Here is a 144,179-nt window from a genome sequence, read left to right on the forward strand (position 1 = left end):
TGTTGTGTGAGTTTTGGGAATAACCCAGGCATTCTTATATTGTTGTATGCCTGATATAATGATTTGTGATGGTGATATTAATTATTCCCCTCAATAAAACTGGTTTCACCATACTTCCAGGTCTCAGTGGCCTTTTCAAACTTGTGTGAGGTTCTTCGTCGCTTTGTCAAATGATTTCTTGGTTACTGTTTGTGTGCATCACTCCCCTCAATCCATGTGTAAAACCCAACGCAGCAGCACCTCTTAGTAAAGAAGCAAAAGTCAACATTTTCTACACATTCTGCCTTTCCCCCTGATTGGGGTGTAACACAAACACAGCCTGTCTCTTGTGAACAGGGTAGGTTTGTTTCAAAATATTCCACACTGTCTAATATGTTTAAACCTTTCAGCCCAACACCACTATCTCATGCACATACAGAGCCTCTGCAGTTCTACCTGCAGGGGGACTGACTAACTTTTAAAGCAGGTTATTTTAGAAAGAGAAAATGATAACTGAAACTTCTTCCCCTTGGTTTTCCCCCATTTTCCCAAACTTGCTTTGCTGCAAAGTTTTTGGAAAGATTGCAGCAAAACCTTGCCATATGGTAAGGAAAGTTTGAATTTTCCCAGTCCCGCCCAAGCGGCAGCCATTTCCCCTGGCTTTGCCCCCACACTAGCCATTTCCTCCCCTCTGCCACTGTGGGGGGGGGGGGCTTTTTATTTATTTTTTAATTGGCAACTGAATATCATTATACTATTGTAACTATCAGCGTATCAAGATCTCTGAATTCCTAGCTTTCCCTCCCAAAAGGATAAGCCTCCAGCCCCTTTTGTTGAAGAGATATCCCCTTCCCTTTCTATCTCCGGAGGAAAAAGGCTAGAGATTTTTTTTTAAATGAAAGATGGGAATTCAGAGTTCCTGATACACAGATTATTATAACAATATTCAACTGCTGATTTAAAAAAAACTTTAAAAGCCCTACTAGTGATGCAGGAGTAGGCTTGCCGGGTTCCCACAGGGAGATTCCCCATCACTGGCGGGATGGGGGCGGGGAATGAAAAATTGCCACTATCAAACCAGCTTAATGTCACTTTCTGGGAAAACCCGGGAGTAACATCAGTATGCCCTAGGAATTGCCAGAAACTTTCCTAGAGCAGACTGGTGTCACTTCTGGGGGAAACCCGTAATGACAAAATGCCATTGCAATGACGGAGCTGGCAGCCCTATGTAGGGGGAGATGCATAGTGCCAGGGGACTGGGGCAACAACCTAATTTTTTTTCTCAGGGCCTCAGGACATACATCTAACAAAATGCAAATCCAGTACATGAACACTTTTATGAGAATAAAAGTTGGTTAGTCTTTAAAATACCACAAGAATCCTGTTTACATTTCCTAACATCACTGGTGCCAGTATCAACCATACATGCAGATGCTCTTTAAAAGACTCATCTGTATGGCGTATGCATCAGGTCGACAAGTCACCATGTAGGTAATCACAACAACCATCTATGTTCATCATTATCAAATATGCCACCCCAAAGGCATATCCTTAGTTTGTCACCTGGAAAATGGGTCCTTTCTTCACAAGCATTTTCTTCTCCTACCTTAAGGCACTCATCTTCCAGCTCAGCATGGGAACAGGACCTCTCTTGAATGTCTCCAAATATCTTGCATCAGCTTCTCTCAGTGCTTTTGAGGTCGGCCCTGGTATCAAGGGAATAAACTTGTTCCCTCAGAGCCAACAAATGATGATACTGAGCACATGCTCTGAACTTCTGCTTGTGAACATGTGGACGTGGTGAAAAATGCCGAGAAGCCTCCACAGCAAAAGATAACAAACCTTGATGCATGGTGAAAAGGTTTGTCAATTTTTAAATGCAGATAGTTGATCATAGATTGCTTTACCATGCAAATTTGACCTTGAGGTATTCTTGCAGTTTAGCTGACTTTTCTTTCTTCTACATACTTTGAACAGAGAAGGCTTGCAAGAATTTCAGTACACTTTTACAGCACGTATCTATCCCTAAAGTCAGTTAGTGGAAATGAGAGGAAAGGGCCTCTACCCACGCAGTTCCTAGCTCTCCCCTGCTGGAGCAGAGAAGTAGTCATGAAAGAAAGGGGGGAAAACACTCATTGCCTTATACTTGGGATCCTTGCGACAGTGAAGTGGGGGATTGCCCCCTCACCACTGAAAGGATTGTGAGGGTTGGGAATTGGGCACAGCCCCCCCTTACCAAAGGATTGCAAGGCAGGATATCCCCCAGGAATTTTTATAGGTCCCCATCTGTATGGAATTCCTTACCTCATTCACATTTTGAGATTCCCCTCTTCTTTTCATGAATTTGCTTAAAATGTACAGATCAGAAACTAAATATGGCCTTACTTTTGCAATAATGGAGGAAGAAGGAGAATCCCTAAGCAGCCTGAGCAATACCAATTCCATCTCCTTCTGATAGAACACCATCCCACCCATCCTAGTTATGCTTTTACTGTGCCTCATGCTAGTTCTGACCTCTTTGGCCTCTTATAAGACGCTGCAATAACTATTGTGGTGCCAGCAGATGCCAGAAGAGATGGTATCAGCCTGCCTGTCTCTTAAAAACATCCTGGCTTATTTGAACAAACCTTTCAACTGCACGTCAAGTAGGCAATATCAGTGTTCATTTCACCTTTATAAGAATTCTAAGAAAGCTCAAATGCTGCTAAACCAGGCTGAAAAACGTGCACCTCAAAATTGGCTTCTTGCCTTTTTGGCTGCATGTGCAAGTTCTGCTGCCTCCATATTCATAAAGTTGAAATTACTCCTAACAAGTCTTTCGTTTTACATAATAACCCTCTCCAATCGTCAAAATATCACCCAGATCCAGCAAGGTTTTCCCAACAGTAAACATAGGGCTACTCTGACAACGCAGGATGGGTTACAGCCTTCCTTCACTGGACCTTGCAATACTAAACTCCCACCACTGCTCATTATCATATTAAATAGAAATATAAAATATCAGCAAGATCCCAGCTTTTGATCGTTGCAGCCAACCAATTACATGGGACCCCTTATTATTCATTTATGGCACGGACACACTGAAAGTGGCATACGGGCATCTTAGCTCCTCCCTCTGCATGCCAGTCTCTCACCTGAACTGATCATTTCCTGAAGTACACCTAGAACAGAGGTAGGCAACCCCTGGCAAGGGTGTCAAAGAGTGGCTCACCTGATCAACAGGCAAGGCCTGTCCACGTGATCCAGGTGAGCCCAAGGCACCAGCAGCACAATTCTGGCTCAGCCTAATCTCAGTATGCCTGGGCAAATGCAACCCTTGCCCCCCCCCTTTTGTTTGCTGGAGCACTACATTCTTCCCAGGTAGATGTTGTGGTGTTTTGGGCACCTGAGCCAAAAAATCCAAATTGAAACCTTAATCTGAGATAGGTTCACCAGAAATCAGCCCCAGGAGCCTGTAAATAATAGAAGATATTATCTCTGAGCTAGTACAGGGTACATTTCTGCTGAATTGCCATCATTCACCCCAAAATTTCTGAGGTCAGGCTTTTTTGGTGTGTAAGCCGCTAATTTTTCCCCAGTCTGAAAAATATCATGCTAACCTCATCCTTTGCAAGAAGCCATGATATCTGAGACAGTCAAAAGGAAGGCGTAGGGCGAAACGCACGGTCGCTTTAGCCTCTTTTATTCCGTTTCAGCCCGGATTCAGCCCGGATCGAATGCAAGTTCGGTTAAAAAATGTCTGCTTTCCCTGGCTGAAACAGGGAATAGAGAAGGCTAAAGCGACCATGCGTTTTCGCCCCATGGAGATGCTATTCTCTTCGGGAAAGACACTCTTCTTCCATCACTTAAACAGTTGTTCCACGAGTTATGATATCGGTGAGTTTACCTGATGTGCACCCTTACAAATATGTGAGATCAATACAGTTGTTGTTTTTTGACAGGCAGGTCCCAGGGCCAATTGACAGGCGCATACACATGAGCAAAAGAGAGAGCGGATTCTCTCTCACACACACACATTACAGGGTACTCCTGGAGAACCAGCTCGTGATGATAGAAGGAACCTCCGAGTCTCCAGAGCTTTAACTGGTGGCCTCCCCCCCCCAACTCCCCAGCTCATCCTCCCAGGGCCGGCGCTACCATTAGGCGAACCAGGCAGTCGCCTAGGGCGCAGACCTCAGAGGGGTGCAGAACTGACCTGAGGGGCAATTCTTTTTTTTGAAAAAAAAACGAGCAGTTTCAAGTTATTATTTTTTTTCTGCATCTGTTTTTGAAAACTGGTTTGCAATGTGGGGGGGGGGGCAAGTAGTTCGCCTCGCCTGTGTGTGTGTGTGAAGTGCCATCAAGTCGCTTCCGACTCATGGCGACCCTATGAATGAAAGTCCTCCAAAATGTCCTGTCTTTGACAGCCTTGCTCAGATCTTGCAAACTGAAGGCTGGGCCTTCCTTTGTTGAGCCCATCCATCTCTTGTTGGGTCTTCCTCTTTTCCTGCTGACCTCCACTTTTCCTAGCATGACTGTCTTTTCCAGTGGCCATTTGTTCCTGGAAGGTTTTGCATTGGGTTTGTCACTCTATAGATGTCCATTTCCCCCATCTGAATTCTCAAAACTCTGCATGGCGGCTTATTGTTGAGTTTTGAGAAAATGGATGGGGGGAAAGTGCATCTAAAGAGCGGCAACTCCAATGCAAAACCTTCCATGAATAAACGGCCAACGACTCTTGTCGTCTCATGACATGGCCAAAATACGACAGCCTCAGTTTGGTCATTTGAGCTTCTCGGGTCAGTTCAGGCTTGATTTGACCCACGGATTTGCTTTTTTGGGGCAGTCCACGGAGTCCGTAACCCTCTCCTCCAACCCCCCATTTCAAAGGAACCTCTTTTCTTCCTGTCAGCTTTCTTCACTGCCCAGCTTTCACACCCATGCCTAGCAACGGGGAATACGATGGCATGAATTAACCTAGTCTTGGTGGCCAGGGACACATCCTGACACTGCAACCTCTTTTCCAGCTCCTTCATGGCTGTCCTTCCCAGCCTCAGCCTCCTTCGCCTAGGGCGCCAAAAGGAGCCTGGCGCCGGCCCTGCGTCCTCCCAGCCCCCGGCGCGGAGACCCTCGTTGCCAGCCGCGCGCGCGCTCCCTCCCCATCCCTCCCCGCCCAAAGGCAGCACACTCACCCCTGCAGAGAGGAACGGAGCCGGGGGGTTTCCAGGGCCGGGGCCAGCAGCAGCAGCAGCACGAAGCGACCACGCTCACGCCCCGGCTTCGGCCAAGAGCGCGTCTGGGAGGCACATGCCCGGGAGGCTGCCGGCCGCCGACTGCGCGCCAGGCAAAGCGCCGCGGCGGGGACGGAGCGCGGGACCCCAGGCTCCCCCCTCCCCTCGGCCCGACACGCCCCCAGCCACGCTTGCTTCACAGGAGCCGAGCCCCCCCCCCGGCTTAAGGCTGACCACCCCCAACCTCCCCCTCCCGACGGCGGCGAGCTCTTTGCAGCCTTTGGAGGCGCGCGCGCGCACCCACGCCTCCTCCCCGGCCAAGAGGAATTCCAGCTCGTGACGTCGGTGCGGGGTGGAAGAGAGAAGGCGCGCGCTTCGGGTCTTCGGGCTCGCCCTGGCCTCCTCCTCCTCCCGGCCCCCCGCCGGCTTGGCCAGCCAGGGAGAGGCTCCCCTGCTCGGACCCCTTAGGAAGCGAGGACGGTGACTGGACGGAAGGTTGGGTTGTTTTTTTGCTCAACGTTTACCAAAAAGGTGTTCTGGGTTTCCGGTGATCATGGCCATTGAGGCGCGGGGTTTTTTTGCCTTGGGTTGGCTGCTCTGGACATGCGCGGACGGATCCCGTGGACTGCCCCCCCCCAAAACCAATCAGTGGGTTCTAGATCAGATCAGGCCTGAACTGACCCGAGAAGCTCAAATGACTAAACTGAGGCTGTCGTAATATTGTCGAAGGCTTTCACGGTCAGAGTTCATTGGTTCTTGTAGGTTATCCGGGCTGTGTAACCGTGGAAAGAAAATTCCAAGACCACGGTTACACTGCCCGGATAACCTACAAGAACCAATGAGGCTGTCGTATTTTGGTCACATTAGGAAAAGACAAGAGTCACTGGAAAAGACCATCATGATAGGTAAGTGGAGGGCAGCAAGAAAAGAGGAAGACCCAACAAGAGATGGATGGACTCAGTAAAGGAAGCCACGGCCTTCAATTTGCAGGATCTGAGCAAGGCTTTCTAAGATAGGACATTTTGGAGGACTTTCATTCATAGGGTCCCCGTGAGTCGGAAGCGACTTGACGGCACTTAACACACACACACACAGATGCGCATTTCCCCCATCCGAATTCTCAAAACTCTGCATGGGGGGCTTATCGTTGAGTTTTGAGAATTTGGATAGGGGAAAAGGCAAAACCTCCCGTGCATAAGTGGCCAATAACCACCCCCACCCCCCGTGCAGAGTTTTGAGAATTCAAAGCGGCAAACCCAAGGCCAAACCTCCCATGCATCAATGGCCAATGTCTTAGCAGAAATTTAGGTGGTAACGTCGTCCCCCCTCCCTCCCCGAGTTTGTACATTGGTAGAAAGAGCCCTAAAAGCCACGTAATACCTACAACAACAAAACAGGGCCAACCAAAATGTCCTAGAACAGTGTCACGCTTTCGAGGCCTTGGAACACTTCAGCAGGCTTTCATGCCCCCCCAATATACACACAAATGGAAGAGGACATAAAACAGTGGTTTCGGGCATAGCGCAACAGCCCCTATGGCTGCAGCTCAAAGATCCTTAAGGTGACTTAAAATGGAACATCAGCATCCCATTATTAAGACTCTAAATGCAGGAAGCGGTGGGATTTCTCCTCCACGGGCTGAACTACTGGGTGGTCGTTTCCCCCCCCCCCGCCCAATACTGATCAAGCCTGATAACTTCAGAGGAGTGTTCGTCTGTTGCAGAAAAATAAAATGAGCCTTACTGTGCCACTGGTAGAGGCCAGGGAACTCGAAAATTAGCTGTTCCATCATATTTTGGTGCATAATCTAATGCAGGGGTGTCAAACATAAGGCCCGAGGGCCAGATCCGGCCACTTGAGAGCTCTTACGCGGCCCAGGAGTCAGCTGAGACAGCCACCCCTGACCCCACCCATTCTCAATCTGGGCCGGCAAGGCATGGTCCAGCCCAACAGAGTGGCAGTTATGTCATATCCGGCCCTCGTAATAATTCTACACCCCTGATCTAATGAATCTGAATAAGGGCAACTGTGGTTTTCCTGTTTTTCACTTTACAAGACAACTGTGGTTTTCCAGGTAGTGCTAAGGCAAAATCCAATTAACTGCTGGCTGTTATATGTTGCCAAGTTACTTTGCAGCCATTTCCCCTTCTCTCAGCAACCCAGCTAGCACCAGAAATCTTCTTGCATTATAGTGGTGGAAAGTGCTGTCAAGTCACAGCTGACTCGTAGCAACCCCCAAAGGGGTTCAAAGGCAAGAGGTGTTCAGAGGCAACCTTAGGGTTGCCAGCCTCCAGGTACTAACAGGAGATCTGCTATTATAACTGATCGCCAGCTGATAGAGATCAGTTCACCTGGAGAAAATGGCTGCTTTGGCAATTGGACTCTATGGCATTGAAGTCCCTCCCCTCCCCCAAACCCCACCCTCCTCAGGCTCTGCCCCCAAAACCCCCTGCTGGTGGTGAAGAGGGACCTGGCAACTCTACATTACCTGCCTCTACCCTGGAATTTCTTGGTCTCCCATCCAAACACTAGCCAGGGCTAACCCTGCTTAGCTTTGGAGAGCCGACCAGATTGGGCGAGTCTGGGCCATCTGCCCTTACATACAATTCCTAATAATTCAGCCTGTCAACACATTCCTGGTATACAGTCCTTCAAGCTGCAGCTATAGGAAATACTCCACCATGTCCTGAACCATTAATACCCCTTCCCCTTTTTAGTACTAGACATCCAACTTAATGGAAATCTCCAGGAATTTCCCAAACTTTGGCTAAAAGGTAAAGGTCCCCTGTGCAAGCACCAGGTCATTCCTGACGTTTACTAGGCAGACTTTGTTTACAGGGTGATTTGCCAGTGCCTTCCCCAGTTGTCTTCCCTTTACCCCCAGCAAGCTGGGTACTCATTTTACCGACCTCGGAAGGATGGAAGACTGAGTCAACCTTGATCTGGCTACCTGAAACCAACTTCCATTGGGATCGAACTCAGGTCGTGAGCAGAGCTTGGGACTGCAGTACTGCAGCTTATCACTCTGCGCCATGGGGCTAAACTTTGGTTAGCAACTCTAAAAACAGGCTTAAACAGCACTATCAAATCCAGTTTAAAAAATGAACAGTTGCTGCACTTATGAAGAAGAGTTGGTTTTTATACGCTGATTTTCTCTACCACTTAAAGGAGACTCAAACTGGCTTACAAGCACCTTCCCTTCCCCTCCCCACAACTGGCACCCTGTGAGGCAGGTGGGGCTGAGTGAGGTGTGACTAGCCCAAGGTCACTCAGCTGGCCTTATGTGTAGGAGTGGGGAAACCAACTCAGTTTGCCAGATTAGCATCCGTCACTCATGTAGAGGAGTGGGGAATCAAACCCGGTTCTCCAGATCAGACTCCACCGCTGCAAACCATCACTCTTAACCACTATACCACACTGGCTCTCTTATGTTGGGTTCTAAAAGAAGTTTACACATGCACTTTGATAAATGAAAGAAAAAACATTTGAGAAAAAGCTGGACATGCAAGTTCAACAAAGTTTATTTATGAGAGAGTTTTCCATTAGCAAATTTAGATTTGATAAACAGGGAAAGGTCATCTACTCTCAATATATAATTTAACATGACAAGTGAAGGGTGAGTAAGCTGCTTCACACTTTAAGAAGGAATCATGTTTGCTACAGCTACACAGATGGTTCCCATAGCGAACATGGGAGTGTGAAGGAGAGATGAGTGTTCCTAAACAGTGCCTGATGGACACACATTAAACAAAGCTTCCAAACCTGTTCATTATGCCTGTGTCCGCTCTTCCTATTTACTACACAAAACTGCGGTAGAGTCAAACACAATGGCCACATAACATTAACATCGAGCCACTCTAGATGCAGTGATAGAAACTTTTCACTGTTCAGTTCAGCTGTAGGCAGTGGGAAGAAAGTGGAGGCAAGTGTTGCTTTCCTTGCCCATTTTCAAAAGGCTTCTGGGTAATGCCCATTTTATCATTCAAATGCATATTATGGTATATAAATAGGGTTGCTAACCACCAGGGCATCACGGGGGAGTTCCGGTTCCGGTTGAAACTGAGAGCAGCATTGTGACTGAACTGAAACTGAGAGCTAACCACCAGGTACTAGCTGCAGATCTCCTGCCATTACAACTGATCTCCAGCCAACAGAGATCAGTTCACCTGGAGAAAATGGCCGCTTTGACAATTGGACTATATGGCATTGAAGTCCCTCCCCAAACCCCGTCATCTTAATTCTCCGTCCCAAAAACCTCCCACCAGTGGCAAAGAGGGACCCAGCAACCCTATATATGAGAGTCTGTTAGACATATTGAGAGATAATAAATCTCAGTAATGGAATGTATGCTGTTTTTAATTATAACAGAATACTACACGATGGGTAGCCATGTCTGTCTGTACCAGTAGAAAAGAGCAAGAGTCCACTAGCACCTTAAAGACTAACAAATTTTTTGGCAGGGTATGAATTTTCCTGAGTCACAGTTCTGAAGAAGTGAGCTGTGACTCACGAAAGCTTATACCCTGCCAGAAACGTTGTTAGTCTTTAAGGTGCTACTGGACTCTTGCTATTTTCTACTAACAGAATACCATCAGACAAATCAGTTATAACAGCAAACAACCCTACCTTGAAACAAAGTTAACAGCCCGTTCCTGAGGTGGGGGGGGGGCTGAAAGTGATCTGTCACCCTGCCGCCAGCGTAAGTGACCTCTTATCACGGATTAAGAGGCAGTTACGCATGCAGCGGAGGCAGCTCCGTCGGTGCTTGGGCGCCACGGTGCTGCACGCCGCTCCTCCAGTGCCGCAGTCTCTCTGGGACCTAAATCCCAGAAGATAAATATGGCGCCAGCGGAGGCATTCCCGGGAGTGGAGGGGCTTCCAAAGCCCCTCCAGTCCAGGAACACCCCCTCCAGCAACAGCGTTGCTGTGCCAGGTTTTTCCTGGTGCAGCATCGCTGTTTTCAATGGGGCTTCCACCCCCATTTTTGAATTTTTGTTTTTTTAAAGAGGTTTTTAAGCCTTGCAGCAGCCGGGAAACCTCTTTGGGGGTGTGGCGGCAGTGCCTCGGCCACGCTGTCCCCGGCTGCTGCAAGGCTCAAGGATGAGCTGTAAGTGGTTGCTTCATATGACAGATTTAGGGTTCAATGAAGAGTGGAATGATGGGAGACCGTTCTGATATGTAAGGCACAATCTAACAAGATGCAAGAACCACTGAAGTGAAAGGCTACCATGGTCCTTGGACCGTGCCCCCATCTTAGTGGAAAATACCCTTTGGGTTTTCTACCTTAGGTACTGAAATGTCTTCAGCTGGTCCTGTTGTCATCATGAGTTTACTTATTCTCTCATGGAAGAACTCTCTCTGTTCAGTAGCAATAAACTATTGCTCCAGAATGAAGACTGCATTCTATTCAGTATACTAAGCTTTGCTAATAAAAAATTCTCACAGCACCTTTTCAGTTTCACCAATTTGTTGATTTTGCTATTTCGTGCTACCTCGTTCTTTTTATATCTATAATGGATTTCTCAGCAGCACTTCTCAAACCTTTCAGACCTTTTACCCATATCATTTCCCCAGCAGGAGTAAAACTAACTGGGAATGTGTGCGGCGTTTTCAATATAAAAATGGCACGAAGGGAAAAAGTTAAGAAACCCTTCTCTTAAAAAATTGCAGCTACATGGTAAGAGTCTGAAAAAAGAACCACAACCTAGAACTAACATGTTCAGACTTTGACCCCACCACGTTTTTCCAACTCACCCGATCACCTTTCCTTACCACTATCTCCTACCAACATGCCTGGTACCGTCAAGTCTCCTTCCAGCTAGGTTTCAAGAATGGGCAATCTCATGGATCCCCAGAAATGTTACTTACATCCACTTTTAAAATATTGAAAAATATGATTCTTGGACTTCGTCACTAAGTGATTAACCAATATACCAAGGTCTGTTTTCTTCTCTATTTTCAATCCAAGCAAACAGCATTTTTTTTGTAGGGTCCAACTAGTCAATTCATTATCATTATTTGTGAAGAGGAAACCAATTGTTAAAAGCTTGTAGAAATGTGCTGGGAATTAAGGGAAATAGGGAAAAGGAGGAATCATGACTTCACAGCTACCAGCCATTCAACAGGAATCCTTGGGAAGATATACATGTGATAGATGAAGGGTCTTTTTCTATATGTTTATACGGACCCTAAAGTGTGCATACTGCAAAAACAGATGTTGATCCGACAACAACAAAAATGGTTACCTGTTTTGGATTTCTTTCAAGCAGCAGCTATGCTGAAAGAGGATTCAGGCAGCAGCTTCTAAGCATCATACAAAGCACGCGTATGTCTGTTCGTCACCATGTTACTATAAAGGAAGCAATGTGGCAATTTTTCTATTTTACTATGCATATTTGCAAGTGCAAATCATTTGCAAGTGCCAACATCTTCACATTTTAAAGTCATTCTCATGAGCGACTGTCTGCAAACCTCTCTGCCTGAAGGCGCCGCTGCTATAAAAAGGCAAAACATTTAAATAGTGTCAGTCTAAAAGCATTTTTATTTTTAACTGGTGTTATTGTAAGCAACTGGCTGTGCCAAGTTTTCCAGGCATTTAAAATCTCTTTTCTTAAAATCAAAGCAAATTAATGGCCCAATTCTAGGAGATTCCATGGACTGGAAACAGAGGAGCCAATTTTGTTACAAGAATGGAACTGGTAAGCCCTCTTTCAGAATCAGAGTCTTTTCCAGATCTGGCAGAGCAGTGCATTGTCTCCGTAGATCATAAACACTGCAAATGTAAGCCATATGGAGGCAGGTTTAAGGGTCTTTCTTACCTATTATACATGGGCAACAATATCCCAAGTGCCTTTTAAGATAGCAAAGCAACTGGGGGGTGGGGAGATGGAGAGCAAAGCAACAGCAGCAAGGAATGTTAAGTCTTCTCCCTGCTGACCAAACCACTTATGACCTCAAGCAGTTTTTCTCTACAGTAGTAAAAGGTAGAGGCACAGCCAACTATGACTACAACTAGAAGTTGACATATCACCAAGTCTCAAGGGGGAATGAGGGAAGTAGCAAAAATTAATGGCAGGAACTGTGCAGTGAACTGAAGATGTTTGTCCTGTGATTCTGACAAGACCTATAAGTTTTCTGGTCTTGAGAACATAAGAAAAGCCATGCCGGATCAGACCAAGGCCCATCAAGTCCAGCAGTCTGTTCACACAGTGGCCAACCAGGTGCCTCTAGGAAGCCCCCAAACAAGACAACTGCAGCAGCACCATCCTGTCTGTGTTCCACAGCACCTAAGATAATAGGCATGCTCCTCTGATCCTGGAGAGAATACATACGCATCATGACTAGTATCCATTTTAACCAGTAGCCATGAATACCTCTTTCCTCCATGAACATGTCCACTCCCCCCTTAAAGCCTCCCAAGTTGGCAGCCATCACCACATTTTGGGGCAGGGAGTTCCACAATTTAACTATGCGTTGTGTGAAAAAATACTTCTTTTTATCTGTTTTGAATCTCTCACCCTTCAGCTTCAGCAGATGACCCCGCGTTCTAGTATTATGGGAGAGGGAAAAAAACTTCTCCCTGTCCACTCTCTCCAAACCATGCATTCATCCCTTTCCATTTTCTTTTATACATCTAACTAGAGCAAATGTAAGCAAAAATAACTCAGATTAAGGGATGGAAGTTTTGAATGTGAAATCATGCCTAAACATTATACATTGTTCATAAGCAATCTTTTATCTACATAAAATTAATGCCTTATCTATATTTGTATGAAATAAATGTTTTATTGCCCAACAATATAGGTGCAGTGCATATAAAGAGACGATTTACAGGGATATTCAGTATGATATGCGGAATTTTCATGAGGCATTTTTAAAGGTCCCAGAACAAGGTTATCGTGCTGAATAAATAATCTATCCCAAACTTTACACATCTGCATAAAAACACTGCATTTTAAATTACAAGGCCAGCTATATTGCATATTGAAAATTCATTACAATTTCTATCCTTAAAAATAAGACTCCGTAAGCAACATTCCATATCCCAGTGTAGGAGCAAATGAAACGTTCCCAGAACAGTGGAAAGGTAAAGGTGTACGAAACAGAGTACATACCCACCTGTTATTTCCACCCCAATCATAACTACGATTAAAACGTGCCCCCAGAACAACTCCTTTTGAAGTTTCGTATTCAAAGAGTCACTGGATGTGATGGAACTACATGCATGACTCTGGAGGATCGACTGGGAACAAAAGTGCATACATTCACACGACAATTCTATGTCTGATGGATTTTTAAAAAATAAGTGATTTGGAAAGGCTTTTGGGGGAAAAAATCAATTTTAAACGAGAATGATCACGAGGACGATCCAGACTGCATACAAGGTGACCAGTTACAGTTTTCATGGAATAGTGTTTTCCAAGCCATACATAGTATCAAAAGTGAGATCCAGATGTAAAAATAGAATATGAAACATGTTTTTTCCCCTATAGCTTCTGTATAAATATATATCTCTGAAATGTTGGAATGATGTATTTTTTTCCCATTGAAGACAACCATGACGTTATTCTAAAATGAACTGTAAATATTTAACTTCTTGCTAAAACAATAATCTTGGCAAAGCGGGGAATCGTGTTCAGATGTAGGTGGTTTCTCTACTGGTTTATTTTAAATTATGAAACTGGTCTCCATACATAGCTGTATTATACTCTTAAGATGACTTGTACAAAACATTAGTCAAACTGCCGTAACTCAATATTTTTTCTTTCATAATTCTTGCACGACAAATGGAAGCACATTTCTTGGCCTCTCGTATGTAAACTGCAAAATTTTTATTCTCCCAGCTTCAGAGTATGCTCATGTTTTTTAGATCCCTTCACTTTAAATTATTCTAAAAACCTGGTTTGGCTAGTGTTTCGAATTGTCAAAAGTTTTACTATAACCCATTACGGACTAATGGTCTGTAATAAATTAGGAAGGCAACCGAATATGGAATATCACATTTCACAGAATTACACTTCTCGTATTTGAACACTGTTGGTGCAGAAGCACCTACTGAGTTAGTTTGCTTCACCCAAAAAAGCAATTTTGAGTCCTTGACTTTTAAAACAGTGATGAGAGTTGCATTTTTTTCTAGAGTAAGGTATACTACAATCTACCAATAAGTTGCACACAAACACTACCAATTTCTTTTTTTTTTATAAACCTTTGAAGTATTTTAATGCTATTTTATTTGTACAACACAAAGGAGCAAAAGTCACCACTAGTGCGTCAAGATTCGGAATATGGGGGTCCATGAAATGATCCATAAAAATATTTTTACATGATAACGTTGCAGCATTTAGACTTCTCGATAAGCAAATCTACCACTCTGCTGGTACCAAAAGGCGCAGGATCAGAAATTCCCTAAAACCATGATATGGCTGAAAAATTTGGTGCATGAGCGTAGCAGCCTTTCACTGATGTATCTCTGATCTACTCACATGTCAGTAAGATGTTCAACGCATTTCAAAATCCAGTTAAACCAGAGAGGGCTATAATCTACTCTGGATTTAAAGTGCTTCTAAAGTAATCGAGACTGAGGAGTGTGAAGTGCCGTCAGCCTGCTGCATAGCTGCTAAGGAAGGAGTAGAACATAGGGAGCTTCAAGCGCTGTTGGTCTTTGCGACACCAAGCGATAACAGTTCCTTCATTATTTGCTGTGTACAGGTGGTGGCCATCACAGGAAAATGTAAGGCTGTAAAGAATTAAAAAGGGGGGAAAGTTATCTGTCTCATTTCAGGGTATAGGGTACATTTACAAGTTTACGGACATATATTAAAAGGGGGGAGGGGGAAGAGATACAGTAACCTGTGCTACACAAATCAGCTTAGCTTTCTTTTCACACAGAATGCATAATGTTATCTGATCCTCCAGAATATGACCCAAGTAAAACTGGCACATGTCACAGCCCAACCACACTTGCTTTACTTTAATTCTGTGGCGGCTATGTACTGTCCCACACTTGTTGTCCTTGTGTACATTTGGCCAGATTTTTTCCTATTACATTTCACCAAATCATGCTATTTATCCCTTCTGCATTCAGCCATGGAATCAACCATGTTATCTGCTCATCCCACATGGTCTCCCTACATAAAACATTACCAATGAGGCACAGTACCTGATTAATTGGAAACTATTAGATTACAAAGGAAAATACAAGAATCATCACTGTCCTGCTTTATGAAAAGATACACCATAATGTTTCCTTAGCTAAAACAAGGAGACCATCATTCATAAAGTTACTGGGTTGTATATAAGACAATGCGGGATCAGATAGCTCTTTGGCAGTTGGCGACAATACTAAAGACATTTTAAGTGCCATTATTGGATTTTGAAATACAAAACACAAACCACTGAGGGTCAATCTAGCTGAGAGACAGGAAGATCCATGAATGGATTTTCCAAACAAATTTTACTGGGTAAAGAGCAGTTACTATCCCTCCACTAGCCTCTTAATTTGGATTAAGGATGTGGCATAGCAGAGGGGTTAACTCTCTGCCTTACACTGTTTTCCTGACCTGAAACAGCCACACAGATTTCCAGTTTAACGTCGGGGGTGGGGTGCATATAGGCTGCCTGCATATTTACCCTTCAAAGGTAGCAAGCTGAGCTCCCTTCCCCACAAAATGCAGTGGCCCAGATTCAAATCATTGGGGATTGCCCCAGTGGCTATCAATAAAAATTGCATGAGAGAGTCATCCACAGCTCTTCTGGCTCCTCATTCAGTTTGGACCTAAACTATCTGTAAAGTGAATTCTAGCCACAGAGAATGTTGAAAAGCAAGATTAAATAAATAAAAAAATTGTTAATTTTGTGCACTACAAAAGGAAGAGTTTTTGTTTGTTTGTTTACCTCACGATAGGTTTATTTGATTTAGGAAATGTAATTTCCCGCACAGGTTTCAAATCCCACGTGCTCCACAGCCTAAGAAAAAGAAGATGGATAAAATGACACACAACCTCATTCATTTCACTTTTTAGATCCTGCTCTGCCTCTGAGCTAACTGATGTTGCAGGTTTTCATAGTGCTTCAAGCTGAATCCCAGAAAAATCAAAACAAGCCCTCAGAAGCATGACTAGCACTGTTTTAGCAGAAGTGTATATTTTTTGTGTGACTACCATGTACCATAGGAGCCCCGTGGTGCAGAGTGGTAAGCTGCAGTACTGCAGTCCAAGTTCTGCTCACGACTTGAGTTCGATCCCGACAGAAGTCGGTTTCAGGTAGCCGGCTCAAGGTTGACTCAGCCTTCCATCCTTCTGAGGTCGGTAAAATGAGTACCCAGCTTGCTGGGGGTAAAGTGTAGATGACTGGGGAAAGCACTGGCAACCTACCCCGTAAACACAGTCTGCCTAGTAAACATCAGGATGTGGCGTCACCCCATGGGTCAGTAATGACCCGGTGCTTGCAAGGGGACTACCTTTACCTTTCACTATGTACGTAAGAACAGTCCTATTGGATCAGACCAAAAGGCACGTAATCTAGTGCTCAGTTTCAACACTGGCAGGTGGATACTTCTAGGAAGCCAACAGCCAGGCATTAAGGCAACAAGCCTCCGTTTCTCTCATTCTCACACACACACACACACACACACACACACAAAAAGAAGCCTATAACAGTACTCCGTTTGAACCAAGAGCTTGTACAGTTATCCAGCTATAAAAGCAGATCATAGCCATGAATAAAGTAGCTCCCTCTGTTCTACAGAAATAACCTTTCACAGCTTAAGAACAGATGTTAGGAAATAAAAGTATAGTTCACATTTTCAGAAAATGTGCACTGTAACCTTTACAAGGAACGTATTAAAAAGGAAGATTGTACGGTGCATCTGCTCACCTTACAACTCCATTTTCTAGCCCTCCAGCAATCACATTGATGGAGACTCCTTCAGGCTGGTTAGAGAAAGCAACGGAGCATATAATCTCCCTGCAGTGCACGTGCCCCACAAGATCCCCATTCACGGTCCAAAGCCTGAGGTCACTGCCGCCGCCGACTGAAATACAAAAGGCCACTGCATGAGCCAAAATCAAATCTACAACATAAGGTGAAGCAACACACACCAAGCAAGAAGATCGTTCCAGTAAAAACTCACCAATAAGACAATGAAGAACATAACATAAGCCCTGCTGGGCCAGACCGGTGGTCCATCTAGTGAAGCATCCTGTCTCCCACAGTGGGCAACCAGTTACAACAACAGGACACAGGGGTCGAGGCCTTCCTCTGATGTTGCCTCCTGGCTCTGGTATTCAGAAGTTGACTGCCTCTGAATGTGGAGGTTCCCTTTAGTCACCATGGCTAGTAGCCCTTGATAGACCTAACCTCCATGAATATGTCTAATCCTCTTTTAAAACTGTCTATGCTTGTGGCCATCACTACATCCTCTGGCAGCAAATTCTACATTTTAATCACTCATTGTATAAAGAAGTATTTTCTTCTGCCCATCCGGAATCTACTGCCCTCGAGTTCTAGCATCTTGGGAGGGGAAAACTCCCTGTCCACACTCTCTACCCTGGGCATAATTTTATAAACTTCTATCATGTCTCCCCTTAATCATCTCTTTTCAAAACTGAAAAGTCTTGGAGTCTTTAACCTTTCCTCACAGGAAAGGTGCTGTAGCCCCTTAATCGATTGGTTGCCCTTTTCTGTACTTTTTCCAGCTCTGCGATGTCTTTTCTGAAATACGGTGAACTGAAGAAGCCCAGTGGTAGAGCACCTGCTTGGCATCCAGAAGCTCCCAGGTTCAATCCCTGGAATCTCCAGTTAAAGGGACTAGGCAAGTAAGTGATGTTAAAGATCTCTGCCTGAGACCCTGGAGGTGCATCAAGTTCCGAGAAGACTTGATCAGTCACAGTTTCACAATCATACTACGTCACCAGTATAGTGGAAACATCCTCCCCACCACACTTGTAAGCACAGGATCCAGAAAGAGATAAAGGAAGGGTAAGATATGTGAAGCTTGTTCCGTAATGTACACACTGACAACTTCGGATATTTGATCACTGCTTTACTAAATTAAAAGACAGAATTGACCCTCCATGTTCAGAAGCAATATAGCTTTGATTCCCAGACAATAAGGGCAGATGACAGCGGAGGACTATGATCATCATCACACCGTGATTACAAGCTGTCTAGAGGTGTGTGGCTGGAGACACGGTAATGATCTAAATTGGAATTTGACCTGATCAGCAGTGCAATTATATTTCCTAGATATTTTGCAGTAGTCTGTAAAAATCAGTAACTAGAAAAAAAAGCTGAGCTTCAGGTGAGGCTCCTCACAAAAGGCAATAAGCTTCCCATTCCTGACATAGAAGTCTTGGGCAAAGTTCCTAGTCCAAGTAGATGGAAGGGCCATCTGTATACTGTGATTCTGGGAAGTCATGGAATTTACTATAGGATTCAGAATCAGCCCAATTCAGACAGACATGAAGATGTATGCTAAATTCCTGACAAATTGTCAGAAGCTGGGAGAGGAGGAGCCACTTCTATTGACCAGTCGGAAGGAGTTCAGGGTGTGACTCAGATCCATAACCTTTCCAATGAACATGGAAATATACATGATACAGAGCAGAAATGATTTACAGCATTTTGGTCACTCAGTCTCTCTAGGGCAGGGGTCCCCAACATGGTGCCCGTGGGTGCCATGGTGCTGCTGACCAGGTTTTTTTAGGAAGTGGGTGGGGACAGGTAGGGCTTTCGCCCAGCAAGGCTTGCAGATTGTTTTAGTATTGCTTTGGCAGCAGCTGCCAGCACAGCACAAGGATCAGATCAGATAGTTTATTTGCGGCCCTTGGCCAGATAAAACAAGATACATGGACTGAAATGGTCTTACCGACAAAGGTTTACAGTCCAAGTCTTAAGTCATTTAAAAAATTAAAATAATAAAATAAACAACATCCGAGTTACATCTGCCATTTGGACTAAGCGACTACTCTGTGGCAACGAATTTTCATTGCAGCCGTACAAAATTTTGCTATCTGAGAGGTGACTGTACCTGTTCCAACCTATGGCCATTTATGCTCCACCTCCTATAATTAGGGCGATTACCAAAAGCCATTACTTTTGTTTTGTCATAATTAACAGTCAGGCGTTCCTTCTCACAGAATGATCCCACTCTCACTAGCGCCCTCCTTAGGCCAACTGGGGTTCTTGAAAGAAGTACTGCGTCATCGGCATAGAGCAGAATATGAATATGCCTGTCCACTAGTTTAGGAGGATGTAAATCCGGTGCGTTCAAGGAACTGACTATGTTATTTATATAATAGGCAAATAGCAGGGGGGCGAGTAAACAGCCCTGCCTAACTCCTCTATAGGTGTTTATGGGGACGGTAAGTTGTCCTCTCCTATTGCACTTGACTCTCAGTGCTGTCCGTTCGTGTAGGGCTCACAGCACAAGGATCTACACTGCGTTACTGAAGTTAAACTGTGGCGGCCATTTTGTGGCTGGCTCCACCTCCTGCAGCAGCCATTTTGTTGCTGTGCCCACTGTTCCTTGTCAGAATTTCAAATGTGCCCACAGGCTCAAAAAGGTTGGGGACCTCTCCTCTAGGGTATTAGAAACTTGCTGAGAAATCATGTCAGTGTCTAGAGACTTGCAGTAACCTACAAATAGGTACAAATAATACACACTTTTGGCTGGATCCTTCTTTAGAAACACCTACACTGTACATTTAATAATTCCATTTCAGACACAGCGGAAACATCAATGCTATTTGTTGTTATCACCTAACTGTCGTTAATGAACACTTTAATACACTCTCCATGCAGCCAATTGTTTAATACCAGGAGGCAAGAAGCAGATAATTTTAACGGAAGCAATTTTGGCTAGCATTCCCCCCTTAGGAGAGTTTATAATACAATATATTGGGTAAGAGTATGGCAGGATACTCTTGGATAAGAGAGCTGATCATAGCTAACATCAGAGAATTCAAATCCCTTAAGAGCTCATTAAAGTGCTGAATCTTTGACAGGCCACAAGATCAATCTCTCCCTCCTTCCCCTTTGCTCTCCACAGCCTTTTCAGTATGCTCATTTCACCCAAGTGCTTGCATAAATATAACAGCAAGGACTCCAAGGTCCACATCGTGTTCTAGGTGTACACACTGGAGCCTTCGGGCCCTCCGTCCCCACCGGAGCACCTCTCCACAATCCACACGTGAATGTCAGGCACCCCCTAGGGGTGAAATTCAATGCAGAGTGATGGCTTGCAGCTGGAAAAAGAACCAATGGCAACCCCTCAGTTTACATAAGAAGTGGGAGGCACACCAAAGGGGCTCGTGGATCCTGTCCCCTTTTATTGGGCCGGTCTGTCATATGCCTACGCCTCTAACCTCTTAGTCTTTGCCCACAATGGAAGCTTATACCTGTGGACTGAAAATAATACCCTGCCTGTCTGATGGATCGGAGATTTGGCTCATCACAAGTTTTGCAATCTGCTGGTCAACAGATTCAAAATGCTTTCTGACCTTGCTGTTGTATCTCTGACATTAATCAGGTTATTTGCATTAGTAAGGCAACTTGCTTTCAGTAGATGTATTGACTTCCTTTGTTCTTGGCCCAGTGGAGATTTCTCTGTAGTTCTAAGACATGCACACCATCAGAAGCTCGATCAAAATAGAAGTCTAATGTTGCCTTATTTTGTACATCCTATACTGTGCGGAACCACCACTGCAGATAACTCTCTGGCCATTTATGCATGGTCAATTTTGATGCTCGCTCAACGCTCTTTTTTAAAATGCGACTTTAAAAATCCCTATTCACAGTCCCAACGCAAAAGGAGAAATTCCACCCCCTCCCACTCGCTTGCTCCTTCGTTCCTGTTTGCATAGTCATTAGCATGTGCGTAGGTAACGCGCCGCTATTATTTTGCATGGTTCTTTCAGGGGATTCTTCGTGGCGGGGGCAGAGCAAACACCAAAGGTTGTGTTAAAGGGGATCTTAAGTAATGCGGAGCAGGTATGTGCCGGCTTTGCAGTCACTTCCGGAATGACGGTTCAGCGTGAAAAATTCAAAAAATATGCGGGACACTTCAGCCTGGAACGCGCTGCTAATTACCAAGCATAAATGGCCTCTGTATCAGTGAAAACTGTTTTTAGCTGCAAGAAGAAAATATGACAGCATGATTCACCTAAGCAGACACTCTTGTAGTATAAGAACCGCTTGACACTTTATGCGTCAGACTTATTTCCAGGATGGTTTGAGCTGAGCACCACAGCATGCTAGAAACATGGAGAAAGCAAGAATGAGCCCCTCCCTTTCGATTATGAGAGCTGCAAGACTAAGTTGCAGGTTTTTGACAAGGCACCCACCTGAATCACAAACTGTCGCAATGTCACCTGTCGTTTCACTGGCAGACACAGCTGTCACAGGACTCTTGTGCCCAGCAAGACTTTGCACATAGCAGAGCCTGTAAGAATCAGTTCAGCAATCTTAATATTAGTTTGCCACATCCATCGGAATTTTAAAGCAACATTTTATTTAAATCAATGTTATTAACTGATTTTAATATTAGAAGAAGAAGAGTTGGATTTTATATGCCGACTTTCTCTACCACTTAAGGCAGAATCAAACTGGCTTACAATCACCTTCCCTTCCCCTCCCCACAACAGACACCCTGTGAGGTAGGTGGGGCTGAGAGAGCTGTGGAGCCCAAGGTCACCCAACTGGCTTCGTGTGTAGGAGAAGGAAAACCAACCCAGTTCACCAGATTAGCCTCCGCCACTCATGTGGAGGAGTGGGGAATCAAACCCGGTTCTCCAGATCAGACTCCACCACTCCAAACCACTGCTCTTAACCACACCACACTGTACCACCACTATTACTGTTATACTAGGTGCTGTATGGGTGGGACATATGCACAGAGTTTGGAGCTTTCCTACCATACTTGTACAGTTACTGGAACGCATGCAACAATCCTAAATTATATTTCAAGCGTGATATTGTAGCTGCTGGGAACTGTTGAGACGGCAGAAGTGTCTGTACCTGTTCAAATCCCATATAATGCAGGTTCCATCTTGGCTTACGCTTATCATTATGCTGTAGGGCTTGCAGACAAACAAAGTCGTGATCTCTGCGGTATGGCCATACAGATGCACCTGAGACTCCATTTCGATCTCAGAAGGCTGAAACACAACAAGATCACAATTAAGACTCACTCAAGGACGGCGCTGGGGAAGGGGGACACAATATTGCAAATAAGAGTAAGGCGAATCCTGGAAGTGTACGCATTTTACCCATTACTTTTAATTTGAATCATTGTGTGCTATCTGACTATTCTTTGCGATTTATCCTCAACTGACTACAAAAATGCAAATCAGGGTGGCTTAAGGCTCAAGAATTGGTAACACCTGATCTTTAAGAAATAATTCTCATCTAACAAAAATTGATAAGTATGGTGCTACCTGTGAAAGGTAGTTTCTTTCAATCTCCCACACAGGCACTAACACAGAGGAGGCTTGCCACGCAACACACGTTGCTTTCTAAGTATTTCACAGGTCCTCTGTGTTGCCACACTTAAAAATAAAATTATAGCTGGAAGTGTAACAAGAAATAAACTGCCTTGGCTTTAGGAAACACTTCACCAAATCAGTATTTCACTATCTGCTACTGAGTTCAGAATATTGGGTGACAGCCAAGATCTTGACTTAAATAGACATTAAATAGTTTGGATCCGGTTGAAAATCTCTGTTGATGGAAGGATTTTCATCAGCAGAGTGCAACTTCCTTGCCTACCTCAACCTGTTGCAGCCCACAACAATCCTCCTAAAATGCTTCTCCTGGGGACCCACAGGAATAGTATGAAGAAGACTTAGAGGTCTGAACCAGGAAGAAGAAACTGGTGAAAATCAACCAATTTCCATCAGCAGAAATCCTCTGTGGGGTCCAACTGAAGATGTGAAAGCTGTGGGAGGGGCTGGGGCTCAGTGGCAGAGCATCTGCTTAGCATGCAGAAGGTTCTGGGTTCAATCCCTGGCAACTCCAGTTAAAGGGACTAGGCAAGTAGGTGATGTGAAAGACCTCTGCCTGAGACCCTGGAGAGCTGCTGCTAGTCAGAGTAGACAATATTGAATTTGATGGACCAATGGTCTGATTCAGTATAAGGCTGCTTCGTGTGTTCATGTGTCAATAACCCAAAACTGGCACAGGTAAATTTAAATTCGAGAACTGCAGATTGTTATTTTATGACACCTTTTCTTCTCAAAAGTGTCAGCCACAGACCTAATTAAGATGCATAAGGACAGAAGGCAGAGGTGACAGACAAAAAGCCAACCGTTTTGCTAGATACATTAGAACTCCAGCAGTAGTGTTTGCTAGACTCCCAAGCTGCTCATTAATAGATCTGTCCCCCTAATTTATCAATTCTAAGATTTTCTGTTCCAGCATATAAGTTCTCAAGTGAATGTGAACAGTCTGTTACACCCACACATCAAACAATGCTTAGTCCTGCAATACAAGTTAAGTAAGTAACTCTCGTATGAGGTTGCGGTATTTGCTGGATGTTTCTTGCACTGAACAGAATCAAATTGCTCCCCTACACCTTTACTTGGCTGGGAATAGAAACCGGAACAGATGCTACTGAGCGTATGAGCATGTTGTCACACCATATGGGCTCAACTCAGGCAGCTGACTAGACACAGAAGCTGCAAGGAAACAAAAGAGCTCAGGGGCTCCCATGCAGATTGTTTAGTTCCATGGAGGGACATATAAGCAACAAGGAGAAGAATGGTTATATTTATGGCAAACATATTTACGGGTTGAATATGAGCCCATGTTGCAAACATGTATTTTGAGCACTTGATGCATTACTATTTTTATGTTTATTAATTTACTTATTGATATATTTATACCCTGCCTTTCTCCCTTGAAAGACCCAAACTGGCTGACAAAAATATCAATATTAAATAAATAAATTGTAAGTTAATATCAATAAAACTTTTAACAAACAAGTGACAATAATGTACAACAATCAAAGTACACCCCCCCTCCAATTAACCAACAGATCTCTTGAACAGAACTGCTTTGCACGCCTTCTCAAAAGGTTAGCAGAACAGAAAGGCTCCTATCTTCCAATGTCAAAACCGTTCCATTATACTGGAAGTGCAGTTGGAAAAGGCCCATATGTGGGCTGGAGCTGCTCCAGCTTTCCTTAGGGAGGTGGAACAAGGAGATCTAAGGAATGAAGCTGGCTCACAGACATGAGTTTGGAAAAAATATACATTACACACACTTACAGCATCCCTAAGGTGCATTTATCCCAGGCTGTGAAAAGGCATTAAGAGTAACAACCATCACCTTCAATTGAGACAAATAGGTAATCAATGAAGATGTTTCAAAAATGAGTGTAGAATGAAGCAGCTTACTCTAGCTAACAGAGGTGCTCTTACTCTTTGTATTAACTGAAGTCTCAAGAGTTGTTTTTAAAAGGGCAGCCCCAAATAGAATGTGTTACAGCAGTCAAGATCTGTATTAAGGATATACGCCAAATATTCTGTTTTCAAATGTTAACAGCCAAGAACTATAGAAGAAGCTATGGTGATGAATGTATGGGCTAATTATTATTAATTGGAAAAAAAACTTTGACTAGACAGCACTTTCCGCCACCAAGAGGCACCTTGAATTGGACCCAGAAATAAATACGCAACCAATGCAATAATTTACTGATGTAGTGTGTGAACTGTGGTTAATATGAGATCGTAAACAAGCTGAAGATAAAGTTTCTAGATTGTCTTTAAGGGCAGTCCCATGCAAAGCATGTTACAGTAGTCCAGCCTCATGGTTACTGTAGTATGGATCAGCAATTACCTATGTTATAAGCAAGATGTCAGTTGCCTAGCAAGCCTATGAAAACATAACCACTTCACAATGTTTTGTTAGAATAAGGAGTCCCTTCAGAAAAGTAATTTGATTGAGGGGAGGGGACACAGATCGAGCGGAGATTTCTCCCATTCAGGTTTGTAAAAAATTACGGCACAGAAGAAAAATCCATGAATACAACTTACTACAGCCAGATAGTTACACACTCATGCTTCATTCCCATGTACTTACTGTGCTACTAGTGAATCTATTCATATATGCTGTGATGACCCCACATTTGCTGCCAGTAAAAAGTTGACAGCTGTCTGGGACCCAAGCACAACTTGTAACCTTGGAAAAAAGAAAGATGTTTGAAACGGAATATCAGACACAAAGAGCTTTCAAGACAATTTATATGAATCAGCACAACAGTTTCAGTATCAACCATCCTGTACATATTTTATAGTTTTTTAAAAATTATTTACTTCATTTATTCACCGTCTTTCTCCCCAACGAAGACCCAAAGTGGCTTATGTGGTTCTCCTCTCCTCACTTTTATCCTCACAACAATCCTGTGAGCTAGGTTAGGCTGAGAGTGACTGGCCCAAGGTCACCCAGTAAGCTTCCACTGTGAAGCAGGGATTTGAACCTGGGTCCCCCAGACCCTAGTCCAAGACTCTAGCCACTACACCACACACCGTAATCCTTTGCAGAATTATTCCAGTACAGACCCCATTGATTTCAAGATGATTAGACTGTACTAACTCTGTGTGGGATTCTTCTGCACACAATTGCACTGGTAGTTCCTTATGTGTATGACAGTTTTTAGAAGTTTAACAGTTGAGGGACCAGTGGCTTGATTTGATACAAGACAGCTTCATAAGGTTGAGGGGAAGGGGGGAATGAGAGCACCGAAAGCTCTTTTTCCACACATAAGAGTTTGGGCTCCATACAAGGCAACGATTCTCTGATGACACAAGCTCTCAATGCCTAACAACTTCATCACATGCATGATGATATCCTCAATGCGCACATGCGCACGTGTGCACACACACACACAGATACACTTCGAGAAAGGTGGACTATAAATGAAGCAAACAAGAAAAAGAAAAAACACCCAGTGAGGCCGAAAGGCCAGAAAATTCAGGAAGTCCAGTATGTCTGCCTTAGGATAATGCTTCAAACATGTGATGGGGACTTCTAGGCCATGAACATTTATATCACAATAAAACTGTCAGTTTCTGACGTCACAGGACTCAACTTTGATAAACACAGGCACCTACCTCTCTGGATTTTTTTCCCTAACTGCATTCTATAGATTAAAAACTTGAATCAGGAGAGTTAAATAATTTTACCTGATGAAACTGGGAGCTCTGTATAAAATTCACTGGTGGTTCACTCTGCTTGCTTTTTAGTCTTAAAATATTGTCGGCATAACCCCAGCTCAGAATGGCTGACCACTGTATATCTGTACTGTGCATGCTTCTAACACCTGAAACAACAGTGATGATATTTAGATCTTGTACTGCTAAAAATTTTATATGCTGGTTCACAAAAGCAAAAAGGAATAGGAACACGTACTGATCTTTAACTTTTAAAGTAGCTGCTAAAATGTCTAAACAATGATGGCAGCTAAACCTTTTACAACTCTATTTAAATCGTTAGACACATGGCCATTTTTAATTTTTGTGATACAGGCGGTATTTTGTGTGTTCACGTCTGAGGCTGTCACAGAAATTCTTAGACTTCTTTATAAATAGTACAGTACTGGACAAGTTAGCTGTTACCTTGCTCTTTGCTATAGATCATAAGAAGGCAGAACTTGCGGGACAAACCACAAACAGCTCTAGTTGGCAGAGCCTGAAGGGAACCGAACCTCTCGCCGTGTGGCTGGCTGAAGCAGACAACAGGATCTGGGGAGCTGGGGGAGCCTACGTATTCCCCCCATTTTAAGCCTTTGATCCAAGGCAAAGGGCTCTACAACAGAGACATAAAACAGCTGTTAGAAAGGCATTTTTAAAAGTCCAAGTTATAAGGCTTCTTACAATGCAAAACTGAAGGGAGTTTTATTTCATATACAAGCTTCACAGAAAGAGTTAACTCGCGACTAAAAAGAATAGAAAACAAATATCAAAAGGGAAATGGGTGGGGGAGACAGTATAGACAGTAAGTTTCCCAATGGTTGATCATATCAGATTAATCTGATAATTTTCTGGGTAGATAAACAGGCTTTCTGGATAAAAGCATACTATCATTGCAGTCTGTCTGGAATTTAGTAGAATAGCAATTGTTACAGCAATAGCAAGAGCAATTGTTACAGTTTCTGCATTTGCCATGGCAAGGCTGGATGAAGAGATCTCATCTGAACCACTGAAGGTAGGAATTCTGAGAAAACAAGTCCTGTTGTAACAAAAGGATTGATCAAACAAATTCTCAACTGGAAGGCTGTAATCCTAGATCTGTAATGCACCATGGGGTCCAGACTCACATGAACACATGAAGCTGCCTTATACTGAATCAGACCCTTGCTCCATCGAAGTCAGTATTGTCTACTCAGACCGGCAAGAGGCTCTCCAGGGTCTCAGGTAGAGGTCTTTCGCATTACCTACTTACCTAGTCCCTTTAACTGGAGATGCTGGGGGTTGAACCTAGGACCTTCTGCATGCCAAGCAGATGCTCTACCACTGAGCCTCTCCCCAAAGTCCAAGGACACTCTCTTTGTGCACCTTACCGGCTGGCCCTACTGCAGACTATGGTGGTGCTTGGCAGTTGGCAGTGTGTGTGTGTAAAGTGCCGTCAAGTCGCAGCCGACATATGGTGACCCCTTTCGGGGTTTTCATGGCAAGAGACTAACAGTTTGCCAGTGCCTTCCTCTGCACAGCAACCCTGGTATTCCTTGGTGGTCTCCCATCCAAATACTAACCAGGGCTGACCCTGCTTAGCTTCTGAGATCTGACGAGATCAGGCTAGCCAGGGCCATCCAGGTCATGGCAGTTGGCAGTACCTTCACTTAATTGGAAGTGTAATTTCCCTGCTCTCTGCCTTAGTATGGAGCTGGGGAAGGGCCCTCCCTTTTGTTTTCTTCTCATTTCTGTGGTCACTGTTTCTGCAGATAGGGCCTCCATTCCCTTCCCACTCCTTAAACATTCCAGTACCAGTAATGCCAAGACTTGGACTCCTCCTCTTCCCTTTACTTCTCAGCATGCAAAACGCTACCTTCGGCTGTCAACTGTGAAGCACACACCCTCACTCCTATTGGCCTAGGCCAGAAGGATGAAGGATAAATTGCAGGGCGACAGGCTGTAGAGACTTGGACAGGGAGAGGGGACTGAAGCCGGGAGGGGAGAAGGTGGCTCATGGTCTGTGTAGAGGTGGAAGGAAGAAAATGGGATGTGTGGGCAAAAATCTTTTTTCACTTCTGATTTTGCACTAGCACACTAACAAAGTGTGCCATTTGTAATCAATTAGGAGCTCCTCTCCCAGCTGACTGCAGAACAGCAATCCCTCAGAAATGCTCCAGAGCCCTAATATGAAAAAGAAACCCAGAGCTAGTTCCAACATATATGCTGCTTAACTGTTTCAGGCCATTCAAACGTATAGTTTTTATCTGTATGGAGCTGATGTCCTACAGCAAAGCAGATACATCAAATCGGTAATCTTTACCCTTTGAGTAGGCCAAACGTATCCCCATCTTAGTGAGGATAAGAGATGGTGGCTTGTCAAAGATCATCCAGCAAGCTCACAGGTACCATCTGAACTAGGACTTTTCCAATCACAGTTGTTTTAGCCATGATGACACTTTAACCAAGTTGTAGATAAACAGGCTTCCTTGGGAGGTGGTAAGTGCTCCTTCCCTGGAGGTTTTTAAGCAGAGGCTAAATGGCCATCTGTCAGCAATGCTAGTTCTATGACCTTAGGCAGTTCATGAGAGGGAGGGCACCTTGGCCATCTTCTGGGCATGGAGTAGGGGTCACTGGGGGTGTGGGGGGAGGTAGTTGTGAATTTCCTGCATTGTGCAGGGGGTTGGACTAGATGACCCTGGTGGTCCCTTCCAACTCTATGATCCTAAGGTAATTTCAATGGCATTGCGTTAATAGCAATGGCCTCTAAGGTCCAAAATGATGGTCAAAACTTAGCGACATTGGGGATTCAAGCAACGTAATCAAGGAACCGCTTCTTCGTTTGAGTTTTTTATTGGGGTCTCAAAGCTGCTGTTGAGTTTTTCTTCCCCAGACAGCAATGCAGATCTGTAGGTCATGAGGCAGCCTTGTGCAGTCACTGAATTCAGAGTGTACACATGAAGGGGTGGGAATTCATAACTAAGCTTGCTGGTCCCACCAAGCCTCCATGCTATTGATTGTGTACACTCCAATATGAATGTGTCTTAGGGTATACAGGCCACAGCACAGAAATCAGGAAATTGGGAGCAGTGCCATCAGGTACCATCCTGATCCCCACCCCCCGGAACACCCTTTTTTTCAGATTGACTCACAGCGTAGAACAGTATCAGAGGAGCATCCCTATTATATTAGGTGCTGTGAAACACAGGCAGGACAATGCTGCTGCAGTCGTCTTGCTTGTGGGCTTCCTAGAGGCGCCTGGTCGGCCACTGTGTGAACAGACCGCTGGACTTGATGGGCCTTGGTCTGATCCAGCAGGGCTTTTCTTATGTTCTTAACTGTGTTTATACTGAAAAGCAATTTCAGCTCCCACATTCAACTGGTAAAGCACTTATAGCATCATTCTCCAAACTGTAGTTCACAGGACCAGGAGTCACTTATTTGTGGAAAGCTTTCTTTTTAAAAAGGGAAATACCTTGAGACCTCTGCTAACAAGTCATTGATAGGCCTTCGTATAGAAAAATCTATGGCCATTAAACTAAATAAGCACTCCAAGGCATAAAAGATTTATGTGGTGCCATGGAGTCCAACAAAACAGTCTCCTTTAAAGAGAAAACAGTGCGGTGGGAAATCGCAGATGGCTATTAAATCCCAGTCTCTACACATAACTTTGGCAGAAGCTTTAGAAGGAAGAGAAATTCCTGGCCAGATATAACTTTCTACTTCCCCAAGAGGAACAATCAAGATCGGATTTTTTGAAGCAAGCAAAAAGAGAGAATACCAATTCCGCATTAAATAAACGATGAAGAAATATATTCAGAATACCTTTCCCCCTTTTAAAATGGACAACACACTGCAGAGACTGTTAAAACTGACACAAATTAATCTGAATAGCCTTTGAATGACATTAACATACCGGATACATGACCTCTCTAGTATGTTCCCTTGTTTCTCTAAAAGCAAATTGCACTAATAATCCCATGGCAGCAGGGAGCTCCCCTTCCATAATAAGTCTGGATCCAGGTCTACTGACATGTCCAGTGTGGAACAGCTGGCGAGGTGTTTGTCCGTATGTCTTTATCATCGTCTCTAGAGCTCTTCTTTGAACTGGATCTTCGACAGCAGACACATCCATTCCAAAATATGTCTAAAATGGGAGCCAAATGCATCAATGTAAGAATCTCTTTGTTTTTTAGAGTATTCTGATGAACTTCAATATCTACGTACACATAAAATGTTATATACTGGGGGAAAAACTCTGCAAAGCCAAGCTAGAACAACATCACATGAAAGTTGCACACTGGAAGTAATGGTCTTATCAATAACATGCTCTTGGTTTTTATTCTTGCCAGAGAATGAGGAACAGACACGTGGAAATTGATATTCCCAAAGAAAATAAGAGTGGCAACTTTTTACCAAGTTAATTTTTTAAATTTTTTGTTGGCAGCAGCCAGGGTATCTATCCTTTTTTGCTTCCTACTTTTGGTCACCTCAAAAATAAACTTTAGTCATGGCTCATCAACCTTTTCTCTTGAGAACAAAGAACTTTGATAGCACTTTATTTTACTATGAACACAATACCCATTACTATTCTTTTCTGGACCATCCTATGAGAGTTTAAACATAATTTTATATGCTTAAAATCTGAAAGTGTAAGATTTGGTTAAATAATGTTGCAAATTTCTCTATGGTGGACTAAAATTATAATAAAATCAGAACTAGGTGTTATGATCTATCCTGATAAGGGACTTCTGGCCTGTAAACAAATATAAAATAGGGTGGGATGTTTTGCTGTTCGACAAAAATGCTATCATCTGATAAAACTGCCTAGTAGATGTTTTTGTTGCTATATCAGAAGTGACACTGACCGTGCAATCCTGAAGGGGGGGAGCAAAGAACCTCAGGAGGCGGTATGACCCTGAGCCGATGTACGTGCTCATCTAACTCAAGCTAAGGGGCACTTACGCTGTCACAGGTGGCATCCACACCGGTGCCAGGACGTCACACAGCTGCACGGGGCTCAGGCACCAGTGCTGCCTCCTGGCAGTGTTCCAGTAGCGCAAGTCCCTGTGCTGGTGTCCTGGGGGTGGAGCTGCCTTTAGGTAGCTTCCTAACCTCTTTCGCCCCAGGAATGGCCCCTTGCGCTGCTCTGTTGCTACACCTTTTTTGATGGCGCAGCCTTGCTGAAGTCAATGGGGTAATTTTCTTTTTAAAATTTTTAAACATGTTTTTAAGCCTCTGTGGAGGTGGTGTGGCTGTGCCACTCCTGGCCGCTGCCTAACTGGCCCCCCCTTCACGAATGGGCTGCCTGACCTTGATATTGGGGGCAGGGATGCCACAACAGCAACAGAAGCACTTCCAAAGCAAGGCAGATGGAAGCTAAGAGCTACAGAAAGCTGGTGGAAATCTTGAGTGGAGAATCTGGAGCTGGTCAGCTTGGTCTCTGAGTCCTTATACCCACAACCTGAGAGGAAGCCCAGGAAGGCCGACACACCACCAGATACTGGGAAAAGACCATATAGAAGCTAGCTGCCTAAGTGAAGACACATCTGTCTAAAATGCCCTTGATTCAACGACTTCGCAAGTTCAGATGAAGCTATGGAACTATGTTTTGTTTTAAAGAGACATTAGTTTGTTTTGCAACTAAAAGCCGTAGAGGAAAAGGTCAAATGCATCTATGAAAATCAGACTGCTATTTCAGAAAGTATTCTTGTAACTATCCACCTTTCAGCAACTGGTTAAAACTTCTTGTTTCACCCACACAGGGTTTTGTTGAAGTCTTGAGTTAGTCAATGTGCTACTATTGGTTCTCTCTATACGCTGCTAATTACTGTTTTGATGGCGTACTTTATCGTAATATTATTGCACTTCTGATGGGGTACTTTGTTGATGTAATATTATTGCACTTCTCTTTTTAGTTCTTGTTTTATGCCACTGGGTTACTGAAATTTTATGGTAATTTAATCTGCACACCACCTCAGGAACTCTGTTGAGAGTCCATTAATTAAAGAAATGAGTAAGTTTTGCAAAAGTTTCATATGAGCTGGTTTCATTCAGTTTAGCTGGACCTTTCTTTATACTTATGCTCCTTGGATGGCAATAACATAAAGGGAAAACTCTAAGTGAGGTCAGTTACAAGCAATCAGCTGAATTTTTCAGGTTTTTCCATGATTCTGCACCATGGATTAATGAAGAATAAGTTAAGGAAAGTACTCACAGCAGGATGAAAGACATTGATAGCTTGAACTGAAGCCTTGCCTTTTTGCTTATACCCAAACACTAAATCAATCCAATGGCAAATTGTCTGGGAAACATGATCAGATTCTAAAGCTTGACGGTGAATCAGGATAAACAACCGGGGATCATTTCGAGCCCATGGTGGAAGATTGACATGATTTACACGTTCCCCATTTTGACGCACTCCAAAATCAAATCCTATAAATATAAACAGTGATTTTTTTTATTAGTTGGCTTCAGCTTGAATAGCCAGCACCAAAACTTTCCTCCCTTCCATCAAGCAACCCACAGTAGTGTATCATTTTTCCACCCATTTTACCATAACAAGAATCCTATAAGGTTAAGAATGTATAACTGGCGCAAGGACATGCAGTCAGTCACACAATGAATATCAGTGGCTAAGCAGGGATTTGAACTGTTGTCTTCTGATCCAAGTCCAGTCACTAAAGCTAGAACTTTTCTACTCTCAAAACAGTAACATTGAAAAAAATGCAGGTTTTATGTAGTTAAAAAGGTATAGGTCCCCTGTGCAAGCACCGGGTCATTCCTGACCCATGGGGTGACGTCACATCCCGACGTTTACTAGGCAGACTTTGTTTACGGGGTGGTTTGCCTGTGCCTTCCCCAGTCATCTTCCCTTTACCCCTAGCAAGCTGGGTATTCATTTTACCGACCTCGGAAGGATGGAAGGCTGAGTCAACCTCGAGCCGGCTACCTGAAACTGACTTCCGTCGGGCTCGAACTCGGGTTATGAGCAGAGCGTTTGGCTGCAGTACTGCAGCTTTACCACTCTGCGCCACGGGGCTAAACCACAAAACTTCTTTCTCACCATTTGATCTTTTCCCAAGCATTTAACTTACCGTATATACTCACATATAAGCTGAGTTTTTCAGCCCAAAAAAAGGGCTGAGAAAGCCCAACTCGGCTTATACGTGGGTCAATACGGTAGGTGAAGGGAGGGGGGGCTTACCGCCACCGCCGCCTGCCCACGCGCCTTCCCTGCGGGCCAGGAGCGGCCTGTGGGGCCTCCTGCGCGCAGGGAGGGGGCCACTGCCGCCGCCACCGCCTGCGCACCTGGAGCCCGGTAAGGTAAACTTGGGGGGCTGCATTTTTGGGGTGAAATTAGGCACCTCGGCTTATACTCGGGTCGGCTTATACCCGAGTATATACAGTACATCTGTAATATTAAAAGTTAATAAAAGATGCACCATATGGCACTCCTCATTGCAGTTCAAATTCTCAGAAAATTCCCACTTTTGAATTAATATCATTGGTGCATGTACCTAATAGGATAGCCTTTGCACTCACCAACCACCTTAAAAAGACTGAAGCTCAACTGATAGAAACAACTTTTAGTAGGTCCAAAAACAACTCCTAGATGTTGCCATGACACAGACTGCTGTGGTATTAAACCTGAAGCTTGAATGTTTATTTACCCTAAATAAATAAAAAATATTGTTGCATTTATATGCCCATCTACCCACACAGAAATATAACTATTTGTATGAAAACAGCAGCATAACCATGTAAACAAGTAATGAATAAGATCTGATAAGAAAAACAATTTTGTGCAATTAACAATACATCCAGTTGTCAACAACAAAGAACATATCTGGAAGAACATAAATGCAAATACAACAACAGGTGGTGGTTGAACAATTGCAAGCTTTCGTGGATGAGGCAAATTGTTTACATCCTTTCCAATTTGGTGTTAGGCCTGCTTATGGGATTGAATCAGGCCTAAACCAAACTAAAAAGGATCTGAACGATTTACCTCATTCAGGAAAGCCTGAAGTTGTTCAGCCACCAACAGCAGCCTGAGTAGCCCTGACTAGCCTAAATAGTAACAGCAAAGTGATTTATTTGGTTTGGATCAGGGTCATATGGGGGCCCCTGATGGATCAGTGTGGCCAGATCAGGTACCTGCAGGAAGGGCTTAACTTCCAAACTGAAAGCATCTCCAGGCACCATGTTTACCTGTTTTTCTAACAGGAGACCTAGATCTAGTAAGGACTCCCTAGCTTTGAACTGTCCTTCAATGAAAATCACACCCCATCGGCAGTGAGGAAAACTGTCTGTTCAATGCAAATATTTTACCAACCTTCATCATATCTGGATTCACCTTCAGTTTATTCTCCCTCACCCACTTGACTACCTCACTCAAGCGCTGACTGAGCACTGAAGATGGCAGCTGCTGGCAATTTTGTCAACGTATTTTATTTGGCGGCGGGGGGGGGGGGTTAAAACATACCTTCTCTGTTGACCAAAAACTCAGGAAGATAGAAAAACTCTGGGATGAGCTCTTTTACATCAGTCATAGATTCATATGATGACAGACGCCAGGTTGTGTTGGTAGAGTGAAAGGTTCTGTCTGGAATGTCAAAACTCTGATCTGTAAAATGAAGCCATATTAAAATAGTTACAAGCATACAGCACACAGGTTACATGGCTGCACTCATCAGCTATACAAAGTACCAGCTTCGCACAGTTCATTTCTGATACAGTGCATGCCCTTCACTACATTCAAATCTCAATCAAACAACATTAACTATGAAGAAAAAACCACAAAACAACTTTATCTTATACACCTCAATTCTATGCTGTGTTCTCTAAGACAGAGAAAAATGACTTTAGTACTGTTCAGTTCCAGTATTCAGCGTTCTGAAATCGTACTTCTGAGGTTATTTTAAATCACTATCTAAAAATCACCTTGGAAAGTATACCAGACAGATCAATAAATAGAACTTTGATGGGGGAGAAAATAACACAAGTATGACTCATCATATATTTACTAGCAGAGGCACAATTCAGCAGGTCATTATTTTAATCTAATGAATTTCTAAGGACTGCGATATGCTCATCTGAGGAGTACTAAAGAAAACTGGCTGTTAAGCTAGGTTTTATAACACAATAAACACAATAAACACCTGTTATTTTTGTGATCAAAAAGTTAGCATAAGCTTACCTTGATAAGCTAAAAACATCTTTGTGAAAGGAGGCATTCTAACTAGGAAGTGAAGTACTGTTCCACTATTGGAATAATGAGATCCATAGTGATAAGGCTGCACAGGTGGCATGGGGTCATCTTCTCTAGCTCCCTTACGGTACTCCTCCTCCAAATACTACAAGAACAGAAATTGTCATTCAAGTAACCAGTATAACACTGATACCACAATTTATTTGTAACTAGATGAGCTGATGAGGGAGGTATTGTTCCATCAGTGTCTGCAGAGACTATTCAGCTTATATTTCCTTCTAACTTGTACCGGGGGTGGCTCAGGTTTGCTTCCTTGCTTTCTTCACTCCTGCAAAAGGGGGTCTCTCTCCTGTCCACTTGATCCTGTGTTTATTCAAACATGGGATCTCCTTGATTCTACATAATACATTTGGCTAGAAAGGCTAATGAAGGCTATGAAGGTTTCATTAGGCTATGAAGGCTATGAAGGTTACTTTTCCATTTATTCAAATTAAATGTTACACTGTTCTCACAGGGACCTAAATCCACAATTAGAGCCTCTAGGCACTGCATCATCTCATGAAGACAGGGTGTGTAGAGAAAACCGTAACTGAAAGAAAATCATCAGAAAGCATACCCCAGCATCAGCAAGATAATTTTACAACAGTTAAACAAGAAATATCCACTCACACATTTAACTCATAGTATTTAGTCCAAGCAGATGGGAGCTTGGGACTGGACCAGACAGCTTCAGACAAAGTCAGGAGAATAAGCAGTAGCAGCCAAGAAAGGCATCCATCAGTACTGGATAGGATACATTCACTTAGCTCTTAACAGAAGCTCGGGAGAGGGAAATTGAGCTGTAAATTTCATTTCCCCTTCACTCATCTGAGCAAGCATACAAAAGTGCAGAAAGAAGCCTACTTTGCTAGTAATACATCAAGTTCCCTTCCCATACTAACTCGGCACTAAAGAAGAAAGGATTAAATACCTTGTAAGTGTCCACATAACGATCTTCTTTTTCTTTTGATTGTACAGCTATTGGTTTGACCAAATTTCTGAAATTACAAACATTAGCCATGGGTCATAATCATAAAATAAGAGCGCTTGCTATAATTTAAGAAAAGCAACAAAGGTCACAGCAATAGGTGAATTTAATACATTTATTACTTTGACACTTTGTTTTACCTATAAACAGTTGGATCTTGTAGGTCCAGTGTTTCATTAGTGTAGTCGGAAAGTATAAAAGGAAATACTGGATACTGCATGAGATCATTAAAGGAACGTCCAGCGTGCTTGTTTAAATGAGTGAGGTATTCAAAGTTAGTGATCTGTCCTGTGTACCATAGGTGAGTTAATGCAGTAATGTTGCCGTACTCCAAAAGATTAGGAAGATTGTTTGTTAGGATGTTGTGGTACACATCATCACGCACCTAAAAGAAAGAACCAAAACATCAAGCTTCCACTAAAACACAAATAATTTAGTTTCTTGCATCACACGTAAATTCTAAGGTAGTTATTTGTTTATTTCAATACTTTAGTCACACATCTACATGTATCAGTTAAGTCCTAGAGGACAGTTTTACAGAAACCGTTGACCATCCAGAAGACCAATAAGTGGGTTCTAGATCAAATCAAGCCTGAATGCTCCTGAGAAGCTAAAATGACTAAACTGAGGCTATCGTACTTTTGGTCCCATTATGAGAAGACAAGACTCACTGGAAAGGACAATAACGCTAGGATAAGTTGAAGGGAGCAGGAAAAGAGGAAGGCCCAACAAGAGATGATTGACTCTATAAAGGAAGCTGCAGCCTTCAGTTTGCAAGACTGTCAATGTTGGACATTTGGAGGTCATTAAGTCATAGGGTCGCCAAAAGTCAGAAGCAACTTGGTCTCACAACACAAACATATTTAGGCAATTGTACAGACTTAAATGATATTTAATAGTTAGTATACTATCAATCTACTCTCAATCTCCTCTGCTCCCAATCTATCACACTGTTTTATATAAAGTGCTTCAGAGGCCTCAAAACTAAACTGTTTTTCCTCTTGCCAAGAATAAAAATTGACTACAACAACACTAAAGGCAACAGTTTGACTTCACAGTAGATAAGGGCTCAGACCCCACTGAATTTCTGCTAACAGAAGGAAGAAGAAAGCACAACTCCCTTGTCTCCCCATCCTGCTATATCCCACCCTCTCTTGAAATGCTGCTTCTCACCAATCCCCAGGAAAAGCTGGGGGGGAGGAGGAAGTTCTGCTATGGGGAAATTTTAGGCAGTCCATTAACTGATGAAATCAAGTTTTCTTCTTGCAGAAAAGCAGGTTCTCTAATAAAGCTATGGAAAATTATCTTAAGTATAGTATGAATAAGATTATTTCGATATGTACTAAAGAAATCACTAGGGAAACCTATGCTCAACATTTCTATGACAGCCAGTGTGGTGCAAGTATTGAACTAGGTTCTGGGAAACAGGTTCGAACCCCTCTCTGCCATGGAAGCTTGCTGGGTGACCTTGGAACAGTCACATACTCTCAACTATCTCACAGGGTTGTTGCGAGGATAAAATAGAGGGGTGGTGCTGTTGTAAACCACTTTGGGTCCCCACTGGATAGAAAAGTGGGGTATAAATGAAGTAAAACAAAATAAATTAAAAATATGCATCCACAAATCTTTTTTTTTTTACCTTTGAGTTGTCAAAAGCTAACAGTAATGTTCTGCCATTGGTCAAAAATATTTCTACAGCATTGTCTCTTAACTGCCACCAACGCTTATGAACTTCTTTGATTTCTTCATATGTCCAAGAAAATGATGCTGGTTCAGTTTCCCCATGAAAACCCTGAAGAAAATAAAGCATATTATGGTTATCAGGCTTCTAATTTTTCTTACATATCAGATTATTTTAATTTAACTAATTTTAATAAGCAACACTGATTAAATAATTAAATTACAGTTGTTATTTAATTTCTAGATTTTATAAAATCTTTGAGCATATAGTAGGCATCGAAAACCATCCCTATACTATGGCTAACAAATATTCTAATCAATTCTCATTCCATTGATTGCAACTAAAAACACATATTCTTGACTTGAGACTACTGCCCTGAAAAGAGAAGAGACGCCAATGTCCTTAAACTAATTAGAATCAACTCCTATCTGTATATTTTCCTACTTCAATCCTATGGATGGCTGCTTCTGAAATATCTTCAACAAAAACTGCTGCTCACAAAACATGTTTAAAAACCTCTACATAACGAAATTCCCAGGACTTCTAAAACAGTAACAGATTGTCCCCAAATATATTCTGATTATGACTAAAAAGGAGAAAAGATTTGCACAATTGATCTGGGGGGAAAAGTAACAAAGCAGTTTTTACTTACTGAGCTCTCAACTGTATCAGAAGCATTGTCTTCCACAAAATACATTCCACATTTACCTGCCCAATGATAAACACATGATATATACTTTGTGTTAAACAAACTTATTTTAGTGGATTTCCACAATGGAAGTGTGCTACCACCATTAGCAAGCTAATGAAGACAATCTGACAGTATGTTTTCAGCAACTGAATGCTGTCAAAATGTAATCGAAACATGTTCATTTCAGATAGGTAGCCATGTTAGTCTGTCATAGCCGAACAACGAAGAGTCCCACATATGCCCTAAAAATGCAGTAGTCTCTTGGGTGGGGTGGGTCCCCAACCTTTTTGAACCTGTGAGCACCTTTGGGATTCTGACATAGGGTGGCAGACACAACCACAAAACAGATGCCACAGGAGGCAGAGTCAACCACACAGAGGAAGCCTAAGCACAGGGGAGAAGAGGGGTGATTTAAAAACACACTGATATAGAGAAGTGAGAGAATAAAACCAACACTGTGTGGCAGCTGCCGCTGAAACAACATTCATTCTAATCTGCAGGGCCAATCAGATCTCCAGTGGCCAACCGGGGTGAACTGGCCATTCATCTCACTGGGACAATTCTCAGCTGGGCCTCTGCCCTGGAGGACCAGCGGCAAGGCCAAAGGGGCCATCAGTCGCGGCAGCCAACAGAGGCATCTACAAAGAGAGAGTGCAAGGACAGAAAGAGAGGCCAGCCAAGGCAGGAGAAGGCGGCCTGCCCTGGAAAGGAAAAGCCGCTTAGGACCCCCCTTCCTTGGCAGATTCCTCCACTGTTTCTGACAGCTTCTCCGGCAGCTCCAGCCTACCCTGTTTTTGTTTTTTTTGTTTTTAAGGTGCTCTCAGCCCTGATCTTTTGCAAAGTAGCAAAGGTTCTTATCTTGCCACCCAAACCGTCCTTAGTCCCCATCTAAATATTTGACAGCCACTGTGATGTAGCTGCCAGAGCAGGGGTGTCAAACATAAGGCCCAAGGGCCGGATCTGGCCCCTTGAGAGCTCTTATCCAGCCTGCAAGCCAGCCAAGGCAGCCCCCTCCCTCAACCTGGGCTGGCGAGGCATGGCCCAGCCCGACTAATCCGGCCCATATCATATCCGGCCCATGTAACAATTGCGTTCGACACCCCTGTGCTAGAGTGTTGGGCTAGGAGCTGGGAAATGCTATGAAGTTTGCTTCATCACCTTTAGCCAGTTGCTCTCTCTTTCTCTGTCAGCCTAACCTACCTCACAAGGTTGATGTGAGAACAGAACAAGGGACGTGAGAACTATATATCCTGCCCTGAACTCCTTGGGGACAGAGTGAGATTAAAAACCAGGCTTGGATTCTGCACAGAGGAAGATGCCACCCTCCTGCTGCTGTTTCCTGCTGCCTCTGGGCACTTTTGAGTCCTGTGCCCTTTGACCTACTAGGCTCCACCCTTAAACCAAAGCAGAAGCATGCAAGCTTTTTTCCCCAGAGTAGTTTTTGCTTCTCCATTATTAGTCCTGCTGGGCAAGAGCCCCATCTGGCCCCACCCAGTTTCTAAAAACACTTGGTGGGCACCAGGAAAGGTGTCCACGGCCACAATTTTGTGGCACCAAGTTAGGAACCCCTACGCTACAGTGATGCAGGACTGTGTTGTTTTGAGAGCATTTATGACTCCAATGAATCTGCAAAATCATCTTAAATTAGTTACAAGGTTTGTGTTGGCGATATAAATCTGTCTATGAATAATTGCATTGGGTAAAAGTAACAAAACGTAAGCCATCATATTGGATATTTTGCGGCATACAAATATACGTACATTGTATGTACACAATATGTGATTAATAATTACTCAGTTATCTTAAATGCAGTATAAATACAGATCGTTTCATTACTCTTAACTCTCATACGCTTTAATAAGATAGCATTTCTACTCTTTGGTTAAACGCACGCTATATGAGAAAGGAGGAAGTACACTAAAGCACAGCAATGCACTGAAACGGGAACAAAGAGCTCTTTTGTTAACACATCCTCTGTCCTTGAAACGCCCTGGTCCAACCCCCTCACTTCTCTTTCCTTATTTCAACTGCCAACCTACACAACTTGCTGACAGAAGCTGTACCCCATCAGCTGAAAAGTAGCCAAGAAGCACAGCATTTCCCCCTTTCCAAAAGGGAAACTCAACTGAAAACCTGTTCTGCTCTTCAAATCCTATTCCCAGATGGAAGATCAGTCCCAGAATCAGTAAAGAATTATGGAGCAGAGAAGGCCAGGAACCCTAGGGCCATTGTTATAGTACAATCCTATGCATGTTCAGTAAGCAGCAAGTCCTACTGAACCCTTCCGGCTAACTGCATAAGACAAGAAAGAAAAAGGCGGAACACACAGATGAAAGCCAGCTATGCAGATCTAAAATAGTGGAGAAACCCAAAACAGAAGGGCCCCTGGGTTAAAACGGGCAATTGCATTCAAGACTCCTCTAAACTACAAAGGCAACATTCAAGCAGTTTACACCATGTATTTTGTTTACAAATTGTAGTGAACGTCTGATACTTTCAAGGATTCACAGCTGACATAGCTACACTAAGGTGTGTGTTAGTGTGTCAGCAGTCTTTCTCCAGGTAAGAAAAACAGCACTGTCCTGGTATCTGATCGAGCAAGCTTTGGCTTATGAAAACGTATACCATGGAAAATGTTATTGCTCCTTAAGGTGCTACTGGACTGGAATTTTGTTCTACTACAGGCTAACACAGCAACCCACCTGAAAGTAGCATTATACTAGAAGTTCTTCCCAGTATTTGCCAGTGTATCAAAAGTTGATGATCACCTGCCAATGGCTTCTGACACTCACCACCAGCCACCTTTCTCTAAACCTTTCCCCCGTGGCTCAGTAGTAGAGCCTCTGATTGGCATGCAGAAGGGTCCCAGGTTCAATCCCCGGCATCTCCAGTTAAAGGGACTAGGCAAGTGGGTGATGTGAAAGACCCCTGTCTGAGACCCTGGAGAGCCGCTGCCAGTCTGAGTAGTCAATACTGACTTCAATGGACTGAGGGTCTGATTCAGTATAAGGCAGCTTCATGTGCTCATGTGTACTTCCACCGCCTCCTCCCATCTTGTTCCTTGCGCACCCTACTTCTTCCTTATCCCCAACACTGGTACCCATCTCCCTCTCCTGCTTCCTCAGTTTCACCACCCTATCACCTCTGCCCCCCTGAGTGCTGCTCTGGCCACCCATTCCCCTCCTCACTACTCACTTAGCCAGCTGGACTCTTGCCTGCCCACCCGCCAGCCAGCCTGGATGAAGTGCCGCCACCTGCCTGGCTGCCACAAGAGCTCCCCCTCTCCTGCTGCCTCAAGCAGCGAGGGACAGTTGTGATGCAGGAGGGGCAGTCGCTCTTCTTTCTGCCCCCTCCCCACTGCTCTGCTCTCCCATCCAAATGCCCCACCACCACTTTCCACCTGCCCATCTTCCTACGCTTTGCTTGGCAGGCCCCTTTCCCCTGAAACAATGCCTACCTCCTAGCTCCTGAGAAGAATTTTCTAACAGAGCAGTTCCTCAGTGGAACAGGCTTCCTCAGGAGGTGGTAAGCTCTCCTTCCCTGAAGGTTTTTAAGCAGAGGCTAGATGGCCATCTGTCAGCAATGCTGATTCTATGACCTTAGGCAGATCATGAGAGGGAGGGCATCTTGGCCATCTTCTGGGCATGGAGTGGGGGTCACTGGAGGTGTGGAGGGAGGTAGTTGTGAGTTTCCTGCGTTGTGCAGAGGGTTGAACTAAATGACCCTGGTGGTCCCTTCCAACTCTATGATTCTATGATCCCGTCTTCCTATCTGCCTGCCTCGCACCACTCTGTTCCCCACCCCCCTTCCCCTAGCCACCTGCAGTTCTGCTGCCTTAAGGCAGCAGCTCTAGCTCCTCTGTTTTGAGGGATTTACCGCCCCCTAACAATTTTTCTGGTTTTCAGATTTTTCTGCAGATCTGAGTGGTCCTCCAAGTTTGCATGAAATGTCACTCGGTTCAATATGGCCCTGATCCATGGATTTAAGTATCCACAGATATTGACATGTTGAGAATTAGATATATTGATGAGTGAAATTAAGTTTTCTTACCAAGTAGCAATTCACCCGGTGTCTCTCTAGATGGTGCCACACTGATGCATCTTCGATTAACTCTGAGGACACACAATAATGCCATATGTCGGGGGATTTGGATTCACTTTAAAAGGACCATTCTCAAATACAATCATTTAAGACTCAACAGTGCCCTTAACATAAGTGGAATATTTATTTAGTTACCATATTTTTAAGCTACCTTCCCAGAAACCTGCACAAGGCAACTTACAACTAATGAAAGAAAACCATTAAAACATAAACAAAAAAACCCAAGCCAAAGCCATTAACCAAATTAGGGTATATCAGCAACATACAATATGCACTGAGAATTATATAAATAAAATAATCCTTGAGCCAGGAGCAGACCATAAAAGGTTTAAAAGATAAAACCCCTTAGTTAAAAGCCTGGGTAAACAGGAATGGCTCCTAAAAGAAAGTAAGGTAGGTGGCCAGGCAAGTCTCGTGGGGGAAGGCATTCCAAAGATGAGGGGCCATCACTGAAAAAAGCCCCATCTTTCAATACCACTTGTCTCACCTCAGAGGGTGAGGGGCACAGGGAACAGGGCCTCAGAATACGATCTTAACTGGTCAGCTGCACAATGTTAAGTGAAGCTCACAGAAGGGGGAAGTTTTTATATGACAAGAGCTTCCCTTCTCACCTGTGGCCCTATATGCTATATCCAAATTTCATTCAGAGGGTCCTAAACCCTGAACAGTTTGTTTGGGGAAGAAGCACAAAGGGAAAAGATGGGAAACCTCCACCTTGGACCACAACCTTCTCGTCACCTGGCTTCATTAAGCCATCACGATAAACCAACAAATCCTGGTTTGTTGAGATGTCTCAAATGCCAAACTGGAGTTAATTGGCACCAAACAGGATTTCAGTGTGTAGTTTATACCTGGTTTGCAAATCACGGGTTGTGCTAGTTGTGCAATGACTGAATTCAAACCACACTTTGTTACATACTGCTACCCCTTACAGCTGTCTGACTACAGGGAAGATATCTCCCTTCTCCTAGCAAGCAGGACAAGTAGCAGAGAAACAGTGTTTTTGCAGAAACTAGAATCTGTTACTTATATCCACTAAACTCATTACTATTTAATAATTTATATCCCATCTTTCTGCATATAAATCCAAGTTTATGCTACAAACTAGGGTTTATTGTGACATCTGGATGCAACCCTGGAGAGGATTCTTAGTTGCCACAGGCAGCTGGTGATTACTTACAAGGCTGCATTATGTAAATTCTTTCTTTAAGTTTAATTTCTTTGTCTTTTACTTGCTTTTCATAAATCAGAAAGTTAAATTAGATTTAAACTTTTCATAAATTCTTATTTAAAACTAACCTTATATGCTCACTGGCTGCTTTATCTTTTACAGTGGAAGAATGAGATGAATGTGTTTTGTCTTCAAATAAATATTCCAGAGGGAGCTTAATAACCTCTGTTTAAAAAAAGAAAACATAATTAATTTTTATAGCTTCTTGGAAGACAGTAACTTGCATACTAGGGGATGTTAAAAGTTACCTTCTGGTTTCTGTCTGTCTTTGAGAAGGTACTTATTAGGAATTGTTAAGTAGCACCTCTGCAAACGACGCCTCTCTCTGTTGGGACCTTCTGTTGGATCCAGTTGCCAAGACGTTGGGTAGGAGGCAGGGTCATACCAGAGCGCTCTGAAAGTGGAAGCATTTTACTGAAGCTTAAACACCTTCTAAAACCACTTTACTCTGATTAAGAGGCTAGTGCAACATGCAGAATGCCCCTAGGGGACAAAAAGTTCCGAAGGGCCGCACACTGGTACCACAGGAATAAAACGGAGCCTTGGCTTACCTGTGAGGGCTCCTTCTTTCTCTGAGGGAAGAGGACATCTGATCAGCGGGTGTTTCCTTTTCCTATGCTCAGGGAGAGGCAGGATATTAAACCTTTTGCTGCCTGCCCTCTGCTGGAAAACGCCCTGAACTGTCAATTCGAGGACTTCCATAGCAGTGAAAAGAGACAGGAAGCACATAACACGTAATACAATAAAATAACACGTAATGCAGAAAAACTTGCAAGAATAATTGGCTGTAAATACGTAACAACAGGTAACGTAACGTGAAAAAACAGTGATTGTTAGAACATTGGGTAATAACACTCAGGACAGAGTGGATGGTTACTGTACTTTTGAAGTTAGCGCATCGTGATCCTTTTATTAATATTCTTCACCCTGGGTGGGCAAGATGTCCTCTTCCCTCAGAGAAAGAAGGAGCCCTCACAGGTAAGCCAAGGCTCTGTTCTCTTCTCTGAGGATCAGAGGACATCTGATCAGCGGGATTTTCAAAAGCTGTGTTATCTGGGTGGGATTAAGGATCCTTCGCTACTTGCTGCAGGACTTTTCTCCCAAAGGCCGCATCCGCAGAGGCATAGGTGTTGATTTTGTAGTGCCTGACGAATGTGGAGGGGCTTGACCAAGTGGCCGCTCTGCAGATTTCTTCCACTGATGCTTGCGCATCAAAGGCCGCTGAAGTCGCTGCGCTACGAACCGAGTGCGCTGTAATCCCCTGCGGAGAGGACATGCCAGAATGTTTGTAGCAGAGTTGAATGCATTGTTTGAGGCACTTGCTAATGCTTGGATTAGACATCTTGGATCCCTTGTTGGGTGGAGAAATTGACACAAAAAGGGCCTCCGAGCGTCTGAAGGGCTTAGTCCGCTTAAGATAAATTCGGAGTGCTCTCCTCAGATCCAAGGTGTGCCAGTTCTTTTCTCTTGGATGAGTCGGATTGGGGCAAAAAGATGGTAAGATTAGCTCTTGTTGCCTGTGAAAACCGGAGTTCACCTTTGGTATAAAAGTTGGGTCCGGCCTAAGGACCACTTTGTCTGCGTGGAATACGCAAAGGCTGTCCCTGGAAGAAAGAGCACCCAACTCCGAAACTCGTCTCGCTGAGGTGACTGCGACGAGAAAAAGAACATTCATACGTAGGAAGGCTAAGGCGACCTCTCTCAAAGGTTCGAACGGTGGTTTTAGTCAGGGCGTTTAGAACTAAGTTCAGACGCCAGGTAGGGAACCTGTGTACAGTAGGCGGAGATATGTAGGAAACCCCTTTTAGGAAGGTGGTGACGTGAGGGTGTCGAGTCGTGGGGTAGCCATCTAGATGGGTGAGTACAGTGGCTATGGCCGCGACCTGTCTGCGAAGAGTGGACGCCTTTAGTTTAAGGTCCAAACCATCTTGTAGAAAGCGTAGAAGGTCAGCTGTTGTAATGGTTAGGGGATCCAGTCGCTTTCTAGCACACCAGCGCACAAACATCTTCCAGGTAAAGTTGTATATGTGTTTTGTTGACAATTTTCTGGCTTCTAACATGGTGGACACTACCTGTTCTGAGTATCCCCAGCTCAGCATCCGCTGCCTTTCAAGTCCCAAGCGGTCAGTTTTAACCACGCCGGGTCCGGGTGCAAAATGGGGCCTTGTTGAAGAAGATCCCTGGGTACTGGGAGCTCCCACGGTTCTTGAATGGATAGTTCTCTCAGCGCTGGGAACCAAGGACGGCGAGGCCAGTGAGGCGCGATCAGGATGACGTGGGCCTGCTCTGTTCGAATCTTCCGGATAACCTTGGGGAGTATCGGGAGGGGCGGGAAGGCATATAGTGTCTCCCTTGGCCAAGGAGTCTCTAAGGCATCGACGCCCTCCGCCTCTGGGTGATTGTACCTGGAGAAGAATCTTTGTAGTTGTCGGTTCTTCGATGAGGCGAACAGATCCACTGACGGACGACCGAATCTCGCATGGATGAGGTGAAAGATTTCCCTTTTTATAGTCCATTCTCCTTCGTCCACCGTCTGTCTGCTCAGCCAGTCTACTTGCAAGTTTAGGACACCTTTTATGTGTTCCGCCCTTATTGAGGCGAGATGTTTTTCCGCCCAGTTGAGGATGATTAGGGGCTCTGCGTGGAGGGAGGAGGAACGAGACCCTCCTTGCCTGTTTATATACGCTTTCGCTGACACGTTGTCCGTTCTGATGAGGATGTGTCTGTTCTCTATCATTGGCTGGAACTGAAGAAGAGCTTTGTGGATGGTCCTCAACTCTAGTTTGTTGATATGGAGACGAGTCTCTGACGTTGTCCACTGACCCTGCGCTATGTGATGCTGTATAGTTGCTCCCCAGCCTTCTAAGCTCGCGTCCGTAAAAATCTGAATCGCGGAGTCTTGTATGTACGAGAGTCTTTTGGCCAGGTTTTCTCGGCGTACCCCCCACTTGAGGCTGCTCCTGACTTGTTGGGACAGAGCCATGCGAGGGTTTCTCTTTTGGGAGATCTGTACCTGGTAAGGTTTCAGGAACCATTGAAGAGACCTCATGTGTAGACGAGTCCATGGTACCAGACCTATGCAGGACACCATAAGGCCTTGGAGACTTACTAAAGAAGAGAGACCCGTCGTTCTCGCCAACATGGTGGTTTTGGCTAGGGTGATCAGTTTGGAGATCTTGTCCTGAGGAAGGAACATCTTGTTTTGCGAAGTGTCGATGATGGCTCCCAGATGGTGTATTGATTGAACAGGCGTAGTTAGACTCTTTGACATGTTCACCAAGAAGCCGTGGTGGATCAAGGTCTGAACAACAACAAGGTGTAGTTGACCGTAGGTGAAGCGGAGGTATCTGCGATGGGATGGGTGTATCAAGATGTGAAGATACGCCTCCGTCAGGTCGATAGATGTAAGGTATGCCCGAGGTCGTAGAGCCTCCACAATGGAGCGGAGTGTCTCCATCCGGAAGTGTTTTTTGCAGACAAAGCGGTTGACATACTTCAGATCCAGTATTGCCCTCCAATCTCCATTTCTTTTGGGCACTGTAAAGAAAAAGGAGTACACCCCTTCTCGCCGCTCTGAGGTTGGGACGTGTTCTATTGCCTGGATCTCTAAGAGGTGTTGGATGGCTGCCTGGGTCCGAAGGGCTTTGTCTGGTCTTCGAGAGATCGGAGATATAACGTAACGATTTGGAGGGTCTTAGAAATTCTATGCTGTAGCCTTGGCGAATTAGTTGTTGCACCCAGGCATCTGTGTGAGGAGAGTCCCAGATGTTTGCAAAATAAATAAGTCTGCCCCCTACTGGAATTGCTGAAGAGTCATTGCTTGTTTTGTTTGTCACCAAATCGTGGTGACTTCTCTGGACCTTGGTTCTGGAAGGCAGATCCCTTTCCGAATCTTGAACCTCTCCTGAAGGATCCTCGGCCTGAACTCCAACCGCCTCTTCGTCCATCGGATCTGGGGCGAGCCATTAAGTGGGAGGTCAGAAAGGTCCGAAAGGAATGTGAAAATGATGGTTTTCCATCTTTCTTGAGGTACTTAGGTAATGCTTTCTTCTTGTCTTTGGTCTCTATGAGGATGTCATCTAGCTTGGGACCGAAGAGACGACCTCCCTCAAAGGGGTATCCCAGAAGTATGGATTTTGACCCTGAGTCAGCCGACCAGGATCTAATCCAGGCTGCCCTTCTAGCCGCCGAGGACGCTGCCAAAGATTTTGCTGTGAAGGACATAGAGTCCAGGGTAGCATCGGCCATGAATTTGGAGGCTTTTAGGAGCCTGTTTAGGCCATCCAGCACTCTCTTGTTTTCCTGTGGAAGCAAGTCAATAATCTTCCTAATCCACATTATACTAGCTCTTGCCACCAGGGCTGCTGTGGCTGATGCCTGGATAGACAGAGCTGCAGTCTCATGCGCCTTTTTTGTGGCATAATCAATTTTTCTATCTAGGGGATCTTTTATGCTACCTGCCCCGTCCTCTGATATTAAGCCCGAGGATTGTAGATCTGTCACAGGGGCTTCTACCAGGGGTCTTGCAATAAGGTCATGGCTCTGGGTTCCAGGGTATACAACTTTTTTATTGAAGCTGGCACCTGCTTAGTTGACATGGGTTTTTGCCACTCTGCCTTAATTAAGTCTTCAAAATACTCAGGGAAAGGCACTGAAAGTGGTTTAGACTGTAATCTGGCAAAAAACTCCTTAGAACCCCTGAATTTAGTTTTGCTTTTAATAATTTCAGTGACCTCATCTTCATGGAGGTCAAGGGCTGCCATGACTTTACCTAAGAAGGACTGGTAGTCTTCTGCCTTGAATAAATGTGGGTGGAGATCTTGGCCCTGGGCCCCCCCTTCTTGCTCCTCTTCTGAGGAGAACTGTCCTTCTTCTCTCTCCTCATCTTCGGAAGAGAGATGCTGGTGAACTGTCTTGGAATTGGGGGGTGGAGGTGCCTTTCTGGCTGCCTTTGTTGGCCAGGCAGAGCTGGAACCTTGGGCTGTAGGCTCTGAACGCACAGAGCCTCTAGATGGGGAGGATGCCCTTGAACTCAATGGCCCCCTGGAAGAAGATTCCCCAAGGAGGGCAAATTCCTCTCTTAAAGCCCTTCTCATAAGCTCAAGCATCCCCTGCTCACTGCCCCCCCCCCCCGCCGTTAAAAGGGGAAGGGAGGTTTGTACATTACCGCCTGCACTGCACGTAGCCGATTCTCCCTTGGAGCTGGCAATACGGGCGGGCTCTGCGCTCTCACCCTCGTCACCCATCAGGGACGAACGGGGAGGCTCCGCGGTTGTTTTCTCGGCGCGCGTGTTTTTCGCGCCTTTTTCTCCGTCGTCCTCAGCCGGCTTCCTCTTTGATTTGGCCGCCGCGGCGGGAGTCTCCTGGCGCCGCTTGCCCTTCCCTCCGCAGTTTTCTGCTGGCTTGTGCCGGCGGGAGGGAAGGAGCTCCGTTGCCACTGCCTCATCTCCTGAGAGGAGTTCCTCCCCAGACTGCTCTGGCGCCGCCGCCATTTTCCTCAGAGAGGGAAAATATGGAGGCACAGGAGGAGGGGGGGAAAACGGAGCACAAAAGGGCAAAGGCGGCCACGGGAGGAAGGGAACACAACGAACGGAGGGGAACAGTTGTTAGGAGACAGAAATATAGGATGGTAAGGTTGAAAGTAGAAGATTAAAGGAGTAAGTTGTAAGGCCTAGCTACGGAGCTCGCTCCAACGCTGCTTCTCCCTCTGAGGCAGGAGGAGAATTGGCAGTTCAGGGCGTTTTCCAGCAGAGGGCAGGCAGCAAAAGGTTTAATATCCTGCCTCTCCCTGAGCATAGGAAAAGGAAACACCCGCTGATCAGATGTCCTCTGATCCTCAGAGAAGAGAATGGAGTGTTGTACTACGCACTTGGAAATACATAATTTCTAACAGAGCCTAGTGCAAGCTCAGGAATAATACTCTACAGACAGGAGTTCAATCGGTATTTACGTTTCTCACTTCATATATTAGCTCTCTAGAGAGATTTTAGTAAATATACTAATATAAAAAAATTAATATATACAAATTGAGTAAATCTGTAGCAGTATGTTGTTTTAAGATAATAGGGTGGGAGAGAGGAAACATTCCAAAGATTCCTGAAGTCTTTGCAAGTATGTCATATTTTACTTGCCTTCTCAACCTTGACAAGGTTGGCAGATTGGACTCTACAGACACACACTGAAGATGTCCAGAAAGCCAGTCCAAATCATCCTATCTGGATGCTGAGTATATTTTTTATTAAGGCTTCACCAATGAGTAAATGTTTCCAGTCTTTTTTTTACTTTTGAGATTTTAAGAGGCAAGCATAGATGTGGCAACTCATGACTTAAAGAGCAGATCATCACAGTGAAATTGCTTACCTATCGTGAGTAAGCTGCTGAATAAGTTCTTGCCAATGCCTACTAGCACTCAGGTCTGTTTTATACATTCCTCGGATGTGCTGAATCACCTTCTTTCTTTCTATTCCTTGCGACAGACACACAGCCTGGGTGATATCTCCAGCTATTTTAGAAATGTCTTTTGATTTTGAATCCAGGCGCTGAAAAAGACTGAATGTGGAAACCAATTTACAAATGAATATCACCAATCTAAAAAAATGACATTAATAAAGGTCCAAATTCATATGATAACATAACCATCTATATGGTCAATATCCAAATGGCTGTGTGCTCTCAACAAACACTTCCTTCTCCCGCACAGGCCCTTTATGCCACCCAAAAAAGTTGCTTCTGAAACCTTTTGCAGTTCAACACAGCACAGGAACACAGGTGAATACATGCAAATGAATTTTCATATGATCACAGGAAAATGTTTTGCGCTCATGTGGGACTGTGTGTGTGTGGATTGGGTCTTTAAGTCTGTAAAGAAGCAGGGTTCCCCAATTTTCTTCTGTTACAATTCTTTGGTTCAGGCTAAGGCCTAGTATGATTTGATATTAAACTCAGGAGGCCTAAGAGAGGCCAAAAGCTCACTCAGCAATTTACGACCGTGAGAACACTTTCGTTTTGAGGAGTTTGCTTTGAAGGAAGGGGGCAGAGCTCACCAGATGCCAGCTATTCCACCTCCCTTCCTCCCTAAACTGAAGGACATTAGTTACCCTGGTAACAAATCTGTCGGCCTTGCGCTTATCTCTGACTTGAGGATGGCCAGGTGCTTTGTATTACTGCAGAATCGAAACACCTTTGACATCCTGATGCAACAGAGAGGCAAAAGCATGACAAGACCATAAATTAATGGTTTATGACACTCTTCGTATTCTCATTGGCGTAGTGGGCCCACGTTACTGAGTTTACGAAGATCAAAGTAGGCCTCGTTCAATTAGAAATCATGAACGTTATGGCATGGCTGGTCCATGGCCGACTTCATCAAAAACTTGTTTTTGATTTGTCCTTTCGCAGGGAGAACTTTTGTGTGACTAAACTGTCGGAACTTGCATGCTGAAGCCAGGACGCATGAATCTTTGGAGAACAGGTAACTTGTAACCAAACCTCTTGAAACTTGCCTTAAACTTTGCCAAACGTTTGAACCTAAAGAAGCTGACTGTGTAGCTAGATATATTAAGCTTTGTTATTTTGTGCCTTAATGCTTCACGAATTTTCCTTTCTGTAATGAGCACAAACTTTGAAAATAAATCTTTAACTTATATTTGGCTGTGTCTTTTGACTCTGTGGGTCCCAAGGCGAAATCTGACATGCCTTCTTGTTTGTGTGACCACCTACCAAGGCTTAAAACCTTTTGTTAGCATAATCCTCGCCTGCTGGGCCTCCTACCTTGAGGGGGGGCATCGTGCTTTAATTTGGAAACAGCCGGCAGAGGCTGCACCTATCCTCTGAGGGGCTAACCGTTTGCATAGGGGCTGGTGGCAGCTTACCCGCTGAGCAAGGGAGAACTCCTGGGCTCGGTGTTTTGTTTGGGAAATAGCTCTCGGCCAACCTTAAAAGAGGTCCTGCCCAGCAGAGGCTGGGTGGCTTTCCTCTACAAAGTCCAACCATTATTCATTTCTGTAATACTAATTAGAGCTTGGTAGAAAAGAAAACGGGCCCTTTGGACATATCAGCATTTAAACTACCTCTTTCATGCCTTGGAATGTAAGATAAAGAATACTGAAAGTAGTTTTTGGTGTACCCTGCATGGTCTTTTGTGATCCTTGCAAACACAAGATCAGTTCTAGCAAAATGCAATTAGCAGGAGTTGACCTTTCCAAAAATATGCTAACATCGCTGAAAATGGCATCTCCTCCCCCATCTCTCCTCCAAAATGTGAAATAATTTAAGTGTATGACTTATCACATCAAGCATTTCCCCCCCGCTCCCAGATAGTGAAAGGAAGCAGGTGAAAAAAATGAGATGTCGCACATGCGTTTCATTACGACATACTATGGAGGAGGAGAAAGGGAACTAGATTCAGGACTGCTGTTTCTCTGCAGCCCCATTTTTAGGGGGCAATATCTAGTTCTGCCCTATATAAAAATAGTTAAGAACTTACGTTTGCCGGTTATTAGCCATGGTCTTCTCCCATGCAGCTTTGTTCACCTCATCTTCTGCCTCATGTTTTTTTTGGTCCTGGCAAAAGTCAATTTTTAAACAGATTCAAAAATATTGTCGAAGGCTTTCACGGTCAGAGTTCATTGTTTCTAGTAGGTTATCCGGGCTGTGTAACCATGGTCTTGGTATTTTCTTTCCTGACGTTTCGCCAGCAGCTGTGGCCAGCATCTTCAGAGGAGTAACACTGAAGGACAGTGTCTCTCCTCTGAAGATGCCAGCCACAGCTGCTGGCGAAACGTCAGGAAAGAAAATACCAAGACCATGGTTACACAGCCCGGATAACCTACGAGAACCAAAGATTCAAAAATGTTTCTTGTATTTACTTCTGTTTCTTTATTACATATACTTGAAAGATTGCTTGAAAGATTCAAGTGTTTCATAACTTTCCCATTTTGATTGACATTCTAAGCAACCAACCTCAGCTGGAGGAAAAGCCACTTAAGCTGAAGTCAGGCTCTGTAGGCTGGAGGAAGGCTTCAAAACTTCACTAAGTGGAGTGGTAGGGTAGAGGTAGCAACCAGTCTGCTACCAGCTTCTCCAAAAGCATACACGGCACAAGAGCAGCAGCTTACAATGATGAAAACTTGTTCAAAGTATTGGTCTCTCAGTTTGACCCTAAATTAGGCCTATAATTGTGTGAAATCTCAACTGTACAGTAGTAATATCTCCAATTATATTAATGAATACACACATGAAGCTGCCTTATACTGAATCAGACCCTTGGTCCATCAAAGTCAGTATTATCTATTCAGACCGGCAGCGGCTCTCCAGGGTCTCAGGCAGAGGTCTTTCACATCACCTACTTGCCTAGAACCTTTAACTGGAGATGCCGGGGATTGAACCTGGGGCCTTCTGCATGCCAAGCAGATGCTCTACCACTGAACCACAGCCCCTCCCCTTAAAATATGAAGCTACCCTATACTGAATCAGACCCTTGGTCCATCAAAGTCAGTATTGTCTACTCAGACCGGCAGCGGCTCTCCAGGGTCTCAGGTGGAGGTCTTTTGCATCACCTACTTGCCCAGTCCCTTTAACTGGAGATTGAACCTGGGACCTTCTGCATGCCAAGCAGATGCTCTACCACTGAAATGAAAAGAGGATCAGTTCGGAAAGCGACTGTGTGAATTCACATACCTCTTTCATGGTTTTTATGAGGTCTGGCTTTGGTGGTACGTTGACAGGGACACATTTGTAACCGCAAAGTTTCAATGTCTTCATAAATGCTCCCACAGACAATTGATCTTCTTCAGTCAGCTCCTCCTTGTGATCATGTATTAATTCAAATAAGTAGAGCGACAACTTTGACCCGTGCTGGGGGGGGGAAAGTGCAACGTTACTGTATTAAGAGCATCAGTCACATATATTTAATATATTTTAATCTTGCATTTCCTCTAAGAACTTGAGCCCAACATGGATTCCCCCTCCTTCAATTTATCCCCAGGCAGCTAAGGCTGAGACAGTGCGACTGACCCATGGTCACCCAGCATGTTTCATGGCAAGCAGGCATTTGACCCTGGGTCTCCTTGGCCCTAGTCTAACCACTGCTTTCTTTCAAACCACAGACAGTCCATAAAGTTTACAGAACTAATTTATGACATGGCTACTTATAAAAGTTAATTTAACACACCCAAAGAGCCTTTCTCAAACCATTCTTCCCATGTCACAGGTGGAAAATAACTCTGGAAGCTGAGAGGAGTCAAATAGCCATTTATGATAACAGCATGGCAGTTTCAAAAATCTTACAAGCTCTTAGACATTTCTCATAAAGTGACCAAGAAGAACAGAAGAGGGCTCTGCCACAAAGCCACTGCCAACAGTTTCCCTTAATGATTTCCCAAGAAAAGTTTTATGAGTATAATGATTTAGCATTTAATGTACTATAATGTTTACTTGCAAAGTTGAACTCAGACAGTCTCGCAGTATTTCCTGGTGATTTATTGCAGGTAGTATTTCCAGAGTTTGCTTTCTTTCTTGGAAAGAGCGTGCTGGAGACAAAGCATGCACCAGCAGTCTTCCAAGCTGCACTCGAAATGTATCCTTGCAGGACAAAAGAATTCTCTTCCACTGTGGGCTTGGGGGGCTGGGTCTGCTTATACCCTAAAAACCAAGGATACAAACCTAAGTCCTGAATACTTTTACTTAATAGAAACTTGATTTCTCAGATCAGACCTGGGCAAATGGAATACCAACATAACACAAACCCCTTAATTAAAAACTGATTTCCTCAAAGTTTTCCTTTATGAATATGTTAAGGGAGAAAAACACCGATGGAGAAAGAGGCCACGACTGGCATCCCTTAAATATTTGAAGTGCTTTATGCATCGTAGGAAATAATAAAGTAGTAAGATTTTTTTTAAACTATATTTTCCAATATTGTACAAGATGGCATGTTATTATCCTACAGTTAGGACGTACATATGGAACCCTATGGAAATTCCTTCACACCTCTTTTCATAAGACAGACTATTTTTAAAAAAGATAGTTTTGCTTTATGCGTCAAACATGAACTGAGAATTAAAAAAACACACAAGAAAATTAGGTGGGGAAGGAGAAAGCACAAGAAAGACTTGACGAGACATCTTCACTGGTATGATTTTTTTTAATTACTGAAGGTTAAAAGGTACAAAGTGTGGCTACTTACAACAGATAATCCAATTCCTTCAATCATTATTTTAAACATTTCTTGCAGGAAAGGATTTTTATTTTCTGGCAGTTCCTGCTGGTATACTTCGTCAGTCTGTTCTGTCTGTGAAACTGGGATTCTGTCCTGGACAGGAGCTTCTGACATTTCTAGCATATCAAAGCAATCTTCAGTAAGCTCTGTAATTTTGTTTAAACATTAATAGGTCAGTGTCAGATCAGACTATTCTAAACCAATATCATGTTGATTCTTAAAGAGGCTCACGTCAAACAGTTCTTATGCTACAGTAAATTGTATACTCATATCTTGAAATGAATGGTTTAAAAGTTTGATTACAAGCAATATCGATGCTGCGACATGTCATTATACGAAGCTCTCATACATTTCTAGGATCAGAAGGAAACAGTTAAAAGAGATTCTGAAGCCTACAGAGAAGGCCACAGTGGAAGCTCGGAGACTTTTGAAATATGTTCCAGAAAACACAGTGAAGATCGCGGCGCCAAAGTAGATGCAATATTAAACACAGAGCTGGAGCTGAAAGCCACAGCCACATATCTAGCCACATATCCCTTTCTCCTCAGCAACATCCTGAACCAACCCAGGTCCATGGGAAAAAAACTGTTAAATTCTTTTATACTTTAATAATTTTAAGATGGTAAGACAGAAGAAGAGCCCTGTGGCTGCAGAGTGGTAAGCTGCAGTACTACAGTCCAAGCTCTGCTCACGACCTGAGCTCAATCCCAACAGAAGTCGGTTTCAGGTAGCCGGCTTGAGGTTGACTCAGCCGTCCATCCTTCCGAGGTCGGTCAAATGAGTACCCAGCTTGCTGGGGGTAAAGGGAAGATGACTGGGGAAGGCACTGGCAAACCATCCCGTAAACAAAGTCTGCCTAGGAAACGTCGGGATGTGACGTCACCCCATGGGTCAGGAATGAGCTGGTGCTTGCACAGGGGACCTTTACCTTTACAAGCCTACTTTTGTGTTATGCACTAATATTTTATATTTTAGTAATACCAGATTTTTATCAACTTTTGTAATTTGTATCAGTTTTACAGTCTTATCAAGTTAGATAATTTGATGTACTAACTTCTGGCTGGTCAAATAGACCTTATCAATAAATTTGACTTGACCTGAACCCAGGTCTATGTTATGTGTTCCCTGCTCCATGTCCTTGGTTATCATCAGGGCAGGGACATTGGAACATCGAAACATAAGAATATAAAAAAGTTCTATCAGGGATTACAGCAAGGTGAGGTAAGAAATTATAGAACCGTATCAAATTTAGCTCTCACAGTTGGCCAAATGCATCAACGAAACAGCTGTGCCATGATAAGAGAGTACATGATAAGAGATAAAAGGTGCACTAGAATCAAGAGCCTGTGGAGGAAGAAGTCTAGATGGTAAAATGAAGCGAAAGACTTGACTAAAAATAACAAGCAACACATAGGGCAACTCTGAATATACTGTTTAGCAAATTCATCACAATATACAGTTCCTCCTACTGTTCATTTAGCAGACATACTAGTTACACACTTACATAGTGTTACTACAGAACTATTTTGATTCCTTTCTTAGAATATTTTACAGTGTTGACAGCTGCTCACTCACAGAGGAATTCTTTAACATGGTCTACTGAAGCTGTGACCAGCTCTCAATCTCCCCTACCAGGTCATACAACTATTTGGGTCTTCCTACAATCTACAAAATAAACATCATTGCTTCTCGCACGAACTGTAAAAGCCAGAAATGAAAATTGTGTTTCCAGTTTCATAGAACCAAGTTAGCGGATCACAACTGTGAAAGGTGTACGAAAGTTGGTTAACACTTGTCGGCAAACAGGATGGGTTTTAAGGAAAGACTATAACTACCTTGATACATGAACCTGTTGGCTGCCAGAACAGTAAGTCTCTGTAACCTCTGCATAAGTTCTGCTTCAGTGGCACGGATAGGGTTCTCTTGACTCATTCTCCTTTGCATCATTAAACTGAGTTCATCGCTCGCAAGCATACGCATCCTCATTAGCAGCGAGTCTGACTGTGCGAGGGAAAATTTTCTACCTGCTTCAAATGCAAAATTAAAATAAATTCCAATACTGGATTAAGAAGTCTTGAGTATGTGATTTTTTAAGTTTCAATTTTAGTAATCATTTTCTTGCAGTCACAACACTAGCGGTGGTGATGAGGAGGGGGGATTTGGATTTATTTTCTTTTTGAAGGAAACAGAGCAACAGGAATTAGATCTGTTAATATGAACTACAGTTAAAATCAGTCAGGTTAGCTGTCAAAAGAGATGCGACTAATCTCATGGTTGACATTTCATCAAAACAGATTTGATGACAACGCTGCTCCAAGCCTAATCCTGCAAAAACATTTCACGAGAAATGTTTTTCTCGGACGGAACTGGTAGGCACAGCTACCGTTACTGCACCTGTTTCTGCAGGGAATGAACAGAAAGTAGATCCATGAGGGGACTGGAGGGGCGACTCCAAATTTAACAGATTGAAGGAAGGAAGCATCTGAAGATGGCCATAGGAATGGAAATGTTGTCTTGGAAGATGAGGAATAATGGAGTCTTTCATTGCAACTGAACCTTTATTTTAGACAATTAACGGGGAAAAATCAGTTGTAGGTCATGACCAATCTAAATGTTTGCATAGCATCTTACAGCATTTCTTTCTTTATTCCCTACGATTAATGGCTGTTTCTACTGTTCTTTTGCAAATACAAGTTAAACTATGGTGAGCTGGTGCATTCTGTACATATCTCCAGTTCTTGCTTAACACTCCCCTCTGAAATTTCTTTGAGTGATAGAACCTCAAATAAAAATTACTACTAATAATGCAACATCCCCCATGAAGTCCAGTCAAATATGCCTCATCCTAGCCTAGTGGCTGTTAGTCTTCCTACACATGAGAGGGTGCACTATTTTTATTTATTTATTTATTAGATTTATAACCCGCCCTCCCCAGCAAGCTGGCTCAGGGCGGGTAACATCATTTTAAAAACAGCAACCAATATATATCCAAAATAAAACCAACAATAAAATTCTAAAACCTAGTGTGATGGCGCATCAAGACTAAAAGAAAACTGTGTAGGGACTGCACAGGTGACACCCTTCATAATGTGTAGTTCCCATTCAAGGGAAGGAAGAGGAGGGGAGGCCAGTAAGATGGTATAAATAATATGAGCTATTATAAGTGGCTGTCCTCAATTATATTATTTTCTTTGCATGTACTCAATACTATGTTATGGACAAGGAAAATAAAACATGGTCAGATCCTTAATGAAAAGGGCACATGGGAGAGATTTAACTGCCCCTCTCTACCTCCTTATTCAGCAGTCTTTGGATCAACCATATTTGCTCCCAGGGATGCCAGTTGTCAGTCCCGAGGAGCAAATATAGTTGATCCAAAGACTGCTCATTAGTTGCCAAGCACACCCCTTCCTCGCATTATCAGACTGAAAATGGTAGGAGATCACAGGGGGCCTACAAGCCTGCATTTAGTTTTCCTTGTAAAAATAGCCAGCATTTAAGTGAGGACAGATGACCAGTCAGCAGGTAGGCAGAGGCAGTAAAAGCTGTGGCAAAGGCACTCAAGAAGGAAAAAAAAAAAAAAAAAAAAAAAGATGGGAGACTTCCAATGGGCTGTGTTGAAATGAGGTCACTGAGGGTTTAGCACTGCCTCCTCAATTTGGGCCATCAGAAAATCTAACTGACAGCTAAAGTAAATAATTAGCACAAGCTAATGTGCTAATGGATAGGAGCTGGGCAGGTTAACAAGCATGTGGATAAGGGTGATCTACTGGATCATATACCTGGACTTCCAAAAGGCTTTCTGACATAGTACCTCACCAAAGTCTCCTGAGTAAACTTAGAAACTAAGAGGACAGGTCTCTCTCATGGATTTAGTTAAATGGCAGGAAGAAGACCGCAAGACTAAGTGGAAAGTTCTCACAATGAAGGAGAGTGAGCAATGGGGTCCCACAAAGATCAGTATTGGGATTGATGCTATTTTTTTTGTTCATAAATGGTTTGGAATTGTGTCTGAGCAGTGTAGTAACCAGGGTTGCAGATGATAGCAAATGATTCAGGATGGTGAAAAACAAAGACTATTATGAAGACTATTATAGGAACATCTCTCTAAAGTGAGTGATTGTGCAACCATGTGGCACATGAAATTTAACGTGGGTAAGTATAAAACAGTGCATACTGGAACAAAGAATCCTAATTTTTGGATGGGGTCTAATCCCAATTTTAGGATGCTGATGGGGTCTGAACTAAACTGAGACTGAGATGGAAAGAGATCTTGGGGTTGTTGTGGAAGCTCGATTAAAATGTTGACCTGGCATGCAGCAATGGTGAAAAAGGCAAACTCCATGCTAGGAATTATTAAGAAACAGACTGGAAATAAAACATCCAACATTATAATGCCCCTGTGTAAAGCTACCTTTGGGATACTGTGTGCAGTTCTGGTCACTATATTTAAAAAGGACATTTTAGAATGGGAAAAAGTACAAAACTACAAGGTATCAAGATGATTATGGGGTTGGAGCATCTTTCATAGGAGGAAATTCTGGAGAATCTGGGACTTTCAATCTAGAAAAAAGATGGCTAAAGGGATATGATAGAGTTTTATAAAATCATGCATACACTGAAAAAGTGGGTAGACGGGCCTCTTTTTCACCCTCTCCCATAATACCAGAACTTGCAGGGGACTCAAAATTTGTTGGGAAAGAGGTTCAGAACAAATGAAAGGAAATACTTTAGTCAATGAGTAATTAAACTGTGGAATTCACTGCCAGGGGAGGTAGTGACGGCCATGAGCATAGATAGCTTTAAAAGGGGGTTAGACAAATGAATGGAGGGAGAGGTCCACCAATGGCTACTAGTGACTGAAGGGAGCGCCTCCATAACCAGAGGCACCAAACCTCTGAATACCAGTGCTGGGAATCAGCAGCAGGAGAGGGCCTCGGCCTCTATGACCTGTTTGTCATCCAGGGTAACTAACAGTGTGAAACAGGACACTGTACTAGATGGACCACTGGTCTGAGCCAGCAAGCTCTTCGTATGTTCTTAAGATCACAGTAATCCAAACAAAGTGGGATGTACATGAGTTGGAGCACTGCTTTAAAGGGAGAGAGAAAAATCTGGCCTTGTGTTCAGGATAATAATTTTGTTTCAATGGAATCAGAAATTATGAAACAAATGTGTTAATAGAACTTGCCCTCTTCTTCTACCATTAGTTCTATTTTTATTGATAATCACAGTTTGCGTTTACTTCACACATAAGGTTGAATCCTACATTACTCACCTGCAATGCTTTTACGTTTTTGAAATATAGCCTGGTGATGCGAAATAGGTGAATGGAATGAACTGCTCAGATCCTCTGTAACTTGATTTGCTGTAGTTTTTATGAACTCGATGGCAGCTTGAAGAACTCTGAACTGCAAAGCAACTGCCATATCTGAAAGCCACAGGGATCAAACGAGCAAATTAGTATTTTTTTTCCAGAGTATCTCATACATGTAGAAATTCAAAATAAAACTGAAGTTGCTTTTTGGTGCAACCACACCAATGATAACTAGAAGGCATGTTTGGATAGACTTCCTGGCCTTTAGGGAAGAACTGCCCTTCCACATTCTCCTGAGTAAGGATCACTGAAAGGCTATTGTTCATGGCCCTAAACGTTGCCATTTAGTGTGACTACACTGAACAAGTCTTCTCATCAAACAGGCGCCAACCCACCCACAGAAAATTAAATAGTTTCTATATACAGGGTGCAACAAATTAGTAGATGGAACATGAACAAGAACATAATTTTACTTGAATAGAAAACTGTGGAACTACCACGTACATAATACGCAGCAAGGTGGTACAGTGGTTACAACAGAGACCTGGATTCAAATCTTTCCTCTGTCATGAAGCTCACTGAGTGATCTTCAACCAGTCATCTTTCTGTAGCCTAACCTACCTTTACTGGATTGTTGTGAGGGTAAAATTGGAGGGAGGGTGAACTATGTATACCATTCCTTAGAACAGTGGTTCCCAAACTTTTCGCACCACCGCCCACTTGGTTCCACAAACTCAACCCCAGCGCCCCCTACCCTATCCTATAAAAAGAAGTATTCAAAATAGGGGTCTGCACGACTCACTCAAGAAGATAATAACAATAACGTTTCAAAACGGTAACAATTAATTGCACATCAATTCAAGAGCAAATTAAAACTTTTTAGTTGAACTTTATTCAACAAAAGTGATGGACTTGATCCAATGGCCCCAGCTCTTCAACGTCTGGAAAAAAAATTCTGATAGTTTTCCACCAAATTTGCCAGCATGGTGCCATAGCTTGATCTATTGTAAATTAGTGAACAACACAGTTGAAGGGGTCCGCCTCTAGCACCCCCCTGCTGCCCCCTTGCCTCTTAGTGCCCCCTTGGTAATCCCACCCCCCCAGGGTGTGGTACTACCCACTCTGGGAACCACTGCTTTAGAAGAAGGGTGGGGTTTTAAAAAGCAACCAACAAAATAGAACACATCCTTGGAGTTATTCATTTCATTATTTTTAGCTAATTCCTAGGAAGCAACAGCCTTCAATTTGCAAGATCTGAGCAAGGCTGTCAAAGATAGGACATTTTGGAGGACTTTCATTCATAGGGTCACCATGAGTCGGAAGCGACTTGACGGCACTTAACACACACACACACACACACACACACACACACACACACACACAATTCCTACAGTAAACAAGCAATACAGCAAGAAATACCCCGACTCATGTTATAACAGTGGGAGTTTAAAGGCTTACTCTGAGTTTGTTTATTTTTGCTGTTCTGAAGATATCCGAGTAACACCATGAGATCTTCAATAATTCGAAAATACTGGGAACCAGAAGAGCTGCAGGCATGGATCGTCACTGTTACAAACAGTTGCTGTATATCACACACAAGTAGCCTGTAGTCACTTGAGAGGATGCTGCACAGGAAGTTATTTAACTCTGTTAATCAGATTCCATCTTAAAAAAAGAAAGAAAGAGAACCTGCATATCCACTACCACTTGACTCACATCAAGCTTATACTATTTGGCATTTTCTGTCCTTTCCCTTCTATTCTTCAGCTTAGATGTCTATATTGATCAACTGTGGACTTCCTGGAAACAGTCTACAGAAAATGGCTATGTCCTACAAACAGCAGCTAGCATACCACAGCCACTAAATACATTCAACATTTAAAAAATGGAATGGACAGCATGCCCTTTCTCAATGAACAACCACAACCCCTGTATCAGAAAGGCCTGTCATGGTGGAGGTAGCCGACTCACTTGGGAAACGGGGAATTTAAACCCATAATTTAGGAATTGAAACATTTTGTATGTTATACCCACATGATGCAGAGGCTAGATGGCCATCTGTCAGCGATGCTGATTCTATGACCTTAGGCAGATCATGAGAGGGCGGGCGGGAAGGTTTGCATCAGTGTTTGGCTCTTGTGGCCCTTTCTTGCACGCCCAAGGTAGTGCCGATTGCCACTTTGGGATCAGGAAGGAATTTTCTTCCAGGCCACAGGTGTGTGTGTGTGTGGGGGGGAAGGTAGCTGTGAATTTCCTGCATTGTGCAGGGAATTGGACTAGATGACCCTGGTGGTCCCTTCCAACTCTATGATTCTATGATGGGTTAGATTTGCCTGGAGTATATAAAATACCATACTTTTGTTTAGTGTTTCTAAAATGAGAAGGCTGTTCTCCCAACTGATTCAAAGACTTGGGAACAAGATGCCTTACAACAAGACTGCGCTACCTCAGTTTTCAAATAAAGGACTAGCTTGAAAGCTCCCAATGACAAAATTAAAGGATTAGACCCAAAGGAATCTCCATTTGTGAAGTAGATCTCTACAGCTTTCCCACTGCATCCCACTGCACTCCCCTAAATACTACTCCGAAATGTTCTGGGAATACCATGGGACGTGGCACAGCAATCAACAAACTTCCCCCCTTCCGCAGGATGGAAGACAACTTTGGATCTAACTAACATTAAAAGTTACCAGCCCAAACAAAGATTAACCCAGAGGAACTAAGCTCTGAAATATTCCTGTCAGGTGCTCATTCCTTCCTAGGGAAGCCAACTTGGAACATATGATGCTACCTTATACCCAGTCAGACCACTGGTCTATCATGTTCAGTGTGGTCTGCTCAGCCAGGCAATGGTACTCCAAGGTCCCAACTACTACCTAATCAGTTTTAACAGGAAATGCTGAGAACTAAATCTGGGACTCATATAAGGAAGTGCTCTACCACTGAGCCAAGGTCCTTCACACCCACTTCCCACATGAGTGTCTGAAATTTAGACTAATATTAATCTAGAATTTCATTCTGTTGTGATTCCAAAATGGCACAATACCAAAATGGTACAATACTAACAGTCTACTCACCTGGTCTCTAATCCATTAAGGGCTGCTAATGTATTACACAGGGCATATAGAAAGCCATTATCAAGCAGCATATCTGCCACTTTAGAGCAGGAATTTATGATCTGCAGCACCAAGCAGAAGGAATTATGTAGCAGGATGCTGTCGTAGAGGGAATTCTCTAGAAGACCCAGAACAGGAATCACACACCACTTTTGAAAGAGTCCGGCATTTTTCACATCTTCTGGATCAAAGCTGAAAATAAATAAAAACAGGAATCGGCCATGGATTTTTAAATATGTCCCATTATAAAAACCAGTGCTTGCCTTATTAACATTTCTGTATGAGTAGGAGTAGTACTGTCAGTAAGATGGAATTTAGATTTACAAGCACCTATGCAGTAATGCTGATTCAATTGTACAATGTAAGCAAATAAATCAAACCTCTGGCACAGAGTAGCATCTTAATTTGAGACACTTTGCTAGCCTAAGTACTTTATTTGCTAGCTCGACAAGTCTTACCATTTGGCAATAAGAGGCAGTAAATACAGTTCTGCATTTGTAATATAGGCAAAAAAAATCTTATTACCACGAATAGAAATCCTGTTCCTATTAGCTGTGAGAAGACCATATAAAGCTGGTACCATGACGAACATGAAAGCGGATAAAATTTTACTACAAATAAAATATACTGGCCATAAACAGAGGATTGGTTATATGGCACCAATTACTACTGAAACTACCTTAATTAAACCAGGGATGAAAGAGCCTTCTTCAGCTTACATATAGACTTTAGACCATGTTTAGTCTGCTCTCAGTTGTAACACATGGCTTTTGGTACAGATGATTTGAAGAATATTTCCATTGTTATTATGGTCCCTTTAAATTTTTACAGGGTCGGTAAGCTGAAGAAGACTTCTTTCAAAATGCGTCGCGTCCTTGCGACAGACCCTATTGCGGACCTTTTTTGCATATTGTTAATTGGTTCCGCTATTTTTTCGCTACTCTTTGTGATTGCTTTTCATATTTAAGAACTTGTGAATTAAGTTTTTGAGCCAGAGTGGCTACATTTAGGTTGTTAGAACTGATATAAGAAATTGTCTTAAGCCCTGCGAGGCGTTTGTGTGAATTAACATTTTTTGGTTTGGTTTTGAATTCCTTATCTTTGTATGTACAATATATATTTTCGCAACTTGCTTTTTGATGTTATTATTTTCTTGAGCCACGTGCTGCCTTCTCAGATAGTTACCACTAATTACAGCATAGGTTTCCCATTTTCTAAGTTTACTAAACCTCCAGGTACTAGCTGGAGATCTCCTGCTATTACAACTGATCTCCAGCTGATAAGAGATCACTTCAACTGGAGAAAATGGCTCACGGCTGTGGCAAAGAGGGACCGGGCAACCCTACCCATTGACTCCCCCTAGGTCAGGGTCCCCAACACGTTGCCCACAGGCAAAAGGGCATGTGCAGACACCTTTTCTTGTTCCCGATGACACTTTCTAGGAATGTGGCAGATTCTGTGGTGTTTGCTTTAGAACGTCAGCTTTCCTCTGTTCAGCTGACCTGGCTCAATTAACTTCTTTGATCTGCTACAGCCTTTACGGCTCCGTTTTTGTGTGCCTTTGCAAATTTTTTCTGTTGGAAAAAGTTACAGGAGCCAGTCAGCTTCTTTTCATCTTGAGCTAACTAGCTTGAAGGAAGGGGGGAAGAAAGTCCTCCTCCTCCCTCCCCAGCAGCAGCACCCAGGAGGAGTAGAAAAACTCCTGCTTGGAGAAGGGGGTAAGAAACTGCACATCTAACATATTTCTGTTTTCTACACTTGTCAAAATGAGTGGAAGACCTAGCAAAAAAACCCCAGAACCTACTTTTTCAATTCTGACTGGGAAGAACAATACTGTTTTGTGGATGCAAAAGGCAAATCTGTGCTCTTCAGCTGTTGCAATCCCCCAAAAAGCGCAACACTGAAAGACATTTTGAGACACAACCTTTTCAAAGAACTATCCGGTCGATTCTGAGATTTGTAAACAGAAAATCTCTGAACTGAAATAAAAATTGGTCTTGCAACAGTTGCTGTTCTTCAAACTTGGGATGCAAAGCAAAATCACCACCATTGCATGTTTTAAAGCTGCAAACTTGCTTGTGAGAAGGAAGACACCTTTTGGAGATGGATAGCTTTGCAAAGATGGTAAGTGGCTTTTTGAAGGCTTTCATAATAAAGGTGAAATAATGTCTGCAATCCCGAAGTTGCAGCTCTCTGGGAACACAAGTGACCAGAAGAACTGAAGCCATTTCTAGTGACCTGGAATATCAGTTGCTAACTGACTTGCAGAAACGTCTGTTTATATTTGTTTTATATCTGTTTATATTTAAATTGTTCCATACTTTTGGTTTGCTTTGCTCACAGAGAGAACATAGGATGTAAATATTTGAAACAAAATGTTACACAAAAGCAAGCGTGTGGTTTTATGGTTGGCTCCGCCTCTTGTGGCAGACATTTTGTGGTTGGCCCCACCTCTCCCGACAGCCATTTTGTGCTTGGGCCCACCACCCCATGTCAAAATCCTATAATTCTTGCTAGTCTATAATTTTTGCATCATCATAATTAGGGAACTTAACCAATCTAGGGTGACTAAATGAATTCACAATCTGGCATGTTTGCTTGCTGCATTACCCTAGCACTCAGCTTCTAAGGCCTGGTACAGTAGTGCACAAACCAAGATTACGGTAACAGGAATAAACCACAGGAAAATGTGTTCCCTTCCACCTCTCTTCCCATGCAGAGAGGGGCCAACCAGCTACTCTAGGAAGCCAACAAACAGCAAGACTGCAACAGCATCATCCTGCCTGTGCTCTTCAGCAACTGGTTTAAGCAAGATCTCTGGTCCTGGAAGGTACCAGTCTCAATTCAGATCCCTGAAGGATCCTATTGCTCACATCCCTCCATTACAAGAACAGACCATTCAGTTTACAAGCTGCTCTGCCACCTTTTTGTGTTACACACCAGCAGTCTGGTTCCATTCTGGTTCTGGACCATCCCTTTTGTACAGGCCCTGTTTGTTTCAAAATGTCCCCCAATGCTTAATAAATCTAAAGCCCTCCTCTTTACACCATCATCTCATCCATGCATTGAGATTCCCCAATTGTGTCTGTCTTTCTGGCCCTGTGCATAGAACAGGCAGCATTTCAGAGAAAGCTCCCTTGGAGATCCTGGTTTTTAGTCTCCTACCTAGCAGCCAAAAGTTAACTTCCAGGACCTCACAACTACACTTCCCCACATCATTGGTGCAAAAACTGACTCTTTCCCAGCACTATCTACAAGCAAACTAGGCTACAGATGATGTCTGCAGCCTTCGCATCAGGCAGGCAATTCACCATGTGGTATGCATGCCTATCACAAACCCAGCTATCTACATGTCTAATGATCAGATCTCCCACTATGACAAGCCCCCCTCCTCTCAGAGGCACAACCTAGGTGTGAGAGGGTATCAGTTCATCCACCAAGGAAGGAGTCACTTCTAAGGGATCTTGTCCCCTTTCCTTGGGGTAATGCTCTCTTTCCATAAGGCCTTCATTATCTGTGACTGGCGAGGAGCCATCACCCTGGGATTGGGATGCCACTATCACATCCCTAAAGGCCTCACCAATCACACTCTCTGCCTCTCTCAGCTTCTCCAGGTGAACTACCTTGATTTCAAGGGAATGAACTTGCTCTCTACCCAGGTTCATCATTACATCTGGCTGTTGCTAGTCCTGTTTAAAACGAACCCTCACAATAAGGATTCCGTAGTGGGTTTTAAGAGCGCTCCCAGCTTCAAGTTAACCAGAGATGACTGTCACACCGTAAACACACATTGGAATAGATGGGGGTTGGGGGAAATCTCAAGAAAGGAAGGGCCGAGGGAGTCCAAGATTCTGCAGTACACTTTCAATCATTTAATTCCCTGCATCATTACGTCTTAAGAGGCCATTAGGAGGAAGAACTTTGTATTCAATGCCAAGTCTCTGCATTTTATACACTGCTTGAGTTCTTTAAACAGAAGAAACAAATATATTGATTCTTAGACTAGAGATATCAGATGCACTAAATACATTTTCAAAAGCCAAGCCTCCCCTCTCCCTCCCCTGGCCAAATTCAATGAAATAATTTTCTCTGAGTCCTTTCTCTTGAGTTTACGGCATAATATTGATTTAGTTTAGAACGCCATTGTAGGCATATTGTAGCAGTTGCTGACAAATAAATTGTTTGCCAACAGAAGACGGCACAATCTGTATTTCAACTGAAAATAAATTGATCTACAAAGGAAGGGAGAAAAACCCAGAAATTATAGTTACTCTTCATCAAGGCCAACTGGTCGACCAAACAGCATTTCCATAAAGCATTCTGTAAGTTCCCGAGTGCCTTGGTGAAGATACAACTGGTTAGCTAACAATGAGAAACCTCGATTCTTCAGAAACTTCTCCTTTTGTTCCCTGGTTGCTCTGTGGAAGTATGCATCCAAAAGCTAAGGGAAGAAGAAGAGAAAGATTCTGAATTTTTCAATGTACTTTGATGTTTTATAATATACCTTAGAATTATAGAATCATAGAGTTGGAAGGGACCACCAGGGTCATCTAGTCCAACCCCCTGCACAATGCAGGAAATTCACAACTACCTCCCCCCCTCACCCCCAGTGACCCATATTTAATGCCCAGAAGATGGCCAAGGTGCCCTCCCTCTCATGATTTGCCTAAGGTCATAGAATCAGCATTGCTGACAGATGGCCATCTAGCCTCTTCTTAAAAACCTCCAGGGAAGGAGAGCTTACCACCTCCCGAGGAAGCCTGTTCCAATGAGGGACCACTCTGACTGTTAGAAAATTCTTCCTAATGTCTAGACGGAAACTCTTTTGATTTAATTTCAACCCGTTGATTCTGGTCCGACCTTCTGAAGCAACAGAAAACAACTCAACACCATCCTCTATAAGTACTTGAAGATGGTTCTCATATCCCCTCTCAGTCTTCTCCTCTTCAGGCTAAACATACCCAACTCCTTCAACCTTTCCTCACAGGACTTGGTCTCCAGACCCCTCACCATCTTTGTTGTCCTCCTCTGGACCCGTTCCAGCTTGTCTACATCTTTCTTAAATTGTGGTGCCCAAAACTGAACACAATACTCTAGGTGAGGTCTAACCAGAGCAAAGTAAAGTGATACCTTGTGTATCATTCTGTGGTAGACACATTTGTAAAGCAATACAAATAAACTGTATTTTCTTCTCACAGGTAACAATCATTTTAAAAGAGGGGAGATTTTAATGAAGCCTTATGGGATAGTATTCTATTTATTTAAGCATTTTAGACCACTTTCCCTCCAGAGGGACCCAAAGCAGCTTTCAAAAAAGAGAAGAATTTTTTTTGTGTTTTAGAAAATTGGAATTCTTTAATTTTAAAACAATATTGATGGTTTTGCAAACTACCCTAAATTTCAAAATGGATAGGAAGGGATGAAGAAAGAAGACAAAACTGCCTGGAAAGGTCCTTAGTTTAAACAAATTTATAGCCGAGATAAAACGTATGTTATAGGTGTATATTTTTACTTACTTTAATGACTCCTTGTTGTATAAGAGAAGATGGGTGATTTACAAGAACTATAAGAACATCTGGATGAATAAGCTTGTCCATAACATCTTGAAGCATGACATCTGGCAGGATTAAGAGAACTCCATGTAAGAGGTGATACAGGCCACAACATATGAGTACAAGACAATCTTCTGTTGATCTGGTGGAGAGAAGTAGATTTATTATTAGGATATCCTATATTAGTATCACTACACAGAAGGAGGAGAGTGAATCTAAAAAAACTGGCTGGTGATAGAGATTAAAAACCACCCCACTTTAAAAAAAAGCAAAAAACAAAACAAACAAACAAAAACTAAATATATAGTCTGACTACTGTCTGCCAAAAAGCTATTTCCCCATATTTATAGGGCAACCTCTTCAATTCTCCTACTTCACCATTCTTTTTGGCAGGGGATTATATAGTCTTACTTCTGTCCAACAAAGGAAAGGAACCATGCTTTGCTATTATAAGTAGATGTTTCTGCTACGTTAATTGCCCCAGTATTTGTATAACAGTTCATCATAACTCCTCCAAAAACATTTTTGCAAAGTTTGCATGGTCAGTTTTGGTATGTAATCATATAGAGAAACCTACACTGTACACCAATACACACTGTAACAATTTATTCAGTCTTAGTGCTTCAGAAAACACCAATGCCAAGTATATGTGCATACTGACAACTGCACCTTTCCGATGTGAAACACCATAGCTTGGTGCTTTGTAAATCCCTGCACACACATGCTTTGGTGCTATGCATCAACCATGCCATAATGCTTCTCTGTAGCATTGTGTGTATGGGAATAAGTTGTATGGAGGAAAATAGCCAAAACAAGACTGTGTGAATTGCTGCTCAGAATCAAATCCACTAAGCTATGTTCAAGTGCAAAACAAGAGGAAAATTTGTTCTTGCAAGAAATCTACACGAATCCACAGAAATGATAATTCAAAGACTACCATCTTGCATTGTGATCTTGCATTGTGATAGTATCCACTTGAATGTTTTAATAGTACTTAATCGCCCAACTCACATACCTGTCAGAATCATTCTCAGATTTTTGAGGTGCCCTTCCAGCTGAAGGAAAGGTAAGATGTTCCCACTCTTCAGTAGGCAAGCTCTTATCAGCAAGACTTGGCCAACGAGCAATAGTGGATCCACCCTGAAAAGAAAAGGCTAATCCCAAGCCTGCCAAATTGCTATTTTTCTGAAAGGGAGACAATCCCTTTAGATCATTGGGACGCCTCAGTGATTTCTCAAGAGCAGCACCATCTTCCTTATGTTTCATTTCCTGTTTTGCTTCTTGGATTTCAGAGGTTTTATTTAATATTTCCTCTTCTTCCTTTGGAATATCATGCGTCTCTGCAGAAGTTCTCTCTTCCAAATCAACTACTGTTTTTGCTGACTCACAGCTACTGATCAAATGCTCCTCCTGCATTCTTCTAAAGACCTCAGAGTTTCTCCAAACATGACTTTGTTCCAGGGGCTCAACTGGATCAGTCTCTCTAACGACTTGCAAGTTCTCCACACTCCTTCCCAAATTTCCACTGAACCCTTTTGGATGCCTTTGTGGAGAGGAAGTAGGAGATGCTGGCAGGCTTTTACAGTGCCGTTCAGGTGTCTGAGCATCTGTTATCTGAGGTTCGCTTACTTCAGAAGAGTCATTTCCTAAGAAGACAAACATGGCAAATGTTTTGTATGATTCCTACTCAAACGATAATAAAGATTGTAATGAAATACTATTCATTTACTTTAATTGCTCATGCACAGGGTTTGGTAAGTGCCTCTGAAGAAAGTGTAAGATCATTCTGCCTTTGCCCTGTAAGTTCACTTTTTAACTCCCACTCTTGGAAACAAGCCCCAGAATATCACGAAGAACAGATTCCCAGTGAGACAACACAGGGAATATGAACAACTGTGTTTTCTGCCATAAGCTCTTTAAAGTCAGCTGTGGTTCCCATGATGCAAACCTAGGCTTTCCTTGGACAGGAAGCGGGGAGTTTACTTTTCCTTCACCCATTGGGTCTTCTCTCATCTCCCTTTTGCCAACTGCTTTTTCCAGGTCTGAGATCCTTGTTCCTGTCACAAACACAAGGTTGAGGTGGAACTTGGGTCGAAGAAGAGTAACCTTTGATCCTCAGTATAAAGTAAACAATGCAGAAATTGATCACCTTTGCAACCAACAGGGTACCAGTACCCTAAACAGCTCTTTTGTACCCACAACAAAAGGACACTTCTGTAACAGCTTTGCCTCCTTTAATCTGTACTGGATTCTTGCAGAGGGACAAGGCTAGAGATTAAATATAAGTCATAACTTCCATAGTAGCCAGAAAAAAAGGGAAGGGTGGCCCTTGCCTGCAGCTGCTCCCCAGCGAACTAACACTGGTTCTGTAGAACCTAGGAGATGACTTCATTTTGAAGGTATCCAATTGCATATGAAGGATACATCACTATACTGTGCTGAAGTGACACGAGCCCAGGCACATTTAGTGTTCTTTTGTCTGCTGGTGATCTCTCACATCCTACAAGTAAGTGGCTAGTACATTACCTACAAGGCCTGTTTAGCAAAGTCTTGATTCTGTTTGGTTGGTTTTTAAAAACAACAAGGTGTGTGTGTGTGTGTGAGAGAGAGAGATAGAAACAGACATTACGGAATTTTAAGCAGAGAAGCAGGATGAATTCTGAAGTCTTTCCCTGCACCCGTTTCTTTATTCAAAGTACGTGTTTGTAACCTTGCAGGGGGCCAGCAACATGCTGGGGGTATGTGAAGAAAAGGAACACTGGACCACTACCCTTCTGCTGCTCCTGTGGTTAAAACCCCCAGTTGTTTTGTTCGTTTGCTTGTTAAAGTGTTGGGGCTTAATTATAAAGACCGGAACAAAAAAAAAAATTCCCTAAATTAGAGGCCCTAAATCACTGATCATAGCCTTTACATGGAAGGACTATGAGTTTAACATTTACCCGTGACAGATGCTGGAGAGCATGTCTTTAGCAAGAACATTTCCTACTAAACTGTGATAAATTTTGGCTAAATATAGGCCCATTAACTGGTATAGCAACCAAGCGTTCATAAAAGTAAAGCACTTAACATCTCTCCAAGAGAATAATGGCACGTCACATGCTTCCAATCCACTGGGATGGCAACACCTGAACTTATAATAAATATTTCAGACACACTAGTTTCAAAATGTTCCAGGACATGGGATGCCCCATTTCGTTCCAAATTTAACTTGAAATTTAATCTGAATGGAGGCAATAGGGATCTTGACCAAACGTTCTGCATTTACAAATCTACTTGCCAATCTTTCAGGCACACACACACATGCCTCAATGGCAGCCTCTCTTCCATTCACTCTTCACAGGCATAAAAATACCTACAAAGGGTACTAGACGACACCAGTTGCTACACCTTCTCTTGGTTGATCCCAGCTACATCTGATGTCCAAAAGCAGAAGTTGTGACTTCTGCAATACCTGGATCCTCATACTATTAAGGCAGCAAAGCCCCCATATAAGCGGTTGGGCTCTCCCTCCTGCTAAGGGGTGCCCTGAATGCACGGGGCCCAAAGACTGGCATAACAGCAAGACACTGGGTATGTTTTGAAAAGACGATTTGTCATGTCTGCATTTTTTCACATATTAATAGATGATAAACCTCAAATTTTAAAATGCAGTTGAGTTGGTGAAATTACAAAAGAGATTAGAGCTTATAACAGATATAAAGAATTCTGTTTCAAAGGCCAATTTTCCATTTCACTATTAATTGAAAATAGTGCATTGTAATATGATCCATTTATGTCCACATGTGACAAACAAGGTGATCTAAACTCTTTAGCACAATTCAAATGACAGAGCCAGAACAAACACATTTTAGTGTGTCTATTATATAGTTGCAAGGTTTCATCAATGGTAGCTCACTCATACATGCAAAAATCATTTGCTTCTAAAGACAAATAATGATGAATATGCTGTCTGCACCAGTCTTATGTAAACGGCCTGATGAACCTAGTGAGGTAGCTCCAAGAGTTGAATGGAATCCCAACCTCACCAGCGGAATTACTCCGGAAACAGAATATCATCAGACTCCTCAATTCTTAGTCCTGGGACATTAACAATGCAATCTTATGCAGAGTTACTTCAGTCTAAGCCCACTGAAATGAATGGGCGTAGACTGCAGTTAACTCTCCTTAGGATTGCACTGTAAAAGATCTCTAGTCCTGGGAAGAAGGGGTTAGAATGCACACCATCCAAGAAACTGCCATTCTGAACCAACCAAAATCAGCAGAGCAGCAATGGATCCATTTGGTAAAGCCCCACTCTATTACAAAATCAAGCACTGGAGCTCAGAAGGTACGGTATGGGTTATGAATTGAAGACCTTTTCAAGGAAAGATATACAACTGTTTACCGTCTTGTGGTGCAGCAGAAAATCCTGTTGGACTTGTAATGGCCAATGTTGGGCTGTCAATAGACTTTCCACCACTGCTGGAATTTCTCAGATACATGATTGATTGAACCTTCTCTTGGAAAATTTTGCCATCTTAAAAAAAATGAACAAGATTCTGCTGTTAGAAACAACATGATTAAGAACGTAATTGAAGTAGCAAACCAAATATTATGCTCATCGACCTTTAACTAGCATCAGGAACCATTAGGACCTCCTTGAACATGTAAGATTTTAAATTTAGCAATGACAGTTCATGAATTGAACCTAAATAAAAAACATCTAAATGGGCGAGGCCATCTACAGAACTAAAGTAACTGTTACAGGGAGTCAGACATGCAGTGCAAACTTATGCATACTGATTAAAAAAGACTCTCCTCAAGTTTGAAAGAACGTCCAGTATTTGGTGTGTATGCTGGATTGTATATGCATCCTCAGTGTCTGTTTATGTATTTGGATCCTATTATCATAACCAAACTTGCTAGGAAATAAGTACCACTAACTGCAGTAGAACTTAAATCTGAGTAACAGCAGAAAGGGAGCTCTAGCAGAAGAGGAGGTGTTTTTTTTTTTACCATTAAGTCACATCTGACTTATGGTGACCCCTGGTGGAGTTTTCAAGGCAAGAGACGTTCAGAGGTGGTTTGCCATTGCCTGCCTCCGTGTCATGATCCTGGTATCCTTTGGAGGTCTCCCATCCAAATACTTTCCAGGGTAAACCCTGTTAGCCTGGACTATCCAGGTAAGGGCCTAGCAGATCGCAGAGGTAAAGAAATAAGCACCCCAATCCAGTGATCAGAGAGCAGAGGTCCTGATAACCACACAGACTTTCATCACCAACAGCAAATTATCTTTTTATTTCAATACTTCCTGCTAAAGTATTTATTTCAATACATCCTGCTAAAGTATCTGAGCATGGAGATGCCCTGTTTTAAAACGTATGAACACATGAAGCTGCCTTATACAGAATCAGACCACTGGTCCATCAAGGTCAGTATTGTCTATTCAGACTGGCAGCAGCTCTCCAGCATCTCAGGATGCTTTAGAAATTCCAGATATGCATGGGACCTCAGATCAGAGAGAAGGAGTATTGCTGCTGCATGGCACACATAGAAATTAAAGTATGAGCCAATGGGGAGCATGCTGCTTCAGGTGATGATTCATACAATAATGGGAAGTAAAAAAACATGTATCTACACAATCACTACCAGAAAGCTATGCGGTCATGTACGTAGAAGGAATAATCCAACTACAGCCATGACTGTACTTCATAGGGGATCTTTATGAATTTTGGCAGGCAGAAACTGGGTTGAAGAGGTTATGACAACATGAATATTTGCAAGCAACATCCTGAATGAAGACAGAACCATGTACACTGCACCAAGGATCTTGGAGATGAGAGGGATAAAAAAGTGATAGATCCCAAAAGTCTACCATTATTCACTAAATGTCATGCCACAGCTTATCTCTAAGGTACCATAATACTTCCTTGTTACTCTGCAATGGTCATACTGAAATCTGCCTCTGTTTTTGTAACACAGCTTTGAATAAGTCGCTTCTGTACCTCAAGACCCTCATAGTCTGAATCTGGCTCACTGTCAAACATTTTGATCTATTAATCAGACATGGCTGGACTGAGGAACCAAAAGCCAAACACAACACACAAATGACTACAATTAGGGAACTTTAGAGCAGTAAAAGCAGCAGAGGCTATAAACATATGAAGAAAAATTATTTGAAAAGGAGATGACTTACAATCCCATCCTAAGTAGAGTTACACACTTGTAATGACTTCAATGGACTTGTGTGTGTGTGTAAAGTGCCATCAAGTCGCAGCCGACTTATGGCGACCCCTTTTGGGGTTCTCATGGCAAGAGACTAACAAAGGTAGTTTGCCAGTGCCTTCCTCTGCACAGCAACCCTGGACTTCCTTGGTGGTCTCCCATCCAAATACTAACCAGGGCTGACCCTGCTTAGCTTCTGAGATCTGATGAGATCAAACTAGCCTGGGCCATTCAGGTCAGGACATTTCAATGGACTTAGAAAGGTGTAATTGTCCAGGATAGAACTGTTAGTAGATTTCATAGAAATTTCTTATTCACAAATCAAACTGACCAAAATATTTTATCTACCTATGTGCAGGGAAAAGTAGAAGTTTGTGGGATTGTGACAAACATATGTATTAGTAGGAGGGTGAACTGCTAAGAGGAAGTTGAAGATCAATGTCAGCAATTCCAGATCTGGGGGAGAGCCAAGCACTTCTTCAATTATTTTCACAAACGATGTGCAAATCTCGATAGGTATAGATGTGAAATTTTCCTCTTTGTGCTCCTAGGGGGAAAAATGTAGAGGCAAATAGCTGAAAAGAGATACCCACAAATTCATTGCTTTACTCTATGTTCTATACAAGGATAGAGACAGGGGGAAGAACACAGCTTTATACTGGAAGACTATTCTTCAGCTTTACCTGCTCAAAATCCCAAGTAAATACAGGAAATGTTCAGCAGTGTGATGCGTAATTATGATAGGTTTGATTAGGCAATTTCCACCAGTTCCCCCTTTCTGCTGCAGATCTTCAATCCCACAGGACACACATTTCCCAGAGATCAGTGTGTTGCAGTGGATCCAACCCACTATTTTTACAACTGTCAAAGAAAAAGCTTAGAACACACTATTGGGAATGATTCTGGTTCTCTTTCAAGATAAGAAATTGGACAAGATGATCTCTAAGCCGCTTCAAAATCATGGTCTATAGATTTAAAAATATTTTAAAATTATCTAGGAAGGAGAAGGTTTTTGTATCCCATCACTGAACACTTAAGGTGTGGGAATGCTACAACAATAGTCCCATAACAACGGCATCATATTTTGCAGCACTTAACTGTTTCCTGAATACCTGTTAATTTCAGAACAAAAGTTATATAGAAATACCTGCAACACCTGACATGTCAGCAAGAAGTGATGCACCACCCGAGCTTTTAGAAGTTGTTTAATATTAAACATCTGTTGCCAGTGATTATCTTGGATAAGTATTTCTAGAGCTGATAGGAGTGTTTTCCAAACACCTTGCTGCAAAACAAAAAAATGCTACAAGCCTTAGTACACACAAAATTACAACAGAGGCAGAGTTATAAATTTATATTAAATTGTTCTGGAGTAAAATTATGCGTGCATTCAGAACTCAGGAACAAACCAGTTTGTTCATGTTGAGAATAAGCCATAAAGTCTTCAGGTTCATGTGGTGCCTCCCTCCTCCCCTTGGAAGCAAATGCTTCCTGGTTTTGAACTAACCACTATTTGCTGTGATGTCTGAAGATACTTTCACAACTTATGGTCCTTCCAAGTTTGCAGCAAGAAGCAAAACCATAATATGTCAGAAGTACCCAATTACAGATAAAGGTTTAGACACTACAGAAGATCTAGTTCAGGGGTCCCCAACCGTTTTGAGCCTACGAGCACATTTTGAATTCAGACACAGCATGGTGTGCACATCCACACAATGACTGCTATAAAAGGAGGCGGGATCAGCCACAAAATGGCTGCCGCATCTTACTTTCAGTTACACATTGAAGATCCTCGTGCTGCCAAAACAACATTTTAAAAATCCTGGAAGAGAACTGTGGTGCCGGCATGGGTGGGTGGGTTCTCTCACTGAATTAAGAATCAGGATATTCTTTATAGCCCATGTGTCTCACTGAATCAATGTCATGTAATACTCTGTATTTTGTAGATCTTTATGTTACTAATTTTTTAAAAAAAATAAGTGCCCAATTAGGACATCACAACAAACTGCAGTTTGTTAAAAAGGTAAAGGTCCCCTGTGCAAGCACCAGATCAATCCTGACCCATGGGATGATGTCACATCCCGACGTTTACTAGGCAGGCTTTGTTTACAGGGTGGTTTGCCAGTGCCTTCCCCAGTCATCTTCCCTTTACCCCCAGCAAGCTGGGTATTCATTTTACCGACCTCGGAAGGATGGAAGACTGAGTCAACCTTGAGCCGGCTACCTGAAACCAACTTTGGCTGGGATTGAACTCAGGTCGTGAGCAGAGCTTGGACTGCGGTACTGCCGCTTACCACTCTGCGCCATGGGGCAGTTTGTTACACGCTGAAATTTCTTCATTCTACCATCCATGCACTAAAGGAGAGACCATGCATGTTAGTGGACCTCTGAGGCTTATTCTCATACCAAACCAACCATGAGTTTTTTGGTCACCTGAATACAGTACAAGCTAACACTCAGAAACCACATTCTCCTACTGTTAGTCTTAACAGGGATAGCATTTTCAACACTTGGCCACATGGGCACACAGGACAAGATTGTACATCTAAACAGCAACAAAATACTACAATCCAGAGGGTTATTATAATTATGACACTGAACCTAAATTAAAATTTGAAAACTTTAAAAGGAACAGAATTTTGTATGACCAGCCTACAATACAGTGGAGACAGTTTCTGAATCACTTATAATCATTCCACATACAAATGTCAAGAAGGATTTTGGTTAGCCATTTAAGACACAGACAGATGGATACTCTTTCTTCCCAACTTCACTATCTCTGCTGTCTTTCATGAATATTTTGAATGAACACCCTCTCCGAAGAATTGATGGCCTCTGAGGCTCTCTAACAAACCAGTTTGATATGCATCTAAAGAAATGAGATCTGAGCCATGAAACCTCACACTGGAATACATTTTGTTACTCTTTAAGACTTCTGTTTTATGCTGTTCATTCATGTTAGTCTTATTCAGCTTGGTAGGAATTATTGTTACTGGTGTACCAATGAAAGAGTTTGCACAACCAATGATGTTATTTAGCCCCATATGAATCACATAGGATGAATAAATTAAGTTTGCTCCCTGTGCTTGCAGAGATAAAGATAAATGGTACTCAAGTTAAAAGGTCCTCACTAAAATTGTTTAAGAAATAACATGGAAATTTAACAAGTAAAATACACAATGGCAGATACATTCTTATAAGCATACATTTCACTTTATTTTCCAAAGTCTTAAATTTATTTAAATATGTAATACATCCATATGGGTACCTCCAACTTAACATAAATTATTATTTTAGGAATGTATGGAAAACTGCACAAACCTATCAGGATGACCAATGCAAGTTTTGGATTATTTATTCTTTGCTTTAATAGCCACTTAAACTTGCAAGATCTGAGCAAGGCTGTCAAAGATAGGACATTTTGGAGGACTTGGATTCATAGGGTCGCCATGAGTTGGAAGTGACTTGACGGCACTTAACACACACAAACTTAGAAACCAGCTCAAGTATTTCAGATGGAATAGACACACACTGACAGCACAATCCTAAGGGGGGAGTAGTTGCGGTGGGCCCAGGGATGGCACAGCTGTGCTGCATACTGAGCAGCTTGCTGGCTCTTGGTGCAGCAAGCAGAAAATGTCATTTCCCCCAAATCCCATGAAACTGCTCCATGCAGTTTCACAGGGCTGCACCACCATTTTGCAGATGCAAGTTCACACAGGCAAAAGGGGGTGTTCCCGGGCTGAAAGGGTTCAGAGAAATGACCAAAACCAGCCCCGCCCCTGGAAACACCGTCTTTGGCACCAGCACGAACCCTTGCACTGGAGAAAAGCTGCCATGGCAGCTGTGCTGGTGCCCATGCGTGGAGCTGCTGTGTGGCTCCTCAGTGCCGCTGTAAGTAGCCCTGCATCGGTGTTAGTGTTCATTTAGCCGAAGTAAGTAACACTAATGCCGGCGCAGAGGTCATGCGGGCTCCTAAGGCCATTCAGCCTCCTCCTTCAGGATTGGTTTGTGAATGGCTATGAACAAAACTATTTCAACTTTTATTTAGCTAAAAACAAATAGTTATTATCTGCTAGTCTCTGGAGAGGTGTAATACACATTCTGTAAATAAATAAACAATTACCCGGGCTTTAGACCATATCTTCCAATCAAGTAATAACTCTTCCAACAGTTTAACATCTTGGATTATTGCTGTAGTCTCTACATCAAGTGTAACTTCTCCATTGTCATTTAGATAAATTATGTTCTCGTTGCAGCATCCTGCAAGGAGAGTCTTTCAAAAGACAGCAAACATATTTAGTGGAGAAAACACCAACAATAAAGCCTCATTGCACCACCTGGCTGGGCTGTGGTGATCTGGCCCTACTTGTTTAACAGCACACTGACCAGTGTTAAATTCAGTGTACTGCTAAAATATTTATCTGAGAATTTCTATATCACAGCTAGGGTATCCATTTCACATTTCAAAGGATCATTATCATTTTAAAAATTAAAGATAACTTTTCCAAGAGGGTTAATTACTCGGTGGGGGGGAAAAAGCAGGATTCACAGATTTATTCTCTTCCGAGCTAATCCCCCTTCCCCTCTTCATTTTTATAACCCCTGCGTAGATATCACATAATAAACCCTAACAGTTATTGTGGATCCATTCTGCTTGACAATGCTGAATAATCTATACCCTTAAATATACTAGCTTCAAAGTGATGATATGTACTGGATAAAAATGCACAGGCTAAAAAAGTCAGAAAACAAAATCCACAGAGAAGAGGAGCATCTTTAACATCAAAAGGATAAAAATGACTTTGGATAGCAGGAGACAGTTTCAGGCTACATCTGTATCTACAAGGACAATATCAAAAATCTGATCTGAGGGAGAGAAGGCAATTAAATTAAATTAAAGCTTGCCTTTAGAACTTAATCAATACTATGAGGCAAACAATTTGAGAACTCCTACACCTTCTAAGATGCAGGCTTCTTTTAATATATTATGTTTATTCGTTTTAAAACTGTTGTTACTTGCCCAGGCCATTAGAACGAAATATATAACTCTGAGAACGAGATTAACTTTCTTTCCAAGATTAGCCAGCAAACAAATTTCAATGTGACTCCTTACCTGTAAAACATGAACTCCAACAATGCACTTGGGTTTTATCAACACCTGATGAATCATTGAGTAACCGTTGCAGTTTTCTAACTCGTGTATTCTCTGTTGATTGTGCTTTGTTAAGGCAAGTATTACTTTTAGAGCCAAAGCTTGTGTCTCTTCACAGTTGCTGATCTCTACAACCTAAGCATAGGGCAATCCATTAGTTAAGTATCAAAGCATACTAACTGCAATGATGCTTCCCTTTAGTACATGCTGACCATAATATGGAAAGGCATTTCCTCTGAAAGCACCAGTGGTATATCCCCTCTCTGTCAATGGCATGCTTCTGGCTTGGACAGTGCAAGTTACATCAGTAAGGGAAGGCTGGTGTAGCTCTTTCTTGAGACTGGGCACTAGACACAATAATTAGCATTTCTAAAGCTCTTCAGGTTGTTCTAAGAACTTCATGTGTATTTGAGAGATTCTAAAAAGATTTTTTCTTTATAGCTCAGAATCTTAGCAACTACACTACGCCTACTCTCCTTTGGTTTTCTATCCTATTCCAATGCTATGTTTATGGCACCTATTTATTTCATATTATCACCTCTCAATATCCCAAGGGATAATACAATCTGAATGTCTGTGTCTTAACAGAGCTACTAACATGCAAAGTAATTTTCTCAACACCTTACCCTGGCAAAAAGGAAGACAAATGCCCCAGTTCCACCAATCTCATGCAGTATTCCCTGAAGACCTTTGTATTCAGCTGGCTGTAGCATTTTGAGATAATGAGGATCTGTCAAATTGCTGTGTACTTCTTTTGAACTGAAAGGTCGTTGGGAAGGTATCGTTTTTGCTTGACCTTTAAGTCTGATTACTGGCTCATAGATTGTGTAGTGGCCAGGGCAGCGTGAGGTGTAAACAGCAGCAAGACTCTCCTAAAATACAGGACAAAGCTTAAGGCATTTACAGTTTATCTTAATCCTAATTTTTGAATGAAATCCCTATTACAGTCCAGTAACATACAACAGGTGCCACCAGCTCACCTCTACAAGGTTATTCAATAAAATGACAGGTATTTTTTTCTGAAAGTCTTACGAGCAGCCACGGGGATAACTGCAGAACATCATTATTGGGCAGAAGATGACAACCTATAAGAAATCAGGTGGGCGGGGAAGACAAGTTCTTTAGGGCGGGAGATAAAATGGGAAGGATTTTGTCGTGAGATTATAGCTCCATAACACAGGACTTTTTTAATTCAAAGGGTTGGATTCAATGATTTGCTCCTACAAGGATTGTGGGTCTTCCCCGCCCCTTTTTGTTTCCTCTAGTTTCAGCAGCAGGGAGGGGGAAAATCAGACAAAAATCATCTCCACTTCTCTCTTCCACCAGCAGAGTCAGTAAAAATGGAGAGTCTCCCCCTCCTGAACCAGCACTACTTGAAAGTTATCCACTGAATAAAAAGCAAAACGACAGGCCTAACTACACATTACAATTTCCCCAGGTACACCACTTGGTATGGTGGAGAGGAATGTCCTGAAGTTCTGTGTTTCCCAGGAATGTGTGTGGCCTATTTGGAGGGACACTGCAACACACAAAGAGAGGAGGTTTAGATCCCCCCTTGCCTTTTTCCTGATCTGAAACAGCACTGGGGGTGCTGTTTACTACTTTGGGGGCTGGATATGTACACGCTGAGCTGTTTGTGTTGTTTTGTTAAGTGCCATCAAGTTGCTTCTAACTTATGGCAACTCTATGAATTAATGACTTCCAAAACAGCCTTGCTCAGGGCTTGCAAACCAAGGGCCACGGATTCTTTCATTGAGTCAATCTATCTTGCACTGGGTAGTCCTCTTTTCCTGCTGCCTTCAAATTTTCCTAGCATTATTGTCTTTTCTAGTGAGTCTTGTCTTCTCATAATGTGACCAAAATATGATAGCCTCAGTTTAGTCATTTTAGCTTCCAGGGACAGTTCAGGCTTGATTTGATCTAGAACCCACTGATTTGTCTTTTTGGTGGTCCATAAAGCTCTCCTCCAACATTACATTTCAAAGGAATCTACTTTCTTCCTGTCAGCCTTCTTCATTGTCCAACTTTCACACCCATATGTAGTAACAGGGAATACTATAGTATGAACTATCTTGCTCTTGGTTGCCAACATCACACCCTTGCACTTAAGGATCTTTTCTAGCTCCTTCATGGCTGTCCTTCCCAGTCTTAACCTACTTCTGATTTCTTGGTCGCAAACTCCCTTTGGGTTGATGATTAAACCAAGGAATAGAACATATTTTTAACAATTTCAATTTCTTCATTGATTACTGAGGAATATCATAAGTTATGATATTCCTCAGTAATCATTACTTTTGTCTTCTGGATGTTCAGCTGTAATCCTGCTTTGGTGCTTTCTGCTTAACCTTCATCCGTAGTTGTTTCAAATCTTCACTATTTTCTGCCAATAATGTGGGGTCACCTGCATATCTCAGTTAATGTTCCTTCCACCAACTTTCACTCCACATTCATCTAAATCTAATGCAGCTTTCCTTTTATGTTCTGCATATAGTCTGAACAGTTGGGGAGATAAAAGACATCCTTGTCTGACACCTTTGCCAGTTGGAAACCATTCTGTGTCTCCATATTCTGCCCTAACAGTACAGCAGCCTCTTGTCCATCAAATCGGTTGTACATCAAAACAATCAAATATTGTGGCACATCCCTTTCTTTTAAAACCAACCATAGCTTTTCATGATCCACTATAAATGTTTTGGTGTTTTTCTTCAGCTTTATCCTAATTTTCAGTATTACCAATACATGGTCTGTACCACAATCGACTCTGGGTCTTGTTTTATCAGAGAGAATAGAGCTTCTCCATCTTCTGCTTCCAATTATGTAATCTATTTGATTTCTGTATTGGCCATATGGTGATGTCCACATATATAATCATCTGTTCGGTTGACTGAAACGTGTTCCCAATGAACAAATTATTGTCTTCAAGGAATTCTATGAGTTGCTCTAGTGCTTCATTTTGTACTCCTAGCCCAAATTTTCCAGCACTATTTGATTCTACTTTGTTTCCCACTTTTGCATTCCAGTCACCTATAATTAACAGCACATCTTGTTTAGGTGTGGTCAATTTCTTCCTGGGCACTTGCATAAAAGTTTTCAGTGTCTTCCTCTTCAGCATCTGTAGTCGGGGCATAAACTTGAATGATGGTTATGATGATAGGCTTTCCATGAAGACTGAGTGATAAAGTTGTCAAGCTCCAGGTGGGGCCTGGAGATCTCTCGCTATTATAACTGATCTCCAGAAAACAGAGATTAGCTCCCCTGGAAAAAATGGCTGCTTTGGAGGATGGATTCTATGGCATTGCCCCCTGCTGAGACACCCTCCCCAAACCTTGCCCTCCCAAGGCTCCACCCCCAAAATCTCCAGGTATATCCCCACCTAGAGCTGGCAATCCTACTGATTAATATTATTCAGTCAGACTTGCAATATAGCCTCTAATTGCTTGTGCTGCATCTTGCCTCACTATCAGAGCTACTCCATTTCTTCTGTACTTGCCATTTCCAGAACAAAACCCTTTGTAATTTTCTGACTGAAAATTTCCTAATCCAGTCCACTTTTGCTCACTCCCTCCCAGGATTGCAATGTTTAAACATTCCATTTCTCATATTATGACTTTGAGTTTACCTTGCTTTATACTACTCATGTTCCAAGTTCCTATTATACGCATCGAACAGCTCTGGTCTTTCGTTTTGCATCCATTCACAGCAACAACTGAACATCCTTTTGGCTATAGTCCAGTTGCATCATCAAGAATAGTGCTACTTGTACTTGTCCTCAGCTCTTCCTGGGTGTAAGTCCCATTGAATAACATGAGACTTGCTTCTCAGTAGACCTGCTTTAGGATTGCTCCTACATTGTCCTGCCACAGAGAAAATTGGACTAACTAGTGCTAGTTTGGTTTTTAGAAGAGGAAGCTGGGGAAAATGCCTTCCCACTTGGTATGCACACATCAGAAACAACCTTCAAGAAGACAGATCACGATGGGTAACCATGTTAGTCTGTCACGAGCAGTGGAAAAGAGAAAGAGTCCAGTAGCACCTTAAAGTCTAACAAAATTTCTGCCAGGGTATGAGCTTTTATGAGCCACAGCTCTTTTATGAGCCACACCCTGCTGGCCTGAAACAGCAAAAACAGGCCTCTCACAAATCACTGTGGAATGTGCTTTCAGTTTTGGAAAGTACCTTTCGAAGGTCAGAGGACCGGAGATAACAGCTGCCCTGAATTTACAGCTAGGCATCAACTGTGGGGGCAGCAATGAGCGATTTATCTCCTAGGCAACAAATGGGACCATTAAACTTGTCTCTAAGTCTTTCCAGGTGGCTCGCATAACTGCAGAATGCGAGTCAGCTCCTAACACCCGTGACCAGAGATGACATGACAAATTAATCCTGGGTTAATTGATATCCTCGCTATCTGATTGGCTAGATGGCCATTGGCCGGTGAGATGGAAGGGATAAAATGATCCACCTGAGAATCAGAAATCATGGAGGTTGGGGTGCCCGGGCGCACCTAAACCCTTTCATCAAACTTTGTTTTGCCTCATAGAATGAATCTATGCTTGACTGAAGAGACCAGCATGCTGACATCCAGATGCTAACCTTTTGGACCTTGGTAACTTATTGCATCACCTATGTGCTTTACCTATTTGCCTAACTTTATGCCAATTGCCTTTTCAACTGAAATGTGTAGTTAGAACACTGAAGCTTTCTTGTTTTTGTGCTAAATGCCTCACGTAACTTTTATCTTCCTGTAAACGAGCACAAATCTTTAAATAAATCTTAAGCCTATTATTATTGGAAGTGTCTAGTTGTTTCTGTGAGTTCCCAAGGCTGAATCTGAAGTGCCTGTGTGTGTTTGACCACGCTATAATTGTTAAAAGCATTTTGGAAAGTGTGAAGCTGCCCTGGCTAGGTCTCAGCCTGGCAGGGAAAATGCCACACTGAATTTGAAGCTTGGCAGGAGTTACTCTGGACCCTTGCCTGGAGGCTTAACTTTTGGTCCAGAGTTGGTGGCAGCTACTCATTGAACTTGGGGTGGAAGCCCGGAGTTTAATGTTTTGCTTTTTGGGAAACTTTTGACCACCCTACACACCTAACCAAAGCAGCCCAGCTGGTGGAGGCTGGCTGGAGCTCTTTGACTCTTACTTCTTCAGATACAGCTAGAAGTAAGAAGAAGGAAGCATGTGCGTTTCTAGGCTAAAGCTCTAAGGTTCCAAAAGAGCTTCGGGATAAGCGTCATCTTCCCACTATGACAGCACCAAACTTTTAGAAGAAAACTGCACTGGTATTAAGTGCTGCACATCCCTCCAACACTAGATATATGCTGCTCAAGATCAATTGATCAAGGAGCTTCTAAGGGATAAAAGGAAAGGTATTAAGTGCTGATGAATTTAATTTTGTTTTCATTCAAAACATGGAAATAGCTATCAGGACGTAATTGTTACATTTCAACTGTAAAAAGAGGAACATGTGCAATTCTCTTGTTACCTAACCTCTATTTAGTCTCATATAGTTGTCCAGACAACAGTAACATTGTAAAAAAGGCTACTAACACAATAATAGGAGGTTCATTAGTTCATCAAGAAGCAAATATCATCAATGCTCTTTGTATAAAACCAAGAACTGTGACTTGTAGGTTAAAAGAAATGGAAAAGAATTCACTCTTCTATACTTTCATTACTTCATGGTACACATATATTGGTTGTAAAATGTATTGAAAAGAAAACGGAATTAAAGCAATGTCTTTCAAAAGGTAACTTTTGTCTAAAATCACCGTATTCCATAAAGCCCTCTCCATTTCCACCAGACATTTTATTTTCCCTCCCTTCCAATCTGCTCACAGCTTCCCTCCAATACATTTTCTGATCTCTTACCCCCTTTCTTTCACTCTACATCATTGCAATCAAACAGAAACAGCAAAGGAAAAATTATTCCAGAGTGACAGACAAAAATATGTTTACTATATAGGGCCCATTTGATTAGGCCTCACCTTTTCGTGCTCAGGAAGAGCTGGAATCTACGTAGCTACAAAGTATAACATATACTTAAAATAATTGTAACACTAAGATTACAAACTTACAATTAACGGTCCTGTATCCACCACCCTCTTTGTCATTAAGAATTCTTTAAGCTGTTCACATTGCAGAATCTCTTTATCTATGTATTTCGAATAATCAGTGATTGCGTTGCCATATTTACAAGGCATTACAGAGGTGAAGTCTGGTCCACAAGCATAGAGATAAAAAGCCTCTTCTGAACCAATTTTTGCGCCTATAAAAACAAAAACACACTTTTGACTCTTTTGGTACGTACTGCTTCTCGTGTAATAAACAATCCTTACTACTGCAACTGACCAACACTTGAGTTAAGCGATGAACAGGCAATTAGTGATTCAATGAAATGTTTAAGACAGATCACCATACCGCTGGTTGCCCTGGCTTTTTCAGTAGAAGGGTGGGTTATAAATCTTATGAATATATAAATGTTATCTTGCAGATGCTGGTGTAGCACCTATACTTATATGTAATATACCAGAATGTGCAAACCACAAACACATACGCATAAAAGCCACAGGAAATTCCATGGCCTGTAATGCTCAAAATGTGACTTAAAGATAAAAGGATTTACAATGGCTGAAGGCCACGATCCCTGAAAAGTTAGATACACACATGAAAAATATGGTGCAATGCAAGAAACATAGTGCAAATGAAGTCTCCTTCAATACAGTAGAAGTACAAAGTCTAATTTTCTTCAAAGAACAAAATTGAAGATACATCTGCCAAATACAGCAGAGTTGAAGATCATCTCCCAGGGTTTTTGTTCAGATCTTCTATTTATATACTCAGATTTTGAATACCGTTGCAGAATAATTGATTATGAATGACTTAGTCTAAACATGATACCTAGAGTTGTCCTACAATAAAGATGAGAAATTATATACATATACACACCCACACATGCAAACAAACACTTACATGGTTATCAGTGTGCATAACCAAAAAGATAAAACATATATCACAAAGATATTGGTAATTCATAAGAAAAACTCAAAACGTTTTGAAAGACCTTTCATCCTCCCTTATAAATTCCTTTAATCAAAGAATTTTACAAGGACTCATTTTATTTGTTTAATATTAGTTTCTCTGCTGTAATTAAATGCCCCTCGTCTGCAGTTTTATTTAATTTCCTATTTTTATATCAGAAAAAAAGGCTTTCCCCCCCCTCTGCGGCGGCCGGGAAGCCTCTGAGGAGGCCTCTCAGCTATGCCGTCCTAGCTGCCACGACTCCCTCCCCCCCCCTCTCAGGAACGGGCTGTAAATGGTCAAATTCAATACACTATAGTTAAAGGCGTATTAAGGCAATTCCTTCAAACACATACCATTAAAGAGAAGAAGATTTCCCAGGTCCCATCTCCCGGGCAATCGCAAGAATTCATCTTGGGATGATGTATAATGGCCAGTCATATAGAATGTCTTATTACTGTCAGATGATAGACTTGTTTTCCTTGGAAGTGTATAATCTAAACTAATTTCAGGTTTTCTAAAAAAGATAAAAAGTTTTAGGATACTGAATGAACAAGGCCACAGTTGTAATTTATAACCCCCACACACACACACTCACCACACACAATTAACCATAGCTAGTCCATAACCTTGTTCACCTGGAACTTTAATCTCAAACTGTGACCGGTAGCTGACTCTCATCTAAGTAACAAAAAGATCAAACTGCCATTCTCTTCTTGTCCCACTTCAACATCTAAGTTCTGTGTGTTTTTGTCATCAAGTCCCAGCTGACTCATGGCGACCAAGAGACGTTCATAGGTGGTTTGCCATTGCCGGCCTCTGCGTCACGACCTTGCTATTCTTTGGGGATCTCCCACCCAAATACTTGCCAGGGTCGAGGCCGAGAGTGTATGACTGGTCCAAGATCACCCAGCAGGTTTCCATGGCAAAGTGAGGATTCGAACCTGGGTTTCCGAGATCCTAGTCCGACACTTCAACCCCTACATGATGCATGCTACTTCAGCAAAATTACCTCTGACCAGAAATCCATAGAGACAGCGTTCCATGGATATTCTTCTTGCTTTCGGGCTGTTCTAAGTAAGTCAAAGCCAAATGTTGCCACTTGCCTAGAAGAAAAGTACTCTCAGATGTTTCATCTTGTGCTAGCAGCCCTGCTTTCATTTCGTCATTTGGATCCATACACATACTAAGAAAGCAGAAGAGAAGACTGATGAAATAAGTCTTTTTTCCTTTTTCCTCATCGTTTTCCTTTTTTAAAATTTACGGCTTAAATCAGTGTTACTCTAAAATTGTTTTTTATTTGTTCTCTAGTAGTCTAAGGCCTAGCACAGAAGTTAAAATTCCTATGTAGGCTATGAATTTCTCGCGGCTGCCAGTTAAAACTAGCCACATTATAAAACTGCTTTTGTTTCAACAGAGGCAGAAAGCTCCCGCCCTATGCTATGTAAGAAAAGCATTATTTGGGAAGCTTATTTTTTTCAAGTGACCCATTCCAGGCTCCAATCTATAGCAATACCAAGCACTAGCACAAGTACAGCATTTACTGAAAAATGATGGTAGATTTTTTTTTGGAAGAGTCCATGATAATTAAGCAGTTCAAGTTACACAAAGCTGGGCACACCTACTAGAACAGAATGAGGGAATACGGCGTGTGAACACACAATGCTGTCTTATATCAAGTCAGACCACTGATCTCAGTATTGTCTACTCCAGGGGTCCCCAACGTGGTGCCTGCCCTCACCTTTCCTGGCACCACCAAGTGTTTTTAAGAAGTAGGCGGGGCCAGGTAGGGCTTGTGCCCAGAAAGACTTTTGATGGGCTGTGCAGGTTTTTAAAAATGTTGCTTTGGTAGCAGCTGCCACCACAGCACAAGGATCTTCAGTTACTGAAGGTAAGTTGTAGCAATCGTTTTGTGGCTGGCTCTACCTCCTGCAGCAGCCATTCTGTGGCAGCCATTTTGCTGCTGCACCCACCAAGCTGTGTCAGAATCCCAAATGTGCCCAGAGGCTCAAAAAGGTTGGAGATCCCTGGTCTACTCTGACTGGCAGCAGGTCTTCAGGCTTTCAGGTAGAGGTCTTTCACATCACCTGCTATCTGGTACCTAACGCCTGCACAGCAGCTGCTCCATCACTGAGCAACAGCTCATGTTCAAATGCATTCTCTTTCCTTAAAACTACTGAATTACAGTACCGAAATATGAATGCTCCTGTGTTCACGTTAGCCCACACTTGTATCATCAGTGCTTTGGAACCCAACGAAAATATGTGAAGGCAGCCATCTTCAAGAAGCTTGTCTCCCAAACTGAGGTAATCCACTCCAGATTTGTTTTCTTCTAGAAGACAGAATGTTTGTTAGATTAAGTGCATGGCTACAGGACAGTAACAGGTTTAACTGTTTTACATTCCAGAGTGTGAAAAAATAGCTCTTCAAAAAACATACAAACCCAGAGTCCTAGTTGGGTCTGAACCATTCTTTGTATACGAGCCCATTCAAATTTAATTTTATATTTCTCAGGAAAGGAAATGTATCCCAAACAAGTCAACTTTAGCAAACAAAAGGAAGACCAACAAAGGGAAACAAACTGCCAGTATCAGCCAAACACAGCAACTGCAGGCCTAGCAGCCAGAGGCTATGTACATGTAGGTGTCTTCTATCTTTTATATTTTCTTAAGCTATTGTTTTGACATTAATAAGAATTTTTTATTATCCTCTCCAGGTTATTCTGGCTTTGCTGTTAAAAACTGGAGCTCCCCATTGGCTACTGTCACTCCCACTACCCTCATCTGGTTCTTTTTCTTTTTCGTACTCTTCTTAGCCCAAGAGATGGGGTGGGATTCTTCACCCCGTTTTGTTGTCCATTTCTTTAGAATATCATAAGTGTTAACTAAGAACATGAATCTCCTCTTTCAGTCTTCATTTACCATCTCTCTAACCTTCTGAGTTGTTGGGAGTTTTTTTTGTCAGATTACAAATCCAGGCTTTTCCCCCTAGCCTTCATTACCAATTGATATAATGGGAGGTGGAGTCTCAGAATCAATCTTCTCTCCAACATTTTTTTGCTTCTTTAGCAAAAGAGAGACATGTTGTTCCTTAGATGGAGATTCCAAATGGTCACAACTACGGATTTAGTTACCACCAATAAGAAAAGGCTTTTAGGTTCAGGGCAGTGTTTAGACATAAATTGTGGGAGCAGCACAGAGATAAAAATACTAGAGTAACATATATTCCTTTGTTTGTAGTTTGACATGGGAAATCCACCATTCTCCACCTGATCTGCCTGCTTCCAGTAGCCAAAACAAAACAAAAAGTGGAATGATAGGGGTGGGGCAGCTGTGATTGGTGGTGCATGCTATTAATTTGGCAGTGCTGTTGCACCACCATGCACGACTGATGTTATGCCAGTGTTCAGTGATCTGCATACTTTGATTCTTAGATGCTTATTTCCTTTGTCTGCTTCAGCTGACCTGCAATTTCTTCTTTATCTGCAGAGTATTTTGTATTGTTCCAACTTGGTCTCTTCTCAAGTCTCTTCTATTCTTTCTCCATCACATTTTCAATTTACCATCTATTTCTACTGCTGCTCCTACTTCTTTTAGATTGGTTATTGTTTCTCGTTCTTACAAAAACACCTCTTTTGATCTTTTAGCTAATTACTGACACCTTTTTTTTAACTTCCTTCTGTTGCTAAGCATATTTGTTTTCTATTTACTCACTTCCTTTAGCCTCCTTTACTTGTTCCGTTAATGAGTAGTGGTTAGAATGTCACCCTGGGAATAGAAAGGCCCATATCCAGAATCTCCACTCTGCAGTGAAATGCACTGGGTTATGTAGGGCTAGTCACTCAGACTGGCCTACCTTACCTCACAAGAGCATACTGCATGACCTTCTTTGAGAAAGGCCAGGTTAAAGATATAATGTAGATAGAGACTGGGCCAGCTAATGAACAAACTAATTTTCTGGCTCATCTTTTTGCTCTCATCTCTTTACACTCCTCTCATTCTTTACATGCTAACCCCAAAATCTCTCATCTTGACATTTGCTTGCTATCTCTCAGTATGCTCACTCTCTTGAACCTCTTGCCTCCTGATATCAGAATATCTCAAGTTTTGGCTTTTAAGCAAACCAAATTTTGTTCTGAAAGTACAATTACAGTATTGGCCATTCCAACAGTAAACTACTTCTCAGCCTCACCGAAGTATGGAAAAAATGTCTCGACTCTGAAAGCCATAGTAGGGCAGGGGACGAAACAAAATGCCTCACTGGGAAGAAGGAACTTAGCTGTGCAGGTCTATAGACTGTAGCATATTGTGCTCAACTTCTTACATAACAGCAAAATCATTTCCTCATATTCACTAAGTAGGCAAAACACAGTGGACTGACTGAAGGCAGAACCAATATGGCTCATTTACTGCAAATTTTACTTTGAATAATCTTAACTTTCCAGTGTTATATACCCTGAAGCTCATCTCTTTCAATCTGAGGCATGGGGGACATGCTTGTGCTTTGCCATGCAGTGAATGCCATTTTCCTCCCAACTTTATTTTAAATACTAGTAAAGTGATTTTTAAAAAAATTATCCTTAGATGTTAGTAATAAAATCATGTAAATTCTTGACATCTCCTCCTGTAGTTATCTATCAACAGTTCTTGTACAAAACACTGGTTTGAAGTTTTCTAAAACTAAAATTTTAATCAACTTGCAGGTTTCACCTTTTAAAAAATTAAGACATTGGAAGGGCCAAAGAAGTTTAGATTTTTCCCCTCAAAACTGTCTCATCATCCAATAAATATCAATTTCTTTATTAAAGTAGGATATATAGAGACATGTTACAAAAATGAAGACTGGCTTAGGCTCCTGTACAATTTGTTATGTGTGGTTAAAGTCATTAACTTTCCTTCCTGTGGGTGGTGGAAAGTGCCCTCAAGCCACAGCCTTTGAGCATGCAGCAATAGGCTATTAGAATAAGCATTATTGAATGGGTATTTTAGGCATATCGGAACTCTTTTTTTAAAAGTTTTTATTATATTTTAAGGAATACAGAAGGGAAAGAAGGGGAAGGGGGGAAGATTTGCATCAGTTTGCAATAAACGATATTGTCTCAGTCAATAATATACACACGTAATACAGAGATTATACTTGCTACAACTGGTTCAGAATATTGGTTTCTATTCTATTTTTGCTCGATAAAAAAGTAATCAGATATACAACCACTAACATGAGGAAAATAAGATAATATTGAAGATCAACCGTGGTCAATTTCTCTAAAGGTAAGGCATATCAGAACTCTTATAGATTGAAGTAAATTGAATTGCAAGACCGAGTTAACAACTGAACTTACCTGTATCATCAAAACTGCTATCATGTGAAATGAGTGACCTGCTCCTCCGTTTTATCCTTTTTGCTTTCTCTGAGAGACTGTGTGCTTCCTGAACACATTCCACATAAAACCATAATGAGATGCTAAAGCCATCTGACATGTGTGGCCAACAGTTTTGCCCAACCAATGGCAGCTGGATTGGAGCAACGTGCCAGGAAGAAAGAAGATGATGAGGTAAGCTCTCACCATCTCCTTCCTTTTTTGTCTGCGCAAACTTTGCTCTTCTTAGTCCACTTGGGGTCTTGCTGTTGGGAGCAAGAGTGGATTTTTGCAAAGGGCTGCTACCTAAAGTGGGTATATGATGGAAAGGAAAGGAAATTTGTTGTAAAGGCCTCATCTCAGTATTTGCATCCAAAATCTTCATAAATCCTTTAAGCAGCGTGGCCTAAGAAAAATGAACCAAAGGGAAAAGACATTAAAACATAACCTAGTATGCAGAATTAAAGACCTATCTGAGATATGCTCACTTCTGTGAATGCTTCAGCATTAAGACAAAATAACTTGTGATGAATTGCTGCTATTAAAATACCACATGTAGCCTTTAGTTAAAGGTTAATTGCTTACCATTTACATAAAAGTCATAGAATTGTTTCTCTGCCCTATTTTAATATGAAAAAATCTTATTTAATACAGATCAACAATGGAAGGGATTCAGTGAATCATCTAGTTCAACCCCTCCTCAAAGACAGGATTACCTATATCTTTGTTTCCCAAGTGTTGCCCCCATCTGCAAATATCTAAGTCTATGGATTGGGGCCACTCTCAAAACAGATTGTTCTACAAATTTGGGGTACTCCCTAGGTTTGCAGAAAAATGTAAATGTTTAAAAAATACATTGGGGGGCTTAAATCCCCCCCCAAATTAAATAAAGCATTGTCTGCGCATGTGCCCATAAAATGATACCAGCCAACAGCCTTCCCATCCCTCTCTCAATCTCCAAACTGGCCTTTGTCACCCATAATGACAGTAATCAGTTTCTCCTAGTGACTATGGTATATCATGCGAGAAACAGAAGTTCGATAGCATCACCTTCTACTCTAGGACTTATGTTTATCATAGACTATGGTACACCATGGAGTCTGCCCTCCCAAAGATGCCATTTCCTCTAGGGGAATTAATCTCTGCAGTATTTAGATCAGCTGTAATTCTGGGAGAACTCCAGGCCTCACTTTGAGATAGGTAACCCTACCAACAACAGTAGATTTACAACTGCATAAAGGATTAGCAGACCACTTCATTCTGAAATGCATATAGCATGATGACTACTATATTCCCATCAGTAGTATAGTATTTCTCTATATGAATTCAATACAATCCTTACCGTAGATGGCGATTTTTCTAAAAAGATCCTTAAGAGAAGGGATAGCTCTTCTGAACATGTTCTTGAGCTCATCAGAGATACCAGCAGATCTACCAATACTTCCTGGCACACTGAGAAGAAACACGATTTACTACAAGTTATTGTGCATTATTCCAAACAATGGCCCAAAAAAGCTACTGAAATTGGCCTCTCGCTGGGTGACCTTGGGCTAGTCACAGCTCTATTAGAGCTCTCTCAGCCCCACCTATAGTACCTCACAGGATGTCGGTTGTGGGCAGAGAAAGGAAAGGTGATTGTAAGCTGGTTTGAGTCTCCCTTAAGTGGTAGAGAAAGTCAGCATATAAAAACCAACTCTTCTTCTTCTACTCTTGATCTGCAGCCTCACCGCACACCTTCTAAACTGTTCTCACATACTGATAGCAGCCCCCATATTTCTGGCTAAGTTTCTTCCAAAAGCCAGGAAAAGAATGGATTGCATCCATAGTTATCTTCCATGTGTCATGTGTGTGGGAAGAAGCAAGGGAGGGATTTTTCACTTATTGTCCAATTCCACTATCAAACCCTACGCTATTCCTTAGTGCTCCCCCCGCCCAAGAACAGCATTTAGGAGAGTGCTGTGGGCTGCAGTAGAAAGGCAAAGACAAAAAAGATATGTTCCGCATACTTTTGATGCAACCTTCTGAGGGCAACCGCTGCTGCAGCAAAAAGAGCTGAAGGCAGGAAAAAAATAAAATACTCTGGTTTGCCTGCAGAAGTGCTTATGTACACCTAAATAAGCATTCTGAATTGCAGCCAATAACAATATTATCCTACTGCAGTGAAGTGGAGTACTTAGCACAAAAATACAGCAGTGGATTAGTTGACTGGGAACAATACAGATATTGTATTTTATCCATCTTTTGTTCGGAATGTTCCATTTTAACTACTATATAAGTTCCCCCACCCACACATACAGACAAAGTAAGGTACAGCGTATTTGTACAGAATCATTACAGCATTAGCAAAAAGTAAGAAAGGGGCTTGAGATTTATCCCTTTAAAGAATCAGAAGGCAATACGCAACTCATTTATTTGACTTCTACCCCGTCCTTTCCCAATCAAGGTCGGGCTCAGGGCAGCTACCAATGAATAAAATGCATACAGTTTAAAACAGATACACTATACAACGTATAGTTCAACATTTAAAATCATTTCCAGCATTAATACTAACCTTTCCAGCATTAACCAGCTGGGCAAGAGGGCACATATAGATATTAAAAAGCGTTCTTATGAACAGTAGATCTACAGAATTCTATGAAATTGCTTCATCATGACTTGTCTCTTAACTTTCTTTTGGCATTACTACAAACCGCAGTATACGGTAGCTTTCAAGCCATTTCCAGTATTAAGAACAAATTTGCTCAAACACAAAGCCTGAGCATAGTGACAGTATAAAGACAATCTACAGACTTAGTTTTCACATACGGTACCTTGTTATAGAACAGTTTTATAGAGAATATACTTGTAACATACTATGCTACTCTTTAGTAACAGATACACTGCACTGAATAAGTTTAATACTTTAGACATAGGCCTCATCGTCCACACTACATCATTTCAGATTTTTGAAGTTACAAGAATTGAAAACTGACTGAACTCATTATATGGAGAAATATACTTTTTTCACAATAAATATCAGACCATCCTGTGAGAAATTATGGTAAATCTTAAATGTTGTCAAATAGAGGGCACAATGCAGTAATGTCAAGCCTATTTAAGTTCTGCTAAAAGCAGTGGAATTTGCTTGACTAAAGATTATGCAAGATTTTTCAGAACTTCCAGAGAACTCAACATTTGCACATAAAATTTAACGTTCTCGCATAAAATTTAACATTTTCATTTTAAAATATAAAATTACTAATCTGAATATATGCATTATAGTTGCTGTCCAAATGTTGGAATGTATAAAAAGCAGAGATCACTGTTAATTAGAACTCACCCTGAAAGCTGGAATCGATCTGTGTCAAAATGTGGTGGAATCCTCCCAAGAGACTCTTCACAGCTCCCTAAAAATATAAAGAGCAATTATTGAGCAATTATAACAAATTACCATAATTCCCACCATGGAGTGAGAAAGTGTGGCTATAAAAATGGCTTATCACTGAGTTGGCTATAAGCCAGCGCCACCTTCCTTTTCTAGCAGGCTTTTCTCAACGTTTCTCCTGCTTCTTCCTGTCTGCTACCTCAAATACAGTTACCTCAAATTCCTAGTTCCTTCCCCCTTCCTTTCCAGTTGAAGTCCACTAAATGGTGAGAAGATACATAGACAACATGGCCTAGAGGTGGGAGCAGAGGAGTATACAATAAGCAGAATTTGTTTTCTTCAGACCTTGGAAAATAGGTCATTGCTTCCCTGCGTCCCTCTGCATGCTACGTTTTAGAACCTTTGTTTCAAGGCCAATAAAAAAAAAAGAATAGCAATCTTTGCATCTTCCTTAGTGTAAGAGGAGTTGGTTGAGATACATGTGTTTAGGTTTGGAATGGGGGTAGGAGTTGAGGTAGCAGCTGCTATCAGGAAAATGCCTCTTCCTTCACTGAAATGTTGAAACTGCTTATTTACACACACACACACAGCTTTCCACACTACCTTTTTACCCACTTTGGCAAAAAGACTAGAGTGAAAGATATTGGCAGATGTGTAGGATACTGTTCCAGAAAATTCTCAAAGCTCAGTTCCTTGTAATTTATACTTATTCATACCATATATCAAAATAATCGTAAGAGTAACTAGGCTGGCACCTTAATTTTATTCACCTGCTGCATAAGTAATGTTGCATTTTTTTCCTTCAGCTTGATTACTTTCAAGAAACTCTGGAAGACATGGGTGAGTACGTCTAGGCTTGGGCTGCCAACAGTGAGTAACTGTAATTCCAACATGCAGATTTCAGGGTATATTAGTTCCCCTTGGGCAAGGTTTTCAGATACGTCACTGCGAAAACTGGAAAAACCAAATGACCCTTTTTCTGTCTTAATGTCTGTTTCTGGGGAAAAAGACACATGGTTACATACTAAAATCCAGTCATTCAGTTACTTCCTAACTTACTCATAACGACAATAAAATAGTGGGCCAAATTCTAAAAGCGGCCTGTGATGGACAGGAGAAGATTCCGCCCTCTGTTCTCCCCGTTCAGAATAGACCAATCAGATTTGAAAGGCTGGATGGAATGCTGAAGTGAGGGGGGGGAACCCTGAGGAGTTTAACAGTCAACAACCAACGGACAAAAACGGGAGTTGGGTTTGGGAGGGAGAAGGGATAGGAGGTATCCAAATGAGGCAGAATCCAGTAAGGACTGGGGTGTATGATTTTAGACAGGCAAGGTTTGGATGCTGTTCCTTGACGGAAACAGTGAATTATTAAAGGTCTAGTTGTTGTCTTTAAGTTTGACATGCTGAAAGAACAAGCATTGAAGTCATTAAGAATAACAAACCTGGCTCCTCTAATAACTGTGCCAGCTATCAGACTACTCTTGTTGATGGTTGCAGGACTCTTGTTGACCGAGTGTCATATGGCAGATAGGGCAGCAATGGGAGCCGGGCAAAATATTTCCATTCCTTATCAAGATCATCCATTTTTGGATCATGTTGGGTATTGAGGTGCTAATTCACCACCATTGCTACCACACAGAGACAATTTTGCATCCAGCTGTTTCAGGCAAAAACATACAGCTCTACAAGCTGTTATAACAAGCTGCCTGTTATAAAAAGCTGTGTTGTACTTTTTAGGATTCAAACATCACACTGACAATTCTAGAAATAATTCCAGGCTTAGTAATAAACAGATGTGAATTTTATGCTCATCTGCCTCTTTTCATAATAATCAAACTGAAGGAATACAGCAGCGAGAAGCTTCTGCAAGCTAATAATAATGACTTTGCAACACCGCAGGAGTTGCTGCCACCATATATCCTCAGTTCCTGACTCTCACAGACTACTTACATGAACCAAAAGAGGGCAAAAATAAGCCACAAAAGACTAACTTGGGCATCAGTATTTAAAAACAATTTATTAGACAGTATTTGAACAGGAGATTTTAATGCAGTTGTAACAAGGATATTCTCATCATGTTCTAGAGGGAAAAAATTACCATCAATTCTTCACTGCAGTGGAAACCTGACTCACTGGGATTTTAAGACAATAGCTGAGAGAAACTAAAAAAAAATACACAGGCTCACTTTCACAAGATGTCAAAGCAAGTTTTGTATTTAAACTGAAATTCTCAAGCCCTAACTAAAATATCATAAAAATCCAGACCTGCTGACGTATGCTGCAATACATTTTCCCTTAACGTTCCAGTATCAGATGCCGCACACACACAAAAGTGCATCTGAAGCCCCACAGTCAAGGAGCTTTCCATTGTCTAGGGATCATGGTCCATGCCATGCAGGAGGGATGTTTCTCTATCCATAAGAAAGAGCTGGAAAAACTACTTTGCCTTGGAAGCTCTATGTATGCATGAATGCTGCTAGAGTACATGGGTACATTTTTATAAAATCAAAGTTCAGGCTTACCTTCGTCCTTGCTTTCACTGTCATCAGGATTGCTTTCACTGTCTGCATCATAACCCTCCTCCTCAGCAAAAATGTTAAAGCTGCAGCACTGTGATTCTTCAGCTTCTTCAGATAAGTCACCTGGCTGAGGTGCGGGCTCCTTTTCAGTCTGATGAACCTGTGGTACACATAGCCCATTGAAAAGCTCCACAGAAGAATATGTTGGGCTTCGCGGGATATTTGGATGCAATAAAATGTTGTCTAACAGGGAACTAATTGGAAATATCTGTTTCACCATATGTTATTTAATCCCTGCAAATTCCAGTTACCACCACTTAGTTGTGTATACTATTTTACTTGTGAACATTATGGAGAAGTAACAAGCTGATTAGCCCTGACCTGGATGGCCCAGGCAAGCCTGATCTCGTCAGATCTCAGAAGCTAAGCAGGGTCAGCCCTGGTTGGTATTTGGATGGGGGACCACCAAGAAATACCAGGGTTGCTGTGCAGAGGAAGGCACTGGCAAACCACCGTTAGTCTCTTGCCTTGAAAATCCCCAAAGGGGTCGCCATAAGTTGGCTGCGACTTGACTGCACTTTACACACACAACAAGCTGATTAGACCTGGAAGCACAACGATATAAAGATCCCAAAATTATGGTAAGCTGCTATAAGAACTTAGCAAAATTGCATTTAATGTATTAGAGATCTGCTGCTAAAGATGGCTGGTTTGCTTCTTTGGCCTCTGTGGCTGAGTCATTCAGCCCTAAAGTTCTTTTATTTATTTTGTTTGTCTACTTCTTTTAATTCAACACCCAATAGGCCCTCCAGTCTGTAAGGGAAACAATGAGATATTCCACAACCTCTATTTCTACCTTGACTCTATATATTCTGTCTGTCTGTCTATCACTACGAGTACCTACTGTGTGTGTGTGTGTGTGTGTGTGTGTGTGTGTGTGTGCCATCAAGTCACAGCTGACTAATGGTGACCCTGTAGGATTTTCAAGGCAAGAGACATTCGGAGGTGTTTTGCCATTGCCTACCTCCACATGAGCTGGACCTGCTTTTTAACCCACTATTGTCCTGTTATCATCCGATCAATCTGCCCTACTCTTACTTACCCATCCCAGCCTTCAAGCTTCCATACCAACTCAAGAGCAAACACATTTAAGCAACAGGAAGAGTCTGTTCTGCATGCACAAGGTTCCAGTCCTTGGCACTTCTAGTAAAAGGACTTCAGGTAGTGGCCACAGGGCTAAGATTCTGACCAAGACCACTGCTAGTCACTGTACTAGACTACCGAGGCCACTGATCTGACTCAGTACAAAGTAACTTCTTCACACTGCTCCTGCCCTAGTACAAGCTTTCACCCACGAAGTCCTAACCTAAACCGAATAATTTGCAGACATCTTATTTACAGTTCCACCTGATTCCAGGCCTACAGAATGTCTATGAGCATTCCATGGCACACTATTCTTACCTTTTCCTTTTTCTCTTCAGAATGATCCAGATCAGCAAAACATGTTCCCAGTGCAACTCGAAGCAATGAATCAAACAAGGGTTTCACCAGTTCAGTATCCATTATTTTAGATTTTGCAAGCTGGTCCCTCATTTCAAGTAATATGTCCTCCACACTAACATTCTACATTGAGAAAATACAAACAATTACGTTCACAAGTTTACTCTGATAATGAAAGTGACACTAAAAATCAATTACACTTGCTCTCCATCTGCATTCCTGGCTATGTCTGCAGTTGGTGAAAGCAAGGAAGTTACTAGCTAAGCAGTTTGTATGCGAGTTATGCTCACGGTAGAGATCCTTGTGATTATTTTAAGATTGCATACTTAATTTCTGTTTAGAATTCGCAAATGATATTTGTGGTTCAGACTCCTTAGAGCAGCGTGAGTCCATCTGATTAGAAATGAATAGAGAAATGGCAAAACTCTGCAGTACAAATCGGAAAGGAAGATGTGACAAAACATTCATGGCACGTATTGTGAAACAAATGTATACTTCAAGTTTACCATGGCACCTAAGGCCAGAACTATACATTAGATTTAGCTCCAAATTTGTTTCCTTTTTCCAAAGGACTGCATTTCCAGAACTGCATTTTCAAGGGACAAAACTGTGAGGGGAGGGAGCAGCTCTTAAATCCTTTCCTCCCTGGCCATTTTCACACTGAAAACTACCACTCCAAGCCACTTTTATTTCTGCTGGTTAAACTCCCCCACCCCCAGCAGGGACAACAGCAGCTCAGGGAGAAGAGTAATAAAGAGTTGCATCTCTTCCCTGCCCCAACTTCATTCTTGTCCTTGAAAAAACACCCCTCAGTGGCTACATCTGGAAAAGAAAATGGAATAAATACAACGTGAAGACCTATTTTTAATATTCTTACAGAGATGCATTTCACAATATAGAAGAAAACCCATTTCCTATGGGGTTTCTATACTGGAAAAAGCAACATTCTCATTCAGAGGAAGAGTCTACTACAAATCCTTTAAAATGCTGATATAATGCTGCTGTTTTAATGGGGTTCTCTAACATTCATTTTCTTGGAAGTTCAGTTTGTGTTCAAAATTACATAGAGTTGTAAAATCCCCAACAGTAGTTGTTTTTGTACCAATTTCTAAAACAGCTTTTAATTGACACTTCTGATACAACAGTTTCATGAGTAGCAATGCTTATTACCTGGAGAAGAAACTCCGTTTCTGTCTTCTGCTGGAAGTTATTTGCACTGTGTAAACAAATTGCTAGCAGAGCTTCCAGAAGTCTTATACCCTGGAGTGACCATTCACTATCCTGCGATAAAGCCTTTTTTGATTCTGCAGGGCCATCAGTTGACATTTGTTCTGCGCTCGGCTGGTCGCAGGAAACCCACTGAGGCTGTCTTCCATTCTCAAGATTCACATCAAGACTGTCACGATCTGATTGGTTCACCTCTTTGCTCAGAATCAGGTGTGAGGAGACATTTCTGACAGAAGGCTCAGCATAGGAATCCTCAGTTAAATATTTCCCACTTCCACTGGAAGGTTGTTCCCCTTGTTCCTTTGCTCCTTTTTTGGCAAGTTCCTGAATAATCATGGCTATTAATCTATGACATACTTCAAAGCCACCAAGTCTATGGAACTGTCTTTGGAAAACAGAGCTGCACAGATAAATCCAACAACACATTGACCAAATATCTGCTGCCCTGTGGATATGTTCTGAGGAAGGCAAAGTAAGACTCTCTGGAGACAGGCACGGCAGCCTGTGGCTCAGAGGTTCACTAGCAGTACTATCATAACCTGATGTATCTTCAGAGTCATTAGCTGAATCTCGATCAGCATCTGCCTCCTTACTGACACACAAAAAAGCTACACAGAGAAATATGTTTATCATGTTGATGTGTACGTCAGAACTGACTGATTTCTTCTTCTTTGGATAATCTTCTTTGAGGCAAGCATAAAATTTGCTCAAGCTTTGAGGCACATCTGAAGTGGCTTGCTGCCTACGAACCAAAACACTGACATCTAAAGCAGACTTATTTTGTTCACTGTCTAAGCTATCTAGATCAGGCATCACTTGGTCAATCTGCTCATCTCCAAGACAAAATATTAATGTTTCAAATGCTTTCAAGGAATAACTTCGTACACAATCCAAGTAATTTAATTCAGTCATTTGATTCACTCCATTGCAGTTTAAGAACAACTCTCGTATGATTCTACAGAGAAAAAAATGACATTAAGTTATCAACTGGTAAAACAAGGAAAACACTGAAAATACAGTTTGCCATTCTCTATTGGCTCCTTTATTTCCTTCACTTCACTAGTCAAAGTTCAGGCTACAATCCAACAAAGTTAGAGGGAATTTAAACCAACTGAACTAATATTTTAAATGAATAAAAGAAAGACTAAGCACTTCTAGATTTGGGATTAATTTGGCTTTTTACAATAGACAAATCCTGTTTAGGTCTGATATTTACGAAGTTAGCTATTGACTGAACAAAACATCCTTGCGTATTCTAAGCTGAAATAAACCAAAGCTCAAGCATTTTTCAGAAGTAATGTAAGATCTGTGTATTTGCTTTTGGTCACCAGGGTTAAGCTTTTAAGCATCTGATGTTTTCGCTTACACTTTTTTGCTAGTTTTTCTCCCTAGATCATGTCACGCCATTCTGGATTCATAACCTAACTCGAGGGAAATAAATAAATAAATCCTCCTTTCCATGTCACTTCTACAAACTGCCACTTACACTTTCCATAAACTTTTTTCCCCATTAAGTTTTTATTGTTAATTTGGGGAGGTTATCAGGATACTGCATTAACTGGGATAAATCTCATGTCCTGCCTTTGATATCTGCAGCCTGTGGCCATTTGATTTTGATGCTTAAATCTGTCGACGACCCAAGAGATGATGTTCTTCCCTAAATCTTATCACAATCCTCAAAATCAGCTGAGATCATACTAGATGTCACACAGGTGTGACGATTATCTTTTAAAAAAATAACTGAAAAGAAAAAATACAAAAGGAAAGGAAGATAGAATAAGAAGTTAAGGAACAGAAGAGGTTCTCACAATGGAGGTAAAAACCAGCAGAGGAAGACAGCATGTTAACAACTTGACAAAATACATCTGAAAGGTTTATATACATATGGCTGTTTGGGGGGGGGAGTATAAATTGATTAGCCATGGGCCTAGAACACCAGAGTATACACGCAGTGCAATCTTCTGCATATCTACTCAGAAGTCCCATTATGTTCAACAGATGAAAAGAGGATGGATCTTTGGTCTGATCAGTCTGGGTTCTTCTTACATTCCTTTATCCCTTAGAAGCTCCTTGATCCATTAATCTTGAGCAGCATATACCCAATGTTTGAGGGATATAAGGACTGAAACAAATCTTGCCGCTGACAATGTAGCCTTGGGGAATTCTTCTTACATTCATAATATTTTTGCTTTTTAAAGATTTGCATTAATTATAAATATTAACAGGTTCGTGGTTTGTAAATTATTCGTACGTTGGATCCTAAGGTGCTTGCCTGCATGCGGAATGCATCTTCCACTCATAGAAACTGCTTTACATAATCACACTAGAAAAAGGAAAGAGCAAGAGTCCAATAGCACCTTAAAGACTAACAAAATTTCTGGCAAGTTATGAGCTTTTGTGAGCCACAGTTCACTTCTTCAGAAGTTCTCATACCCTCAGAAAGTTCATACCCTGCCAGAAATTTTGTTAAGTCTTTAAGGTGCTACTGGACTCTTGCTTTTTTCTGCTGCTACAGAGAGACAAACACAGCTACCCATTGTGATCTCGAACAAGGAAAGTTAAGCTAAATCCAAAGATGTTCTTCCACTTGCAGAAGAGCTTGAGCAACCCCTTGCCCAAGTTTAAACATAAGATCCACTACACAGCTTATTATAGTACTGTATGAACTCTTGCACAAGTTGTTGCACAAGAGTTTGCAAAACTATGTTAGCAACTATTTGTATTTTGCTCACAGTTCACAGGGGTGAATCAAATGGCTACATCTTTCTTTGTATAATAAAGCAAAAGGTACCAAAATCTTTCCATTAAGAGTAGATGGGGGTGGGGGGCGGGGAAGGAATTGTGAACTAAGATTTTATGTGGGATACAAAAACTATCTATGTTGTTAATCAGTATGCTACAGAATTACTGTTTTGCTTTTGTGGGGCAGGATCTAACCTCCCTCACCACTGTGTGATGAATGCACCTACCCACAGGCCTGTGCTGGGGAGGCTATTTTACCATTCAGCAGTAACTACCTGCACCTCCAGAGACCTCCTAGACCTTTTGAACAGCTTAGAACTATAGCCAGAAAGGGAGAAGAGCTTTTTAAAAGTCCTTACACAAGCAGTAACAGCTTAGCACTAACCTCAATTCAGCCCAGTGTGTACGTTTGTCAACGTGCATATTTTAACATTCAAATCAATGTCAAAATCCTGCAAGACCATCTCTGTTCCATTTCCATTTAATTCAGCAGGTCTTCTATAGCAGTTCCACACAAACCCTACTAAAATACTATTCAACTTGTTAATCAGTACCCATTACCTAAAGATGGGCATTTGTTATTTAACTACATCCATAAATTTCAAGCCAGCCTTCCAACTTTCATGGCGGGGGGCAGAAAATGTACAAGCATTTCTTTATTGCACAGCTATGTTGAAAATCAACAAACCTGGATTTAAACAGTGCAGGTAGAGTCTGTAAATAGATCTGGAGCACTTCCGGTGGCAAACACCTTCTGTGGCAGCTGCCCATCTGACTGAGGGCTGTAGCAACACCCAGCTGCTGGGAGTAATGAGTTAATTCAACACCTCTCTGGAGCACTGGGTTGAATATATAATTGTACAGTTTCCACTGAATCACTTGGTTGCCTTTTTGGATCAAACTGCAAACGTGACTAGCTATCTGCATGGAACGCAGCTTGTCGTCTTCTTCAAAGACAAGGCTTTGGTATGTCTCCAAGGCGTCCCATTTGAGCAACATGTCCTCAGATCCTCTGCTAGGCAAAATTCCTTGAAACCTACGTGGAGCTGAAAAATTTGATGCGGGTACAACATCAGCAGCATTCCCCTGCAGGACGTCATCTAGTTCAGCAATCTGGTCACAGTCAATGGTACAAATGTTGCAGGAGGCCTGCGTCAGTTTCTGAGGAACTTCCGCTCCACCCAGTTGGTCCAATATAAACTTATGGAGGACGGTTAATATGTGTGGCTGAAAGTTTTTTAAGCACTGTAACTTGAAAGAGTGCAGCAAGGGGACAATTACAGACTTGGGGTCCATGCAACAACATATCCCAACACTATGGACACCGGATAAGAGCTGGAAACATGTGCTGCCAAGAGACGCTTGTTCCAGCAGACGGAGACACTGATGAGCACAAACAGCAATGCAGCAGCACCTGTCAGGGTAATGAACTTCCCCATCTGCCATTTCCTCAAACGGGTTCTTAGAGACCTGGTTTTTAAAGGCAGAAACCGGCAGCCCCGAGAGGTCTCTGTGGTGATGCATGAAGTGAGAATACTCGCATCGCCGGTGTCGTTTCCTTGTGCACACAGACTGATGAAGTTGTTCGGACTTCACTTTTTTGATGGTGCTTATTATTTTCATGATGCTGCTGATCAGGGCTCGGAGGTAATCTGGCACCCCTGGGTGAGCCTCAGAGCTGCCAGCGACCAGCCTTTCCATCTGCAGCACTGCGCTTTCAAACAGTTTGAACCCCTGGTGTTGTATGAAGTCGTGAACCAGATCCATCGCTTGACTAAAATAAAGTGGGTTGGAAGCTGCACTCTGAAGACAGCAGATCAAAATCTGCAGAACTCCTTCTACGCACTCGGGCACAAGCAGGGCTCTGTGACAATACCTTGAAAACACACAGTCATCCCAACCCCCCTTCTGTGAAGGCCTCCTTTGTTTCGGAGCAATGGGACCACGCTGTTTTTCCAGCAAACATTTAGTTTTTAAAGCTGCTTTAAGTAAATCAATAAGGTTTTTTCTCAAATTGCCAGGCATCGTCTCGGCATTGCTAACATCTACAGCCATAAGATGCAACACAGTCCTAAAAAGCATCCTCTGGACCAGAGCAACCGGTTCCTCGGTCCAGCTCGGGGAAACAAGTTCGTTTTCTGCGGCACAGCTTGCATTGTAACAGTCTGCAAGTTTGGACAAGAGTTCTGTTAATGTGGATATGACATTTGCTGCCAGCGCAGGCTTGTGGTTCAAGGCAGTATCAAACCTACATATTTTTTCCAGCAATGACAACAAGATGTGACACAGGTCAAAGGGAGAGTTCTCACAGCTGCCAGCCAGTGATGCAGCTGGGTCACTCAAAATTTCAGAACTGGTTTCTTGAACTGGAATGATCTGTTTGGAGTCTTCTACATTTTTTTTATTAGAATTCTGGGCCTCCTCGGCTTCTGAAAAACTACCCCTGCAGGCAATGTATTGTTCCTTAGGTGGGTTTGTTAGAAAAGGCTGCAGGAATTGGGACCTTCTATGCTTAGCCATTGCAGAAGTCTTCTCATCTGAATTGCCCTCTGAATCAGAGGTGGAGAGCTGGGATTTCCTGGCATGCCTCACAGAATAGCGATGGGTGGTTTTGTGCTGACGTCTGCTTTTTCGGGAAGAGTTTAATTTTAAAGAAGCCTGAGTGGATAGATGACAGCTTTCTTCTACACTTTGTTTTTCCTGAGCAAATTTCAGAGAACTTGGATTTGTCTCTTTGGTCAAGCATATATCGGCAGAAAAGGGCAGATTAAAATCTGTCAAAAGAAAAGAGACACTGTTGGTATTTCGCAATCAGATATCAACATGAGCAATACAACTGGAGGAGCCATGTGGCACAGAGTGGTAAGCTGCAGTACTGCAGTCCAAGCTCTGCTCACAACCTGAGTTCGATCTCAAAGGAAGTTGGTTTCTGGTAGCCGGCTCAAGGTTGACTCAGCCTTCCATCCTTCCGAGGTCGGTCAAATGAGTACCCAGCTTGCTGGGGGTAAAGGGAAGATGACTGGGGAAGGCACTGGCAAACCACCCCGTAAAACAAAGTCTGCCTAGTAAACGTCGGGATGTGACGTCACCCCATGGGTCAAGAATGACCTGGTGCTTGCACAGGGGACCTTTACCTTTTTTAACACAATTGGATATCATCGCGACATGTGGGAAATTGTAGGTCTGTACAAAGGCTGGCCCACAGTTTTTACTACAGGTAGATTAAAGAATGGGGCCCAGTTGTTTGGTATTTGCTCCCTTTCACAATGGAAGCTCTACAGGAGATCCAGGGAAATGACCCAGGACTGAAGGTCACATCTGGCCAAGCACATCACCTCCATGCTTGGATCATGTATGAACCAGGCCTTAGCTGTCGTTCTTTTATAGAGCATACTCATGTTCACGCATTTTGAGATTTCTGAATGTTAAAAACATCTTTCCTAGCTTACATTTTCATAAAGTAGACCATCAATGGCAAATCATAATACTAGTTGCAACACTGCACACATTTAACCTAACAGGCAAACTCTTGAAGACCAAAACTGGACACCAAATCCCTGCACTGTATAGACTGAAAGATTGGGGTAAAACCCCAGCTCAGTCTAGAGGCCAAAGGAACAGCTTTATTTATTTTAGTTACTTCATTTATACACCTTTCCCCCCAACGGGGACCCAAAGCAGCTCAGACTGTTCTCCCTCGCCACCATTTTATCCTCACAACAACCCTGCAAAGTAGGTTAGGCTGAGAGAATGTGACTGGCCCTAGGTCACCCAGCAAACTGACGTGGGGAGTCAAACCCGGATCTCCCAGATCCTTGTCTGAAACTCTAACCACTATAACCACACTGGCTCTCTTATTCAAGCCATAAGTTCTCTTGCTCAGTATTCCACCTGCAAATCAGGAACAGCGACAAGTTACTCAGTGTTGCGTTGAGCATTTCATAAAATAAGAACATAGTGGAAAGTCACAGTACTAGTACAAGACACCCTGGTATCCATAGATTCTCCCTTCCAGCCACATCCCCATGTGCCATGTCCCACTCTATTCACAAGGCTTCTATGATCCCCATAGATCAAATTGGGCGGGGGAGAATGTCACTTCTGCTTTTCTACTGCAAATTAGTGCTCCACTCACAGTCCTTAGGACCCGAGCTATATTTTTAATTAACACGTCACTGTTGCAGATGAATCTCTTCAATAAAGGATAACTTACCTATTGCCTTTTCTTCTTGTACAGGTATTTTCCATACTAGTGGCAGAAGAGAGAGGAGGAGAGTAAGAAGGTCTTCTCGACAGGTCAACTCCTGTGTTGAGAGACAGAGGCTTGTTTGTAGTCTTTTTATAGATTTTTTTTTAAAAAGAGGTCATCTACTAGAGATACAAAAGTTAATGTTTCTTTGCTTTCGTTTTATTATTTCCAAAGTTTCCAGTACCTACTGCTCTAGTATGATACATGAATCAGCAAGACAAGTTCTAAATTCAACTGCTAAACAAATTCCCCAATGACTATCAGGCCTAACAGACAATCAGCCAGTCTAACCTAAAGGCAAGGGAGTATTTAGCATATTCCTGCTGCTATGAAGTTTTTCATGCTGAAAGAATTCACCACTTGCGGGAGAATACTATCATACAGAATAAATAAATCATCCCTGCTAGTTTGAAGAGACGCAGATGAAGCAAGAAGTAATTGAAATGTTTAAGTTACTATTACAATACTGCCTCCATAAAAATACACTTAAACAACTTAAGCTATATTTCACACACAAGCCAAGACCAACTTCAAGAGTAACGCCACTGCTCTGAAGCGATAGGCTGATGTTAGTCTTAATACAGGTTGTGTATCCCCTTCGGATTTTTTTCAGATTTTGGAATATTTGCACATACATAATGAGATATCTTGGGGATGGGATCCAAGTCTAAACACTACATTTATTTATGTTTTATATACACCTTATACACATAGCCTGAAGGCAATTTTATACAATAGCTTTGTGCAGGTGGGGCATCGTGGGGAACCAATGGCATGACCGGCCTGCACACGTGCCCTTTGTGGGGGCTCAAAACGTTTGGGATTTTAGATATCGGATTTTCGGATAAGGGATACTCAGACCTGTACTATTCTTGTGATATGTGTGAGAAACAGAGCATGGCCTTCCACAACTACTCTTAACGGGGGCAACGTGAACCCTCCTCACAAGGTGATCTACAAATCTTGGGGAGCATTCACAGTTTTGATGATACAAGTTGAGATTTTAAGCAGCCCCTTCTCATACTTGTAAGAGCTTCTGGCTGCGAGCAAAGGACAGTGATTTTATACTGCTCATCCCGCATCGACAATAAAATCCCACATTCCTCCACCACGCTCTTTAAAAAGTGGCACACAACAAGTAGGAATCAAATCCAACATTCAAGGCCATCAGGCACAAAGATCTCACTGAACATATGCCTGAGGTCTGTACACCGTACGCACATATAATAAATATTCCTATATAAAGTTGCCTGGCCTGGAGTGCAGTAATTTTGTCCTAAGTTTTTGTTTACTTGTTATGAACCAGTTACCTCAGATCTTCTCCGGGCCTCCCCTCCGTCGAGCCCTTACTTTGAGCTCAACTTTTGGCCAGAGCATGCATTTCTTCAGCGGGAGCTCCTGAGTTGTGCATCACCCCCCCCCCAAAGTAGTACTCAGGGCCCCTCTGCTGTTTGTCTTTCATGAGAAATGTAAGGGTTCCTCCCCCCACCCCCCAGTTAATTTCATAAGGAGGGTATTATTTCAAGGAAAAGTTGTACAGCGGTGTTTCTCTTGTCTTTTAGCCATTACCTGCACGGCATGTTGTTTTGTTAAGTGTTCTTGGTCAGCAGGAAAGGTGGCAGGTAAATATTTTAATAAATAATAAGGGGCATTCAGTGAAAAGACTATGTACTTGTGGAGGGGGAAGTAGTGGATTAAACATTAAGAACCACTGATCTTTCTAATCACCCACCCCAAGCTCTGCTACGGTTAAGGAGTCCTTAGAAATCTATCATCTTTTTCTAGAGGCACAGGACTGAAAAAAGTAGATTTCATCCAATATCCACAGCCAGATGCATTTTAGTCAGTTTGATCATTTAACAGGCAGACATAAACCGGCTCACAACCTTTCCACATTCTCTCCAGGTGCTGTTACTGCAATATTTTCCATGGTAATTATACTTTGTCACTGCTTATGGATCTTTTACTGCTGTGGTTTCAGAGAACGGGGAGAGCAGACTCTAAGAGCCATTGTGTGTAGTAAAAGTTAAAATGTCAGACCAGTAATGGGAAGACCTTGGTTCACTCTGCCATGGAAATCATTATAAGCCCATTGACTTCAATAGATTTAGAAGGGTGTAACTCTGTTTAGGACTACACTGTGGGTTATCTTGGGGCAGGCACTACTCCATCTCAGCCTAACCTAACTTGCTCGGGGAGGGGGGTGGAGCAAGGAAGCTCTTGCTGGCAGCAGGCTAGCAGCCGCTGAGTTTCATCTGGACTAAATTTGTCTTCTTTTCCCTGCAAGTAACTATAAAAGCTTGGGCATGTTCACAAACACTTTGACATTTACAAAAGCACATTATATTACCTGATCGATGATGGAATTAAGTTTAGTAAGCAAAATAAATCCACGACCTTGGACAAGGTACTGTCCAAGTGCTTCTATGTGCGTTTTCTCCTCTTCTTCCTCCCTGGCCTCTGCCCTTTGGTCCACGGCATTGCAAAGGTGGCTGACATCCGACAAAAATTCACGTGCCAGTGCATTACTGGCACTGCTCATGTCTGAGCTATTAAAAAAAATAATTAAAAAGTTAATCTCAGAATATACCTGTTTTCCAGGCATCAGATTTAATGCAGTTTTTGGAGAACTAAAAACCTGCATGAAAAGTTTCTGCAGGCTACCAGCAAGAAACACAGGATTTGTATTCATACAGGAGCAGAGTTACAAAGAAACACAAGTTGAAGTATATACTTATGGGCGATTAACGACACAAGAATGAATTAATAAATTTTAACCTGAAATAAACCCCATGTGGAATGGTATAGTATAGCCCGATCTTGTAAGATCTCAGAAGCTAAGCAGGGTCAGTACTTGGATGGGAGATCATCAAGGAAGACCTCATGCTTACTTCAGTTATAAGATACAGCTGTCAGTCATGTTATGACCCTTAATGTTTCCATTTTCACATTCCATATTTTTAAAAATTGAATTTAATAATTTACTGCAGATATACATTAATGACTACAGCAAGCTGTAAACTCTGAATTTTTCAGAGTCAATGTAACCTTGCACAGATCATCATGTTTATACCTTTATTTCCAATGTACATAATATTTAATACTCACCAAAAATTACACTTTTTCTCTCATTGATGGTACTATATGAAGCGTTAGACCTTCCCGTCAATGACTGCCCTATAGAACAAAATTAAGAAATAAACACATAACTGCTCCAGCTTTCCTTGCAAACGGACGCTACTGCCTTATCTTTGGGTTGCCCTTCTGTACGACACCTAAGTGGACTTGATTCCTAAATTCTGCCCAGGCCCTCCCATGGGAATCTTCTCCAGTTTTCTCTGACAATACCAACAACTCTACATGCTTGGATTCCTTATTGCCCAGAACCAGCACTAGCAATGGAAATTCTTGGACAAACAGCATCTCACAAGTTAGAAAAATCCCCCAGAAGACTCTACACAAAAACACGTGCTCAAGCAACTTCCTTTGCCATTTTTTGTCCCCCCCCCCCGCATTTATAGAGCCCCGTGGTGCAGAGTGGTAAGCTGCAGTACTGCAGTCAAAAGCTCTGCTCACGACCTGAGTTCGATCCCGACGAAAGTCGGTTTCAGGTAACCGGCTCAAGGTTGACTCAGCCTTCCATCCTTCCGAGGTTGGTAAAATGAGTACCCAGCTTGCTGGGGGTAAAGGGAACATGACTGGGGAAGGCACTGGCAAACCATCCCGCAAACAAAGTCTGCCTTGGAAACTTCGGGATGTGAGGTCACCCCATGGGTCAGGAATGACCCGGTGCTTGCACAGGGGACCTTTACCTTTTTTACATTTAGAACACCAAATTAGCAGATGGGGTAGGTTTTTTAAATCAGCACCCATTTAATGTCAAACTTCTTCTCTTTTTGATGAGCTTGTAGCCATCTCCAAAAACAAGAAAGCAACAATGAATGTAAGGATGGACAGTAGGAGTATAATTAGTAGTTTTCCCAAACAGAAAGTTAATTTTAGGAAATGTAACTGAGTGCCAGGTGTCACAATACACAAAATGGATTACAAGTGATGATGAAAGCCAAGCAAGCAGCCTTTAGCACCTCTTTAAATTTGACTGCATACAAGCCATATCTAAATGGTTGGTTATAGGAAGAGCACCTTGTAATAAACAATCCAACACATCACCAAGGCTTGTGTGGCCCATCTTACAAAGAAGCTTTTAATTGTCTGCCCCTCACAGGGGTTTTTAAATTCAGAAAAAATTAAGAGAGACTGGGGGTCTGGGGTCACTAGTTTAACTTGAATAGTTTTACCAAACTAAGTACATGAAATAAGTGCATGAAATGCAGGTGCCTTTCTCTAGCTCTGGTAGCCTCTGAGTTCCAGGGAAACTAGGAAGCCTTCGTAACCCACAGGCCTTAGCGTAATGAACCTTACAGCATCCCAAGTTAAAAAAAAAAAACATCCTTGCCATTACCGCCAATAAAGAGCATGGAAGTCGGTTCTCACCTTTAAATGACAGCAGGTGGTCTGAGCTCCTTGATGGATTACATGTGCTGCTTACAGGTATACCTGCCTGCAAGGGGCTCTGTTCGTTTCAGCAGAAGGAACCCAATATGTATTCCTTTATACATGTTTAAGCTCTTGCCACTGAAAGGAATCAACATCACATATATAGCAGTTCTCAGCAGGTGTCCCCAAATTTGGACCAGTGGGCAAAGTAGCTAGCACTTATTGGTCAAAAGCAGCCAAAGATAAAAGGATGATTGTAATCGTCCCTAGCATTGCTAACACACATGGGTTGGGAGACAGGAATAAAGGGATAGAAAACAGCTGGCAAAGCCAAGCACCAGCCTGTTACCTAGTAAATATCATTAATGCATACTTATTATTTTATTTTATTTTTGGCAAAAGAGCATTAGTAAGACAAAGAAATATAATCTTTTCTGCCTTAAACACTGTAACCTTTTTCTTAAAGCAGGGTTAAACATCTAATTTGTTAGTCATGAACAGATTCTTCAGCTGGCTCTGCTTGCCTTTCTGTCATTTTACAATATGATAGATATAGAATCTGGGTTTAAGAATGAACTCAGTAGCTGATTATCTTCAGCATTCTTTTGAGGCAAAAAAATATGTTCCAAAACCTCTATCCTAGAAAGAGCACATTAACCCACCAGCACCGGCAGGTCCATCGGGCTGCTATTCAATAACTTTCATAGCCTCTCTGTGATAAATACAAGGAGCAAGCATTTCTGAAGTGACCTCTCCTTTCCCCTCTTGTATATCTTCCCCAACCAAGAGGAAATCAGAAACTTTACGGAAGGTGGGTTATGCATTCACTCCACTGTGCAACATAAACCATTCCTTGGTGTTTCTTTCCCTCCTGCCTTTCAATTCAGAGTACCATTTATTTCCAGTTTTAGGACTGCTTGCAGGAAGGTGCTAAATATGAAACATTAATCTGCACCAAGTCATAGTTTGATGTAAACAATGACCACACCATTGATTTATGCAAGATCCACCAGCAAATCTCCAATCTCATCAAGCATATCACCCCACACAGCTCAAATGAAAGACTCAGTGCTTCAGCACACTGCGCCCTTGGATGGTAGATATGAAAGATGAGGTCCACAGTGGTTTTAAAACGTGCTTCCTTCATGGAACCTACATATTGGCAGCATTTACCAGGGCTGGTTCCCTTTGGAGAATAGCACACTGGAGATTTATGGTGTTTTGTAGCATTGGTTTTATTCACAATAAAAGTAGTGCACAGGAGGAAGCAAACCGACACCCCTACAGGGCAATAGATCTGCTGACCTAAGTCAGATCCCCAGAGAGAAAGAGATCCTGTAATCTTCATTTACTTCAGCCAACCCTCAGCAGTACTGACTGCTTCGCTTCTGTTTCTTTACACGCAGAGGCATGCTAAAGAAGTTTGATTCCAATCAAACCTGCCCTCTTCATTCTCCTTTCACGTGCGAAGGGGAATTACCCCCTCCTCCATTCATTTGTATGGGTGTGAAGGTCAGGGAAATAAATTCTATTTGAAAGGGGTAGCGGGCTGCCTAGTTTGACCAGAGTAGTCTCTACCCCAACCTCCTACTAACAGACTGAACCGACGCGCCTACCCACATACAGCTTTTTCATATATCGCATGAGGGGAACAGGGTTAAAAAACCCACTTTTAATCATTACCAGGGATAGGAAAAATAAGGAAGTTCAGTATTAGGGCTTAAAACTATTTACAAGTAACACATAGCTTTGCTGGGTAAAAAGGTAAAGGTCCCCTGTGCAAGCACTGAGTCATTCCTGACCCATGGGGTGACGTCACATCCCAACGTTTTCTAGACAGGGTGGTTTGCCAATGCCGTCCCCAGTCATCTTCCCTTTACCCCCAGCAAGCTGGATACTCATTTGACCGACCTCGGAAGGATGGAAGGCTGAGTCAACCTTGAGTCTGCTACCTGAAACCAACTTCCACTGGGATCGAACTCAGGTCGTGAGCAGAGCTTGGACTGCAGTACTGCAGTTTACCACTCTGCGCCACGGGGCTCTTGACCTTTGCTGGGTACATTAAGATATAACATTTCATATGTTAACTCTTGGATCACAGACCAGATAAGCTTTTGTTTTTGTGGTGAAAATTGGCTCTCTCACACTTTCACAATTCTCATAATGTAAATATGAGCTCTATCAATTATTAGACATTCCCTTGGAAACGGGGCCCTGAGAGGACTTCATTCTCTTCCCAAAACATTCATTCTGCTAGCCTGCTTTATCCTAAAAGACAGACTCAAACTTCCAAAGTCACCTAAGAAAAGGATAACCTGCCCCACTCACTATAAGCACAAACCCTCTGCCCAAGCATTCACCGAGGTAGCCTGTTTACACTCAAAACAGACTCCAAGAACTATGCCGACTCCGGAGAGAGGTTCTCTCCCAACTAACACCCTGGAGATGCAAGCCCTATTCAGTCTGGCCTCTCGGTGCAATAGCTTTTTCTTTCTCATCCCCCTCCCACATCTGGCTTCTTCAGTCTTCCTTGGGCCCTGATCGGCTATTACCTGCTCTGCACATACACCAAATAGGCATACAGGAGATTGGTGATGGAAACAGTGGGGAAGGACAGCTGCCCATCTGTCAGAATGAGCAGTTGCCAATCTTACACACTTGCAGGCTGGCACCTTCAGAAGGCTTTGCTCAGATGAGTGAAACTGTTGTGACAGAGCACAGTGGGAAAAGCAGCCCTGCGGATGTGTGTCCAAGGCCACTAATGGCTTTGTAGGTTATGATAACCAACACCTTGAAGTGAACTCAGTGACAGGATCAGTAATAGTTAACTAGTTTTCTCGGAAGTTAGCTGGCTGATTGTTGCGGGGAGAGATCAGCAGCAAACAGCTGCAGGGGAACTGTGTGGGAACATATCCCAAATGACACTCTAGTCACAGAGAAAAGCAACTATGAAAACTGGCTAAGCCATCACTCAACATGAAATAAGGGCATATTCCAGGGTACAATGTGAAGATATTTCATGACCAATATGCAGGTTCCATAAAGGAAGAATGTTTTAAAACCACTGTGGGCTATTATTTGCCAGCCTTAAAGTATTCCTTCCGTCAGAATTGTTATATTGTTGATGGGCACAAAGGTGACAGCACATTGGTAAATTAATTTAAAACATTTTATGCTGCCTTTTTACCCAGTTTAGGGTCCCTAAAGCAGCAAAATATGAAAAACATTAAATCAAACTGTCAAAATACACAGTACAAAAACATTTTAGAACAACTATTAAACAGACCACCTACATTAGGGGTGTCAAACATACGGCCCGCGGGCTGGATCCAGCCCTTTGGGAGCTCTTATCCAGCCCACGAGCCATCTGAGGCACACACACACAAACGAGTCCCAATCTGGGCTTGCAAGGCATATGACAACCAAGTGTAATGTCATATGAGGCCCCGTAAAAAATGAGTTCAACACCCCTGACCTACATCATTAAAACAACTACCTGCATAATTAAAACCTGTACAAAGGAAGAAGGGTTGGTGAGTGAATGCCAAACAAAACAGGTAATTCTTCACCTGTTGGCGGAAGCCAATGATAAGAGGGGGACAGATCCTCCATAGGGAGAGAATACCATAATTTTGGTGTCATGACCAAGAAAGCCCTACATTGGGTTGCCACATGAGTAGCCTCAGACAGGAGGAGCACCCAACGAAGGGCCCCTGAAGATGACTGCAGTGATTGGGTAGGTTCATATGGGAGTATGTTGGCCCCAAACTATATATGGCTTTAAAGATCAATACCAGCACCTTGAACGTGGCCCAGAAGCTAACTGGGAGTCAGTGTAGGTGGAAGAAGACTGGAATGATAAGGTCCTTCAATCCACTCTAGTCAGCATTCTAGCTGCAACATTCTGTACCAATGGTAGCTTTCAAATGCTCTTCAAGGGCAGCCCCACGTACAGCGCATTGCGGTAGTCACTCTACATGTTACCAGGACACGTACCACAGTGGCAAGATCTTTCCTGTCCATGAAAGGCCACACCTGGCTCACCAGCCAAAGCACCTCTGGCCACTGCTGCCACCTCCTCATTCAACAGGAGGCCTGAGTGCTGCAGCACCCCCCAAGCTACAAGCTTGTTTTTTTAGGAGGAGTGCAACACCATCCAGAACAGGAGGCTTGTAAGTTCTTGGGTCAAGCCTTCCGCTCAGCAGTAGCACCTCCATTTTTGGCAGGATTGTGTTTGTTTATTAGCCCTCAGTAGTAGAGGTGGGACCATGGCTCAGGGACAGAGGACCAGCCTTGCATTCCAGAGGCCCTTAGCATCTCCAAGTTTTAAAAAGATCAAGAAGCAGATGGTGTGAAATACATCTAACTGTAGAGCCTAAAGAGCTACTGCCAGTCAGAGAGGACAATACTGACTTTGATAGATTAATGGTCCGACTCTGTGTAAGGTGGCTTCGTATGTGTGTGTGTGTGCTTTATAGTATGTAGTGTGCTTTATAGTATATAGTATAGTTATGAACACACAGCTGAAGAGGGCAAGGGCTTGTGTCAGAGTTTGGTGTTATTTCAACACTAAATCAAACTGAAATTATGTTAAACAAGTGAACACCTATTTGAAGTGACCCAGCAAAGAAATATATGAATTTTCAATGGCCATCACAGAGCTTACCTTTGCAAACTGTTAAATTAATGAAAGAAAAACAGTGGTTTTAATTTACATGGTAATAAAGTACCAAAGTTCTGGGCATTACTTAATCATAAACAGTGAAAAAAGCCCCTTCAATATTTTAAAAAGAAACCCATAAAAGTGCTATTATGTCCTCTGGGAAGGGGTAACAAAGTGAAATTCTGGCTCAAGGAGAACAATAAAGCTTTCATGCAATATCCTGGCAGAAGCATTCTTTAAATTATCTTTTCAGCCAACTTATGTGGCATTATGCCACATAAGGATAGTGAGGTTCTTAAGCAGCTAGATGTCTACCCATCTTAGCCCAAGCTGAACAGAACAAAGTTACTGTCTGATTTATTGAACTGACCAATGAAACGAAGTCTCACCACCATAAGCAAATTTTCTTATATTATTCAAAAGAACTAAAGCAATCCTTATAATCTCACAGAATCACAGTGTTGGAAATAACCACCAGGGTCATCTAGTCCAACCCCCTGCACAATTCAGGAAATTCACAACTATCTCCCCCCACACACATCCCCAGTGACCCCTACTCCATGCCCATTCATTGCTCACACTCTTTTACACACACACACGCACTTTATTAGGATGAATGTTGTGACACCATTGCTATAATTGTCACAACATTCATCCTAATAATGTGTGTGTGTGTGTAAAAGAGTGTGAGCAATGGAATGGGCGTGGAGCAGGGGTCACTGGGAGAATAGACAAGCAAAGACAAATTGAGGGCAGAACTGTTTTTAAAGTTGCCCCGAGTTGGAAATAAAAGGTTTGATCCTGCACTTGCACTAACAGAACACATTAATGGATGAAATTTTCATCTGCCTTCCATTCCCCAACAGCTTACTGCGCCTCCCAAAATGCTGCTACTGAGGGTCTGGGAATCCTCCACAACAGGATGCCATGCAACACAGGCATGACAGGGAGGCTACAACAAGAAGAGGGACTCAGCAGGAATCACTCTCTTTATGCCAACATACCTGGAGCCTGTTCCATTCCTATAAGAGGGAGATTCCTCCCAAAGCCTCCTCCTTATTGCAGTACAGCATCCTATTTTGGAGGGGTTCTCTGATCCTGACCTTCAGCAACGGCATTTCAGGGTATGCAAAAAAGAGTTGGGGGAAGACAAAGCAAAGTAAATACTTCCTTGAACTTTGTTTGTTGCTATAAGAATGGATCCAACTGACTTTTCATTATTCCACTGTGTTTGATTGAAATGTATTTTGTAATAGCCTTGAATTTCAATTTTGTTGAATAGCAAAAAAATGCAAGCTATAAATAAAGTAAATAAATAGCCTAAGTTCTCTCTTAAATCAAAACTAACACCAATTTACATCTGATGTTTGATTACCAATGCCAAAAAGCTTGACTTAAATACTAGTATCCACAAACTTTTATTTATTCATTAACTTTATTTAATCCTGCCTTTCTCCCCAATGAAGACTCAAAATAGCTTACATCGTTCTCCTCTCTGCTTTATCCTCACAACAACCCTGTGAGGTAGATTAGCAGAGTGCACATTTGAACCTGAGTTTCCCAGATCCTAATCCAACACTTTAACCACCACAACATCATGCTGGCTCTTATTTAAATATCTTATTTCTAGAATCTGCTGAACGTTGAAATTTTATTCTTTTTTGCATAAATAATTAAAGGTACTTATATAATACATACTTCCCACGACTCATGGAAAACCCAAAGATAATAAAAAGAAACAGGAGTCTTGTGACACCTTAAAGATTAATGCTACAATAAAGTTTTGTCAGCCTTTGAAATACCACAGGGCTCCATTTTATTTTGCCACAATGGACTGCCATTCAGTTTTTCATCTATGTTGCTGTCAGGTAGAATGTAAACATTAACATTAATTCAGACTCTCAATCAGAAACTAGATTCAACACTCTTTCGAAGATTTATACAGAGCTGTATGTAATGGAAATACCTGAAGTTAACAAAAAGTAGTTTCAAAGCTGGTTGTGGCAGGATTCTGCAAAAATATTTGTGATAAGCAATAATAACTGACAGCATAAGAAACAAAACATATTGAGTTTTGATAACAAGTAGAAAATATGCTCCCTTTTTAGCTTCAGTTGTCTGAAATGCAGTTGTAAGTAACAAGTATGCAGAATCCTCTCTTCCATATCCCTTTGTAGATGGAAGACTGCACATGTATATTAGTACTCAGAAAAGTAAAGATGGATGTAAGCGTCACAGGACTATCGTATTTGAACAAACCAGCAGTATTCAAGACTTACAGCTCATCTTAAATAAACAAAAGCAACCAACTTAAAGGGATCAAAGAAAAATTGCACTGAGAAATTGCTGCTGCAATTTGAACACTAATTAGATTGTGAGCCTGCAGGCAGGCGTCCTGTGTACTTTTATATTATATATACCACCTAGTAAGGTGTTTTCATAAAGAGAGACAGTAATTTAATAGGGTTGTCCAAGTAATGTATTACATGGTGAAAAATTTAACACCAGAGTTCGGCTTAAGTGACACATTATCAGTTCAAAACAATCTCGAGTTACTAGATATGCTTTTCATGCAACTACAGATATCATCAATCTGACAATATTCCTCCTGTTAAACACACATTCAGGTTTGACTGAGGTTTTTTGGGGGGAGCCAGTGTGAAACAGGGGCTATAATCCTGGGCTTGGAAGTGCAAGAGCAGGTTCAGAACAGCTGGATACCTTTGAACAAACCACTCTGTCAATCTACCCTACCTCATAAAATCACGGTGCCATAAAATGGATCTTGGGAGAATGTGCAAAATCTGACCCCCCCAAAACATACCACATAATCAATTGTTTTTGCAAGATTAAGATGCTACAGACATCATGGAACATCTGCATTATGAAGTTACACAAGGAATTAAGCATCTGCCATGGACAACCACAAAGCCCTAAACCACATAACCATGAACCACACAGGCAGTATTCCTCAACTTCCTCAAGTGGGGAGAGGTGCATAGAGTTTGGTTATTCTGGAGAAATGAGCAATACTGCAAGATTAGATTCTTCTCACACTACTCCAACAGTGCTAATGCACAATGGGGCATGTATATTCTAGCAACGATTATGTGCTTCCTCCCAAGACATCAAGTTGAGTGTGTTGGGAAGAAGGTCATTAATCTTAAGCCATCCCATTATTGTTGCCTTTCCTGTCCCTGAGGGTCAGAGTAATACTTCCCCCTGCAAAATATCTTTGCGCTTCTCTAAATATTACGTTTCACTTACAGCAGGCTTGTCCAAACTGCGGCCCAGGACGGCTATGAACGTGGCCCAACACAAAATCTTAAACTTACTTAAAACATTATGAATCAGCTATCGTTAGTGTTAGTGTATTTTATGTGTGGCCCAAGACAATTCTTCTTCTTCCAGTGTGGCCCAGGGAAGCCAAAAGATTGGACACCCCTGACTTAGAGGCTTTAAGAAAGCCTTGCTACTGTGCAAATGCAGGATAACAGAACAGAGACGAGCACTGCAACCAATAACAGTGTGAGGAAGTTATCCAAGAGTGCTCAGTAAAGGAAGGGAGGGGGAAAGAGATGAATTTCAGATGTAAAGGTTTCAGCAAAGCTTGTTTCGCTTCTAACACAATGCTGAAGTCCTCGCCTGCACTCGCCAACTGCAATCCGGTGTTGTATTAATGAGAAGAACCATGCCCATTGTTACAATGCGTTATTCCCCCTCTGCATACAACTGGGGTGCTGCCACGGCTAATTGCTATCACTACCTTTCCCTTCACCCTCCTGCAGCCTCCCTGATGCTGGCTGAGACAGACAGGGGGGAGTGGATTAGAGGCTAGAGTATGAGCCTCCCAGAAAAGGCTGTGTTCATCAGGGCGAGTAGCATAGCAAGGATTGTCATGCAGAGCCAGCGACAAGCACAGGAGGGGGGGGGGGGAGAAGAGAACCACCACTACCCTCTATAATATAGGCAAGGCATTTGGCTCTCCATCCTCTGTGTGTGTTAAGTGCCGTCAAGTCGTTTCTTACTCGTGGAGACCCTATAAATGAAAGTCCTCCAAAATGTTCGATCTTTGACAGCCTTGCTCAGATCTTGCAGGCCGTGGCTTCCTTTATAGAGTCAATCCATCTCTTGTTGGGTCTTCCTCTTTTCCTGCTGCCTTCAACTTTTCCTAGCATGACTGTCTTTTCCATCCTCTACCACCAACCAAATAAATGTTACCACCTGACCAGGGAAGGTGCTACCATTAGGCGAACTAGGCAGTCGCCTAGGGCAAAGACCTCAGAGGGGCGCAGAACTGGCCTGAGGGGCACGGTTGTAAACAAATTCATTTCTTGGGAGGAAAATGCAACTGACAATTTATATATTTTTTATTTTAAGATAAGTACCACAACAGCGCTATGGAATATAATTAATTCTAATTTCTTATTAAAAAGTTCGGTGCTTTTTCCCCCCTACAAGGCATCTGTTTTTGAAAATTGGTTCGCAATGGGCGGGGGCACAAGAGGTTAGCCTCGCCTAGGGCGCAAAAATGACTGGCACCAGCCCTGCACTTGACCCCCCACCAGGTTGTCAGATTACAGCATGCCTCCACTGCCGGGAATGCTGCAGAGCAATAAGAGCTGTTGGCCAGCTCTTGGGAGAACAAATGTGCAAAATCTGACCCCCCCAAAACATACCACATAATCAATTGTTTTTGCAAGATTAAGATGCTACAGACATCATGGAACATCTGCATTATGAAGTTACACAAGGAATTAAACATCTGTCACGGACAACCACAAAGCCCTAAACCACATAACCATGAACCACACAGGCAGTGTTCCTCAAGTATAAAGCAGGACTCCCTGGGGAGAGGTGCATAGAGCTGTTAGCTCCTACTTACCCTATCCCAGCTTGGTTATTCTGGAGAAATGAGCAATACTGCAAGATACCAGATTCTTCTCACACTACTCCAACAGTGCTAATGCACAGTGGGGCACGTATATTCTAGCAACGATTATGTGCTTCCTCCCAAGACATCAAGTTGCGTGTCTGTGTTGGGAAGAAGCTTAAAAATAAACTTAAAAAATAAAAAAAAGAAGGTTTATGACCCAAAAGATTTATGACTTACCCTATCCCAGCTTAGTTATTCTGGAGAAATGAGCAATACTGCAAGATACCAGATTCTTCTCACACTACTCCAACAGTGCTGATGCACAATGGGGCACGTATATTCTAGCAACGATTATGTGCTTCCTCCCAAGACATCAAGTTGCGTGTCTGTGTTGGGAAGAAGGTTAAAAATAAACTTTTAGACAAATGCCTAAGAATTTGTTAAAGTCCTTTTTTCTGACATTATATGGAAGGTCATGTCAATTGAATATGTTACAATGGTTGAAAAATAATAAAAAAATATTTTTTTAAAAAAAATAAACTTAAAAAATAAAAAAGAAGAAGATGATTTATGACCCAAGAAGTGGTTGAAGAGCGAAGACCTCGCTAGGAAAAGCGGCATTTGGCCGCCCCGGCTGCACAGCAGAGGCAACCCCCTGGGCAAAGGAGTGCAAAACGACTCGGGCTCATCGCTACGACAATGGAGGAGGGAAGCGCAGGGGGGGGGCAAAGGCGGCTGCCCCCCCCCCCGATGCCAAAGCAGAGCTTCCTCCCGCGGGGCTGGGCAGGAGGAGTTTGCAGGCTGACCCTGTCCGAAAGCAACCCGGACAAAGCGTGCGCGCGCGTGTGTGCGGGGATGCGAGCATGACAGAGGAGGCCCCCCCCGCCGCCCCCCTTTCCCTCCCCTTTAGGCCTCGCGCAGCCACAGCTGTTTCGGCGCCTCTGCTCGCCCGCCGTCCCCTTACCTGCTCCCGTGCAAAAGCCGCCCAGCCCGGCCTTCCGCCGACGCCGCTCTTCTCCTCCTCCTCCTCCTCCTCCCTTCGGCGGCGTCCAAGAGCCGCCCGCAGCAGAGAGGGATCCTGCCGCCGCCTCCAGCCCGCCCCTCCTTCCTCCTTCCCTCCCTCCGCCGCCGGTCGCCCAGGCAACGCCAAGCCCCGCCCCCTCCGGCAACTGCCGCACTCGCGACGCCGCGCCAACGAGGCCGCGCCCCTCTCGCCCCCACGTGAGCCTCGGGGGCCAATGGGAAGGCGCGGCTCCGACCTTTGACCCGAGTCGAGGGGAAACCCTTTTTTTTTTTGTGCAATTTTTTCTTGCAATTCCCCCCCCCTTTCTTTTTGCGCGCTGCTGAGTTCCGCGCTCCCGGTTTCGTTTTCCCTCCTGTCATCTGGACGCTCCTCCCTGACACCGTTGCACCCTTCCTGTCAAACGTCGGCGCTGCCCACGCTGCCCTTTCTCTCCACACACACACCCCCTCTGTTCCACCAGTGACTCTGCAGCTCTCATTGCACATATCCCTGTGTCTGTTACCTGCTGCTACATGCAAAGATAGCTGGATTGCCGTACTAGTTCAAAAAATGTGTATTGGGAGAAGAATAGGACTGAGGATCTCTGCCCACCCCCCCACCTAAAAGGATGTGTAAGGAAACACTGCAAGGGCAAAGCAATATTTCTGAGCTTCACAAATCATATTGGGATAAAAGGGCAGTCTTTGTGCCCGTGGCTGGGGTTAAGAGACTAAAAAATATAGAGAAGGAGTGGGGTTAGGGAGGGGGATGGAAGGGAATGAGAAAAGTACGTTATATAAACAATGTATGCAGAATAAGAAATATCTTGAAATTTGTATAAAAAGAAACAAAAAATGGGGGGGGGGGCAGTGAGGGTACAGTCCCCACTAGCAATCCGACGTGGAGTGATGGTGTTCTTCTGCCAACAGGCATTCGATCTTCCAAGATCTTGTTTACAAGGGGAAAGGGGGACTTCAGATTCTTATCGCCTTCTTAACACCCCCCGCCCCCAAAGAGGGCTTGAAATGGTTGAAGACTTTCTATTCCTTGGCTCCATCATCAACCAAAAGGGAGACTGCAGCCAAGAAATCAGAAGGAGGTTGAGACTGGGAAGGGCAGCCATGAAGGAGCTAGAAAATATTCTGAAGTGTAAGGATGTGTCACTGGCCACCAAGATTAAGTTAATTAATTAATTAATGCCATTGCATTCCCTATTACTATGATTGTGTGTGAAAACTGGACAGTGAAGAAAGCTGATAGGAAGAAAATAGATTCCTTTGAAATGTGGTGTTGGAGGAGAGTGTTACGGATTCCGTGGACTGCCAAAAAAACAAATCCGTGGGTTATAGATCAAATCAAGCCTGAACTGACCCTAGAAGCGAAAATGACTAAACTGAGGCTATCGTATTTTGGTCACGTCAGGAGATGACAAGAGTCACTGGAAAAGACTAGGAAAAGTTGAGGGCAGCAGGAAAAGAGGAAGACCCAACAAGAGATGGATTGACTCAATAAAGGAAGCCACAGCCTTCAATTTGCAAGATCTGAGCAAGGCTGTCAAAGATAGGACATTTTGGAGGACTTTCACTCATAGGGTCGCCATGAGCCAGAAGCGACTTGACGGCACTTAACACGCACACACATGCAGTTTGCAAATGTCTGCCATTAGTGGTAGAATCAATTTAGTCTGCAAAAAATGGTAATAGTGGTGCATCCAACACATGAAGGTGCCTTATACTGAATCAGACCTTATACTGCCTTATTGAATCAGAATCAGCATTGTCTACTCAGACCGGCAATAGCTCTCCGGGGTCTCAGACAGGAGTCTTTCACATCACCTACCTGCGCAGTCCCTTTTAACTGGAGATCCCAGGAATTGAACCTGGGACCTTCTGCATGCCAAGCAGATGCTCTGCCACTGAGCCACAGCCCCCACATTCATTCCTTCTGCTATTTCTGATCATTTTATGTCATCAAATTTGTGTTTCCTGTCTCAGAGACCAGCCTCTCTTAGTTATAAAGTCTCAATTCTTTGTGTTGTTGCAGGCAATGCACAGTTTCAAACAAACATATTCTGGATATCCTGTTCATAAATCAGCTCTGTCTGGCTCATTTCCTAATGAGGAGAGTGTGTTTGGGATATTCAGGCAACCAACTGTAAATTACACCCATGTGAAAAGTGAAAGCCAGCCAAGAAGAATTGGGATCATTGCTAGACAGAGTTGTTGGCTGGGCCTGTCTTCAGCAGAGCAGAAAGGCTGACAGCCATAAATCAGCAGCTCTTTGTCTCTCTAGTTAAGAAACTATGTCACATAACCCATAGTTACTGGCAAAGTTTACATGGTAAGTGGTACGGCAAATAATTTGGGAAACTGCATCCCCATGGAAAATTCCTGCCTTATCATTACTTAGCTATACTGCCCAGGGCTGGAACCATCAGGCCATTTTTATGAGTGTCTTTTGGAAGGAGTTACTGCTAAGTGTTTGTGGGTGCCGCATGCCTTCTGCCTCTCTTTACACTTATGCTGAGAGAAGCTGCAGGGCAATGAAATAAGGTCACGCAGTGTGGACTCCTGGCTTTCCACATGGTTTTGACTCAAGGCTTCTCCCCTCACTATGGTACATCTGCTACTACTTGCCTTATATTTCCTGTAGCTGTCTCTCTTGGTCTGGTGACCATGGGCATGGTCAGACAGGGACATAATTCTGGCTCTTCCTGTCACATGCTTGCACTCCGTGCATCCTGGGTCTGGAAAGGTTGAAGATTGTTCCTTTAATATAGAAGTTCACAAACTTTTTGAGTCATGGAGCACTTTTCAGGAGAGAAGTTCGTCATGGAGCACTAATTTTCACCTAGCACCTATATACTAAACTGAACAACAGTAGTATTTTTCTTTCCAGTTTCTTCATGGAGCACTAGGAGATGTTTCACAGAGCATCTAGTGCTCCATGGAGCACAGTTTGGAAACTTCTGCTTTAATATATCTTATCCCCAAAGTTGGAACCCAACACATACTAGGTTTTACCACTAGGGTTGCCAGCTCCGGGTTGGGAAAAATCTCGATATTTTGGGGGGTGGAGCCTGAGGAGGGTGGGGTTTGGAGAGAGGAAGGACTTCAATGCCATAGAGTCCAATTGCCAAAGCGGCCATTTTCTCCAGGGGAACTAATCTCTGTAATCTGGAGATCAGTTGTAATAGCAGGAGGTCTTCTGCCACCACCTAGAGGTTGCCAACCCTATTTATCACCCTTGCTAGCAAATGCCACTGGAGTGGTGAATATATCAGCTTCTTGCTAAGGGGAGCAGGCAGGTTGTGACCGGAATGAAATAATTTCATCATCCAAACAGTGGATTCAGCTTTTCCTGGTCTTCCAGTTTCACACTCTGAAGCACTGCTAAAAATCACACAACTTGAAAGTAATCTAACTTCCTTTTCATTTAAAGGAACTTATTTTTACGTATTGTGCCAACAGTCAGTATGCCTATATGTCTTTATGGTATAAAAAGTCATCAGTGAATGATAGTTTCACACCAGAGCACTGACAGAACAATGCTAATGTCAATGCTACACCAATGTGGGGCTTAGTTGCCATCCCAAGCAGTTCACAGTCTGGCTTTTGGATAGCTCCCTGAATCAGTTAAAAATCTGCATTAGATATAAGAGTCAGAAAAGCAAATGTAGCAAAGTATTTAATGGTACGACAGCATCAGGAAAAGACATATAATGCAACCTACTTAGATCAGCGTGCTTGCCTTTAAACTCATTTTTGGTAACTAAAATACACAATCTGGATAAAGAACAATTGCACAAATGTAAAACTTTGTTTCTTCAACCACTTACTTGTGTTAATTTCTTTAAAGTTTTACAATAAAATCTTTTCCCAAACGGGAGGGGTGCTTTGTGCAATGCAATGGTCACTCAAGACAGGCTTCAACATGGCATATACTTTGGAAATATGAAAATAAAGTTAATGAATAAAGATAAACAGGCCTTGCCTGTTACTTTGATTGTCCATTAATAGCAGCGCATGGTTATCATACACTTATATTTAATTAAAAAATATGAATAACCTGATTTTCTCCCAATGAAAGAGATTCAAAGCAGCTATCATCCCAACACCCATCCCCCAATAATCACCAGAACCAGCACTAGTTCATAATCTTGAGGGAGCAGGGGTTAAAAGTGTTATTCTTTGTACATATTTGGACAATAGTGAAGTGGCTGAGACTTTAGCAATCGCTGCTAAACCTTGGCACCATAATAAAAAAAAGCAGATCAGTTGTTGGTTTGTTTGTTTCTTTCAGTCATTTTACATTTATATCCTGCTTTTTGCCCTCAAAAGATTTTACAGATCTCAGCATTTGCATTTTGATAATCTGCCTGTTAACTAAATATATACAGGAAGAAGAGAGAAAATATCAGCTATATGAACTGCGGCTCACAAACAGAATGCTTGTAAAATCCCTGAAATATCCCTGTAGGTCAGGTATCACAAGGCTGTCACTGGCTGCCTTGAAATTCAATGTAACCCTGCAAAGGTTAACAGCTGTACTCTTATTCATTCATTCTTCAACCTGTGCAGAACTATGTGGGTTACTTCACTCCACAGAACTAAGATAAAGTGCTCTTTAAACTGATAAAGATGGTGTTATGAAGGACAAATGTAGCAAAACCAGCCTCATGATCATCTATGAGAGTTTTGCTTCTATTAGAAGTGGATGGTAAACAAAATTGCTACATACAGAATCTCTACAGATAAGTTAAGAACCCACTGAGTACATGAGCATCATTTTTGTGTTCTTGTAATTAGTGTAGTGGGATTAAAGTTCAGTTCAGATAAACTCAGTAACCAGGACGCCAATTTCTTTACAGCCCTAAATTGACCTAACCCCCAAGAAGTCCTGTCTAAATAGTTGAGTAATAAGTATGCACCTTTTATTTGGAATCCAGGACTGCAATCCTAAACACACACCACTAAATTGTAAGCATCTCTGAATGCAGTGGGACTTACTTGTGAATAAACATGCACAGGCCCGAATACTCATTGGCCAACATTATTGGATAAGTATTCTGAGCTCACAAAAAACTCTTCCCAATACTGCTATTTTTAAATGTTTTAATATAATATTGCCGCATTCAAAGTAGTATATATGTACACGAATAAACTGTATACACAAACATATGTATACACACATGTGTGTACACATACAGACTATCAGAAACATATGTGACTTGCACTGTGGTTAAGCAAGTTTTCTTGTATAATAAGGGTTAACCGTGGAGTTAGGGTTGCCAGGTCCCTCTTTGCCACTGGTGGGAGGTTTTTGGGGTGAAGCTGAGGAGGGCGGGGTTTGGGGAGGGGAGGGACTTCAACGCCATAGAGTCCAATGGCCAAAGCAGCCATTTTCTCCCAGTGAACTGATCTCTATCAGCTGGAGAACAGTTGTAATAGCAGGAGATCTCCAGCTACTTCCTGGAGGTTGGTAACTCTAGACAGCACCCACAGTGGAAGGATGGTCATCCCAGTCCCAGAACACTTCTGTTCCATTGTTGGTGGTACAGCATGCCCCCACACAGGTCTAGGTCCCCGGACCAGCCAGCCCGTGACTGGTTCTGTCTGCCCTGTCTGTCACAGCCCTGCTGTTGCTCCTTGCAACCTGCATAGGACACGACGGCGTGGTTGCTGGGGACTCTGATGCGGATGCAGCCTCTGTGACCCTGCTTCTTGGACTTTTGCCTGCCTCCCGGTCTCTGCCACAATGCTTTAGGGAGCAGGCTAGTGGTGCCATTATTAGACCACTAGCTGGCTGTTGCAGCTCAGGGGGCCCCTTTAGGATTGCACTGCCTGTGAATCTGAACAGAATATTTGCATCCCTGTATTTGTCAGGTTTACATGTTTTTAAAATTCATTTAAAAATTAAACTGGTATATTTTTTCTCAAGCAGAGAGAAAGAGAGTCTAGGCTGGAGTAGTTACAGCTCCCACGCAAGGAGCTCAGAAGGAAGGGGTAAAGCCAGAATAGCAAGTAACTCGTGTATGGATTAACATACAAGCAACATTTTCTGATTAACATACAAATTAAATTGCATGTCAGCACTTGCTTTCAGCAACAGCAGGGTTTTTTGTTTGTTTGTTTGTCTGCATTGTTTCCAATTCTGTAATGCTACTACGTTGTTTATTGGATGTTTTATGCTGTCTGAATTCCCCCCCCCCCCTTGTAATCCACCTTGAGTCTTGGCCAGAAAGGCAGGCTTCCCTCAGTGGGGACCCAAAACAGCCGACATTGTTCTCCCCTCCTCTGTTTCATCCTTGTAATAACTGTGTGAGGTAGATGAGACGGAGAGTGTGTGACTCTCACACCCAAGGTCACCCAGCAAGAGGCCCAAGGTCACCCAGCAAGTTTCGATGGCAGAGTGGGGCTTAAAACCCGAGTCTCCCAGATCCTAGGCTGACACTCTAACCACTGCTATATGAGACGCGGACAACTGGATGGAGTTATACAAAACAAGAACAACCACAACCATTGCAGGTAAATGTGCAGAAGTTTAACTGACATAATTTTATATATCATTCTCTTAATATAAATGAATCATCTCAGTCATTCCCATTGTTATTTCTAGCTTAATCTTGTGTTCTTGCCCAAAAACATACATTTTCCTCCTTTGCAAAAGCAGACCATTTACCTGGCCTATCTTATATGACAGCAGGTTTACGTATAATCTTTAAATAATCTGTGACTGTGCATCATTGCCGTGATAAGCAATCTTGTTTGCTTTTTTAGGAGGACTAGCCCCCTGCCTTTTACACAAATGTCTCCTCTGGAAAATTTAGGCACCTATGACTAAGCAGTTTCAGTTAAGCTCCAAAAAGGTTAGGACTGCATTTGATGATATCAGTTCCTTTTTCCAGTGCCAAGGAGGTCTGGGTTAAATGTTCACAAACACTGGAATAAGTCTGAAAGTTTTCTACTTTGTATTGGAAAAAGTACTTCTCTATAATAATCACACGTGCATCTAGCTAACCATGATTAACAGTTTGAAAGCCATGCATAATCTATAATTACGGACAACATGGCTTGAATGTCTAATCACATTCAAACCATGCTGTCAATAATGATAGATTGTGTGTGTGTAAAGTGCCTTCAAGTCGCAGCTGACTTATGCTGACCCCTTTTGGGGGTTTTCATGGCAAGAGACTAACCGAGGTGGTTTGCCAGTGCCTTCCTCTGCACAGCAACCCTGGTATTCCTTGGTGGTCTCCCATCCAAATACTAACCAGGGCTGACTGTGCTTAGCTTCTGAGATCTGATGAGATCAAGCTAGCCTGGGCCATCCAGGTCAGGGCAATGATAGATTACTAAAGTTTAATTTATCAGAATTTAATCTGTGGTAGCAGAATTGAAAATCAGACCCATTTAAATTATTCACTGCATACTGTCTGGTAAGGGAGTTTTTTAATCCAAAGGCTCTCCTGAACACATAGAAACATAGGCACTGCCTTGACAGATCATATTATTTTGTTCAAATTTAATTTTTTAAACATTCCATCCTATCCAACATTGTGTTTTCTACAGAAACCAGCCAAATGCTTCTGGAAGCTTAGAAGTATACCAAGAAGCTCTGATCATCCTCTGTTGTTGAAAGACAGAGAATAAGGGAAACTGACACCACTGGACGTAGAGTTGCCAACTCCAGGTTGGGAAATTCCTAGAAATTTTAGGGTGGAGCCTTGGGAGGGTGGTGTTTGGGGAGGGAGGGACCTCAGTGTGGTGTAATGCCATAGACTCCATCCTCTAAAGCAGCTATTAACTCCAGGGGAACTGATCTCTGTTGTTGGGAGATCAGTTGTAATTCCATGCAATCTCCAGCGCCCACCTGGAGGTTTGAATGGGATGGGATAATTAAATGATCAACTTGAACGTTACAACTATCAAAGGATCTGCATTGCCCCCAGGCTAACCCTTTCCGAACATAGTCTACTGGGAGAATGAGGAAAGCAGAGAGGAACGTGGAGGCCCAGGTTAAACTTGGTGGTTGAAAAATATTTTGTTTCCTTACAAGGACCTTGAACCACTCCAGGTGGCCAAAAGTGGAATGAGAAATCAGTACTGCTGTTGCAGAGATTGAAAAATTTAAGAAAGAACAAGCGGTCATGCGCCATGTGTTTCAGTTTCTGATTGCACCGAGTAATGTGAGATAAATCAAAGGTTCATGCTTGTACAAAATGAACGTTTTGACCTTTTTCAGCACTACTTTGGTCAGAACAGTGTCAGAATTACATCTGTATTGGCTGTTCCTTTAAATGGTCTCTTAAAATTGCTGCGGATGACATGAGCAGTTTGATAGACTTCTTAAGGCTTGCTTTCTGTTTCTCTTCTGTGCCTGAGGTTTGTGTATTGCCATGAAACTACAATAACAAGGAACACGGGGCTGCCATTGGTCTGTGTCTTCCACACTTAGAGTGCCTCTTGACAATTGCCCCTCTGCTCCCTGCCACTGCTTTGCAGGCTGGCTGTTGGAAATGGGGGGAGAGGCAGCAGCATCACAAAACCAGAAGTGACCTGGGGATGACATGGCACATTGGCACAACACTGGAGTACCTGTCCCCACCCCACATCTTCTGCCTCTGTGGTTGCCAACCTCACTCCACACACATCTCCCTGATAACATCTAGTAAAAGAAATGCATGGTATGACTTCATCTCGGTTGGTATTAGTTCTTCACCCTTCATCAGTTAATTGACTGCAGAGAGGTGTTGAACACAATTCCATAGCATCACACTCAGACCTTGCAACTTCTGTCTAGGGCCTCAGATTGCAAGCTATTCCAACAGGGACCTGTTTTAAGCCTTGTGCAACGGAAGGGGCTGGATGGAGCTTTGTTCACAAACAGAACTTCCCTGCTTCCCCTTCCTGCCGCAGCCCACCGCAGCCCCCAAAACATTGCTTCAGTGGGTCAAAGGATCATCTCTGGTCAAACAGGTTTTTTAGGTTTTGGAAGCATAGCAGTGACATGCAAACCCCATTAACAGATAATAAATAGTAGAAGCACAGTAGGAAGTGGAAAATAACTATTTAATTTAACTACACTTGGGTCAGGCCTTGACACAACATGAGGACCTTTGATGGAGGAGGACCACAACTCCCCTTAGCTTCTACCTATCTTGCCAGAAATTCAGAATGCTGCAATGCCTGTCTTCCAGGTGGCATATGTAATTGCTAGGGTTGCCAGGTCCCTCTTTGCCACCGGTGGGAGGTTTTTGGGGCGGAGCCTGAGGAGGGCAGGGTTTGGGGAGGGGAGGGACTTCAATGCCATCAAGTCCTATGGCCAAGGCGGCCATTTTCTCCAGGAGAACTGATCTCGATCAGCTGGAGATCAGTTGAAATAGCAGATCTCCTGCTACTACCTGGAGGTTGGCAACCCTAGTAAATGCCTATGGGGTTGTCCAGTCATAGGGCCATAAATGGTGCTGTTTGCTACAGTTTTTCTTACACAAGAACTTTAAATTGAACTGTCATCCGTTAGTGATTAATAGAGGCCCTTTAGCATTGCTACAGCAAAGTCTTGATGTTTCTTTAGGGCAACTCAGATCACAGTTCTTTGCCCAATAGCATATGTCTTCCTTTCAGTTTCATATGGGAAGTGCAGCGTTAACCCTGCTGATCTGAGGCAGTGAGGAAGAAAGAAAACAAACAAACAAACAAACAAAAGAACCAGCTCCTCCTTATCTATTGTGCAATAGTGGTAACCAGCCCTTTAAATGCCATCAAATAGTATTTTAGGGGCCGATTTCCACTGGGGTGCTAGAAGCCTATCAAATTCCAACTGAAATGTGGGCCGCATATGTCCACTGGCCTTATTACACTTGATATTTTCCTCTTGAGTGAGCCACCGTTTCAGCCTACCTCATATTAAAATGATGGACGCTATGCAATTTTATTGTGCCATACTAAGGGGGCTACCGCACTTGTCTTCCCACCGATGTATTAAGAGTTTGAAAACGTTGTTTACTGGGAATGCCACAAAAAAATATAGGTAAGGAGGATAGGATTATTTGTCAATATAGCTTTGCCACTGCAAGAATCGTAATAGCTAAGGTATGGAAACAAAGAAATAAACCTTTAATTGGGGACTGGAGAGAGAAAATATGGATGTATATGAGGATGGCCAAAATTACAAACTTCCTACAAGGAAGAGATATGGATGAGTTTAAAAAAACATGGATAAAGGCCGCCACATATTGGGACAAACTGGCAAAAATGGACTTTAATAATTTAATTAGTGAGTTGTAGATATAAGGTTTAATATCTTTATATTTTAAGGTAAATGTTTTTACTTTCAAAACTGTCAGACACTTCTACGGAAGTCGGGTGATGGATCACTTTTTTTGGTGGGTGAAGGGTTGAGGGGGTATCGTTTTGGTTTGTTATAATTATAAAATTATGAATGTTGCAACTGGTACAAAATGATACTCTTTTGTATTTTCTTTTTTAATTAATCTTTTCTTTGTTGTTTGTTTTTATATGTTTTTATATATTTGTTTTTTATGTTAAAAATCAATAAAAAAAATTTTTTAAAAAAGAGTTTGAAAACGTTATAAAAAATACTGTTCACACTTTGTTTGGCCCCTTTAGCTGTGAAGACGTTTTCCAACCATTTATAAGCCGTGGTATCCAAAAACCCTTTTAAAGCGATGTTTTTTTACAACATTTTCAAACTCTTAATACATCGCTGGGAATACATAAATGCGGTAACCCCCTGAGTGTCAGAGCCGCACAAAATAGTGAAGCAGAAAGGATTTAAATGCATTTGACTTGTTATCTTGAAGTGACAATTCATATCAATGTTATCCCCCCCCCCCCGCCCCCGATGCAGAACGATTGGCTCACTCTTGAGAAACTGTGGGTCCCAAGGAAAATGGTTCCTGGACTGTTGCAGTTTTGTTTGCAAATGGTTTGCAAATGCATGAAAGAAACACACCTATTTGCAGAAAACTGGCTTGTTAGAGAAAATGCTAAGTTAGAACCCCTCTCCTTGACATCTCATTTTGTGTGTGTGTGTGTGTTTATATAAGGGAGGATGTGGAATGGTATAGTATAGCCCGATCTAGTCAGATTTTGGAAGCTAAGCAGGGTCAGTTCGTGCAAGGGAGACCACCGAGGAAGACTTTGCAGAGGAAGGCAATGGCAAGCCACCTCTGCTTAATCACTTGCCTTGAAAACCTTATGGGCTTGCCATAAATTGTCTGCGACTTGATGGCACTTTACACACACACATATGTGTGTGTGAGTCTCTGGCCCTCTGGGCTTTAACCACTATCTCCACCCACTATGTCTCCCTCCCAGCGCAAGGCAGACCCACAGCAACCACCATCACATGTCCCCCCATCTATCTGACCAGAGCTATGGAAACCACTGCAACTCCCTCCCTCACTTCCTATAACCCCTTGCAAGGCACCACCAGCTAAGAGGCAGCTGTCCTGAGCACCATCTGTAGGGTTGCCAGCCTCCAGGAACTAGCTGGAGATCTCCTGCTATCACAACTGATCTCCACCCGAAAGAGATCAGTTCACCTGCAGAAAATGGCCGCTTTGGCAATTGGACTCTATGGCATTGAAGTCCCTCCCCACCCCAAACCCTGCCCTCCTCAGACTCCACCCCCAAAACCTCCCGCCGGTAGCGAAGAGGGACCTGGCAACCCTAGCCATCTGCATCCTCCCTGCATCCAGCTCTTGGGAGCATCATGCTTCTCAAGGCTGCTGTGTCACAGTTACTAATTATGATTTTAAAAATTAATTTAATTGTTTCATAATATCAGTTAACTTTGTTCTTTTCGTAATTAACATACGTATTGTCCTCTGGGCTTTCTTTTTCATGTTGTTTGCAATACTAATGCTTTTGTTGATGAAAAACTACTGACAGTTTTCTTTTTTTAAAAAAAACTTATCATTAGTGTGACTGCTTCCAAGGGAAGAAGCAACCCCAATGCAGAAGCAGCAGCAAGCAATGCAAAAATAGGCAGTGACACCGCACCCACCCCCTTTTGCTCTGTCACGGTCTCTGACATAATTATGGTATTTTGTGTACATGTGCAGAATTAATTCCCTGTAGAGCTTGAACACATCATGCAAACTGAGCCACAAACTGCAGAGGTTTGTGTAATGAAAAGCCTGTGTAATGCAAATGTCCTTAGAACAGGCTGACAGAATTCTCTCAAGGTCAGCTCTTTCAAGATCTAACTAACTAACTTACTCTGGTCTTGTCCTTGAAGGGAGAAGAGCAGAGCACCTTTCATTATCTGTCAGAAAGATGTAACTAAAATCACCTTTTCTGACTCAGCTGTCAGCTGAATCTCAAAGGGAGAACAGTTTTGCCCTCCTCAAGGTCTACTGAAGATATCTTAATGTACTGAGAGTGCATTATTAGCTTAAACTTTGCTTTTTATAACTTAAAGGCATTAAAGATTCCTGCAGTCCTATCAAGGATATGAGTAATATGCTTCCTTGCTTTCTGTAACCTTGCTCAAGGCTATGTGCTACTGACCAGATGGTCACAAAGTGACAATGTAAGCAATAATTGTGCTTTATGAGTTATATAGTTAAATATTGTGCTACAGATTTCTAAGTAGTCTCATTTAATGCGTATTGTCCTGATGAAGAGAATGATATAAAAATTAAGTATATAATGTGATCATGAAACTCAGAAATGAGTGTTTATACTTTAAGCAAAATAGACTGAAAGGAAAGGAAGCCCATATATGGTCATGGGGAGCTGAGCAGCTGTACCTATGACATTACTGCGCTGCTCATGATATCTGATAGAGGGAATAAAAGGTATTCCTCTTGATGGATGAAAATGTTGTTTGAAAGTGGGGATAAAAGATTTCCCTTCACTCTTAATGAGTTTGAAACAGTATAAATACAGCCACAGTTCAGCTAGAGAATCAGAACCTTCCAAAAGGCTCTCAGAAAAGGCTGAATGGTATGTATGGCTTAAATACTTTACTCTAGACTTTGTGAATTAGATACTTTGAACTGAATCAGAATAATTTGACTGTTATATTTTAGAAGTTGGATTTTAAAACTGAATAGTATGTAAGACTTGCTTGCTTTTACTGCATACATTGTGATACATACATTGTATTTTGACAAGAGTTTTTATAGAAGTGTTAAAGACTTGATAATCTGCATTTACACATATTTTACTAGAAGTATATCAATAAAAAGACTTGCTTTTTAAAAGTAAGTAAAGTTGTTGAGTCCTGCTTAATCAATGACTGGCTGAATAAGATACCTTCACTTCTCAGTAAGTGAAACATTCTAAGAGTCTGTCATCTGAACAGCACGACCCGCTTCAGCTCCACTTCTGCTCGGACACCATGGCCATTTATGCATGGTCAGTTTTGATGCTCGCTCACAGCTCTTTTTTAAAATGCAACTTTTAAAATGCCTGTTCACGGTCCCTACGCAAAAGGAGAAATTCTACCCCTCCCCCACTTGCCTGCTCCTTTGTTCCTGTTTGCATAGCTATTAGCATGTGCATAGCTAATATGCCACTATTGTTTTGCATGGTTCCTTCAGGGGATTCTTCTCGGCTGCGGCAGAGCAAACACAAAAGGTCACGTTATAGGGGCTCTTAAGTAATGCGAAACAGGTATGCGCCGGCTTCGCAGTCACTTCCGGAATGAAGGTTCAGCGTGAAAAATTTAAAATAATATGCGGGGCAGTTCAGCCTGGAACACGCTGCTAATTACCATGCAAAAATGGCCCATGAGAGCTGTGCCAGGCCTTCTCAGCAGCAGCCCCCTTTTCCTACTTCCCAGCTGAGCCACAGGGCAAAGCTGCATCATGGTTCAGCTGTGAACACAAAAGTGCCTCTGAAAGGGCCGAGGGAGGGCTTAGCCCCATGCTTTCCCCATATTGGCTGTGGGTGGAGCATCCACATGGACATTTCACTTGCAACTACCCTGAACTTCCTCCTTCAATGTAGCTCAAAGGGGAAAGCTCTGGGAAGAAGAAGAGTTGGTTTTTATATGGTGATTTTCTTTATCTTTTAAGGAAAATCAAACCGGCTTACAATTGCCATCCCTTCCTCTCCCCATAACAGACACCTTGTGAGGTAGGTGAGGCTGAGAGAGCTCGAAGACAACTGTGACTAGTCCAAGGTCACCCAGCTGGCTTTATGTGTAGGAATGGGGAATCAAACCCAGTTCTCCAGATAAGAGCCCACCATTCTTAATCACTACACCACACTGGGAGGCCCACAAGTCATCCTTAGAAGCAGCACAACATCATGAAGCCCATCGCCAAAACAGCTGTGGCATGCTGTGTTCTGTGCAAAGAAAAATCTTAATGTGGAAGCTGCCCTTTCAAAGTATAATTAACTTATTTAGAACAAGGTTTACTTTCCTGTTGGCTGGATCCAGATAATTTTTGCTCTCAGTTCCATTCAGTTCCCCTCCTTTCTATAGCCCTATCCCCCATGGCTTTTATCCATACAGTTTCCATCATCCTGAGCATAGCCTTCTTGGTGGTCAAAGGGGCCCCTTTCCTCCCTTTTTCATAAAGTTGCCAACCTCCAGGTACTAGCTGGAGATCTCCTGCTATTACAACTGATCTCCAGCCGATAGAGATCAGTTCACTTGGAGAAAATGGATGCTTTGGCAATTGGACTCTATGGCATTGAAGTCCCTCCCCCAAACCCCGCCCTCCTCAGACTCCGCCCCCACAACCTCCCACCGGTGTCGAAGAGGGACCTGGCAACCCTACTTTTTTCACCACTGGAGAATCTGGTTAGCTCCAACTCATTGAGCACCTAAAGTCAGATTTCAATAACTAGCTGAACCTACAAATTATTAGTGGTTCCATTCATTTTAGGATTACATGTAGGTACTTTCAAGCTAGAAAAAGACACTCCAACCTTAGCCATGTTTACACAGAAAAGCCCAACTGATTTCACTGGGACTGCTTTCCAAGTAAGTGAGTTTAGGATAGCAGGGAGAGGGGCTGTGGCTCAGATTGTAGAGCATCTGCCTTGCATGCAGAAGGTCCCAGGTTCAATCCCCAGCATCTCCAGTTAAAGAGACTAGGCAAGTAGGTGATGTGAAACAACTCTACCTGAGACCCTTGAGAGCCGCTGCCAGTCTGAGTAGACAATACGGACTTTGATGGACCAAAGGTCTGAAACTGTATAAGGCAGCTAAATGCATTCATGTGTAGCGGCAATCCTGCACATAGTTCTGGGCTGCTCATACTTCACTAACTTAATTATGGTTAAAGCAACCTAGCAATGAACAGGATTACAGCTTTTGGCACTAAATTATCCACACAAGTGGGATCTCTCCTGCATAATCTTAAAAATGTTCTATGTTTTTATTCATAATTATAAGTGTGGTTGCTGTTTTGGATCCAAACAGATCCAGTTTAGTTCCAAAACATTCCAAATTGTATGTTTTGTTGGACCAACAGTCTGGGCAGAGAGCATGCTTCGTTTTAAGCCATTAAATACCACTTGCTATTTCTATATACTTTTAAAAATACTGAAATATATTTAGCATTTCCGAGAATGATGCTGCGATGGAAGCTCTAAAGGCAAAATTCATCAATTTATCCATAAGCATAATTCAAGCACACAAAGGCTGAAGGCACAAAACTTTTCCCATTTTTCCTACAGTGCTTGTGAACCAGAAACCCATTTCCGTTGAAATTCTGTTCAACAGGTGGAAACTGAGTGGGTCACAGAATAACTTTAGTGCAACAGTCACCAATAATCTAGAAATTCCATTACCAACCCCGTGATAATCCTCTTGCCTTGCTATAAATACACACTACCTGAAATTAGATGTGGCTGGTTTTCAGAGTTCCTCTGTACAAATTCTATTCACATGAGTGGAAGCTGCCTCGGTGCGGTGCTTGATGGGTAAGCAACCTGACCTTTCAATTTTTTAAAGGAACTTCACACACAATTTCACTGGTACCACTGCAGACAGCCAAGAGACCTCTTAAACGCACTTTTTCATGCATGAAGTATAAATGGTGCAAGTCCATAGGCGTCTTGAGTGCTGCTTTTCACCTTTGGAACATTTCCCCTGTGAATATTTGCCAGGTTGAAGTCTGGGAATCACCAAAAGTGGTACTATTTATTTTTAAATTGACAAGCAATTAGTAGCTGGGAATAATAAAGAGTTGTCTTTTGGTGTCTGTTAACAATGGGATTTAATATGTTAGAGTAGGTTGTATATTAGACCAGCGATGACGGATTCATTAACCTGAATCAATATGTTCTTCTTCTCTCTATACTTGTTACTAACAGCACACAACTCCTCTGTCCTTGGGTCCCAGCATAAGGGTTTTCTATTACCTTTTATTTTGGCCTTCTACCTAGGGTTGCCAGCTCCAGGTTGGGAAATACCTGGAGATTTTTGGGGGCAGAGCCTGAGGAGGGTGGGGTTTGGGGAGGGGAGGGACTTCAATGCCATAGAGTTCAATTGCCAAAGGGGCCATTTTCTCCAGGTGAGCTGATCTCTGTCGGCTGGAGATCAGTTGTAATAGCAGGAGATTGCCAGCTAATACCTGGAGGCTGGCAACCCTACAGATGATGCTCAGGACAGCTGCCTCTTAGCTGGTGGTGCCTTGCAAGGGGTTATAGGAAGTGAGGGAGGGAGTTGCAGTGGTTGCCATAGCTCTGGCCAGATAGATGGGGGTACGTGTGATGGTGGTTGCTGTGGGTCTGCCTTGCGCTGGGAGGGAGACATAGCGGGGGAGATAGTGATGCAAAGCCCAGACATCTTATCCAGCCGTCCGTATATATTAGGAAGGTACATTCCTTTGTCTTCTGAATGAAGCTACACGCACATGGAGGAATCTAAAGCTTGAAAAAAATCTCTATGAAATGGGAATTTTACCAGAAGCCCATTGCACTGTATTCTTGTTCTGTATATGGACTTTTAGTATTTGTGAGTGTTTTTACGCCTTCTGTACCACTTAACGCTTGAACGTTATATATTTTTTGTACTCTGGACTTTTGTCCTGGTCTCAACAACTGCGGTTGTCACTTTGAGGGTTGCCTCACAATATATATATTAACAGCATTTTTATTGTGACCTTCATTTATTTGCCTTAATTTTGGCTTGTTTGTATCTGTGCTTTGCTTTGAATTCTAAGTACCTGGAGGTTGGCAATCCTACTCCTACCCCTTAGTTGCCAAGCCCTCTTACAGCATAAAACTCTTTCTCTTCCTATTACAATTCTACTTCCACAAACTCCCTATTCTCTGTGGCTTCTCCGTTGCTTAGCTTTCCTTCCCTAGACTCTGTATGAGATTTTTTAAATTTTTAGCTCCCCAGCCAAACTGAGCTTCCGCCATCTTCGGAAACACTGTAAAACTTTCCAGCGTTCTATGGCTAACCTCTTCCTGTTCATAAACTTTCTGGGGGCTCTCCGGCAGCTCAGCCAGTGGGAGGGGAGGCTGGCAGAAAAGCATCCACAATTTTTTTTAAAAAATCCAGTTCTTTCTCTGTATGAGATGTCTGCAGCGGAGAGCTTTGCTTTGCCGCACACACCTCTAATAACCGCTGCCTTCAATCTGGCTTATTTGGGCTGACTGCTTTCAGCGGCAATTCTCCCAGATCATGGCTGATGTCATAAAAGCTGCCAGCTGTACAGCCTCTTCGGCTCTTCTGGGGATTCTGGCTGGTTCTTTATGTCCTCATCTGCACAAATGTGTGTTTTTTCTTTAATGTCAAAGAGGGGTGTGGCAGCTTTCTGAAACACTACCCAGGCAATATAGCAAAGTACCGGGGCTGGCATAGCTTCGACACATGGCCCTTTCTTTCCCTGCCTCTAAGTGGTTTCAGTCTTTTAGCCTGATATCATGATGATCTGTACAGGACCTTAATCATATGGTACAATAACAATCTCTACTCACCCAGCTATTCTGTTCAGCTTTTCCAATTTTCATCGCACAAAGAGGCAAGCAATAGAATGGCACCCTTGAAGTCCTCAAAGGCCGAGTGCATAAATGTCAGTAGTGCATTCATTCCTACTCACCCCCCCTGCCCCGCCTCATTTTGGATATTTCTGTAGGCTGAAGAGAGTTCAGAAGTAATGATATGTCATTGATAGTTTTCTCCAGGAATCTGCTGTGGAGGAACCCGAGAAAAAGAAGTATGCTTTATTAAGCAGAGATGGTTAGTAGTTACCTTTTACTCTCTCTCTCATATTTGTAGTCCACCCTCCCCAGCAAGCCAGCTCAGGGCGGATAACATCATTTTAAAAACTTTACAAACACATAATAATAACAATAAAACTGTCAATAAAATCAAACCTTAAAACAATAATCAGAGATGGCGTATAAATCCCACTCTACTGCAACAGCCCACACAGGCAGCTGCCCCTCAACCAAACCATTTCAAATATGTGAAGGGGTGAGGGAGGCCAGTACAGATGTTATTTGCAGCTGCCCTCAGTTGTAGGCCTGGTGGAAAAGCTCTGTCTTACAGACCCTGCGGAACTCCCTTAGGTCCCACAGGGCCCTGATGTTCCTTGGCAGAGCATTCCACCAGGCTGGAGCCAGGGCCAAAAAGGCCCTGGCTCTCGTCGAGGACAGCTGCACACTCTTAGGGCCAGGGACCGCCAGAAAGTTCTCATTGGACGATCTCAATGTCCTTCGGGGAGACACCAGGAGAGGTGGTCCCGCAGATACAAGGGTCCCAGACCATGTAAGGCTTTAAAGGTCAAAGCACTGGAACCTGATTCAATACTCCAGCGGGAGCCAGTGCAGTTGGCAAAGCACTGGACATATATGCTACCAGTGCGAGGCGCCAGTAAGGAGCCTCGCCACTGCATTCTGCACCAGCTGGAGCTGTTGGATCAGTCTCAAGGGCAGCCCTATGTAGAGAGAGTTACAGTAGTCTAGCCTAGAGGTGACGGTTGCATGTATCACCATGGCTAGATCAGGGCGGGAGAGGTAAGGCACCGCTGCTAGGCCTGACAGAGAGGGAAAAAAGCTGCCTTGACCATGGCTGTGACCTGGGCCTCCATAGATAAGGAGGCATCCAGGATCATACCCAGACTCTTGACGGCAGATGCAGGTGGTAATTGCACGCAGTCAAGAGCTGGGAACTGGCACCCCAACCCCCAAACCACCCCGACCGAGCCACGACCTCCGTCTTTGTGTATATTGCAGAATACAATTGCTTTGAGTGAGGTGGCAACCCCAACTCATTGGATATTGCATTAACAATGGCTTATTAGATATCACATGTAATTTGAGTGCACTGCTGGAGAGCCAGCATGGTGTAGTGGTTAAGAGTGGTGGACTCTAATCTGGAGAATCAGGTTTGATTCCTCACTCCTCCTCAGGAGCGGCGAACTCTAATCTGATTAACCGGGTTGGTTTCCCCACTCCTATACATGAAGCCAGCTGGGTGACCTTGGGCTAGTCACAGATCTCTTAAAGCTCTCTCAGTCTCACCTCACCTACCTCACAAGGTGTCTTTTATGGGGAGAGGAAGGGAAGGAGATTGTAAGCTGGTTTGATTCTCCTTAAAAAAGGTGGAGAAAATTGGCATATAAAAACCAACTCTTCTTCTTCCTCCTCCTCCTCTTCTTCTAATCTGTTTGAGTCTCACTGAGAAAATAAATGAATAAAAATTAAACCATGGCTAGACCTAGACTGGCTTGAAGAGAAGCCCAGAGGAAGTAGAACAAAGGTGGTTTAGCAGTTCCAAATATCTCATTGTATTACACAGCAACAAGGGAGAATTGATTAACCTCATGGCTTGATGATAAAGATCTGGATGTGACACTGCTGGTGCAATCCTACGTTATAGTTCCCCTGAGAAACTGGCTTTTGTTTATGAGATCAGAATGGGCAATGTATTACCAGATTAACAATTGCTTTATTAGTTCTTGTAGGTTATCCGGGCTGTGTGACCATGGTCTTGGTATTTTCTTTCCTGACGCTTTGCCAGCAGCTGTGGCAGACATCTTCAGAGGAGTAACACTGAAGGACAGTGTCTCTCGGTGTCAACGTGTGTTGGAAGAGTTATATATATAGTCAGAAGGGGGGTTGGGTTTGAGCTGAGTCATTGTCCTGCAAAAGAATCAAAGGTAATGTGCTAATCATTGTCCTGTAAGTATCAAGGTAATGTGCTAATTAGGGTGTGGTATGTTAATGTGGAACCATTGTATCCTGAAGTGATCTGTTAACATGTGGAATCCAAAACTAATCTGCATGGCTATTGTGGGCTGTAGTCTTTGTTAGTCTGGAGTTTTTCATGACAGGAAGCCAAGCCTTATTCATTC

The 144,179-nt window shown here is 42.6% G+C and overlaps 1 protein-coding gene across 2 annotated transcripts; it reads right to left on the minus strand.

Moving 5' to 3' along the window:
- Nucleotides 1-14,418: 14,418 nt before the first annotated feature.
- Nucleotides 14,419-111,380, minus strand: LYST (lysosomal trafficking regulator). 2 transcript variants are annotated; one of them, XM_056852339.1, is made up of 51 exons: nt 111,189-111,380; nt 108,803-108,893; nt 105,278-107,363; nt 101,791-102,802; nt 100,582-100,743; nt 99,124-99,280; nt 97,370-97,596; nt 96,555-96,621; nt 94,578-94,687; nt 93,218-93,641; nt 90,070-90,211; nt 88,892-89,065; nt 88,236-88,396; nt 86,937-87,127; nt 81,490-81,735; nt 80,825-80,998; nt 79,835-79,984; nt 76,856-76,993; nt 76,057-76,255; nt 73,889-74,020; nt 70,520-71,150; nt 69,469-69,646; nt 68,224-68,393; nt 63,914-64,144; nt 62,295-62,461; nt 60,798-60,950; nt 57,355-57,543; nt 55,487-55,665; nt 54,736-54,942; nt 53,980-54,156; nt 52,787-52,863; nt 50,662-50,850; nt 44,550-44,695; nt 44,370-44,466; nt 43,020-43,081; nt 38,931-38,986; nt 38,237-38,389; nt 36,738-36,982; nt 36,541-36,607; nt 35,559-35,715; nt 34,845-34,985; nt 32,574-32,791; nt 30,273-30,503; nt 26,804-26,993; nt 26,372-26,508; nt 25,269-25,367; nt 22,206-22,345; nt 21,533-21,630; nt 17,064-17,220; nt 16,083-16,154; nt 14,419-14,925 (listed from the first exon to the last, which is right to left on the minus strand). In XM_056852339.1, the coding sequence occupies exons 1-51, from the start codon at nt 111,378-111,380 to the stop codon at nt 14,787-14,789; spliced, it is 11,388 nt and encodes a 3,795-aa protein (XP_056708317.1). In that variant the 3' UTR covers nt 14,419-14,786. The 2 variants fall into 2 exon arrangements, with proteins under 2 accessions (XP_056708317.1, XP_056708316.1); XM_056852338.1 differs by lacking the exon at nt 54,736-54,942.
- Nucleotides 111,381-144,179: the final 32,799 nt, after the last annotated feature.

The sequence above is a fragment of the Euleptes europaea genome, chromosome 7 (genome assembly GCF_029931775.1).
Source record: "Euleptes europaea isolate rEulEur1 chromosome 7, rEulEur1.hap1, whole genome shotgun sequence".
NCBI classification, from domain to species: domain Eukaryota; kingdom Metazoa; phylum Chordata; class Lepidosauria; order Squamata; family Sphaerodactylidae; genus Euleptes; species Euleptes europaea.

Excerpts from the sequence above, each read along its gene's own strand:
- LYST (XM_056852339.1), bottom strand. The coding sequence starts at position 111,380 with ATGAGCAGTGCCAGTAATGCACTGGCACGTGAATTTTTGTCGGATGTC. Across the intron at positions 102,803-105,277 it reads CCTGCACTGTTTAAATCCAG|AATCATACGAGAGTTGTTCT; the intron begins GTTTGTTGATTT and ends TTTTCTCTGTAG. Across the intron at positions 38,390-38,930 it reads CTGATACAGTTGAGAGCTCA|GGTTTTCATGGGGAAACTGA; the intron begins GTAAGTAAAAAC and ends TATTTTCTTCAG.